A 115,796-nucleotide genomic window follows, 5' to 3' on the forward strand; every position below is an offset into this window, starting at 1 on the left:
CAGGTGGAGGGAGGGGGCCCGGGGAGGGGGGAGCAGGTCCCCCGAGCAGGCTCCCTGGCGCGGGGAGGGGCCGCGGGCCAGGGCGTCGCCCCCAGCACGTGCGGAAGGTCCCGGGCTGGGCCGGGACACGCAGCCGCCCTGAGTGGGGAAGGACCCCGGTGCCTGGGCAGGTAAGCAGGGGCTCGGCGCCAGGACGCGAGCGGCTCTGGCCGGTCTTGATTTTTGTAAACCTGCAGGAGGGCGCCTCCTCCGGGGCACGCGGGCCGCTCCCCGGGAGTTAGCCGTGAACCCGGCTAAGGAGTGGGTGCGGCTCACGGCAGGCGCAGCCACGCCCCAGCCCCGGGAGCCCGCATCGTGGGGTCGGGCAGCGCCCACGGGAGGTGGGGGCAGGGGCCGCGTGGGCCCCGAGCGGCTCTGCGGGCGCTGGGGAGGCGGAGGGGGGCCCGCAGTGTGGAGCGGTCACCGCGGGGACCACCCGCCGCCCAGACCCGGGGCCTGCCGCCCCCGCGTGCCTGCCTAGGAGGACTTTAAAGGAGAAGCTGCCACGTCGCCCGCCGGCAGATGAGGCCGTGAACACCTGGGGCTCCGCAGAGACGCGCCCGTGGCTCCTGTGACTCGTCCCACAAGCGTTCGGGCCGAAAGGGCGCGAGTCCCGCGAAGCTGGGCGGGGAGGCTCAGGGACCAGCGCCTGGGTACAGGGTGGGTTTTGTCGACCAGACGAGCCTGGAGCGCGTGCCCTGCGCTCTGTGCAGACGGGGACTCAGTCTGGTCTTTCTTTCCTTCCTCGGGGACCGGCCCCTGCAGGCCCTGGCGGCCTCTGGGCCGCAGTCTGCGCGCGGAGCTGGGGTCCTGGAGCAGCCAGCGGCCTGCAGCACGGCAGCTCCACAGGGCCCCGCGCGGACCCGGCGCCCGCGACGCACGGGAGGCATCTGTGACTGTGCGAGTGCCTACACTCACGCCTTACACACTCACCCTACACACATCACACTCACGTTACACACACACCGCACACCCCGCACCCCACATCGCATGCCACACATCACGCTCACACACACGCAGAGCCTCAGTCTCTACATCCCTCCGAAGGGACGCGAGCTCCTGGCGTCTGTGGTGACGGGGATGGGAGGGCACCCGGGCGCGTCACTGCCCCCAGGGGGACAGCCCAGGGCAGGGCCCGGGGACTGAGAGCAGCAGGAGGTCCCCTGGCGGAGGAGCAGGCGAGTGGCCGGGCGCTGGCGACCGTCCAAGGGAACCAGGAAAGTGCCCGGCGCGAGGGCTTTGGGAGGCGCCGGACTGTGGCGTGTGGCTTGGGGGGTGGAGACACGCCTGAACGGGACCTGCGCCCGGGGTCCCCTCTCGCTGACCGCTTGTCTTTGTCATTTCCTGCCGGGGAGACTGGGATGACCCAGCGGCACCTTTAGGCAGAGCCCCCGAGGGAGGCCCCCGGAGAGACCCGCGGGAGCTGCAGTCACCCCGCGTCCCGGCCCCACGGTGACACAGCCGCTCCCCGTGTCCCAAGCTGCCCTTCAGGCCCCACGGCTCGACCGTCAGTGAGCACCTCTCAGAGTGGGGGGGTCCTCCCCCAGCCTGTGCGGCCACGACCCCCTCTCTCTCTGTCCCAGCCTGGCCCCCTCCCCGGCCCTGGGCCGGAAGGATGCAGCCTGAGCCTTGAATTCGGGACCGTCCTCGTCTGCACAGTCTCAGCTCACGACCGTGCAGGGGAAATCCCCCAGGCAGGTTGTTCGGGATCCAGTCTGTCTGTTTCGGTGACCACGCAGGCTTTTCAGGGTTTGTCTGAAATGCGTCGCAGGAACCCCCCGCCGGTCTTCTGTCCACTCTTCCAGACGAAGCTTTTGGGGGCGCATTTTGCGGTGTTCTCCACGTGCTCCCGCGCCACGAGCTGAAGGGTGTCCCTCCCCTTTGACCTGCTTCCGTCCCTCCATCACGCGTCGCCTGACCACCTCGCGTGGGCCTGCCTCTGGGTTTCCTTCTGTCCCGCCGACAATCGTGTCTCTCTCAGCAGCGTCAGACGACAGCGCCCTCCGGCCCGGACCGTGTTTTCCTTTGCGTCGGGGGGTCGCGTTGTACTTTGGTACCAAGGTGTGTTCCACCCGCTCCTTCACCCCAGTGCTCGGACCTGCCATGGGGGCCCGGCCCTCAGGGGTGCTGAGTGTGGAGGCCGAGACGGGTCCTTCTCCCCTCCCCCCACAGCCTCGTGACCCGTGACCTCCCACCCTTCCTGCTCAGCCACCGCCCGCCTCGTGGCCTTCCCAGGCCCCTCACCAGTGCCCTGCTCGGTGGGCTCGGCCACCGGGGGCCTTTCTGAAGCTCGGGGCCAAGAGGGCTTCTTTCTGGGGGCAGGTGACATCCCGTCCCAAGGCTGGTGGAGACACTCAGAGACCCCGCCGTGGCCTCCAACCTCCCCTCCTCCCCTCGCCACCCACTCCCAGGGCTCCTGGCCCCCGACACGCTCTCCCTGAGGCCGGCTCCAGGTCCCTCGTGTGGCTCATTTCCAGTGCGCAGGGCTGGTTTTCCACCTGAAGGGCATCCGAAAGCAGCACCCCTTCCAGACTCTGCAGAATCGACACCCACCCATAATGAACTCACTTTTTTCTAATTTCTCCTTCCTGCAGAAATGAAATGAATTCCACATGCAGAATAAAATATGCATGCAAAGCTTTTTATTAGGTCGCGAGCCAGCAAGATGAAGGATGACAATGTGCCTGAAGGCAGTGCCAAGCAGACCGCAGCTGAGGGGCTGCGGGGCGTCGGTCGAGGGGGGCCTGCCGACGCCAGCGGGGCAGCCCGTGGCAGTGCCTGCCGGGCGGGGGCTCGTCCCCACGAGCCGGTGGGTGGAGTGCAGCGACCCCTGAAACCCGCAGGACCAGCGCCTGCACGTTGGAAGTCCCAGCAGGTCCAGAGCCGTCTGCCCCGCAGGCGTCCCCAGTGCACACGGTGGGTTACACGGACCCACCACGTGGGACCCACCACGTGGGACCCACCACGGAGCCTGCGCGTCACCGGGAGCCACCCGTGTGGCCCGAAGCCCCCGTGCTGAGCTGCCCCCCGCTGACCACCCGCACTGGGTGTGGGCCCGGCCCCGCTGGGGAGTGAGGGGGCAGCCCCTGCAGAGGGGAGGCCGCACCCGGCGGGACCAGGATCCAGGAGTCAGGACACGTCGCACCTCACGCCTGCCCCTGTGGCCCCGTCAGTGGCCTGAGGTCTTCACGGCTCCAGGCTGGCCTCCCAGGAGCCCGAGTCCCCCCCGTCTCTGCTGTGCCTTCCGCTCTTTGTAACCAGACGCCGAGGGAGCCTGAAAGAGCAGCAGGGCCAGAGCAGGCCCGCAGAGAGCCCCTCGGGTGGCCGTGCTACGGGCCTGCTGGAGCCCGACAGGAGCCGCCAGGCTGACCGCGCACCCAGGAGGGGTTTCGCAGGAGCCCTCACTGCGCGTGGGCCCCTCCTGGCCCCCAGCAGGGGACCCACACTGACCGCGGCAGCCCGGGCTGGGCCGCCGTGTGGGCTCACCTGCGCAGCGTGGCCGCCCCGCCGAGGGGGTCCTGGTCTCCCGCTCGGCGGTCAGTCAGGGGAGGCGGGGCCGGCGCCTCACCCCCGAGGAAGCGGGGCGTCCACCGCAGGCTGCCGCGGGACCCGCGTCCCTCCGAGCGCGCGGCCCGCCCCTCCAGGCTGCAGCCCCGCGCGTCCCGTCCAGTCCCCCAGCCTGGCCCGGGGCTGGGCCTCACCCCCTCGCAGCCTGCAGGCCCAGCTCCCGGGGGCCCAGGCTGGGCTCTGGAGACACCAGCGCCTGTCCCTGTCCCTCCACGGGGCACGCGGAGACGTCCCGCTGTCGGTCTCGGGTGGGTGCTGGGGACCTGACTCCCGGGCTTACTCCTCTGTGTCCGAGACCCCGGGGGTGCCTGGCTGGGCCCACCTGGTAGGAGGGTGGTGCGGGGGCTGGGCCTCCCCTCCAGACGGTCGGGGGGACGGCGGCAGGTCGGGCACTCTGGGCCGTGCCCTGGGTCTGTCACTGGGGATCCGTCCTGGAGGGGCCGGGGTGGGGACAGCGGGCACCCCTGGTGCCCCAACCCACCTGCGTCTCCAGCAGGAGCCTCCAGCTGCGGCCAGAGCTCCCACGGCCACCCCAGCACCCGCCCTAGCCCTCCCAGAGCCCGAGGCCAGAGGGAGGCGGAGAGAAGCCAGGGGCCAAGGGGGGGTCCTGTCCTGCCCTGAAGGTGCCCGGCCGCTGCCCGTGTGGCTTGAAGTGGCCGAGACTGGACAGCTCAGGAATGTGATAACACTTGACAAGTTTTATTTTTAAAGGTATCCACTCAGGCTGCAAGTAGGGCTTGTGTAACCCAGGCCCGTATGTTTACTAAGTTATGGTCCGTATGTTTACTAAGTTACGGTGAACCTTGGGACGGAGAGGGAGGGAGGGAGGGGGAGAGACAGAGAGAGAGACAGAGTGAGAGGTACAGAGAGACGGAGAGAGACAGAGAGACAGAGAGGGAGGGAGGAGCCTCCAGGGCTGGTCCAGCACAGACGGGGCCTGGTCTGCCCTTGGCCACCTGGCAATGGCCCGTATCCACTAGGGGCGTGGGGTCACCTGGATGCCGCCCAGAGGGCTGTCTGTGACCCTCCTGACTCGCTGGGGCGGGTGCATCACGGGGGCTCCGTCCCAGCCGGCCAGGGCTGCACCCTGCTGCTCTGGGGGCTGGAGCGTGTGCGGTGGAGACGGGTGATTCCTGGTGGGGCGGTCTCTCCATCCGAGTTTGGGGGAAGCCTCTGGCGCCAGTGGGCTTTGGGGGCATCCGTACCACAACTGGTGCGGCCCCTGTGAAGCGATGGCCTTCAGGCTGGCTGGGCCGGCCTCCCTGGCAGAGGAGCCGGGTGCCCTGGGACTGAGGCCCAGCGAGGGGCAGGAGGCCAGTTCTCGGTCAGTGCCCCTTCCAGCTGGGAGGGACGGGCTGGGGTGGCACCCGGTGCTTCAGCCACAGTGTCCTGACCCCAGATGGCAGTTGAAAGGGGTCACGACCCCTCGCAGGGCGAGTTTGGTCATTACCAAGACTGGGGACCCCTGACTCCAGCCCAGCTCACGCCCCTGTTCGCCTAGCTCCCCCAAAGCTCACATCACCAGATCAATAGAAATCATCCAACCTGAAAACAGAGAGAAAAATGATTTTTAGAAGTGAACAGAGTGTAAGAATATCCAGAAGTCAAGGAGAAAGACAATTGGGCAGAAAAAAATTTGAAGCCACCATGGCCAAATTTCCTAAATTTGATGGGAAACATAAATGTACAGACCCAAGAAGCCGGACAGGGTAATACCGAGGCCATGCGTGCATTGGCCCCAAATTAACCCGCTGGTGTCATCAAGGGACCAATTAATTAAACTAATTGGTTAAATTATAATCAGATTCAGGTTTGACTTTTCCAAGTCAATCTGCTGGGTTTCTGGATAATATCTAACTGGGTTTCAATTTTTTTCTGAGCTATTTACACAGCCACCTGATGTCATAACATACACTCTCCCTTGTTTGGATAGTAACCTGTCTGTCTGAAGCTGTGCCGTTGTCTAATACAATCTGGTTGAAGAGTTCATAGATTTTCGCCGTAACTGTAGCAAGTTTGCAGTAGATGGGTCCCTTCCAGCAAAGTTCAAGGACAGTTTTTCCTTGATGTCTTTTCCAATAAGCTGTCTCCAGCTTCTACTAGATGGGACACCTTGTCTTCTGCTGGAAGCGGAGACACAGACGGCGTTTCGGACCTGATGGAATATGCATAGCGCATTAGTGCCTTACAGCCTGAACCGTGTCGTGGCCACTCAGGAGAGACAGGCCTGTGCCTTCTCACTCAGGAGTCAGAAATGCAGACGAGCCCCAGGCAAGGGAGGCCTCCATCTGGTGTCCGCGGTCAGGCAGCAGCGAGAGGCGCTGCACGGAGACAAAGAGAGGCAAAGGGTAATACTTGGAGCAAGTCCTAAACCCAGTTTCTGAGTCTGGAGAGAACTTCTTGGTCTGAGCGCGAAGACCTTTAGATGGCTGGGGAAAGAGGGTTGATCATCGCTTCTATTTGATAAAGTTCTCCCTGAACGTAAAGTATCACATGAGCCTGTTTAACACCCCTCTTTTTATAAGGGGAGAGAACAAATCTTTTAAGACCGTCCAGGGACTCTCCGGAACATCCCAAAGATAATTCGAGGCCAAAAAGACTTCATTTAGAATCTGGCCAGGGGACGTCTGCCACGAGGTCAGCGTGGACCGCGGGGTGTAAAGTGGGGCAGCCTCCGTGGAAAGCGGTGTGGGGGCTCCCCAAGAAACCAGAGGCAGAGCCGCCGCGTGCCCCGCCGTCCCTCCGCGGGCGCTTATGGTACTTTTATGGGCCTAGGGAGACTCTGGGAAGGTCCCCAAGGGCGGCAGCCAGCTGCAGGGACCCCACCAGAGTCGAGGGCTGGAACCCCCAGACCTCGGGGAGGGGAGAGGGGCTGGGGTGGGATGAGCCGCCCGTGGCCAGGGACCTCGCCGAACAGCCTACGCAACGACGCCTCCGCAGAAACCGGGCCGGGCGGGCCTGGAGGGCTTCGGGCTGGCGATCACGTGGAGATGCGGGGAGAGGGGTGCCGGCAGGGCACGGGAGCCCCTGCCCACACCTCGTCCGCCCGGCGGGTCCTGAGTCCTGTCTTTTCAGGAGAAGCGGCGATCTGGGGAGTGACGGTTTCTCTGAGCTCCGGGAGCCGTTCTAGAAGACGCGTCGAGCCCGGGGAGGGGCTGTCGGGACCCCCCGTCGACAGCGGGTCCGCCGGGAGCCCAGGTGGCCGCCTGCCCTCGGGACGGGCGTGCGGGGTGGGGGCGTCGCGGGGGGCAGTCCCGTGGGACGGAGCCCGGAACCTGCGGGACCGGCCGCCTCCCCGGGCAGGGGGTGTCGGAACCCGGCCGGACGGCGGGACGCCGCCTGGGCCCGGGGGGCTGCCTGGTGGTGGTGGGAGCTCCTGCCCCCCCCACACCCACACAATGGAACTGCTCCCCAGAAGTGGTGTCCCTTTTACTAAAATCTTGAAATAAACCTGGCTTAAGACCTCAGCAGCTCTAAAGCTCTCCTTCCTCCGAGGGGGGGTCGCCGTGTGTTTGGTTGAAGGGTGTCCCCCCAAAAGATGTGTCCGTGTCCTGGCCCCTGGTGCCCGTGAACCTGACTTTATCTGTAAATAAGGTCTTTGCAGACGTGATTCAGGGTCTGGAGAGGAGATCATCCTGGGTTTAGGGTGGACCCCGTGGGAGGGGGGGAGAGGGAGGTTTGAGACAGAGACACGGGGGGTGTCATGGGACGCCGGCGCAGAGACGGGCTGGTGTGCTCAGAAGCCAAGGACCGGGGCCGCCGGGAGCCGCGGGAGGTGGGGAGGAGCCTCCCCGAGCCTCGGAGCGAATCAGAGGCCAGTTTGCGCCTCTGCCCCCGGGACGGGCCTGTTGCTGCGGCCGCTCAGTCTGTGCTGATTTGTGTGGCAGCCCCCAGAGACCAAGGCCGTGGACCCCCGGCCCCTCCCTCCTCCCGACCTGCGGCTCTGGGGATGCTCTCGGAGCAAACCCGCCGGGCAGGGCAGGGCGGGGGCACGGGGGCCACGTCCATCCAGAGGCGACTTCACGCCCAGGAAGTGACACCCAGCCCCCTCCCTGTCCCAGCCGAACCCGTGAGGACTCCGGACGGGTGCCAGGCCGGGCTCCCCTCCTGAACAGGCTGGGGGCTGGGGGGCGGGCTGGTCCTGGGACGCGATGGGCTCAGAGTCGATCAGGGGAGAGATCTGAACAAAACTGACGTACACAAAACGCATGACAAAAAGCTCTTGGGTTTTTCATTTTCAATCCCTCTGCATTTATACACACTTCATTCAGTTTCCACTTTGGGAGGGAAGTCATTTAAATTTTAATTTCAATCTCAAAATAGAGGGCTGCTGCTCTCACCCACCTTTTTTCCTCGGAAAAGATCAGACACTCCTCACCAAGAGAAAAGTGATTCACTTAATAAATAATGAAGCACAAGGCAAACTACGGATGCTTAATTTTTCATACTTCCATGCATATTCCAGCAAATAATGGGAGACCCTTAGCGGGTGCTGACGGGGCCACCAAGGGCTTGGCCACCCTCTCCCCTGGCCCTCTCGAGGTCATTTGTTTAAAATTAAGGCAGGAGCCGGTTTCACCTTCCAATCCATTGAAGAAAGACATGGATACTGAAGGGGACACCTGCGAGCTCTCTGCCGTGTGGGCCGTCCTTAGAGGACCGTGCAAGGGAGCGCAGGTGGGGGGGTGCTGGCCACAGCCTTTCCCGTCCTGAGCCGCCAGCGGTGGCAGGTGGAAGCCCTCCCCGGCGGCCCGGCCACCATCGCTGCACCTGAGTCCATGAGCCCTGAGCTGTCTGGGGTCAGCTGTATGTATTTGTTTCTCAGAAGAAAACTGAGAATGAACACGGCCAGTTCTTCAACACACACGTACACCCCTTCCCTATTGGTGTTATTATTGGAATGACCTTTGATTTATAACCTAAATTTATTGGTTAATTTAGGGAGGAGGAATATCTTTGCAATTCTGGGTCTTTCTATCCAAGAGCATGGCAGTGCTTTCTATTTTCCCCAGGCTACTTTTCGGGTCTTCAGTAGCACTGAAAGCTTTCTGCGGGAATGTCTTCCCTCTTTCGCGTGAGGTTGACCCCTGGGCCTTTAGCCTGTGTCGTTGTAGGGGCCGCGGTTGCTGTAAACGGGGTCGTTTCCCCAGTTTCCTCCTAAATGGCCGCTGTTTTTACGGGAAGTCTAAGGACTGTCACAATCGGTTTTGCAGCCTGCCGTGTGGACTCTCTTGTTCGTAACGGGGGCCCTGCAGCTGTACAGCCCTACCACCCACAAATAACAGTGGTTTTTACCTCTTTTCTCATTTTTACGCCCCCATTCCTTTCTTTTATTAAATCACATCAACGTGATACAGAGCATCTCTGTCGTGTTCTGACGTGACTATAGTAGTCCCCATTAAGCAGGATCTTGGAAAATGCTCCTTTCTACCTCATTTCTTTAGGGTTTTCAATCAAGAATAGATGCGATGGAAAGAGTCATACTTTTTTTTCTGTTTGAGCTTGCAGCATGCAGATGTAGAAGAACAGACGTCGCAGTGTGAACTCATCCCTGAACTCCTAGGATGGTCCCACCTGCTCACGAGACAGCACTCGTCTTCACGTGCTGCTGCAGCCTCCTGTGTAATATCTTATTTATTTCAGGTTTTCACACTGACTTTCATAAGAGCGACTGCTTGTCCTCTTCGCTTTTGTGTCAGACCTTTGTCGAAAGCGTATATCCATACTGCTCTGCCTTCACAGATGTTGTCTGTGTGTTTCCTTCTTCTGTGCTCTGAAGCTGTTTAAATAGCATTAACTATTAATTCTGTTTAAAGGAGTCAATATCTTTGTAATACTGAATCTTTCTATCCGAGAAGATGGCAGTTTCTTCTCTCTTTTCCAGTCTTCTGGAAATCGCAAGAGTTGCCTTTTCCTAAAAGATTCTGCACACTGACCCTGTGAAACTGTCTGGGCTAATTCTCGGGGGTGGAGAGCTCTCTAACAATGTTCAGTGTTTCTTCTATGGTAACTGGTCCGTTGAGAGATTCCCTCTCTGCTGGGGGAGCTTTTATACGTTACATTTTCCTAGAAAAGCATCCACAAAGGCAAAGCACTCTCTCAGGACTTTAAATTCTAAATCTCTGTGTGTTTGCTCCTTTGTCATTTGTTATTTTGTATGTCTGCGCTTTCTCAGTTTTTCTTAATTAGTGACAGGCCAACCGGGTGTTTGATTTATTTATCAGCGCTTTGGTTCTTCTGTTTTCTAATTATTTTCTTTGTTATCTTTTTAATTCCTTCCCTGTGCTTTTCTGGCGTTGATGTCATTCTTTTCTAGAACTTGAGTTGGACGGCTAGGGTTACCTTTGGTTTATAATCTCAGGTATTTATTTTTCTCCCAGCACTGTCTTTGGCAGGATGTGCCGGACCTCCCCTCTGGCTATTCTGAGATACTCTATTTAATACACTTGTTCTGATTTCGTCTTGAGTCTGAGAGTTCTTTAAGACACAAACACACTCACCCGGTCAGCGTGGCCAGATTCTAGATGTGCTTTCACTTTGCCTTATGATGAGACTGTTCTCTCTCTCCTTCGGGGCTACGTGGAGGGATTTTGGGTCACTTAATTCATGACCAGTACTTGAATGCTCCCTGGGCACTTGAAAGTTTATCCTCCATTTTCAGCAGGAGATATATACAGATATCTGGGTTGAAGGGCTATTATTAATATACGAAATCTTACACTTGTCTACCTGATCTGTCTTTGAGGCAGAGTTAACGTCTCCGGTATTAATGTTTTTCTACTTCTTTTTGGTTGATGCTTTCCAGGTTTGATGTCAACCTTGTCTGGTCCCAGGATGCAGTCTCTGCTTCCTCCTTCCTCCTTCCTCTCCTTCCTCCTTCCTCTCCTTCTCTGTCGCTCTGTCTCCTGCATTTTCTCTCACGCCTTTCCCTCCTCTTTGATGTTCAGCCTTTCCGGGTCACTGCATTGTCTGTGTGTTTCTTTTAACAGCAAATAACTAGCTTTGCTTTGTACTCCGAGTCTTTTTCATTCAACAGGAGTGTTTGGGCTCTTACCTTGATATTAAATTGGTCTTATTACATATATATATATATTTGTCTCTCATTTCGTTTATATTTTATATTTATTCATATTTTAAATTTTTTATGTGACGCTTTCTGTCTTTATTGTTTTTTTCTTATTCCTTTAGCAAATCATCTGCGTCTGCTCTGCTTTGGCGTCTGGGAGCTCCTTCCGACGCTGCAGAGGACGCGCCTTCAGGGTGAGGGTTCTCCTGTCGTTTCTCTGTAACCACAGAGTTATGGGATGTTTTCCACGTCGTGACTCCGGGCCTTCCTGCCCACCAGCCAGGTTTCATTGAGCAACATCTTCCTTAGTGTGTCTGGAGTCTATTCGACACATTTAAATACTCTTCCATTTTTCCTACTTGATTTATCAATTTTAAATGATTTTTAAAAACTGTTTTCTACCTTCTTGTCCCTCTCCGCCCTTCACAACAGTTGTTACTGAAGTGAGTTCTCTGTTTCCTCCCTAACACCGACCTCTGTCCTGCGGCCCTAACGCCCAGCGGCGCCCGAGGAGGAGCCCAGGCCCCCGGCTCTGGGCTCGAGCCCCCCACCCCCGGCCCGCTCTCCAGTGACTGAGGTTTGCTTTCTCCCCGGCTCTCCGGAAAGGGCTCCTGGGGCCCACATTTCCTGAGTTTTTGCAAGTATGTTGGGAGGTAGTTTGGCTGAATATAAAGTTCTCAGGTCGAAGCTTCTGGGTAGGGTTGCCAGATAAAATATGTCTCATTGATTTTGAATTTTAGATGAAATTTTTAGTATCTATACGAGCCATACAATATTTGAACGGTGCAGTGTTTTGTGGGACATTTTCATACAAAAAATTAATTTTTTATCTGAAATTCGCACGTAACTGGGTGTCCTTTTGAGTCTGTTTGATTTTTGCTAAGTCCGCCAAACCCAATTCTGGATAAAGATGGAGGACTGGAGACACACGCCCTCCCTCCCTGGTCAAGCCTGCACAGGCGACACTGAGGGGGTGGTGAGAGCAGACCCCCGTGAGGACAGAGCAACCGGGGGGGGGGGGAGGGACAGAGGGACGCAGGGCCGGGCTCTGGAAGGGGGACGTCACGGGCGCTGGCGTCTCTCCAGGAGGCAGGCAGGGTCCACACTCTGCCAGCCACACGGTTTGCTCTCGGGAGAAGGTGAAGCCAGGGGCCCTGGTGCAAGACCGCAGGTGCCCAGCCAGCCGGAGGGCAGGACAGGAGGCGGGACGTCCCGGCTGCGCTGGGGTCTCCCAGGCCACACCGCGCCGCAGCACGGGGCCTCCAGCCTGTGGCCGCGCGTCTCCTGGTTTTGCAGCAGGCCCCGGTGATCGCCTGGGTTTCGAGCTCCCCTTCCTCGAGGCTCACGTCCCACAACCGGTCCCGGCGGTCTGGGGGCCACGTGTGCCCTCACCTGGGAGCCGGGGCCGCCTGCTGACCTGCACGTGGCTCGTCTGTCAGACTGTATCCAGGCCGTGCACAGCTGTGCTGACCTGGGCTGAGGCTGACTTCCAGGCCTGCGCCCTGATTGCAGGGCCCACTGGACGGCCCCGTGGGAGGTGAGGGGCTGGCGCTTCTCTGCCCATCCCTCTCCCCCCGATGACGAACCCTGGCGTCTTGGGGACGAGGCTCCACGCCCCCAGATTCAGAGCCCGGGCCCCGTCTGCCCCACTCTGACGAGGGGATGCCGGTCGCTCCGTCCAGCGCGTCTGCCCTCAGGGTGGACCCAGCGCTGGGGCCGGCAGCACCGGAGCCTCCCAGGTCACCTCCTCCAGACGGGTGTCCCGGGGGCGGAGCCGTGGGAGGGGGACAGGCACGGAGAGACGTCCCAACGGAGGGACTCGGTGACTCCGTCCCGGACCCAGGCTGCCCGCTGCCTCGGCCCCGGCCCCCGGCCCCCGACCCCCGACCCAGCCCGTTCCTGGGCGGGACCTGGGCGTAGGGAACCATTTCAACAGGAGACACAATTCCAGAGGAATCACGTAAACTGAAAATGAAGGGCGGTCTGGTGCCCACACGGCAGAGGAGCCAGGCTTTTGCCGCCCCGCTGGTCCCCGAGCAGGGTCAGGGCGTGGCAGGGGCGCAGACTCAGTGACACAAAGACACGTCTGGGCCCTCTCGGGGGTTGGCGAGTCGGTAAACAGGAGGCTGATAGCCAACCTGCAAACTCTGCACAGACCCTGGAGGGCGTCTGTGGTCCCAAAAGGTCGCCTCCCACCCTGGCCTGGTCAGCCGTGGTCCGAGGCCCACACATCACACAGACGTGGGGTCCTGCTCCGGTGTCTCTGTCGTGCTCTGTCTCTACGGGGTCAGCCAGACGCGAAGTCCAGCCGGGGCTCAGGCCGTGTGGGCGCAGACTCCCTCCATGCCTGGGCACCTCGACTGTCCAGGCCCTGGCCCGGAGAAGACTGCCAGCAGCGCCCCAGCCGGAAGGGGGCAGGCCTCTTTGCGGGTGGTGGCCGGTCACCCCTGCAGCTGCGGGCAGAGCCCCTGGCCCAGGTGGTCACTGGGTCCCTGATGTTCAAGGAGAAGTGTGTGCTCAATGGGGAAGACTTCAGTCATCAAAATGGAATAAAGGGACCCCAGAGTCCAGCACAGGGGACACAGGGCTGGGCTGGGGCCCCAGCTGCACATCAGAGACGGCGAGGAACCCAGACGGAGACGCCGGTGCCCACGGCCGCCGAGGAGGCAGGCCGACGCCCCGATGCACCCTGCCGCGCTTCCCCTGCCCCGCTAGCCCTGCCGCCCGGCCCAGGACCTTCCTGCCCAGGGCCGCTCAGCGCTGCGTCTCACCGCGGCTGTGCCTCTTCCGTCAGCGGTCAGGCCGCGCCCCGGGGACAGGGCTCCACCACGCGCCCCAACATCCCTTAGAGGAAGGACACCAGAAGCGTGACTCCTGGAGGCGCTGCCGTGTCAGGGCACCGAGCCAAGAAGGCCGGGGATCGGGCCCCAAGGTGGGCCTGGCCCAGAGCGTGAACGGGAGCCCTGGGCTCCGTGGATCCAGGGCGTTGCTCTCCAGCGGGAGCCTCAGGAGCTCCGAGGGGCCAGATCACACCCGACAGGCAGCCCGGACCCGCAGCCTGCAGCGCCCAGGCCAAGCCCGCCAGGACATGTCAATGGCTGTCACGCTTCCCCTTCCAGCGCGGGGCCACGGGGAGGGTCACAGGCTCCCCTAACTCACCTCGGTGACCCAGCCTGCCGGGGGCAGCCCGCGCCCCCTCCCCACTAGGCAGCGTCCTGCTCCCAGCCTGCCTTCGGGGCTCTGCCAAAGCCCAGTGGCCTGGAGCCCACGGCAGCGCATCCTGGGGAAGCAGCCTCTGCCGTGCCCGCCGGGGGGTCTCCGGAGACGTCCACACCTGGGGGGCAGAGAAAGGAGGTGCCCGCATGGCTCCCGCGTTGAGGCTGCCTGTGTTCCGCTGGCCAGTGATGGGGGGAGGCCAGGCACCAGTCCCTCCCCACCCCCGGCCACCCTGATGGGAGCGGCCACCCTCGGGGTCACGCGTGAACACACAGGGTCAGTGGTGTAAGCACAACTGCCCAGAGGAACGTGCGCAGTGCCTGGCCGCGTCCCCGCGCTGAGCCTGGGCGCGTTCCCCGGGGCCGGCACCAGCCCCTTCCCTCTGACGGGCGTCCTGCGGGTTGCGGTCTGTGCGGGGTTTGCACAGCCTACTGGTTCAGTATCTTGTCGGAGCTGTTTCTGAAAAAAAGCAAAATAACAACAGCAATGACATCGCTAAACCAACTGCCAATTGAATCAAGAAAAAAACAAAGAAAAAGTCAAAATTAGTACAAAATTGGTTCTGGGGAGGGGAGAGTAACGCAGACTCAGGCAGTGAAGGCGCCTCAGGCTGCCGGCACAGGTCTGCGCTAAGGACCTGAAAGCGGCGGCCGTTTCCCGAGGAAGCCAAGGTGACCAGGGCGGGCTCGGACCGGCACTTCACAAAGTGGGGCGCACGAAGGTCCAGGAGCACACGAAAGCGCTCGGCATCACTAGTCACTAAGGAAATGCAAATCCAAAGCACGCTGAAACCCCATTTCACGCCCACTGGAACGCCTGAGATAACAGACAGGTAACACCAAGGGTTGCCAAACAACTGGGCAACCGGCATCCTCCTGCCTTGTTGGTGGAAATGTGAGGTGTGCAGCCTTTTGAAAAACAGTTTGCGGTTTCTGTGAAGCAAGAGACACCCACCCTGGGCTTTGGCCTCCCACTGCTCACCTTTTGCCCAAAAAAATGAATACGAACGTCCGAGGAACACTTGCACGTGGAACTCATGGTTACCTTGTTCATAACAGCAGGCCTACACCCGCAAAGTCCCACAACAGGGGAACGGGTGTGCAATCACGCGTGCTCGTGTAGCAGAGCACCACGCGGCCGTGCAAAGGAGGCTGGACTCCAGGCCAAAAAAATGAAAAACATGACAGAGGTGACACCGCCAGTGCAGATGGAATGGCCGCCCTGAAAGCAACAAAGCCCGCAGGTAGGCATGGAGGCCCAGGCAGAAGCACACCAGTGACACCGTGTTTCCAAAGGTGAGGCTGCAGAGACCTGGACAGCAGAATCGGCACCAGGCTCTAACTGACAGGTGTCCGATGTTCCCAGAGCCTGTGGGACCATCACAAGGACTGGGTACGTATCTGGGCCCGAAGGAGCCTCAGTAAATCCCGGAGCAGGTGCAGCCGGGCCATGCTCTCTGCTCACATGCGACACGGTGAGAAGTTAAAGCAGCAGGAAACAAAAAACTTTCAACTTTCCTAAGAAACTACTGAGCCAACGAAGAGAGAAGAACTCTGAGTACAGAATATCTAGAAAGCAATCCTGGGGAAAACCCCGCTGCTCAAGAAACCGTATCCAGAATTTGGACCTACAGCCGCTAAGGGCTCATGTTCGACAGCAGGCCGTGCCCTGGCCTGCCCCGTGCAGCGGGCGGAGCTCCGGGGGCTCCTGCCGAGACCCCCGAGCCGGCCGGGCGACCTGCGAAGTCAGAGGTCACCCTGTGGAAAGCGGGCGGCGTGCGGGTAGAGAAGTGACCCCAAGGCTATTCGCTGAGCATCCCGTGTGACGCACACCAGGTGCGGATCTGACATAGGAACCGGATTCCCTGTCCCGGACCCGCTGGCGGGACGCCAGGTCCTCCAACCTCGGCCCTCAGCGCCTCCGCCAGTTTCCTGGTCATTGGGCTGCCAGGTGCCCTGCCACGCCCCCAGCTGTTTGTAAGAAAAACGCGTTTCAACAATTTGAGAATCAGGCTTCTACACCACATGTCAGAAAGCATGGGATACAGCTAACAGAGCGCTCAGATGGAACGTCACCCTTTTCACTTCTATTAATTAACACGAAAAGCTGAAAATAAGTCAAGCATCCAATTCGTGAAGAAAAATACAGCGAAGTTAAGCAGACAGAAGGATGAGATCAGAGCTAAAGGAGAAATTAATGATTTAAAAATAGAAAATGAGTAAATCCAAAAGCTTGTTCTTAAATAAAAGGAAAACAATAAAATTAAAAAAAAAATAAGTTAGCTAAACTAATCAAGAAAAAGGATACACAAAATAAGGAAATAAGAAGACAATAGTCCCAGATACAGAGGAAATGGAAAACGATCATAAATAACTACTTTGTTCAATTCCACATATCCTACAGTTTGGATGAAATGAATGTTTTTCTAGGAAAATATAAATTACCAAATTGAGCCAGGAGGAGCCAATTACCACAGATGAGAGGGTTGTCAAAGAGATACAGCACACACACGTGTGCACACAGGCACACACACGCACATATCCACACACAAACACCCCTACACAGGTGCACCTACCCCCCATGAACATACACGCACACATATGTATTCACACACACACGTGTGCGCACACATGCACACATCCACACACAAACAACCCTACACAGGTGCACATACCCCCCCATGAACATACATGCACACATATGTACTCACACACATGTGCGCACACACACACACACACGCACATATCCACACACAAACCCCTACACAGGTGCACATACCCCCCACGAACATACAAGCACACATATGTATTCACACACACACACATGCACACACACGCGCGCACATATCCACACAAACCCCTACACAGGTGCACATACCCCCCCACGAACATACAAGCACACATATGTATTCACACACACGTGTGTGCGCACACGCACACACGCACCTCCTGAAAGCAAGAAAAGAAAATGTCCCGTTTCACAAGCTCTAGCAGACCTTTAAGAAACGAAAGGTCACAGTGTTATGAAACCAGTTCAAGAGCAGAGAGCAGAAAGGAAGAGGACAAGCTCCCGAGCTCCTTGTCTGAGAAGAAACCGCAGGGCATCCTCACGTCCCAACGTCCAGGCGCAGGTTCCACGTAGAGCGTTGGCGGGAGCGAGACCTTCCCTCGCAGCCCAGGGGAAGAAGCCCCGCGGGAGCCGGAGCACGGGCGGGCGGCCCCGCCGGGAACCGGCCGCGCGGAGGGCCCTGCGGGGATGCTCCCAGGCGGTCCGCGGGCCCCGCCCGGCCAGACGCCCTGCCTCTGTCCAGGCTCCTCCGGGCGCTCAGCGTGTGGGAGGAAGGGAGGAGAATTTCAGGGGGAAACGCGGGGCGCCCCTCGGCTCCCAACTTGATTCTCCGGCGAATAAAGCAAAGAGGGGGCCTGACCTGAATTGTCTTTGCTAAATGAAGTACGATCCAGCAAAAAGTAACTTTGTTTCCACTCGTAATATGTAAGGCTGCTGTGAAACTAGAAACAGGAGGTTTAATATTTGATGTGCTAGGACTCTGAAAGGCTCTTACACAGGGTCTGTGAGACACTTCCTCGGCGGGAATAAATATCTTATAACTGCTGTGTGCAGTGGTGCCAGATGTCTTTATGAATAAACAAAGACACATTGGAGAACCAAATGTGAGCATTACTCGCGGGCTAATTTGACAGGGACTTGAGCCTTATCCCCTCAAGATGGTGCAGGGCTCCGGACCCCAAGGAAGAATGGCGTTTAGGTTTCAAAGTGATGTCCAGGGAGAGCTTCTTTCGTCATCCGTGCACGTGTGTATCCACAGTCCATCATGTGCCGGGCGCCAAGCTGTATCTAAGGAAGCTTGGACACTTGTCAGAAAAGGTGTCAGATGTCTGCCCCACCCTCCCACTGCCCTGGGGTCTGCATCTGCACCCTAACTTTCACCAGCAGGCACAGCTAAAGCCTGGTGAGGACGTTGGTTAAGCGTGTCGCAGGAAACACAAAGCAGCCGCAGAGTCAATGAGAGAGAAGTCTACTTCTTTCTCACATGAGGCCACCCGGGACTGAGCAGCTGCCCACACAAGGGGACTGGGCTCCTTCATCCCAACACGAAGGTTTCCCCCTCATGGCACAAAACGGATGCTCAAGCTCCGTTTTCGTAGCCACTTTTCCACCAGCAGACAAAAGGAAGGACCAAAGAAGGGGTTGCTCTCCCTTTGGGGGCATCCCTAAGGCTGCACTGCTGTGACCAGCGCTGGGTCACGTGGCCGCTGTGGTCATAAGGGAGGTGGGGACTGGGTACATCTTGTCCTGCTAAAAACCAGGGTCTCTCCCTGAGGAAGAAGGGGAGAAGAGAGAGTACGACAAGCTCTCCCTGAAGCCTGGGAGGCCAGGTGAGGGAGAGCTGCTTGGCCGGTCCCTCAGCCGCCGACTGTCAAATCGTCCACGACACCTTCCTCTTCTCAGCTGCCCTGCTGGGTTCTCCCAGCCACGTCACAGGGCGCAGGCCGGCCCAGGGTGCCCAGGCCCCTGCTCCCCACGCCCGCCAGCTCTCCCACCTGGTCACCTCTGCCCAGTGCCCGCACCCACCTCACCTGCTCCTTCAGCCTTCCCCCCACAGGGCCCCAGGGGACCTTCTCTCGCCCTGGACGTGAGCAGCTGTGCCCTGCGGGAGCCTCTCGGGGATGGGAGTGCCACTCAGGGGTCTCGGCCCCCAACCTCAGGGCCCACGGGAGCCTCTCGTCACCCACTCCCCCACCCTCCTCCACACCCAGTCCCCCCAGACCCCCCGGCCTCCCTCGGCTTCCCCGCCCGGCCCAGGACTCCCAGCTCACAGTTGGGTCTGGCTCAGCTGTCATCCCAGTAAAAGAAGATGCTCCCGCTTTAAATATCAGCTTTGCTGGGTTCTGAAAAATGGACATGGCCACGTGCCTGAGTCTCCAAGCAAGACGTGGACCTTGTCCGCCGCCCCCTCCCACTCAGGCCCCCACCGGGTTTCTGATGCCTTGGGGCCTGTCCTAGAATTTCGTGGAAACAGGATCGCTCAGACGGCTTTTACGCCCGGCGCTTTTGCTCCTGTCGCCCCGACCCATCCATCTTGGGGTCGTGTGGCTGGTACACTCTTTTTTGTCGCTGAGCCGTGGTCCATGGTGACTGGGCCACCGCCGTTCACCGTGGGGCTTTCGGGCTGTCCCCCCTTCTAGGCTTTGGGAGGAAAGCTGCTGTGAACGTTCTGGTACGCGCCTCTGTGGGTCCACGGTCGTCCCTCTGGGTAAATGCCTAGAAGGGTTACTGGGTCAGACAGCAGGGGAATGTTCAACCTTATCACAAACATCGTTTTCTGGCGGTGGCACATTTCCCATCCCTGCCAGCAGTGTGGGAGACTCGCAGCACCCACCCGTCGGCTGTTTCCACGTCAGCCATTCCAGTGGGTCTACGGGGGCGTCTCGTCTTGAAAATTCATGTTTCCCTGATTACCAGCAATGTAGAGTACCTCTTCACATCGTATTGAATATTCAAATATCATATAATTTTGAGATATCAAGTTGTCTGCCTTTTTTTCTTCTCTCATCACCCTTATCTGCCTTTAAAAAAAAAATTTGTGTCTTTTTATTATTGATCTATTGGTTTTCTTTCTATAACCTGGATACATGTCCTTTGTTAGATATGTTCACTGTGACTATTTAGAATCAGTCTGTAGTTTGCTTTTTCATTTTCTTAACAGTGCCTTTCGAAGAGCAGAGGCTTCACTTTGGATGAGATCAACTTTCTTTCTTTTCCTTTGGTGCCATTTTTTTATTCTCTACCTAAGAAACTGTTGTCTGGTCCAAGGTGGCAAAATATTTTCTTTTACTCAAGAAGCTGCACGCAGTTAAATTTTACTTGTAAAGTCTATCTGCGGTCCATCTCAGATTAGTTGTGTGCATGGTGTGATGCAGGTTCCAGGTAACTCGCTGCCCGGTTTTTCTGGGATCACTTGTTGCCAAGACTTTCCTTTTCCCCCTTGAAGTGGCTCATCTGGCGAAGTCAATGGACTGAAGCCACGTGGATCTGGCTCTGGACTATTCTGTCCTATCGGTCTGTTCACCTGTGTTTCACCAGCACCACACTGCCTGAAACTCTGTGGCTTTAGAGTAAGTCTTGGAATCCAGGGGTGTGACTCCCCCAACTGTTCCTCTTCCTCAAGGCTGTCCTGGCCTTTCTAGGCTCTTTGAGTTTCCGCATAAATTTTAGAATCAGCTGTTGATTTCCAGAAAAGCGCTTCTGGGTCTCTGATGGAGATTGCATGGAGTGGGAAGGTCGGCCTGTGAAGAAGGCATATCACAAAGTCTGGAAACAACAAATGTTGGAGAGGGTGTGGAGAAAAGGGAACTCTCCTGCACTGTTGGTGGGACTGTAAGTTGGTACAGCCACTATGGAAAACAATTTGGAGGTTCCTTAAAAAACTACAAATAGAACTACCATATGATCCAGTCATCCCACTCCTGGGCATATACCCAAAGAAAACCATAATCCCAAAAGAAACTTGTACCATAATGTTTATTGCAGCACTCTTTACAATAGCCAGGACATGGAAGCAACCTAAATGCCCATCAACAGATGAATGGATAAAGAAGATGTGGCACATATATACAATGGAATATTACTCAGCTATAAAAAGGGATGAGATGGAGCTATATGTAATGAGGTGGATAGAACTACAATCTGTCATACATAGTGAAGTAAGTCAGAAAGAGAAGGACAAATACTGTATGCTAACTCACATATACGGAATCTAAAAATGGTACTGATGAACTCAGTGACAAGAACAAGGAAGCAGATACAGAGAATGGACTGGAGAACTCGAGGTATGGGAGGGGGCGGGGGGTGAAGGGGAAACTGAGAAGAAGTGAGAGAGTAGCACAGACATATATATACTACCAACTGTAAAATAGTCAGTGGGAAGTTGTTGTATAACAAAGGGAGTCCAACTCGAGGATGGAAGATGCCTTAGAGGACTGGGGCAGGGAGGGTGGGGGGGACTCGAGGGGGGGACGTCAAGGAAGGGAGGGAATATGGGGATATGTGTATAAAAACAGTTGATTGAACCTGGTGTACCCCCCCCAAAAAAAAAAAAAAAGAAGGCATATCACAGATAAGCTCCAGCTCACAAGCTCGGCAACCCTCTCCGCTCTCGGGGTCTCCTGGAGTTTCCCACAGCAAGGTGGTGTAGTTTTCAATGGGACAGTACTAACCCATCTTTTGTTAAATTTGTTCCAAAATAGTTGGTTTTGATGATACAGTTTTTAAACAATTTATTTACTTATTAGGGTGCTCCGGGTCTTAGTTGCAGCATGTGAACTCTTAGTTGCAGCATGTGGGATCTTTAGTTGCAGCATGTGAACTCTTAGTTGAGGCATGTGGGATCTAGTTCCCTGACCAGGGATCGAACCCGGGCCCCCTGCACGGGGAGCGCGGAGTCTCAGCCACTGAACCACCAGGGAAGCCCTTGATGCTGTTTTAAACTGTATGTCTCTGCCTTTCTGTTGGTTGTCAGTGTCAACAGATACAATCGATGTCCCAGGATGGTGCTGTAGCCTGCCGCTTGCTAAATTCACTCAGAAGTAGTTGTAGTAGTTTTGTAGATGCCACAGGGGTTTTTACATCCATGATCATTTTGTTTACGAATAAAAGGCCATCAACCTGAAAGGTGCTTAATTGTCTTACACCTTTAAAAAGACCCCTCCCCAGACACTCAAGGCCCTGCATCACTCCCCGCCCCCACTCTCCTCCCCTCGAAGAGCCAGACTTCTTGCAAGAATTATGCATGCAAGTCTTTCCCTCCCCTCCTCTCCGCTCACTCCTCCACCCCCTCCCTCACTCCACCCCCTCCACCCCCACCCCTCCCCACCCGCGGTCGGGACGCAGCTCTTCCTGAACCTGGAGCGACTTCTCGGCGCTCACATCGCCACCCGAGCCCCGCGTGACCCGGCTGATCCCTCTCCCCCTTCCCGTGGCTTCTGGACCCAGCTCTGCCCGGCGTCCTGTCCACTCGCCAGTCTCCCCTGCACCTCTTCCTGCCCACGGCTCAGGGGTCTGCAGGGCGGCCTCCAGCCCCCCGCGCTCCCGCTCCGCGATCTCACCGCACACCATCACCTCTGCGCACCTGCTCACGGGCCTGCGCCTCCAGCCCGGACCTCTCCCCCCACAAATGACGGCTCCGAGAGCCTCGCGATCCACGTGTCCCAGGCAGAAGGCGCGACGTCCTCCTGAGCCCCCACCGCCGGCCCTTTCCCGGGGCTCCCCAGGCCGGCGCGTGCCCCGTCCACCCCCGGGTGTGCAGTCCGGGCCCCCCGGCCCTCCCCGGCCCCACGTCCATCACCCCGTCTTCACGCGGCGCCCGTGGAACACGCTCAGACCCACGCACACCGCGCAGAGCAGCAGGAAGCAGGGAGGGGAGCCGCCCCCCCCCCCCCCGGCATTCGCAGCGTGGTGCCCCCCGGCCCCCTCCCCACCCAGGCCTCGGCGGGCGCTCCTCCTTCTGGGCGTCCTCTCCGCTCCCTTCTGCGCCCAGCACCGCCCCTCTTTCAGCTCAAGTGCCCCGAGCTCGGGGCCCTCCCCCGACCCCCCCCCCGACCGGCGCACAGCCGGTCCCTCTGCGTGATGTCCCGTCCCCGCACGGGCGGCCCGTCCAGCCCGGCCAGCGGCGGGGGGCACAGCACTGGCTGCGGGATACGTGGGGGAGAGCGCGAGGAACGCAGGCCCGCTTTCGGGGCGACTGCGAGAGGGCTGGGCCGGGGGTCAGGGCCGGGACCCGGGCATCCCGGACGCGCAGGGAGGGGCCCGGGACCGGAAGCCAGGCCCGCCCCCGGGGTGGGGGGGCGGGGCGGGGGGCGGGGGCAGAGCCTGCGGACCCGCCGCCCAGGGCGCCCCGCCCCCACGCCCCGCCGCCCGGCGGGCTCGCCCCGGACAAGGCTGGTCCCGCCGCCGACCCGTAGGTCCCGCGTCCTTCTCCGTCGCTAGGCAACCCCGGGTCCGCGGGGAGAGCGCTGACCCACCTCGGGCAGCCATGGACCTGGTCGTAACGCAGGAGCTGGCCCGCGCCCAGAGCCAGCAGGGTGCGCGCGGGAGGCCGGGGCCCGCCGGACCCCCCACCCCGGGGAGACCCCGGGACCCGCCGAGGCCCGCGAGCCCCCCTCCCGGGGAGGCTCTCCCCGCCCGCTCGGCCCCCGCGCGGCCTGATCGGTGACCCCTTGAAGCCGACGCTCCGAGGACTTGCCTGCCTTGGGCACACCAGGGCGCCTCTGAAAAAGGAGGCTCCCGTCCCTCCTAACGGCCCTGCGGGAACGACTCCCCTCGCGCGGCTCCTGCGGCTCCGGAGGGCGGACCTCGGGGCGTCGCGCCCCCGGGCTCCTTCCCCCCGAGAGGCCCCGGCCAGCGCGGCCCAGCCGCGGCGGCGCCTGCGCGACCCCGGCCCCGTCCTGGGGCTCCTGACCGTCCCCGTCCCCGCTGCTGCTCGGAGGTGCGGTGGCTGCGCGATGACCCAGGCTTCCTCAACTCTCGTCCTGATAGATGCTGCCTCCCTGAAGAGGGCTTACCAGCTGATCAAGTCCGCCAACCTGGGGAAGTCAGAGCTTGACCCCACAGAAGGCTTCAGCCCCGACCTGTTTGTTTTGTGTGCGGAACAGGCTCTGAAGGTGAGTCGTCCCAGGGGCTCTAGGGGGGCGCCTCCAGGGGACCCCGATTTCTTGACTTAGAGTAGAGCAGGAAGCCGCAGCACCTGGTGGGTGGTCCGCAGGCAGCTCTGCCTGCGAACCCCTCGGGGGCTGTGTTCTTGCAGATGGGGCAGCCAGAGGTGAGCGAGGACTGCCTCCGGATGTACTTCAAGGTGAAGGGGCCGGTCACCCAGTTTCTGGGCCGAGCGCACCTGTGCAGGGCCCAGCTGCGTGCCCCCAAGTCCACCGAAAACATGGTGAGAGCTGTCCCGGGCCCCGTCCCAGCATGCCCGCCAGCCCTGCGTGCCGGCTCCTCGCGCTTTTCTCTATTGTCCTTTTGAATCCTAAGCCTTGGGTGTACGACACGACCTCGAGCCTCCTGGCGGGGTGAAGCGCGGCTTTAGCTGGTTTGCCACCTGAAACAGCTCTGTTGGAGCTGGGTGACCAGTTTCGTCGTCAGTGAAGTGAGACGCCGCCTTTCCCATCAGTGCTTTTCCCTAAGCCCTGGGGTCTGGCCTGTGTCCTTTTGACCTCCGACCTCTGGGTCCCGGTGCTGTGGTCATGCCTGCAGGGCAGGTGGGGCGTGGGGGGGAGGGGGGTGCTCCCGAGAGCTTCTCATCGGCCTCCACTCCCCCTGTTCACACCCCGAGGGCCGGGCCTGTCTTCAGAGCTGCTCAACGTTCAGGGACGTGACCGTGACCAGTGGTTGACGTGCCTGTAGCACGTTTGATCTCGTGTGTTCTTTATGTCGTTTTAGGAGGATTTTGAAAACTGCATAACACAGTATATGAAGGCGATCAACTTTGCAAAAGGAGAACCAAGGTGGGCGTGAGAGGTCGGCCGCTTCTAATAGACTGTGTAAAGGGTTTAGAACCAGAATTTACCAGGTGGTTCTGTCTGTTTAGACGCTGGGTTTTTGTCCTGTTTTGTTTGTGTTTCACTGCATCTGTGGCTGTGGGCTCGTGTCCACTTGTACATGCGACCCCTTGACTGCACCTCTTCCCTGGATGAAGGTCTCTGTGACCTGCGATGACTTCGGTCTGCATTCTCCCTGGGAACCTTGCCTTTGACCAGCCCCCAGGCACCTCCCTTTCCGGTTCTCTCTAGGGGGTTGGCATCCAGGCTCCCTCCCTGCCTTGCGCCCACTGGCGGGGACACCCCCTGGCAGATTGCTTGGCCCAAGGCCTCGTGTCTGGAGGGGTGATTCCCCTGAAACTCCAGCATGGTTTTCTACTTAATTACTGCTTAAATATTATTGAAATTGTTAAGTTTGCATACAAACTGTTATCGATACAACCTATTTAGACAGGACACAACATTTAAAGCAGATTTAAGCATAAGCCTTCCGTTCATTTCTTCATCCTCCCAGCGTCTGGCCAGCCCCTGCTGTAGGTGCTGGGGATGCAGGGCCCAGCCCTGTGGACTCTTCCTCAGAAGGATGTCTGGATGGCGAGGCCTGACCTCGAACCAGAGGTTCTAAGGACAGTGGGTGTTTCAGGGGGACTGTGCCCTGGAGCCCTGAAACCCAAGCGGTGGGCACCTTTGGGGAGGGTCTTGGGGGGACATGCAGGTTGCCTGGGGGACCAGGAACCTCGGGGGCTGGTGCAGGAGGTGTCTGAGTGGACCCCGCGAAGGAGCGGGCAGCCTTGTCTTCCTGCCGGGCCTGGCCCTCCCTTGTCCAGGGCGCAGCGGGCAATGTCAGCACTCGTCCACCAGACAGCCAGCCCCGCCAGGTTCCTTGGTCCTGCAAGACTGAGGTGGCCCCCCCCAGAGAGGTCCCCGTGTTCCCTCACTTGGGCTCTTCTGGGGGCTCCTGCAGCGCTTAGGGAAAAGCCTGGCTTCTCGGGGTGCCCTGCTCCCTCCCCCACCGTCCTCCGCGACCACTTTGCACTTCCTCTGCAGGCACAGGGACCCCACCCTCGCCTCTCTCCCTGTACTGCTCTCCTGGCCCATTCCTCCGGGAAGCCTTCCTTGATTCCTCCGCACTTGCCCATTCTTGTCTATCCCTTGGATGCCAGAGGAGGCCTTGCTCATCGGATACTTTTATCGGGAGCTGCTCACTTCTGAGGGAGTGACAGGATCCCTGATCTGGACCCAGGAGCCTATGGCCGGGTCATCGTGGCGGGGACTGAACTGGAGCCACCAGCCCCTGCTGAGCAGGGCACGTGGCGGCCTCCGGGAGTGCACTGTGTCCACCCCACATGTGCATCTGGCAGCCAGGCCAGGGCAGCTCGGGCAGGGCTGCTGCACCTGCCCGAGACAGAGGTTCCTGAGTCCCTCGGAAAGGGGCTCAGGACGGGCTGGCTCAAGGTGAGCCTCACTTGCCCTCTCCCTGCGCCGCAGGTATTACTTCCTGGTGTATAACGCCTCGGTCCTCTACTGGCAAATGGTGAGGCCGTTTCTCAAGCCTGGATATCATCACCTCCTGATCCCCAGCCTCTCCCAAATTGTGAACGTGTTGAATCAGACTGAGGAGGAGGACAAGGACTGGCGGGCAGAGCTGATGCTGTGAGTTCTGGGCCACCCGGCAGACGCTGGCCTTCCCCATCCCCACTCTCCACAGATGTTTCTAAACTCTGTAGGTGGCATCACAGTGTCCTGGTCCGACGGGCGCTGCCACAGGGCAAGTGCCGCTACTCAAAACCCGGGAAGTGGGAACCTGTCATAGTCCTGGCTCGTGGTTTTGAAAAGAAATAAGTTGTGAATGTAGTAACATACAGCCCAGACAGAATGTGCGTGCGTCCAGGCAGCCCCACTTAGGGAAGCTTGGCCCGAGCGCATCGCCCCAGGGACAGAGGTCCTGTGTAGCCACAGGAAGAGATGTCAGCAGGCCAGCCGGGCAAAAACGTGCTCAGCAACACTTGCCTGTACGTGGTTGGCCCTGTGTGCAGCCCGTGACTGCGTGGACACCCCAGGAGGGCCCGGGGGTCAGCCCTGAATCTGGGGTCCAGAGTCTGCGGCGTTCCTCACCTGCTTTACAGCTGCTGGGGGAGGTTTTAACAGAAAATAAATGAAACGATGCTGTTTCTGTGAATGGCCGCTGTTTGAGCCCTTGGTAATCACAGCCGAACAGGCCCCTTTCCCTTCGCAGACAGTGGCCGAGCTCTCCCAGCCCGGTGAGTCCCAGACCGGGCGTGGGGTAAGGAGCTGGCCCATCCCTGTGTCTTTCTGAAGTGGGTAAAACGTAAAAATAATATAAGTATAATAACCTGGTTATTAGACATTTGCAGCAGAAAATGCCCTTGTCCAGGTTTAATATGCACTATCTTTGTATTATTCAGGGAACTTCTGGAGTGTTATCTACAAGCTGGAAAAAATGAGGAGGCTATGAAGTTTTGCGCCACCGCGGCACCGTTCATCAAGGCTCACGTGCCACAGAAATATCGGCAGATATTTGCTTCCATGGTAAACTGGAGCATTCAGAAGTGTTGAAAGGAGTCATTTTCTTAAGCCATTATTCATAAGATTGTGTATAGATACAGCCAAAACCATCCACTGAGAGACAGAAAAACGTACATACGTATGTACAAGCGTGAACAGAACAAAACCTTTTCCTTGTGACTATTTCCTTTTTAACAGCACTGAATTTTTTAAAACGTTAGCAGAAAATTTGTAAATTAATTACTGTAACCGTGTGTGTAAAGGGTGTTCATCACCTATTAATTTTATGTATAGAAATCAACATAAATTATATATGAAAAACTAAACATAAAGCATAATACATGAGACGATACTTGTCAATTACAAATGTTATTTTTAAAGGAGGGATAGTTGCAAAATAATAGCTAAACACAATATCTGGTCTCTTCCTAATTATTTAAATCTTAATTCATAGTCTGCTTCATCTTATAACAGGTCCGGCACGAATTAATGGACGAGCTCCAGTTAAAGGAAGAAAAGAGAAGTTCTGTTAGCCTGTCTGTCACTTTCCAGATTAATATGCTACAAGCGTACGTGCTTTGGGGAGGGGGACAGGCGCCCGGGAGTCTCTGTGCCCTGGTGGGGGGAGGGGTGGCGGCGGCGTGTGCAGCGGCAGGTGAGGCTGGAGGGTGGACGGGGCTTTGCCTCCCTTCATGGAGAGGCTCCGGGGAGGCTGCCAGAGCGAGTGCAGCGTCTCTGCGGTGAGGGAGGGTGGTTTTCAGGGAGATAGGGGCAGCAGCCATGTCAGATGCTTCTGAAGGCCCTGCCGAAGGGGGCGCTAGACTTCATGAGACGGAACAAAAGGAGAGTCGTGTGTAGGCAAAACCCTGATGGAACTAGGTGAGTGCATGGGGAAGACGGTGCCCAGGCAGAGACCTGCTGCAGGGGCAGGAGAGAAATAGGATGGTGGAGAACCTGTTGTGTGAGTGGGGAGATCCCGGTGTGTGTGAGTGGGGAGATCCTGGTGTGTGTGAGTGGGCAGATGCCAGTGTGTGTGAGTGGGGAGATCCCGTTGTGTGTGAGTGGGCAGATCCCGGTGTGTGTGAGTGGGCAGATCCCGTTGTGTGTGAGTGGGCAGATCCCGGTGTGTGTGAGTGGGCAGATCCCGGTGTGTGTGAGTGGGGAGATCCTGGTGTGTGTGAGTGGGGAGGACAGCTGCCCAGAGGGAGGCAGGAGCTGGTCTGGGCTGGATCCGGGTAGATGGGAAGGGTCCAGCCTCTCTTCGAGGTGGACTCTTGGTGTGGGACTGGTTCTGGGTGCAGGACTGGTGCACAGTTTCCTTGGGGTGGTTCTTAGTGATGGAGGAACAGAGCCTGGACTGGGAGTGAGGGTGGAGGAGGTGTGAGAAGTCATCAGGAGAAAGGAGGAGAGGAAGCAGCAGGCCTGTGTTCAGTGAGGACATACGTTCATAGACTTAGTGTTTTGTTTAGGATAATGTAAAGCAATCTGACAGGATCGTTTGTTATTTAATATTTGATTAAGTTAATCTACATTCTAGAAAATTGGATAAAAATGATTTACCTGAAGATGTCAACACAATTCTGAAGGATACCTATGAACATTTAAGTTCTTACAATCACCAGCACTTTTCTTCAGTCAGGGAGGAAAAGTAAGTGTTTATTTTTCTGGTTTCACATCTATGTACAGCATTTGGTATCTACAGGAAAATGTGGGGGAAAATACCCCAGAAACATAACCATAATTACCCAAGCAAGTGGGGGTTGTGCTGTATTTCTCTCTAGTCCTTATTTGCCCCGAGGTTTGTACCTTTGGCAGCACTTGGGATATGAAACTTCATATCGTACTTTTAAAAATCAAATATGACTTCGAATCGCAGGTGCATTTCAAGTTATTGCATTACCTTACACCTTCTGAATAGATGCCCATCGGTTCAGCAGCAGGAGAACGGACCTCTCCCTGAGCGATTCAGTTGTCAGCTCTCTGCTGCCGAGCCCTGGGAGCGCTGCTCAGAGTTCAGTTCTGGGCCAGAGTCCCGGAGCTGGGAGCTGAGCCAGAGGCGAAAGAAGGGTCTGGAATGTGCCCCCAGGTCAGCTCTCTCATCTCCAGCTGTTCTAGCTCAGAGCAGGTCCAGCTCGTCGCGTCTCTGGGCACAGCTTCCCTCAGCGGCCCTGGGGGTTCTGGAGGGGGGACTCTGGGGACAGAGGGGACCACACGCCTCCGGGACGCCTGGGGCTGTGCCGGCTCCACGGCAGGTCGGCTGCCTGCTGGCGAAGTGGAGCGTCTTTTCACGTATTTATGGACTTTTTTTCCCTTTTGTTAATTTTCCAATCATTTCTTTCGCCCAGTTTTTAAAAAGTAGGTTGTAAATCATTTTACTATGGACTTGCAAAAGCTTTTCATGTTTCAAAATGTGAGCCCTCCGGCCCCAGTATACTTATCAGTTGTGTCCGTTTGCTACCTTTTAGGTCTTTTAAAATAACTTTTGATATACAGGCGTGATTTATTTAAGACAAGAGTAACCTGAGCCGAGGTTCATCCCCCACCCGTCCTGGACCGGACGCATTTAGGCCCGTCAGGGAGACCCCGGGGTCCCGGCCCAGCGGCCCAGTTGGGCGGCGCCGTCCTGGGTCCCCCAGGAGCCCCGGCACGTGGCCCTCGCGGAGCCGGCCGCGGCCCCGCTCCTGACCCAGCGCACGCGCCCCGGGCCTCTGTGCCCGCCCGCCCACCCGCCCTCGTGCCTGTGGCTTCACTGTTGCCGGGTCACCGTGTGGTGGCCGAGAGGACGGCCGGGCGGCTTCTGACGCGGTTCCCCGTGTCTCAGCCCAGTCACTGCTCCCTGGGCCTGGAAGGGACGTGTCCCCTGCTGGCCGGGGGGACAGCTCAGCCCTCGGAGCTGCCCTCTGTGGGCCACAGGGCTCCAGCTGTCTGTGAGGCGCCCGCTGACCCCTCCCCACCTGGGCGCCTGTGTCCAGAATTCCGGGTGGAAGAAAAACGTTCTGTGAGTGTAAAACCAGAAAACCAGTGATGGATAGCTTTGCGGGTTCTCCCTTGCTCCCTGCGCAGCAGGCCCGGGCGGCCGGAGCTCGGGGAGGCCAGCGCGGCTGTGGGTCCAGGGGCCCCGCCAGGGCCCCTGGGGGCTCGGGCTGTGCGGGTCGGGATGGAGGGCAGGGACCCCCGGCCTGCGGCGGCGCAGGGCCAGGGAGGGTGCCCGTTACCGCGGACCAGCTGCTTGCTTCCGGGGGAGTGTCGGGAGGCGGAGATGTTGGATAATATCCTCCGGGCTGAGAAGTGTCTTTGAGACCGAAGCGAGCAGCTCCGTGAAGTGCAGTCGGGAAGTTCACTGTGGGGCTGACGCACAGGCGGGAAGGGCCTGGGACGGCATCTGACTACCAAGTGGGACCGAGGGTGTTCCGCCCCCGGGGCCCCCGTGACCGCGAAGGGTCTGGGTCAGCAAAGCGCGCCCTGCAGTTTTCAGACCGGGGAAAGGCGAGGCTTCGCGTTGCTGGGGCTCCTCTGGCTCGGACGCGTTCGCCGTGAGGGGGCGGAGGCTGGGCCGCGGTTGGAAGCAGGGACGGCGGTGGGACAGCGGGCCTCAGAGGAGCTGACGCAGGGCAGTCCGTGTGGTCCGGCCGCAGTCGGACAGGGATGCCTGCCTCGGAAAGAGCAGGGAGGCGCTGGCTCATCCCCGAGGGACGATGGCATGTCCGGGGACGCTGCCGGTGGCCGCTGCGGGGGCTGCTGCTGGCCCGGGGGTGCTGCGGGACACCCCGCCGTGCCCAGGACGCGTCCCCCACCCCGCAGAGAACTGCTTCCTCCAGACGTGAGGGTGTCAGGCTGGGAGGTCTGGCTCGTCTCCCGCCGTGACTGTGCCTTGATTCCTCTAGTTTTATATTAAGTCTCAAAACCAGTTTACTTCTGCAACTTTGTACTCTTCCAGAGTTGCTTAGGCCATCCTAGGTCTTTGGCGTTTCCAAACACATTTCAGCACCAGCCTGTTGATTTCTACAAATACCCTGATTGCTCAGGTCACGGGGTAGGAAGAGCTGGCCTTTTGAAAATGCATGTTTGTCCCTCGTTGCCCCCCGCCCCGGGCTCAGATGTCGATGCCCAGAGCTCACAGCTCCTCACCAGGCTGCGCCCACACCTGCGCTGAGGCAGCGGCGGTCCCTCCACGCCCTGTGTCGGGGCCAGAGGGGGCTGGGCTTAGGGACCCTTGCTGCAGGATTTCTCTTCTCTTCCATTTCATTCCTTCCTCCCCTGAGTGACGGCTGAAGGCTTACTCTACCCGTGGCGGGTGGGTGTTTCTTGTTGCCTCCTATTGACCCAATGCTGGTTTTTTTCTGTTTCCAGAATTCTTTTGCTTTTTGAATTAGCTCACCTTTCTCTGATCTTGAAATGTGGGGAGATCGCCTCTGACTGCCTCTCAGACTTGAAGAAGATGGACAGCAAAGTAGGTGGCCACTGACTGGATGCACCGCCCCTGCTCAGTGTGATCCAGACATAAAAGGCAAAGAAACAAAAAAACAAAAAACAAAACAAAAAAATGGGAAAGGAATTCAAAAGCCCCTCACCAGGAGGGCCTAAATTGTTGTGTTGTTGGTAAATTTCCTTCCAGTCTTTTTTAAGTGCGTTTCACACAGTTGAGATGATGTGATTTTTGCAGTTTTGCATCAATAGTATCATTAATGATAAATGGTTTGAATTGTCAAGAGAATATAACAATTGTGTGTATGTGTATATATATATATATATATATATATATGCACCCAACATTGGAGCACCTCAATATATTAAGTAAATACTAACAAATCTGAAAGCAGAAATAGGCAACAATACAGCAATAGTAGGAAGCTTTAATACCCCACTTTCAACATGGATAGATCATCCAGACAGAAGACCAGTAAGTACAGACCGGGCTTGAGCTACATGTTAGATACAGTGAGCCTTAGTAGACATCTGAAGAACATTCCATTCAAGGGAAGAAAACACACATTCTTCTCAAGCACACATGGAACGTTCTCCAGGGTAGATCATATGTTAGGTCATAAAACAAGTCTCAGCAAACTTAAGGTGACCAAAATCATATTAACTATCTTTTGTGACTGCAGTGGTGTGAAACTAGAAATCAGCAATAGGAGGTAAGCTAGAATTTCATTTAAAATGTGGAAGTTAAACAACAAACTCCTGAACAACCAATGGGTCAAAGAAGAAATCAAAAGGGGAAAAAGAGATTTTGAAACAGAGGACAATGGAAACACAACATACCAAAACCTACGGGATGCAGCAAAAGCAGCGCCAGAGGGAATTTTATTGCAAAAAATACCTACAATAAGAAAAAAGAAAGAGGGACTTCCCTGGTGGTGCAGTGGTTAAGAATCCACCTGCCAATGCAGGGGACACAGGTGTGGTCCCTGGTCCGGGAAGATCCCACATGCCGCGGAGCAGCTAAGCCCGTGCGCCACAACTACTGAGCCTGTGCGCTTAGAGCCCGTGCTCCACAGCAAGAGAAGCCACTGCACTGAGAAGCCTGTGCACCACAGCGAGGAGTAGCTCCTGCTTGCCGCAACTGGAGAAAGCCCGCGCCCAGCAACAAAGATCCAGCAGTCAATAAATAAATAAATAAATAAATCTATTTTTTGTAAAAAGGGAAAAAAGGAAAAAGAAAGATGTCAAATAAATGACCTATATTTATACCTCAAGGAACTGGAGGGAAAAAAAACAAAAAAAACAGGACAAAGCCCAAAATGAGCAGAAGGAAGGAAATAACAGAGATCCGAGCGAAAACAAATGAACTAGAGACCAGAAAACCAACAGAGAATATCAATGAAACTAACAGCTGGTTTTTTGAAAATATAAATGAAGTTGACAAACCATTAGCTAGACTAGAATGAAAGAGAAGACTCAGAATCAGAAATGAAGGAGGAGACGCCACAACTGACAATACAAAGGATCATAGAGGACTGCTGTGAACAATTCTGTGCCAGGAAGACGGGTGAGCTGTAGGAAATGGGTAAACTCCTAGAACACACAACCCACCAAGGCTGAACCATGGAGAAATAGAAACTCTGAATAGACCAGTGTGCAAGGAGGTTGTATCAGTCATCAAAAAGTCTCCCAACAAGGACACGATGACTTCAGTGGTGAACTCCACCAAACATTTAAAGAAGAATTGATGCTGATCCTTCAAAAATTCTTCCCAAAAGTTGAAGAGAAAGGAGAGCTCCCCAATTCAGTTTACAAGGTGAGCATTATCCTGATACCAAACCAGACAAAGACACTGCAAGAAAATAAAATTACAGGCCGATATCCCCCGTGGACGCAGATGCAAAAATCCAGAACAAAATATTAGCAAACGGAATTTAGCACCACATTGATCAGTGGGATTTATCCTGAGGTTGAAAGGATGGTTTGACATAGGCAAATCAACAAATGTAATATATATCACGTTAACAGTTGAAGGAGAAATGTACGATCATCTCAAGATGCAGGAAAAGCTTTTGACAGAAGTCAGCATCCTGTCATGATAAAAACTCTCAATAAATTGGGTCGAGAAGAAATGTGCATCCACATAACAAAGACCACGTGTGACAAGCCCAAGCTAACGTTGTATTCAGTGGTGGAAGGCTAAGAGCTTTTGTTCTCATACCAAGGACAAGACAACGGTGCCCACTCCTGCCACTCCTGTTCAACATAGTACTGGAAGTTCCAGCCACAGCAGTCAGACAAGGAAAAGAAAGAAAAGTCATCCAAATCAGAAAGGAAGGAGTAAATCTGCTTCTGTTTGCATATGGCATAATCTGTTTATACAGAGAAAACGCTAAAGACGCCACCAAAAACGATTAGAACTAATGAGCAAATTCAGTACAGTCGCAGGATTCAGAATCGTCATCCAAAAGTCAGCTGTGTTTCTGTACACGAACAATGAACTATCTGAAAGAAAAATTAAGAAAACAATCCCGTTTACAATAGCATCAAAAACAATAAAATACTTACGAATAAATTTAACCAAAGAATTGAAAGACTTGTACACTGAAAACTAGAAGACATTGAAGAAAGAAACTGAAGAAGACACAAAGAATGGAAAGAGAGCCCATGTTCTTGGAGTGTAAGAATGAAAATTATTAAAATGTCTGTACTGCCCCAAATTGCCTACACATTCAATGCAGTCCTTATCACAGTTCTAATGGCATTTCTCAAGAAATAGAGAAAAAAAAAAAAAGCAATTTGTATGGAACCACAGAAGAGCCAAACCACTCTTGAGAAAGAAGAACAAAGCTGAAGGCGTCACACGTCCTTCATTCCAACGATGCCACAAAGCTATGGCAATCGAAACAACGTGGCGCAGGCGCGAAAGTAGGCACGTAACCCAGTGGAACGTAATTGAGAGCACAGAAATAAGGCCACACACATAATGTCGACTAACCTTTGACAAGGGCACCAAGAGAACACGTCTTCAGCAGACGGTGCTGGGGAAACTGAATGGCCACACGCAGATGAATGAAACGGAACCCCTACCTTACAGCACTCACAAAAACCAACTTGAGATGGATTACAGACTTTTAGGATCTGAAATCACAAAAATCCTATAAGAACACATAGGGAAAAAACGTACTGACCTTGTCTGGGCAATGATTTTTTGAATATGACAACAAAAGCAAAAGGAAACAAGTAAGAGCACGCCAAACCAAAAAGTGTCCACACAGCAAGAGAAACAACACAATGAAGAGGCAGCCTGGGACACAGGAGAAAAATACTTGCAAACCATGTATCTGACAAGGGTTTAACATCTAAGATGCGCAGGGAGCTCATGCCGCAGTAGGAAGGCACCATCGTCCCTGTCACCATCGTCCAGTGGGCAACAGTGGGCTGAGGGCCTGAATAGACGTTTTTCCAGAGAAGATATTCAAATGGTACATGCCAAGGTGCCCAACATCATCAGGGAGGTAAAATAAAAACCGCAGTGAGTATCACCCCGCACCTGTTAGAATGGTTATTATCAAAAAGACAAGAGATGGCAAGTGTTGGTGAGGGTGTGGAGAAAAGGGAACCCTTGTGCACTGTTGGTGGGAATGTAAATTGGTGCAGCTATTATAGAAAACAGGGAAGTTCTTTAAAAAATTAAAAATAGAACTACCATATAATCTATCAGTCCCACTTCTGTGTGTATATCCAAGGGAAATGAAATCAGAATCTTGAAGAGATATCTACGCCCCCATGTTCACTGCAGCATTACTCACAAAAGCCAAGACGTAGAAACAGCCTAAGTGTCTGTCTACGGATGAATGGATAAAGACGTGTGTGTGTGTGTGTGTGTGTGTGTGTGTGTGTGTGTAAAATGCAATATTATTCACCCTGTTAAAGGAGGACATCCTGCCATCTGCGACACCAGGGATGACTAGGGAGAGCGTGAGGCTCAGGGGAAGAAGCTTGAGAAACAGAATAGCTCTGTGGTTGCCAGGGCCTGGGTGGGGGGTGGGCAGGAAGTGGGGAGAGGCTGATGGAAGGGGGCAGACTTTAAAGATGGATGTTTTGAGGATCTCATGTGCAGTTTGGTGACTATGGCCCATAGTTCTGTGCGGTGCACTTGACATTGGGTGAGCGAGATCTTAGGCATCCTCACCAAAAAGAAAAAGCAAAGCAACAAGGTGAGGAGATGCGTGTATTATTTCCTTTGATTATGGGAATCATGTCACAATGTATACACTTTTACACTTTACAGTTTACTCTCTAAATATTTACAATTTTATTTGTCAATTATACCTAAATTAAAAATTTTCCTTAAAACTAAAGCAGTGTAGGCATTTCAGGAAAAAAAAAAGATTAGCAAACTTTTGAAGATAAATTAACGCAAACTCCCCAAAATGAAACAGAAAGGAACAAGAGTGGGAAGAATACAGGAGCATCCGCGAGCGCGGGACGACCTCGAGCAGACCAGCATGTGAGTAATCGGAGTCCCAGAGGCAGGGGAGAGAAAGGAGGGAGTAGAAAAAAAATATTTTAAGAAATAATGGCTCAAAATTCTAAATTTGACTAAAGAGGGGGGAATTATGTACTGAGGAACAGAGATAAGAATGACAGCAGAATTTTTGTAGGAAGCACAAAAGCCAAAAGACATAAGATCAATATCCGTAAAATACTAAAAAAAAAACCAAAAAAAAAAAAAAAAAACTGTCAACCTAAATGATACAAGGAAAAATCTGGATTCACACAAATAGTCACCAGCAAGGGGGACCACGTGAGGCATGTAGAGACTGAAAATATGTGAGTCTCTGGAAAAGAGGTTAAATAATTGGCTGTTTAAAGCAAAGATAATAACATGGGTGAAAAGGCTCGATATTGTTAAGATGTCAGGTTTCTCCAGGTTGAACAATAGATTCAATGCGATTCAAAGTACCAGAGGGAGTGTTTCAGAAATTGACAAACTGGATATGAAGTTTATATGGAAATGCAGAGGACCTGGAATAGCTAAAAGCAGCTTTGAAAAAGCAGAACAACGTCAGAAGATGTGCACGACCGAACGTGCAGACCTGATGTAAAGACACCGTGGTTAAGACGGCGGCCTTGACCGTCACAGCGACTGAGGGTCAGGTCAGGGTCCAGAAAGAGACCCACAAACACAAGACCTTGGGCTTGGACGAGGTGCAGAGGCTTCCGGTGGGTGACAGAGCATCTTGTCCGCAAACGGTACGGGACACGGTTAAGGACCACGTGCGAGAAAGAACATCAGCCCGCACTTCATACCGTGGACAGAAATTAACTCAACATGCATTTATAAACCAAAAATGTGAGACAAAGCAATAAAACTTCTGGAAAAACATTGAGGAAAAAATATAAGAGGAAGCTCTGTGCCCTGTCATCTCACAAGCACACACCTAATAGATGGCTAGGCTGGAGACCACCCCACACGGGCCAGGAGTGGGGAGGAAACGGCACCTCTCTGGAAAAGAGTTCAGCAGTTTTGTAAACGTGAAGTGCGCCCCACCCACCCACCCAGCAAATCCCAGGCCCCTGCTGCCCCACCGCTTCCAGCAGGACGCCCCATCCTCACCCAGCAGGGATGAAATGGAAGAAATCGTTGGCCAAATTTCATAACGGAGGGGTTGTCTGAAGTTGGGGTAGTTATTTAAAAGTTCTATATCCGGTGAAATTAACCATGAAAGGTAAAAAAAATTTTTTTCTAGCTTTCTCATTTAAATCTTTGCATCTTTTGGAAACATTTTAAGGTTTTCTTATATATAGTTGTAGTATCTGATTTTTATTCGTGACTTTCTACCTAGTACATGAGTTATATTTTAAAATGGCCTTTGAAGCTGATGGATGCGCACGATCGCTCACGTTAAAACTCCCCATCTAAGCGGCAACCGCTGTGCCCTGCAGGATCCTGGGAAGCTGATTGAAATCGAATGCCTGGAGTATGAACTGGAAGCTGTAAGACTTAAAAATAAAATTAAAATCTACGCCCGAGAGGCTGTGGAGGTAAGTCCTTGAGCAGGAGCCGTAGCAGACGCTGTGCTGTCGCCAGGGTTCCCCGGACCTTGTGAGTTGAGGGGTGCCAGGTTTGGGGAGGGGGACCTGACGGGCACTGGCCAGCCCCCGGTGCCCCGGTTTCCCGCCCGCGACCACGGCCTCCCTGGCAGGAACTCCAGGGGCCTGGATGGCCCTTCCCTGCCACGGCTGGCTGCCGTCCTGCTCCGTGGCACCGAGCCGGGTCCCCCGTGGCTCCCAGGGCCACTTTGGCCTGGCGGGCGTGTGGCTTCATGCCGCCCATTCGCTAGGCCCTGGGCTGGGGTAAGAGGGTCCTCCGGCCCAGCCCCCCTGCAGCCTGTGTGGGGCAGCCCCCCCCCAGCCCACGGATCACACTTGCCCTTGGCGAGGCTGAGCCCCCATGAGGGCTCTTCCATCCTGACTCAGGTCCAGGAAGGCAGACGTCGCCCCTGCCCTAGTGCTGGCTGTCGGCCTTGCCGGGCATGGGAACCTCAGGGACTCCGGGGGTGGGTGGAGAAGAGGGGGCCCAGGGATGGGTGGAGGGCAGATGCAGAGGACCCTGCGAGCGTTCCTCCCCTGGTGCCCCTTTGGAAACTGTAGACTTGTCTAGAGTACTCCATTGGCAGTTAGTGGGAGGCAGCTGCCTCTCTCACGCGTTGGCACCCAGCAGCCTGGCGAACCGGTGGCCCAGTGACAGACGGCGTGAGCTCAGCATCCTGCCTGTTTAATGCAGTCGGATCTGGCCCAGCAGCCACCTCCAGAAAAGGAACCCGGCGAATCGTTTATGTTCTTTAATAAGAATTATGCAGTTGAAACGTGGGAACCAAGATACATTGAAACAGAATGACGCCGGCTGGCGTTGCGTGGGGGCCCAGGCGGCCACTCCCTGGGTCAGCTCCCGGGACCCTCCCCGCAGTCCTGCAGCGGGGCTGCCCTGCCCCACGCCCCGCCGGCCCGGGAGGGGCCACGGCGTCTGTGCTGTGAGCTCTGCCAGGGACAAACCGCTGGGCGGGGCTCTGCGAGTTTGCGGCCGCCCCGGGGATGTGCACGTTCCCTGTGGACTTGCACGTCTGGCCGCCCGCGCTGGCTGGCATTGACCTTCTCAGAGGGAGGATGTGGGCTACCTGTTGACCGCGTGCTGGTGCTGGCGGGTGGTGGCGCTGGGACTGCAGCCTGGGTCCCTCTGCCTCTGCTGGCCGCAGACCTCGGGCCAGGGCTTCTGGGGGGCAGCGGTTCGTGAGGCTTTGATGGACACATGTTGGCAGCCAGGAGGCGTGGGGTCTGAACCCCAGGCCTGCGCTGGTCCCTGTGGCCCCGAGCAGCATGAGAGGAGGCCTCCAGGTGCCAGAAGCCAGGGCCCGTGGACGTGGCTGAACTTAGGACCGTGGGCAGCCCTGGTGGGTGCTGAGGGAGGCGTGGAGCTGGTGAGGCCCTGTGCACAGGCGGAGGCCGGGCGGCGCCTGTCTGCTGGGCGGGGTGCGTGGAGCACAGGCTGCAGGAGTGGTTCTGTGGGCAGCAGACGTAGCAAGGTGAACATACAGGCCCAGGAGACCAGCAGCCTCGCTCAGGTGGGCTCACGGAGGAGACACACCCCGAGGGTGCAGGGCCCGTTCTAAGGCAGGTCTCACACAGAGCCAGGCCCTTCTAGGAAAGGTCACAGGGGCCACTTCCACCAACAGACTCGGACCGTGTTCACTCCCAGCCTCACCCACGGGTCACTGTCCTTGTGCAGAGCCAGCTGAACATCGTACAGAGACTGGACGTGGCGCTCCAGAGAGCCGTGCGCCTGGGCGACCCGCGGGTCATCCACGTGGTGTGCGCCACGCAGTGGAACACGTGCCTCCCGCTGCTGCAGCACAACCTGCGCCGCCACCTGCGGAAGCCCCTGAGCAGCATCGCGGAGGCCCTGGAGAAGGCGGACAGGTGGAGGCCCTGGGCCGGCCCTCGGGGCGGGGGAGAGGGGCGGGCGGGAGAGGCTTGGGGTGTGGACGAGATCCAACTCATGTTCCCAAAAAGGGCGCAGGAAGGGCGGCAGGAGTCCGTGGCTCCTCCCACACGTGCAGGCTGGGAGGCCAACAGGACGCGGGGAGGTGCACCTGGAGTGCGGGGGCGGGGGGCGGAGCCGTGCAGGGGGGAGACGGGGGCCACCCAGGCAGTGAGCCTCTGTGGTCCAGAGGGCCGAGGAGACAGGGCTTTGTCAGGAGGGTCCTGGGCTGCGTGTGGGGTGACAGCGGTGGGCTCCGGGCCTGGGGGCGCGAGCGCAGGAGGGAAGGGATGGGGTGGGCGGTGAGCCGGCCAGGCCGTCCGAGGTGCTCGCATTTTCTCCGGGGCTGCGGCCCCAGCCTGTGGGGATGCTGCAGGGTGGTCCCTGGTGACAAGGGGGCCGGGAGACACCGGGGGCTGGGCGTGTGGACAGAGCAGAGGCGTGGAGGCTCACCGGGAGAGGGGTGCAGCCGCGGGGGGGGCCGTGGGGCACGCTGCCCCGCCCCGTCTGCTCCTGTGCTGGATGGAGGGCAGGCTTTGCCACCTGCAGGAGCCCGAGCCCTGGGGCAGGGGGCCAGGGGCCTGGCTGTCAGCCTGAGGGCGGGCCAGGGGGTGTCGGGGGCCTCAGTATGTTCCTGCCCTGCTGGGCACCTGGGGCTCTTGGCTGTCAAGAGTAGCATCTCTCTTCAAACCTGGGGTTTTTACCCAGTTTAAATATAGTTTCTCCTCCTGGAATCCCACGGGGGTGTCTGACGGGCTCCAAGCCCGGCCCCCGGCCGTCTGTCCTTCCCGGGGAGCTTTCCACACGCACAGGCCCACCCCCAGGTGTGACTCACACTGAATTCTGACATTTCCTCCCGCCCATTAGTTCGCTTTTATTTTACAAGTTTTCTAACTTTTCTTCCTCTCTTTAGCCTATATTTTAACGTTTTAATGACTTTCTCTTCCAAAATATCCTTTTAGTTTATTTTCATATTTGCCTGATTTTTTAACATAACGTCTGCTAGTCGCCCTCTTGTTCTGTGACAGTGCTTTTCCTGATTGACTTTACTGAGGTAGGACTGCATACAGTCGCACGCACTGTAAATGCCCCTTGTCTGTGTTGTTTCTGAATCACGGGTGTCGGATGCCGTCGAATGTTTCTTCTGCATCTGTTGAAAGGATCTGTGACTCTTGTCTCTTGTTCTCTGATGTGGTAAATCACGCTGGTTGGTGTCTGAGCAGTGGACCAAGCTTGCGTTCTGGGCACGGTGCTGACAGGCGCCCGAGCGTTGTAGAAGATCTTCACTGCGCGTGTGTTCCTGAGGACCCCGGCCTGTGCTTTTCTTCTTCTGTGTTGCCTTCGTCAGGTGTTGACGTCGAGGTCGTGCTGACTTTACTAAGTGAATTGGGCCGGCCGGAAGGATTCTTTCTCCTCTGCTTTCTGAAGGAGTGTGTGCGATATAGGTATTTTCTCCCTTGAGTGTTTGATGGAATCCAGTGAAAGTATCTGGGCCCGTCTGAGGCATTTCTTTTTCCACCCTTTCAGCTCTCACCCTCTGTGGACCTTTGGGTTTAAAGTGAAGAACACAGCGTGTAACGGCGTGTCTTGTCAACAGCACGCAGCTTGATCTTACCTTTCTTTAATTCAGTGTGACCGTCTCTGCCTTTTAATTGGAGTGTTTAGTCTTTGCGTTTCGTGGAACGTTGAGCCTGTCTGCGGTCCCACCGTGCGTTTCCAGCCGCCCCCTCCATCCTGCTGCGCCCTGCCTTCTCTGAGGTTAACTGGACCTTCTACCGTTGCATCTGTGTCCTCTGTTGGCTCGCGTGTCCGCTGTGCCCTCGGGCTGGCAGGGACTTGCTGCAGGCTGACAGCGCACCCCGTCCCCAGCTGAGTCGGTGTGAGGCGGTGCTTCCCGCCGGCTCGCCAACGCCTTCCAGCGCGTCCCTCGGTCCGCTTCACTCCGTGTGGCTGTTGTCGTGTCTTTACTTCTGTGTGTGTTCTAACCCTTCCCTTACTTACCGTGCTGTCGTTTTGCTTTTAGCAGCCGGTGGTTTTTTAAAGAAAATTACAGAGGAAACCAATAGTTTCTTGTATTTGCCCACTTTTTTGCCCATCCCACAGGCTCGCTCTTTCTTATCCTCAGATCCAAGTTTCTGTCTGCTGTTATTTCAGCCTGAGGAACTTCTTTTATTTTTCTCCTGTAATGCGTGACTGCTGGTGGTGAATTCTTTTGGCTTTTGTTGAACTAAAAATGACTTCACCTCATCCTCATCTTTGAAAACTGTTTTCACCGCTTGCTGGATTCTGGATTTACAGATGATTTCTTTAAACCCCTTGAAGACGTTGTGTTTTCTTCTGGCCTTCACGGTTTCTGGTAAAGAGCCGAGTTGTTTCAGGCATGGTTCCCTGCACGTAGTGCCGTCCCTCCCTTCCGCCTGCAGGTTCGTGTCTGTAGCTTTGCTTTCTGCATTTGGATTACGGTTTTCCTTAGAGCCGTTCAAAAAAAATCCTGCTTGGGATTTGCCGAGATACTCAGATAGTACGATGGGACACTCAGATGTAAGAGGATATTTGCATCAAAGTTGGGAAATTATTGGCTATTATTTCTTCAAATATAATTCCGCCTCATCCTCGTGGAATGGCGGTGGCGGGGACGTGAGTTAGAACATTGAACGTTGTCCTGTTGGTCTCTAAGGCTCTGTTCATTCTTTAAAAATCTTTTTCCATGTGCTCTTCTGACGGGATCATCTCTATGGGTCTGTTTTCAGGTTTGCTGACTCTCTTTTTCTGCCTTTTCCAATCTACTGTTAATCTCAACCAGGAATTTTTTCATTTCAGTTATTATAGTTTTGGCTCTAATATTTCCTTTTTTCTCTACTGAGAGTCCCTGTCTGTTCTCTCATTAGCAGTGTTTTCCTTCACTTTCTTGAACATATTTATTTTTATGTTGTAATACCTGCATTAGAAGATCTCCTCGCTAAACCCAGCATCGGGCCCGTCTTACGCCCTGACTCTGGGTTACCTTCTCCCGTTTCCTTGCGTGTCCGGTAGCTTTTTATTGTGTCCCAAGCGTCGTGGTTGGTGCCTGTAGAGTCTGGGTTCTGTGACCTTCTTCTGGAAGGTGCCGATTTCTGTTCTCTCGGGCACTTCAGTTACTGGCCGAGAGGTGGCTTCCCGTTTCGTGGGCCGTATCTCTGAAGGTCACGGCGGTTTCCAGCCTGTCTCCGCGGGGCTCAGCCTCCAGCCCTGTTGCACCGCCATCTCCTCGGGCTCCGAGAGCAGCTTCCCTTTGGGGGGTCGAGAGCGGACTCCGTGCAGCGGACGGCCCTCGCTCCCGGGGAGGCACCCCACGTGGGCTCGGCTGACGTCTGGGGTGTGAGCGGGCGATACCCAGCTCTCCCCTCTCTGGCGGGCAGGCCTGCACCAGCTGGTCTGGTGCCTGGTTCCACTGCTCCAGCCTGGCGCGGCCTCCCCCAGCTCCGAGCAGAGCCCGCCCCGCCGTCGCTGCCTCCGGAGCACGGCTGCCCCGGCTCAGTGGGGCCGGGGCTCTGCCCTCAGTGCCGCAGGACGCGGTGTCCGGGCGGGGTGGCAGCACGGGCTCCTGCCCGAGTTTCCTCCTCCAGGGACCCCAGGCCCGCGCTGCCGAGGCCCGATGCTGTGTTTGGTCCAGCTTTACAGTGCTTACTCATGGCAGAGGCTTGGTCGCAGCGGGAGGCAGAAGTCACTCTGAAAGTTACTCACTTTAAGTCCTTGCATCTGGTCCCATTCATCCCGTCTTGGCCGGGACGGCTCTCTCGCTCGAGTCTGCTCTGCTCGCTCACCGCCTCCGTGGCTTCCCGGAGCCAGTGCTTTGCCAGGCTGTGACTGATGCCGGGGCTGGGCTCCGCTGGGCAGACCTCTCTGTGGTGTTGGCTCGCCTCACCTGCCCCCGGGGGTCCAGCGCTGGATGAGTCTCCCACTGTGGATTCTGGGTCAGGCTGCCCGGAGCACGCCGTTCGGTGCTGGGCTGGCTCCCATGCTGTGGGTTTCCCACTGCCCTACCCCAGGCCGGAGGGAGGTGGCCCGTCGCTGGCTGCCGTGCGGACTTGCAGGCAGAGTCTGTGGAACCTGGTTCCCTGACGGGAGCGCAGACCTCACCCTTGGTGTCAACCATGTGCCTCTCCTGCCCGAGACGGGAGAGCGCCAGCCTCCAGGCGCCGCGGGCTCTGCCTCCTCGTCCCTGAGGTCACAGCCTGGCGTGTGACGCTTATGCCTTGTCTGGGCTGAAGGTCGGCTCGTGGGCCCCGTGCAACTTGAGTTCCACCAAGTTTGTTGGCTCTGCTGGTGCTCGTGTCCAGGGCGGAGGCCGTGGCCCGGGGCTCTGCGTGCTGTCGGTGAAAGGCTTTGAGGAGACTGTGTTTACCGTCTCAGACACGGGCTGTCTCCAGCCCCGTCAGCCCGGGCGGCCCCAGCAGAGGCGGCAGCAGGAGCAAACGCCAGGCAGGGTCCGTGGGCCACGGGACGCCGTGGCCATTCTGAGCAGCGGTGTGCACCTGGGCCCATGAGACGGAGAGAACCCAGAGCAGAGCAGAGGGCCCGCCCCCGAGGCGGAGCCTGGGCTTCGGGTTGTACTAAACTCTCTTGCTGGCAACGCCAAGAGCCTCCTGGGGGTGCTGGGCGAGATGCCGCGCCGGGCGCCTGTGCTCGCCGAGCCTGCCACCTGGCTTTCGTGCCACGGCCCGTCTCTCTAGCACAGACCCCCCTGGCCCACCCGCCGCTGCTCGGCCCTGGCACCAGCGGGCTCTGAGGACTCCTGTGGTCTGCAGGGACATCCTCTTTGTCCCCTGTGGGTCCTTGCGGCAAGGCAGGGCTGGGAAGCCAGGTGCCGGGAGGCCCCGCGGCAGCCCAGGCTGGCCCCCGTAACGCTGACCGCCCCCCCAGCCTCATGGTCCAGCTCCACTGCCAAGTGCACATGGAGGTGGCGCACATCGAGGAGGACGAGGACCGGCTGGAGCCCGCCATGCAGCACCTGAAGAAGGCCATGCTCCTGGACAGCCTGGGCCTCTACCAGGACAAGCTCAAGCTGGCCATCAACCGCCTGCACCTCTGCACCCTGCTGTACCAGGTCCCCGAGCGTGCCGAGGACAAGGCCACCCTGGCCATCGAGCAGGTGCCCCCCTGACCCAGGCCCCGAGGGCTCTGCGCCTGGGGAGGGCAGGGGTCCTGGGCGCTCAGGGGAGACGGACGGCGGTGCCGCTTTGGACGTCGCGCGCTCACCATGCCGTCTCCCCTGGCAGGCAAAGAAAGCGATGCCCAAGGACAGTGTGCGCGAGAATCGGGCGCTGCTGGTGAACGCCGGCCTGGCCCTGGCCCCCGACAGCTTTCAGATCGTGCTCGACAGCGAGAACGAGACCAAAGGTGCGCGGGCCCCCGGCCCCCCGCCCGCCCTGGACCTCCATCCACACGGGGTGCCGGCGGGCCTGCGCGGCCGCTTCCTCTGGGTCCCGTGGCCCCTTTGAAGGACACCACCGTCATGGACGGGGGCCACCCTCGTGACCTCGTTTTAACGTGATTTCCTCCTGGTGGGACCCATCTCCAAATAAGGTCACATTCTGCGGTTCTGGGGGTCAGGGCTTCCTCGCAGCTTTCAGGGGGCACACTGCCCCGTGCCACGGTCCCCCGCGAGGATGAGGGTCCTGGGCTTCTCCTCGTTACCCCGCGTATATCGGACCCTCTCGGGTGGCAGATCGACGCCCGTGCTCTCCTCGGGGTCCCGCCTGAGTCGCCTGGGGCCTCCCTCGCGTCACCCCTCCCCCCCGGGAGCCATCAGCCAGGTGACCCCAGCCGTCACGGGAGGGAGCCCGGGGTCGGCCGGGCTGCGGACCTGGGATGGGGGGCGGGGGGGTCACGCACCAAGTTGAGGGGGGGACTCTGGGACGGGACCCTTGGCCCCGGGGGGCTGGGGACCTCGTGCCGTCTCTGTGGCTGCTGTCTGTGACCAGGTCGCCTTGTCACCCTTGCCCAGGGCACGGCAGTGCCACCCCGTGTTTCCTTCCTTCTTGTCCTGCAGGTGTGAAGGGCACAGGCCCCGCGGGCGATCGCCCTGGACACACCTGGGCTTTCTTGATGTATTTCACGCAGCGACGGGCTGGGCAGAGAACCTGGCCCGGGGTTGGGGTGGGGCCTCAGCGGGGTCTCTGCCCGTCGGCTTCCGAGGGTGATGGGCCGTGGGCACGGGGGCCGCCCTCTGCCCAGGCACCCTGTCCCCAGAGCCGCTGCGCCGGGTGTGGGTGGCGGGTGTCGGGGGCTGGCCTGGTGGGTGCAGGTGGGGGTCCTTCTGCCCACCAGCGGCTCCTGGCGCCCGGCGCCCCCTCCCCCACAAAGGCACAGTTAGCGTGACCTCATTTTCACGGGAAGGTCCAAAAAGGCCCGGGGCGCCACGCCCTACCCCATCCAGAGTGCCTCACGCTGGGGTTGCGGGAATGTTCCCTGACCCCTGACCTGCTGCGAGAGCGCCCCGTCCTGCCGTCCACCCTCAGTGTCCACCGGGAAGAGCCGGGGCCGCTTCACCCACCTGTTCGCGAAGGCGCGGCACCACTGCCTCAGCGTGGACAAGGCGGCGGGGCACCTGCGGCGCCTCGGGGGCCAGAACGACCAGGAGAGGTGGGCGGCCGTGGGGGCTGCGGGGGCTCCTGGGTCGTCACGCGGGCGGGTGGGGGACCGCTGCCCGCCCTCTCGCCCCCCACGTCCGCGCAGGATATGGATCTGGGCGGAGCTGGCCAAGGTGGCCCGGAAGCAGGGCGTGTGGGACGTGTGCCGGACGGCCAGCCGCTTCTGCCTGCTGTACGACAACATCAAGGAGAAGAAGCCGGCGACGTTGAAGCGAGGTGGGCCCCTCTGGCCACGCCCAGGTGCCCACACCAGCGGGGTCTTCCCAGGCACCGTGGGGTCGCTGTGGGGTCCGTGGGGTGGGAGCCTGCGGGCGGCGTGGAGGCGCGGGTGGCTCCCCGCGGTCAGCGCGGGGTCTGGGACGCGTCTGGCGTGCGGGTCCCTGGAAGAGGTGGTCTCGTGGACACTGAGGACTAGGGACGTGCCAGGGGTCCCAGGAGGCCCGGGAGGCGGGTGTGGGGCGGGGTGAGGCTGGGCGGGGGGAGGACTTCTCGAGGGGAGAACAGCACAGGCAAAACCAAGAGCCGAGTGTTGGTGACTCGGCGGGAGATCAGCCGTGGCCAGGCTAGTCTGGGGACACCTCGCCGCCCCATGGGGGCCTGCGCTTGGGCGGTTTCCACCAGCCCCTCCTGGGCACGAGCCCCGCCTCCCAGAGACCCCGCCCCACCCCTGGGGCTGCGCCAGATTCCGCAAAGGCTTTTCGGGTTCTGAGCAGCCGCCGGCCGCTCTGCTGTTCCAGGGAAGAAGAAGAAGCGCGGGGACGGCACCGGGCGGGACTCCTGGGGCCAGTCGGACGTCACCCTGCGGAGGCAGGCGTCCCCCAGCCTGCTGCGCACGTTCGCGGAGGTGGGCTTCATCAACGCCGAGGTACGTCCCGCCCGCATCCCCGTAGCCCCGGGGCGCCCGCGTCTGCGCAGACAGGCCCTCACGCTCCAGCCCTGCTCCTGAAGGGGCCTGTCCTTTAGGGACGCTTTCCTGGGTTCTTGGAGATTTTCTGGGTTCTTGGAGATTTTCTGGGAGAAAAATATGAGTCAGAACATATCGTGCGGCGTGTTGGTGTTAATTTTCCTTAGAAGTAACGTCTGCGTCGTGAATCCTCAGTGACGTAGGTCCTGTGGGCTGATCGTTCCTGGATTTGGGGGTGTCCTCTGCACGGGAGTAGCTCTGTAAGAGAGAAGCCTGTGTTGTGATCTCACCCCACAGGGGCTGCTGGGGGCTCCTGGGGACCCGCCCCCCAGGGCCTTGACCTGGCTGGGCTCATTACCGCCTCCCTCAGTGATCGTGGAGAGACCCCAGGTCCAGCTGCGTGGCTGAACCAGGCGCACGCCGGCACTGGGACCTCTGCACCTGCATGCAGTGGTGGCTTGAGGACATTTTGTAACTTCGGGATTCTTGGGGCCACTTGAGGTTGTTTCTCTTGGGGGTCGACAGGGTCACCCAGCCAGAACACTCCCCGGCTCGTTCCGTAAGGGTCAGGCCAGGCCGTGCCTCGAGCTGGGGGCAGGTGGCCACGGAGCCGGGATGGAGCTGGCGTCCCCCTGGGGAGGCAGGCAAGGCCACCCGCCCCATCCTCAGTCCCGTCGGCCCTGCCCAATGGCCGCGGCAGCCTGCAGGGCTTCAGCGCACGGCCGTGGTGGGACGGGAGCCGGGGTGCGGTGGTGTCTGCCGTGTGGAGGGGGGACATTTGGTCCTGGGGGCTCCCGCTGCACTCTTGAAAGGAGCCCGTCTCCCTCTGAGACACAGCGAGCGGGGGACGCGCCGGTGTAGGGGAGGGAGGTGCCCGCAGGCAGGGAGGCCCCGGGGGCAGGAGGGCCCTGGGGCGTCACGCGGGGCCTGCTCCCGGGACCTCGCCCCCGCTCCGCTCGCTTCCTCTGCAGGCCACCGTCCAGCTGCTGTGGTCGGAGGGCGTGCAGCTACACGACCGCCCCACGCCCCCCGAGGACCTGAGCCAGCACCCGGCGGGCTGCTTTCCCGAGTCCCCGGAGGACAACGCCGAGTGGATCGTGTACCGGTAGGGGCGCCACGGGCACCGGTCCCCTGCAGCCTGGGCCGCGCGTGCCTGGCGGGGGGCGCGAGGCCAGCGCGGGGGCTGCGCCCAGACGAGCCAGGGAAGCGGCTGCTGTCCGGCGTGTCTCGCCAGCTCGCCCTTTGCTGCGGGTGCTCTTCCTCGGGGTCCGTGGAGATGAGACGTGAGGGAGGTGGTGTCCACGTGGGAAGTGGCGTTTGGCTCCGGTATGGGAAGCTGTCCTGGAAAGCACGTCAGTGGGAAGAGGGTGTGCAGGGAACCCCCAGGAGACTTGCCCGTGTGAGATGCCAGGTGCAATCCAATTGTGAAATCGAGGTGCTGTGGTAACAATGACAGTTTTTAGCCATTTTTTAATCTAAAATTAAACATTTGAAACGTGAACGTGGCAGTGAGTGAACGTCCGCGTTGCCGTGTCACGGGAGCCGAGAGCTATGGGCGTCTCCGCCTGGAATGCGGAGAGGAGCCTGCTTTGCTGTTTGTTCCACCCCGTGGGCAGGCCCTAATACCGGCCTGCCTGCCACGTGGCGTGGGGCGGGGCGGGGGGGGGGGCGCCGGCTGGGCTCCCTCTGCCCGTGGGACCAAGGGGGAGGAGCACCCTGCTTTTGTGCAGGTGCTGTTGGTGTTTTAAAGTCACCTCCAGAGCCCGTGCAGGGCACAGCCCAGGGCCCTCCTCGGGGCCGCTGCCACCGCTGTCTGGAGGAGGGCCCAGGCCACATCGGACCCACGGCTTTTGTGCAGCCAACAAGCTAACAGTGCTTTTGACATTTCTTAAGTTTGTGAAATTAAATAGTGAAAAACACACAACAGAGATTCCATGTCGCTGTCAAAGCCCAGGGTACTTGCTGTCTGGCCCTTTGCCAGGCAGGTTTGCCAAGCCCCGGTCTGAGACAGGCAGGTCCCATGCGTCCGCGCGGATGGAAGAGGGGTCTGTCTGAGGGCGGGGCAGAGTGAGGGGCGCCCTGCAGGGAGACAGGAGAGCCGGGCCGACGGGGCGGAGGTGGGAGGAGCCGGGCAGGCCCAGGTCCTTCAGCAGGAAAGGCGGGCAGCCCCCGGCAGCGCACCTCCGTGACCCCTGGGCTCCAGGGGTGGCTGCACGCTGACGTCTTGGTGCCGGCTGGGAAGGGTCCTGCGCCGGGGAGAGGCTGACGCGCGCCTTCCGCAGGACCTGGATAGAGGGCCTGTCGCAGCTCGCCATGCACAGCTGGCTGCGCTCGGCGGACATCGGGCGGGAGATACAGGAGGCCTGGATCGTGCAGAACGCCGTGGCCTACGTCCTGAACCACAACCAGCATCTCATCACGGCCGGGCGGCAGAGGGAGATCGTGGACGCTTTGCACCACCTCCTGGACAGCGTCAAGGCCACGGGCCACGGCGGGTGGGTGAGGCTGGCGTGCAGCCTGCTTCCCAGGCAGGCCCACCCTGCCCCTGCCGGAGACCCTGCGTTCGGGCCAGGAGCTGTGGGCCAGACACGTGTCCCCTCGGGGAGGCACGTGCAGGGCCCTCGCCAGCCAGGGGCCGGAGGGGCAGGGCCTGTTTACCGGCTGTGTGAGCGGGTCTCGCCCTCCCGGGGCTGCGGGCACCCTCAGGCCCGCGCGAGTCCCAGCCTGCCACGCTCCGTTCCAGACAGAGCGATTCTGAGGAAGGTGGCTGAGGCCCGAGTCTCGTGGGAACGGGGTGGAAACCGACCGCGGTCTGGTTTGGGGAGGGTTGAAAACAGTGTCCGTGCGTTTTCTCATCCAGGCGGTGTGAACTCGTGAGAGACCAGTGTCTTCACGACCGAAAGTTAGACGTGTGAGAGCATCTAGTCAGGTCAAAGCTTTTCCTAGTGAGGATGGGTTCTGAAGCCCTCTTTGTGTTCTTTTTTGGGCTGCTTCTAGTCTAAACACTCAGATTTAAAATTTCCGCCAGGTCCCGAAGTAGAAAGGCTCGAGCAGGGGCGCACAGCCGGTAGGATGCAGCGGCCGCGGAGGGCCGGCCTGCCCAGCGCCCTCGCCTCTCCTCTGGGCGTGAGCCCTGGGGGGCAGCGTCCCCGGGACCGTGGGGGGTGCCGGGGGCACCTCTCCCTCTCAGGGGGTGTCCGCGTCTCTGTCATAGACACAGATCAGACCGCGTTGGATGGTTCTATATGTTTTAGTGCTGGGACGTTTCAGGGAAAAGCAGGGAGGTTCTGGTCCAAACCCCCGCGCTCTGGCGCCCAGTGGAGGGCCTGCTGGGCAGGACTCCCTGAGGAGCCCAGCCGCGTGGCACGGGGGTCGCCGGGCGGGGAAAGCCGCCCGGCAGAGGCAGCCCCGTCCCACGGCCCCTCCCTGGGACGGCCTGCCTGGACACGCTCGTCTTCCAGGGACGCGGTGCTGCTCTCCAGCCTCTGCACCGCCCTGGCGCGAGGCCTCATCATCCGCTGGATCCCGGCCCCGTCGCCGGAGAAGTCCCGGAGGCAGGCGCGCGCCAACCCACCTCACACGCCGCTGGACCCCGAGGCCGCCTCTGACGTCAGGACCGCGGTGGAGGTGCCCCGCGCACGCGTGGGGTCGGGCGGGGGGGGGCCGTTGAGGACGCGAAGCCGCGGGGTCCTCAGCGGCCCAGCGTGGGGCGCAGGGCGGGGGCGGGAGGCAGGCTTTCTCTGAAAAAGAGGAAGCGGGACGGGGACACCTGGGTGGCAGGTGGGGACAGTCCCGCACGGCTCAGCGCACAGGAAGCTACGGGTGGAAGGCCGGGGAGACAGGGCCAGCGCAGGGCAGCAAAGCTGCAGCACCCAACGAAAGGTCCACAGACCAGGGATCCGCATGTCCCGTGGGGACCGACGGGGGTCGTTTGTCCCCCGATTTCAGGAGGAGGGATGTTGGTGGGTGTTGGCAGGCATCTGATGACCCACCACCCACTCCTGGTGAACGTGAGGGACCGCGAGTTCCGCGGGAAGTTTGAGGGGACGTGCGGAGCCTGCGGCCGCCCTGAGTATGACCGAGAAAGGCCGCCGGTGCCCGCTACAGCAGGACGCCGGCCATGACGCCAGGGACGGACTGAAAGGGCATCGGAGCTGCTGTCCTGGGCCCTGGGCACGCCGGCGGGCAGGGAGGCACGGCGGTGGCAGAGCCCGGGTGGAGCGGCCCCGGGCACGGGTGGAGGGCAGGCTCCCTCCAGGCTCTGCGGGTCCCACGCGGACAAGGAAGGGCGCGCCTGAGCTGTGCGCGCTGGTGCCCACGCGCCGGCTCCCAGACAGCCCAGGGGAGCAGGGCGTGAGCCACGACGGGCCTGTGGCCGGGTGTCCAGCAGGAAGGGCCAGGGCCGTGTGCCCACACACGGCCGGCGACCGTGCCCTCGGCCGCGGGGCCTGGTGAGGAGGGGTCTGCCCAGGCTAACCTAGGAGTGGGGGTCCTGGGGGAACTGGACCAGGCTGTGCAGAAGGACGGGACGGGGTGCGGTCAGCCCCGTGGTTTCCGTGCTGCCGAGTCCTGATCGTTTCGCGGAGGACAGGTGCTGGTGTCACGCTTTAGGGGAAAAACAAAAGCACAGGACAGGGAGGGAGGTGGAGCCCGTGGTTCGCGCCCGCCGTGGTCGTTCCAGGGGCCGCACGTGCGACAGGTGACGGGGTTCCAGCCGCACTCAAAGGTGGGCAGCCTCGTCCTTGTCCCCGGCAGGCGGGGCCGGGAGCCGGCGTCCTCGCCAACACCAGCCAGTGTCGGGGCCCACGGGGGCTGCCGGGGCCGCGGGGGCGGTCTCGAGGGGCTGCGGCCACAGCCCCAGGACGGTGCCCGTTGGGACCGCTTTCCGTTGGGACCAGGCGCCAGGTCCACTTGTGTCTGCAGCGTCGGGTCTTGGCTCGGGGTCCCTGTCCGGATGCAGGTGTCGTGAACACGGGCACGTCCGTTTCAGGTCTGCGCGTTCGCCCTGAACCTGACCCGTGGGACGGCGCCCGAGGGGGTGCCCCTGAGCGCCCGGCAGCAGCTCCTCGCCACGTGGGTGAAGGCCAAGCAGCTGCTGCAGGAGCAGGTCGGACCACGGCTGGGCACGGACGAGCAGGTGCGGCCCGGGTGGGACGCCACGCGGACCCTCCCCCACGGGCGGGGCCGCATGAGGACAGGCCGCGGGGCTGTGGGAGTGGTGCCTCCCCGCAGGGGGGTCTGTCCTCGCAAGGCCGCGCCCCCGAGAGATGGGGCACGAGGCCTCCTCTTCCTGCCCGGCCGCAGTGCCCCTCCCTCCTCTAGCCAATCGGCCGCGGCTCTAAGTGTCCACCCTCGGTGACATCTCAGTGGCTTCATCTGGAGGCACATCCAGGCCGGGGGGGGCACCTCCTTGGCAGGGGCCCATGGGCCCCCAAGCCATGAGCACAGGGCCGTGGGGGTGAGGGGGCGGGGGAGCATCCAGGGACCCAGCGGGGAGGGGACAGGGCCAGCCCCGCGGCTTCTGCTCCTGCAGACGTGGGCCGTGGACGGAGGCCGGTGGGAGGCTCCACAGGCCCCGCTGGAGCCGGGAAGTGCGGTTCGGGTGGGAAGTGAGGCTGGGGAGGTGGGGGCCGTCGGGGCGGGGCACCTGAGCCCGCCAGGAGTGAGCACTGGCTGGGAGCAGGACCAAGGGAGGGGCCGACAGGCAGAGGGCCACCTGTGCCTGGCCACCTGCCCTCCACCCCCGACCGGGTCAGCCGGCCGCCAGACTACCCCAGGGGCTGCCCTGTTCCTCTTTATTACGTGAAAAGGTAGCTTGGAGACAGACGTTTACGCAGATAGCTCCGATTGTCTCCGAAGAGCTGATGTTTCCCAGGGTTCACGTCCGAGTATTCCAGGTTCCCCGGCCCCCAGGGCTGACGGGCCCGCTGCGCTTCCTTCCCGCCAGAGCGCCAGCGAGGACGTCAGCCCGGTGACCAGAGTCCTCGTCGCTCTGGAGATGTACTCCTGCAACGGGCTGGGCCTCATGGACTTCACCGTGCCCCCCTTGGCCCAGGTGGGTGTCACCGGCGCCTGCTGGGCTGTGCCCCGACAGGAGCCCCGGGCCGCGTCCTCAGCACGGCGCTCGCCTGCCTCCCCGCAGAGCCGTGCAGCCCCCTTAGGGCCCCTGAGTCTGGTTTCCTGGGGGCTTGGTCTGCGCTCGTCCACACTCGGGGCGGGGCAGGGCCGCCCACGCGGCAGGAGGGCAGCACGGACGTCGGGACGTTTGTCCTGACCCGACAGCCCCACCCAGGCTTGGCTGCGGTGGGCAGCTGGAGCTTCAGCCTCGCGGGTGACCCCGCCTAGGCCAGGTGACCACGAGACCCGCGGGAGGTCCGCCGCGAGCTGGCAGCAGAGACCCCCCCGCTCACGAACACCCCCTCCCCCGCCGCCGGCAGCTGGTGAAGATGGCCTCGGCGTGCAGCTGGTCCGACCCCCTGGTGGAGCTGCAGACGCTGACGCGGCTGACGCACGTCACCCACGTGGCCCGGGACCACGAGGCCACCATGGCCTGCGCGCAGAAGGCCGTCCAGATGGGCATCAGGCACCTGCGGGCCTGCCGTCCGTGAGTCCCCCGGCGCCGACCTGTGTCCCTGCGGTGCGTGGCCTCCTCCGGGCCCCCCCACCGGCCCCGTGTCCGCCAGGGACACGCCTCGGCCTCGGGTGTGACGCGTCCCAGGCCGGGAAGACGCCCGTCGTGGCCACACGGCCAGGCTGGGCGTGGGAGGCTGGCTCCGAAGACGCCGGCCCCCTCCGCACCGCATGGCGGGAGTGGGGGCCCGCGCCTCTCGCGTCGGGGTCCCGGGGCCCGTGTGGGACGCCCCCCGTGGGCATCTGGGGGCCGACACGCGGACCTGACCGGAGCGGTGGACCCCGCCCTGCACGCAGCCGGGCCAGGCTGCTCAGAGCTCTCGTGGGGGCTCCGCCCGGCAGCTGGTCGGTCCCCGCGGCGGCACCGGGGCGGCTGCTGCGGAGCCCGCACGGCGGGGGGGAGACCGAGGCCGCGCCGGAGGCCGCCCCACGGGGGAGGTGCCGCCGGGACCGGAGCCTCGGCGTCTGGCTGCCTGTCCGGAAGGTTCCCTGTGAACACCGAGGCCGCTGACGCAGAGCGGCTCACGGCGCCCCGAGGGCTTTCCCTGGTGACGGCCCTCCCTCCAAAGCAGAGGTGGCTTTTGCTCGACAGTCCCTGTCACGGAAAGGACTTTGCTTCCGAAAGGCTCTCGGACGTCCTGCCCAGCCGCCCTGTGCGGCAAGAGGGGCCGAGGGCTCCGTGGTGGCCGGGGGGCACGGGCGCCAGTGTCCAGCATGCAGAGATGGGGAAGGCGCGGCGGTCGCGCACAGAACGCCCGGCCGCCCGGCGGGACATCTGACACCAGGCAGGGACGCAGGGGTCTTCCTGGAAGCCTCTGGTCTTTGGCACGGGGTCCCCGCCAGACACTGGTCTCCACCAACCACTGTGCAGCTGTGCCCGTCAGCAGATGAGCCACACCGAGGTCCCCACCAGCATCTTAGCCGCACGCTTCAGTGTGAACCGAGATTCCTCAGGCTTTTGAGACGCCCTCAGCTTTTAAAGAGAGGACCGAGGTGGAGAAATAGGGAAAATTACTCAGGATGAAACTGTCAACTTGGATAATAAAACGGCCAGTTATCGCACCAGGAAAGGCAGGTTCATTCAGGAATAGCAGAGGCATCGCAGTTAGGGAACTGCAAGCTCTGGTGGACACAGGAAATCGGGGAAAGCAGGAGGGGGAGCTTGCTGTCATAGGGAAAGGGGGAGCCGGGAGGGGCGGGGGCAGCCGGAGTCCCCTGGAGGAGCTGGGGCTTCCCCTTGGCCGGCTGTGACGGCCTCTGATTGGCCGGGCTGTCGGGGCCGAGGGAAGGTTTCTTCCTCCCTGTGTGGGGTGTTTGAGGTGCATGGCAGGCGGGGGACCTCCCCCTCAGGCCTGGCACGACTCCACCCGTAGCTGAGGTTCCGTAATTCATCCCACAGAACAGGTTACACGATGATCAGAGGAAGATTAAAAAAATAAATAACCTCCAAGATATCAGAGAAGATGCGGCATTTAAAAGTTACAATGTGTCGTGGAAAAGGAATGAGGACCAAAAGGAACGGGACCAAAGATCTCTTGAAAGTTAAAAAGGTACTTTCCGAAGTTGAAAATGAAGTCGGTGAAGAAGGGTGAGGAAATCTCTCAGAAAACACATGAAGAAGGACAGATAGAGAATGTGGCGGAAAAGCCAGAAGATGTACAGGAACCATACTGGAGGGCCAGCCCCCAGCTGCTGCGATTCCAGAAAGAGGGAAGAAAGAGTTGTCCAGAAAGGAATTCAGAAAGGAGAGATGCAGGAGAGCCCCCTGAGCGGGACGGGGCCTCGCCTCATGACAGAGCCTCCCGCCAGAGGCCCAGCGAGAAGCACGAAGAGGTACTCACATCCAGGCATGTCGTAGGGTCAGGAGGTCACCGCAGATAAGGAGACTATCCTACAGCTTTTAGAAGAAACGAAGAACAAGAAGGAGATAGAAACGCAACCGTCTTCTCAGAAAACATCACTAGAAGCTGAAAGGAAGTGGAACATTCTAAGTGGGAGTAGTTTTCAACAACTAATTCTAACTCACCCAAACTTTCAAGGATCTGGGTAAAGAAAGCTATTTTAAGCAGATGAGGACCCAGAAAATGTATTTGTCACACACCTGTTTTGAAAACGTTACTTGAGGATCGCTTTTTCATTTTACTCCCAGAAAAACAAGGGAGTAAAATGAAAAAGAGAAAGACGTTGGATGCTGGAAATAAGAGATTCAATCCGGAAAAGTTGCCAGCTGTGCTGCGTGCTGCGAGAGCCACCCTGGCGAGGATGTAGGGGAGTGTCCCAGGGGTGCAGGCAGGGCCAGAGGAGGACCTCGTGTTGTGGAGCGTTTGCAGGCATGTGGTAAAGGCAGGGAGAAAAGCCAGTTGGACACACCAGGAAACACAAAAGTAACATGCAGCTTGACTCTTCAGTGAAAAATATTGACATTATCATGGTGTTTATTGATATTCCAGTGTTAGGGTGGTTACCTAATAAAATAAAGTGTTATCAACTGTGACCGTGCAAAAGTAAAGGAAAAGCGTAGCTCACATACTTCAGCAGCTGGAAGGGGGAAGAGCACAGGTGGTGCGAGACCCTCACCTGGGACGCTGAGTCGTCAGGTGTCACTTGTCGAGGGTCCACAAGATGGTCTGAGGTAGAAAGGACCAGCTGTCTTCGCAAGCTGGGGAAAGCGTGAGAGGACGGTCTGAGTTACACTCCCATTTATGACGGCACGGCTTCTACAGGGAGTGTTTAACACTCGGGAACTGGAAACCAAGACAGAAGCCGGTGCTCTGGAGGGAAGCGCATCCCTGCTGGAGGGCCGAGCTGAAGACCCGGAGTCGTTCCCTCCGGGGATCAGGGCTGGGAGCTGGGGGGGGCGCTTCCCCGCGGAGCAGGCACCCCCACGATAAAGATCCCAAAGTTAATTTTAAAAGAAAGAAAACGCTCCCTCCGCAAGGGGGGAGTCGGTGCGTGAGGGCCGCTGCGCCGGCGCCCTGCAGCCGCGCCCAAGCGGAGCCCACGGCAGGGCCAGTCGGGTCGGCGGGCCGTGGAGGCCGGCTGCCCGCGCCTCTCCGTTCTGTCAGCGCTGATTCTTAAGTTGAGTTTTGTTTTAAAACAGCAGCTCTTACGAGAAAATCGGCTCAAGACACACGTTTACATGTGATAACGGGAAGGGGAGGTCCGGCAGGACGGGCTGGAAGCCAGGTTCTCACCCTGAGGCCGAGCGCGTGTGCGGGCCGTCGCCGCCCTCTGGTGGTGAAAATAGTTTTCAGATCTTCGTGGAAAATAATGCAGTTACGAACCAATTAGTATTCTCACCTCTGAGTGTGTAATCACCAGAGTCAGTTTCATATTTATACTACAAATATAGAGGAATACATGTTAATAAAAAAATTCATGTAAATCCCTGAAACAAGCCAACATAGATTACCTTTCTAATTTGCTTAGCATTTTTATTAAACATAATCATCACTGTTGGGGTTTTATATGAATTTAAAACTCACTTTTTCTACCAGTTCTGGCCATGACACACAATGGATCTCATACTCTTGGGCTATTAAAAAAAAAACTGTAAAACTTGACAAAATTCATGAAACAAGTGTTTCCAGACATTGGCCCACAGATGCCCGAGGCCGCGCTTCTTGCAAGAAGGACCATGAGAAGTGAGCCCCACATGCACCCTTGCTCTCTGCCCGGCGGGGGTGGGTGGGGGTGCAGCAGGATGCTCGGGGAGACAGACACCAAAGCTGGGGCTGCTGGGTAGCCGGACTCCACGGGATGCAAGAGGAGAGAGGAGGCTCCTGGACAGAGACGGTCGATGCACCGCGCCAGATCCCGCAGGCCTGGCAGGAAGCAGGTGGCGAGAGACGCCGGAGGTCCTGTGCCACCCAGGAGTGTTGGGGGGCCCTCGCTGAGCTGCCGGGCATTCAGGAAGACCAGGCCTCGGGGCAGGGCTGTAAGGGCTGCACAAGACTTGCCCTAAGAAGCCTAATCCAAGCCTCAGTAGGATAAGGATGAGCCACAAGGGAACTCACTGCCTGCCAGAGTGAAACCCAACCTTCCTCTAAAGGAAGACAACATCATCCATGCTCTCAGCAGTACAGCCACCCGCACCCTCCCCGCAACCAGCGAAACCACGAGGCACGCGGAAAAGCGAGAAAATGTGGCCCGTACCGGAGGAAAAGCAGTCAACAGACTGAGACGTGACACGGATGTTGGAATTAGCAGATGATGGATTGAAAACCGTTATTATAAATACAAGGAAGGAAAGAAAGGATTTTAATGGACAAGTTAGTGTACAGGTGGGGAATTTCAACAAAGAAATGGAAACTATAATAAAAGAACCAAGTGGAAATTTGAGAAATGACAAGTGCCATCTCTGACGTGGAAATATCGCTGGGAGGGCTTGGAACACCGGAGAAGCACTAAGTAACCCTGAATGCAGGTCCACGGACTCTGGAAACTGAAGCACAGGGAGAAAGGCCCGGAAAGCGGGGGAGCAGCGCCTGGGTGACCTCTGGGCCAGCGCACGTGTGGGTGGGGTCTCAGAGGGACAGAGGAAGAGGCGGGAATACATATATTTGGGAATGTAATAGCTGAAATTGTTTCAAATTGAATTAAAAATAACAACCTGGAGAGCCAAGATTTTCAGTGAACTCCAAGCAGGGTGAATACGAAGGAAACCACAGCTGTTTTTGTTGTCGTCAAGTCACCGGAGACCAAGGTGGCAAGAAAGCCCTGGAAGGAAGGCGCAGGGGAAGGATGCCTCACACACGGGAACAGGGATGAGGGGCAAGTTCTCAGCAGGAGCAAAGTACACCACCTCAAATGGTAAAAAGGAAAAACTCCATTGATCCGGAATTCTATATACACCAAAGATAGCCTTCAAAAATGAAGGCAAAAATCCATACATTTTAGATGAATTAAAACTAAGAGGATCCATTCCCAGAAGCCCCACAGGACAAGAAATGCTAAAGGACGTTCTTCAGCCTGAAGGACGATGGCGGCAGATGGAAACTCAGCTCGGGAAGCCGTGAAGAACGCCGCGAATGGTGACCGTGGGGCCAAACGTCAGAGGTTTCTTCCCCTTCAGTTCTTAAATTCTTTAAAAGGCGTATGCCCGTTTAAAACAAAGATACATCGTGTTGTGGGATGATTAATGGACGTGGAAGTAACGCACATGGCCGTGATAACGGGAAGGGCAGGAATGAGGGAGAGGAGTGTGTCTAGGGTTCCCACATCGCCTGTGAAGTGATGAAACAGCCACCCACTGCAGGCTGCGACTAGTTAGGGGTGTGTGTTGTAATCTCTAGAGCAAGTACTACAAAAACTATAACTAAAAATCCAATAGAGCAGATAAAAATGGACCCTATGAAGTATTCAGTTAATCCAGAAGAGGGGAGGAAAGAAACGAAGAACACGGGACAGAAGGAAAGCAAAGAGCAAACCGGAAGATGTAGCAGTCGCAGTGCGGGGTTTATCCCGCTGGGCGCGGAAAGCAAGACCCAACTCAGAGCCGTTTTCAAGAGACCCTCTTCAGCTACAAAGACTCGGGTGAAAAGTAGGAGCCGGGGAGGATGGACTCTGCAGGCACCAGTCGTCAAACTCCCAGCATCCGTGATCAGAGAGGGTGATGAAACGTCCCGTCAGCAAGAAAACATAAAAATCCTACACTTAATAGCAGAGCTTCAAAATTCACGAAGCAGAAAGTTAGATACGGCCATAGCAGCTGAGGTTTCAGCCTTCCCGTCTCCGTGGCTGCGGGAACAAGGCTGCAGGAAGCACACAGGTGCTCACGGCCAGCGGATCACCGGGCGGTGGGCGACACACTCTCCCGAAGGGCCTCGTCCCGGAGACCCAGGGCTCTCCTCCACTTCCCCCTGGGTTGGCATGCTCCTCCTGGGGGGGCCCCTGATTCACCCCCAAAGCGTGCACTTGACAGTGCCCTGCATGTCCTTGCAGGCGGAGGGACAGCCTCTTTCTCCCCTTCGCACCTCATGGGCGCAGTGGCTGCTCCTGCCGGCGGGTCCGTGGCTTCCGGGCATCCAGGGCGGTGGGGAGGGGGTCTACCCAGAAACCAGAGCTTCTCTCCTCGAGTAAGTCTGGTGTCCCCGAGCTGAGCTGCGGGGACGTGCATGTGGGTGTGTGCGCGAAAGCCTTGGCCCGGCTGAGAGACGAGAGCTCTTGGCACCTGCAATGCTGCGGAGTCTGAGTCGTGTGTTCCGAGCTCTCAGCACAGAGCCGAGGGCCCCAGAATGAGACGTGCTCTGGGGCGCAGGGAGCAGGGCCCCACCACTCCCGCAGGCCCAGCCGCGCTTGGGGCCGGGCCTCCTTCTGTTCACGTCCCCGCCCGAGACACCCTTCAAGTTAGTCATTCCAACAGCAGCTTAGATCCTGTCTCGTGGTTCTGCAGGTTGACTGGACTCAGCCGGTTAGTTCTGGTTTGGGGACTTTCACGAGGTTACTCTGCACGCCCCCAGGGCTCTCCCAGAGGGATGGTGCCCAGGGCTCTGCACCGTGGGGGTGGGGGTGGGGCGGCAGTCCCCATGGCTCTGCGCAGGGGTGGTGCCCAGGGCAGTCTCCAAGGGGGGGTTCCCTAGGGCTGTTTCCATGGGGAATGGTCCCCAGGGCTCTCTGCATGCGGGGTGGTCCCCAGGGCTCTCACACAGGGGGTGGTCCCCAGGGCTCTCTGCACGGTGTGGGGGGGTGGTCCCCAGAGCTGTCTCCACGGGGGGGGGGGGTCCCCAGGGCTCTCTCCACGGGGGGGGTCCCCAGGGCACTCCCCTTTCTGCAGCACTTCCCTCCTGGAGGAGCCTCCTGGGAGCTGAGATGCTCGTCTGTCTCCAGGGCGGAGACTGAGCTGGTGGCGGAGATGCTGAGCTCGGCAGCCTGCATCCAGGGCAGGAGCATCATGGAGAACCTCCAGGGGCGGAAGCAGCTGCGCCTGGCGGCCTCCAAGGCCTTCGTAGAGAGTGCGAGGTACGCCGTGGCCCTTGGTGGCCAGAGTCGGTGCCGTGTCGTGCGTCTGGGGCGCGTGTCGTGGGTGGGACGACGGCGACTGTGGCGCGTGGCGCTCAGTGGGACTGCCCCGAGGCCGGCCCCCGCCCCGGTGGCCCTGTGACCAGGGTCGTGTCCTGCCTCCTGCGGCGACACCCAGCCCGCCCCGGGGTTCCGGGCAGCCCCGCGCGGCTGAGCCGGGCTGAGCCCGGGGCGCGGGCGCCGCGGTGGAGAGCCGTCGCGGCGGGGCTGCCGGCGGAGGCCGCGGGGTCCTGCAGAGCCTCCCCCGGCAGGTTTGGCGGCATCGCGGGGAGCAGCGCGCTGGTGATGCGGGCGGCGCGGCACTTCTGGAACGCCTGGCTCCCGCGGCTCTGCTCCGCGGCCGGCAGGAGGACGTGCAGGGACGCCACCCAGAGGCTGCTCCGCCTCATCCGCAAGACGGAGGCCAGAGGGCAGGTGCGCGTCTCTCTCCCCAGGCCGCGGCGGGCGGGGTGCCCCGGGGGGGACGGAACGCGGAGGCCGCCTGGGGGCGGGGCCGGGGGCGGGGCCGGGGCCGGGGCCGGGCCGTGACACCCCCGAGACCCCAGCGGGGCAGGCTCTGGGCTCAGCTCTGTCCCCCCTGCCCCCCAGCCTCGAGGAAACCCAGAGAGCTCCGGCCGCAGAGGGGACGGGGGAGCGGGTGGGGGGCACAGAGCCAGGCTTGGGGCCCAGGGAGGTCTCCGCGGCGGTGGGAGGGCGCCTGGGGGCCTCGGGGAGCGGCCTCCCCGCTCCCTCGGCCGTCGCCCGGCCCAGGGGACGCCTCTTGATCTGGGGAGAGCGCCTCCGTCTTTCACCTTGAGTGTCGTGTGAGCTGTGAGGTTTTCATAGCTTTATTATGTCGAGGCGTTTCCCCCCCACTCCTGGTTTTCTGAGAGATGTTGCGATGAAAGGTTTTCGGATTTTGTCACACGCCTTTTCTCCATCACTTGAGACGACCGGGTGGTGGTCTCCTTTATCCTACTGATGTCATGTGTTACATTGACTGATCTCCTTGTGTTCCTGGGATAAATCTCACTTGGTCACGGTGAGTAAGGGTTTTACTGTGCTGTTGGATTCGATCTGTAATTCAACAGCGTACTCTGTGGAGAGTTTTTGTGTCTATATTCATGAAGGATATTCATCTGTAATTTTCTTTTCTTTTGATGTCTTTATCTGGAGCCCCTATCAAAGTAATGCTGGTCTCATAGAATGAGTTAGGAAATGTTCCTTCCTCTTCAGTTTTTTGAAGAGTTGAGAAAGATCAGTGTTATTCTTTTTTTTTCTTTTTTCTTTTTTTTTTAATGTTTGGTAGAATTCACCTGTGAACCATCTGGTCCAGAAATGTTCTTTATTGGGCGGTTTCTCATTACTGATTCAGTCTTTACTGTTAGAAGTTTGTTGAAACTGTTTGTTTCTCCTTGACTCAGCTTAGGCAGTTTGAGTGTTCCAAGGGATTTTTCCGTTTCCTCTAGGCCGTCTAATTTGTTGGTGTACAGTTGCTAATAGGAGTCTGTTATAGTTCTTTTTATCATTGTAGGGTTGATAGCAAGGTTTCCACTTTCATTTTTGATTTTAGTTACTTGTGTCTTTTTTTCTTTGTCAATCCAGCTAAAGGTTTGTCTATTTTGTTGATCTTTGAAAAGAACCAACTTTTGGTTTCATTGATTTCTTCCTATTATTTTTCTGTGCTCTAATCTTTAATATTCCCCTCCTTCTGCTAACTTTGAATTTAGTTTGTTCTTTTTTCAAGTTCCTTAAGGTGTAAAGTTAGGTTGTTGGTTTGAGATCTTTCTTCTTTTTCAATGTCAGCACTTGCAGCTATAAACTTTCCTCTGAACCCTGCTTTTGCCATGTCCCTAAGTTTTCCTAATGTGCTTTTGATCACATTGATTCAAAGCTATAAAACTGACTTGCATGCCCTGAGTTATGAACAGCCACAGACTGTGTTACAGGGCTAGTCTGTGCGTGCGTGCGTGCATGCATGTATGCGTGCGTGCGTGTGTTCTAAGGTAGTGAACCTTGAACTGGAGCGCCTTCTCTTACAGATGAAATGTGATTCTACTTTCTGTGAGTTACTATTTCAGAAATTTAGCTGTAATTTCAGTAGTGAGCCAAGTGAAAAACAAACTGGTGGAAGAATAAAATGCAACTTTCAAACGTCTGTATTGTTGATTTGTTTTTGCTTTAGGAAAAAGGGAAAACACTGCTTCTACACCAGTGGCCCACAGCCGACTTCCAAAGCGGAGGAACGACAGAAGGGAGTTTTCTCTCAGGTTTGTAGATGCAGGACAGATGGAACCCCAGGAACGAGGCCAGGAAGGGCCCGGTGCTTTTAGATCCCAGGGGCTTGTGTAGAGCCGGTGAAGTCATGGCAGTGACCACAGGTAATGCCTGCTCGGCACTGAACTCGGGCAGGCACAGCGAGGGCTCCCCGTGGACAACCAGGAACCCCCACTGTGAGCACAGGGAAGCCCAAAGCTCAATGGCCCCCCCAATCCAGGGCCGCCCTGCGCCCTCCCAGGCAGCCCTGAAATTGAGCCCCTGGGTTATCCTGACCAGTAAATCACACTCTTCTATTTCCATAAAAAGGTGGAGATAAACTTCTGTGAACAAAAAATAGTGACATTCATACAATAAAAACATATCTTAGAATTTATTTCTAAAATATAAGAGATGATTACCTGTTGAAAAGTAACCATCTGCGCTGGCGTGAGGGCCGGGCTGTGTGCACGGGAGGGTTAGAGCAGCAGCCCTGCCCTTGGGCACCTCAGCGTCTACGAGAGAGAGACGCGATTTAAAACGGTGACCTAAAACGTGGCCGTAGGTGATTAAACATTAAGTTGAACTCCAGGCCCCAGCAGTTGAGATTGGTTGCTGGTGCTGCCGTGGGAGATGCAGACGGTGGCCCAGACCCCCAGGACCGCACGGCCCATGAGGAGCAGGCTGCCTGGGGACCCGGCCTGGAGCGTGTGGAGCCCCGTCTGCACGTCACGCCAGGTGCTGAAATTTACATCAAATAGCTAAATGGGTTTCAAATTATAGGGAAAAAGGGACAAAGTAGAATCGAGCAAAGCAATGTTTTGAGGAAAGATTACTTCCTAAAGTTTAGCGTGATCAAAGAGGCAACTTTCAAATACATGAAAATTTAAATAATGAGAATGATGAGAAATGCGGAAAATTAAAAAGTAAACACGGGAAAGTAGTTGCATCCAATTTGGCAGCTAAACGACTCGCCTCTGTAACATGCAAGCAGTTGCATTAGTCAGTTTAGGAGATGCTGCGCTGCCGTAACAAATGGCCCAACAGCTCTACCGCTGAGCTCACGCAGCTGGAATATCTGGCAAGCAGGGCCTCTGCTGCGTCAGGGAGCACGTGCCCCCGGTGCCAGCCAGGGAGTGCAGGGCCCTGACCGTAAGAAGCCCCGGCCGCCCCGGCGTGTGGTTTCAAGCTGTGCCGGCTGCGACGTGAGGAGGAAAGCACACGACGGCACGCGTGCGGTTCCCAGGTGCCAGACATTGACCAGCCTGTCTGGTGACGGGCCCAAACCCTGGGCACCTGTGTGCTCCGTCCCAGTGCTGCGGGGGGCGGGGAGCCCTCAGGCCCAGGCGCCGTGGGCTGGTGCTGTCCTCTTTGCCGGCTGCCGACACGCTGCCCGGCAGGATCCATGGGAGTGTTCACCCCTTTGCTGAACGATTCAAAAACGGGAGAGACCCTCACAGTCAGTGACCTAAAACAGGCCAACTGCGGTGTCTGGTACCAGCGGCGCAGCCTCTGTTGAGGGATGGCGGTGCCGTGGCGTGTGTGGTGGCCAGTCCGTGAGACAGCACCGTTCCCGCCTCAGCACCTGGCCCTGCAGCAGCCGAGGGGCCCCCTCCAGCAGCCTGGGCAAGGGTGCTGCTTCTTTCCTGATGCTCACGGTGTCTATTTTTAAAATGACAGAGGAGTAATGGGAGTTTCCAAACGAGAAAGGGCTTGGAGAACTGCAGGGCCTGAGAAAGCCTGGTGGGGGTGGGGGGCAGCCGGCGGCACCTGGCAGAGGTGCGGCAGGTGGGGAGGGAAGACTGCGGGGCAGGGGACGCCCACGGGGAGCCCCTGAGCCGTCAGTCTGGAAAGGACCGATGTGTTTCCCACGGCCAGGAGTCGTTCCCGCCGCTCGCAGCCTGGCCCCAGAAGGGCAGCCCTGCGCGTGTCTGGGACGCAGACGATGAGGTCGTGGAGGCTGGATCTACACGCAGTCCCACCCCCTCCGCGGGCGGGCTCTGCGGCAGGAGGCCCCGGGCATCCCAGACATGGCTGCCGCGTCCCAAGTGCTACCTGGGGGACTCCCGGTCCTGCGGGCCTCGGGGGGACCTCGAGCTGCCAGCTTCCCCACTCCCAGGCCCCTCCTCACCGCCCTGAGCCCCCCCTCCCACCACAGGGGCTGAGGACGACCTGACGCTGCGGGCCGCGCTCTACGGGCTGCTCTTCCACAGCCACGCTGACCAGGACGACTGGGAGGGCGGCCTCAAGGTGCTGGACGAGGCCGTGCAGGTGCTGCCGCGGACGGCCCACCGCCTGTGAGTGCCTGTACCGCCGGGACCCCTGCTGCAGGCCCCGGAGTGCCTCCCCCACATCCTCCCCGGGGTGCCTCCCCGCTGCAGGCCCCGGAGTGCCTTCTCCCCCATCCTCCCCAGCGTGCCTCCCCCCTGCACCCCCCCAGTCTCCCCTTTCCCCTGGTGACTTTATTTCCCTACTAAGAGCTCACACAAGAAGGGAGGGGATTTAAACCCGACACACATAAATGATAAAGTAACAAAACCAAACAGCACAACACAGACCCCCAAACACTCAGGTTTCACTTTGTTTTCTCTTTGTAAGTAGAAACGTGGACAAATACGTTAGTTTGGGTGCATTCTGTATATTTATGATTTTTATCATTCAATTCGCGCATTAATTTCTCTCTTTTGCTTTTCTTCAGCTTGATTTTCAAACACATGGTCATCGTGAAGGCCAGGCTTGGCCAGAACTTCACGATGGAGATTCAGAAATTCAGAGACCAGAGTGAGAGCTACTTGGCGCACATGTGGCGGCGCCTGGCCCACAACTCCAAGAGCGTCCACGGGGAGCTGACCTGCTACCACAACGCCATCCAGGCCCTGCAGGTCTGGCTCCGACCGACCGCGCGTCTGAGGCTGGCGTCCCCGGGGCCGGGGGGCCGGGGGGTGGACGCGAAGCCCCTCGGGAGGCCTGGGAGGAAGAGGTGGGCAGCGGGACAGGAGCCACGGCAGCAGACGGACCACATCCTCCCCAGCGAGGCTGCCCGAGGCGGGGGGCGGGCCGGGGGGGCCGCAGGGCTCGTGTCCCCATCCCCGAGACGCCGAGACACATGTTCCTCTCGCGACGCTCAGAGGTTTGGGGGAGGGCGGGCCACTGGATGTGATGCAGAGCTTGTGGGACTTCCCTTGGGGCAGAGGAGCCCCCTTGACTGCAGGATTAAAGCCCTCCCAGCCCCCGAGACGTGCCCAGCAGCAGGTGCCTGACAGGGCTTTTCTGTTGAGCAGAATGTTTCTCCCTTGTGGAGCGGATCCCACTGAAGTGTTAGGGGTGCCCCAGGGTCAGGGTGTCCCCCAGGAAGGGCTCCGAACACAGGCTTCCTGGTTGGCCGTGTGGTCATCCCCAGCGGTCAAGCGGAAGCTGTGGGTACGCCTGCACCTCGCTCCCGGAGCCCAGGCCAGGGCTCCCGCGACGGAGCAGTGGTGCTGGGGGAGCAGGTGATGCTGTGGACAGGCGGCTGCTGGCGGAGCTGAGCTGCCGGAACCCTCTGCACAGACTCCTTGCAAGGGTTCTCTGTCCCTTCCTTCCTTTGTTTCTTTTTTCTTAGGGGTACACGATGCATTTTAGTAAATTCGCGTGGCTATGCAGCCATCATCACAAGCAATTTTAGAACATCTCACCCCCTACACACAAAAACCCAGGTTGGAATAAATAAAATTAAAAAAAACAACGACAAAACCCAGGTTGGTGGGCACCAGCCCCAGGGGGCCAGCATCACACGGTCCCGGGGGGGGAACCAGACGAGGCCGGTCCTCTGGGTCCGGCGGCCCTCACCGGGCGTCGTCTCCAGGCTCCGTCTGCGTCGGGGGCGAATAATCTTCGTCGTGTGGACAGACGTCGTGCCGCTGGACCTCTGTGTTGCTGCCGTCTGTTAGCCCTCGTGAGCGGGCTGCTGTAGACATCCGTGTGCAGGTGTTTACACCGACACGTTTACAGTTGTTCTCTCGGGCACACACCTGGGAGTGAAGGGCTGGGTCACGTCCTGACTCTGCTTAACTGTTTGAATTGTGGTTTGACTTGCATTTCCCCAGTAACTAATGATGAGCATCTCCTCATGTGCTTATTGGCCACTTGTACGTCTTCTTTGGAGAAATGTCTATTCAGATCCTTTGCCCGTTTTTTAATTTGGTTGTTTATTATTGAGTTATAGGAATTCTTTATGTATTTTGGATACAAGTCCCTTATCAGATACATGATTTGTAAACGTTCTCTCTCATTCTGTGGCTTGTCTTTTCAACTACTTTCTTGTTTTCTTGATGATGTCATTGAAGCATGAAAGTTTGTAACCTTGGCGTTTACGTCATCAAGATATGTCTGCTGCTGCTGCTGCGTGTGGCCGTGTTGCCGAGAAAGCAGCGTGTGATCCGAGGTCATGAAGATTTCCATGTTTTCTTCTAGGACTTTCACAGTTGTAGCTCTTGCACTTAAGTCTTTGATCCATCTTGAGTTCAGTCTCGTGTTTGGTGTGAGGTAGGGGTCCTGCTCTATTCCTCAGCTGCCCAGTTTTCCCAGCACCGTGGTTGAAATGGTGACCACTCTCTCTCCCACCCCCCCCATCACCCCTCTTGCACAGCTCTTGTCAAAGCCACCGGTGACCACCACCGTCATGGTCATTCTGAGGCCACATCTGACCCCCCTCCGCACCAATGATCATCTGTCACCTGGCTTCCAGGCCGCTACCTCTCAGGGCTACTCCTCCTTCCCTTCTGCCAATCTGCTAATGGGGGGGGGGGGGGATCCTGCTCGGACCTGGGATGCCCTGTCTGCCCCTCCCTCCCTGGTGACGTCGAGCAGTGTCGTGGGCTGATTCCACCCTGACCCTGTGTGTCCCACCGCTGCCCGCCCCCTCCCTCACCTCCTGCACCCCCAGCCACACATCCTCCTCCTCCCGGCATGTGAGGTGTGGGGTGACGTGTGGGGTGTGGGGCCTGGGGCCCGGCAAGTGGGAGGTCCCCGGCTCCACTGGGGGGTGGCAGCTTCCTCCAGTCGTGGAGCGATGATCGATCACTGATACTGGTCTGTGCCTGGGCCAGGCCCTGGGCTGGACTCGGCCGCACACGGCACAGAATCCTCCCTGCCCTCCGAGCCTTGGGAGCCACAGAACTGTCCACACCTCCGTGAGCTGGAGGAGACCCGGGGCTGAGGATGGAGTGCTGCAGGGGGCCCCTCGGCCCGGCGTTGCCCTGGAGGCAGGAGAGACACGGGCCTGCCAGGGGTCTGGTGGGTGGGTGGCAGGGCAGCCAGCGGGAGCAGAGGCCGGGGCACTCGCCCGGCTTCGGTCTCGCTCGCCCGTGGCACATGGGAGGTCTTGCCGAGCCTGGTGGTCTTGTGACGGTAGAGACGGTGCCCCTCCGCTTCCAGAAAGCGGAGGAGCACGCCCCCCGCAGCGTGGTCCTTGGGCTGCCGAGTGGTAGGTGTGTGGCTTTACCGTCCTCCCCTGTTTGATCCCAAAGAAGCCAGAGAGCGAGTGGCAGAAGGTTGACTACATCATCGAATTCAGCGAGTGGCTGTACCACAGACAGTTTCCTCTCGAAGACGTCACCTTCCACCTCAAGTGGGCCATCAGCATCCTGCTGAAGATGCGGCCGGACAGGGGCTCCCCTGAGCCGGCGGGCGCGGGGGCCGCAGGTGAGGGCCGTGGTGGCTGGGAGCGGGGCCGCCCGCCACAGGGGCTCCTGGGCGCCACTGTCCCCGTGGCACCCCCGCTGGGCAAGTTCCTTGTGGACGTGGCGAGATCAGGGCCCCACCCCCGTGGGTGCCCGCCGTCCCCCCCACTCAGAACACATCCAGCAGGAAGGCCCAGCCCAGCGGTGATGGGGGGTGGGGGTGGTGGGAGGGGCGGCCGCCGCCCAGCGGCTCCTCGAGGTCCCCTCTCTGGGGCCAGCGCGAGAGCTGTCACCGGAAGGTGGGGCAAAGCCCCGGGAGGGGGGGGTGCTCTGGGCAGCAGAGGTCCTCGGGACGGCTGGCCGCCTTCCCCAGCGCCGAGGCGGCCTCCTCCCGGGCCTGCAGAACCCAGGGGCCCGGGAGAGGGGCCGCCTCCTGCCTGGACGTGCCGGGGGCTCAAGCCCACGTCTGCTCGACGTCCAGCCTTCTGTGGGGGTGTCCAGACGCCCAGCTCAGACCAGTCAGGGGGAACCACAGGGGGAGGAGGCTCCAGGCAGACCCCAGAAGCCCGGCCCCCACCTCGGCTTGGGACGGCACGTCCTCGCAGTCCCGACGGTGGCCGCGGCGTCCCTGCAGGTGGGCCTGCTGTCTCGGCTCAGGGAGCCCTGCGAGGCCCGTCGCTGAGGCCGGCCTTGGCCTCTGCGAGGGCGGTGCCCCTCTGGAAGAGGCTCAGCCCCAGGTCGGGTGATGGGGGAGGACACCAGCAGCACCCTGCCTTCCAGGAGAGCAGGCGTCCGCTCCAGCAGCCCCAGGGGGCCCGGGGGCTGAGGACGTGGGTCCCCCCTCCCTGGAGACGCTGCGGAACGTGCGGCAGCTGGAGACGCTGGCCCGCGCCTACACGCAGCTGGCCCTGGTGGTGACCCCGAGCGCTGCCTGCCACCAGGACTGCTGCCTCATGGCCTACAGCTTCCTCCACCGCATCTGGCAGGTGAGGCCCCGGAGCCCCGGGCTGCGCTGCCGCAGGTGCTGTGTCCTCCTGGGGCAGTGTCCCCTCCCCTCCCCCCCGGCACCACCCTCCCCACCCCGGGGACCAGCGCTGCTGCCCGGCCACCCCCAGAACCCTGTCTTCCCATCGCACGGTCGCTGGGCTTCCAGAACCTTCTCTGTGCCCCTCCGCACGGCCGGCGTGGGGCCCTCCTCCCCACCACCTCTTTACGGGGCAGCCGGGGCAGCTCCTGCTGGCCTCTTGTTCTCAGGGAACTCCTGCAGGCAGTGCCCCCACCGCCGCACCCCGCAGCAGGACAGGCCTTTCTTCTGGGCCCAGTCTGCCCCCTGCCCCGGCCGTGTGCTGGGGACAACAGGGCCATCGCCCTTTGGCCGTGGGAAGGACTGGGAAGGCCATCCTGGGTCTTGAGGGTGGCCCAGGCCACCACCCCTACCACCCACCACGCAGCGATTCTTCGTGATTCTTTGAGAACTGCTGACAGTCGCTCGAGGGAGTTCTTCATTGGAGACACTCATTCATTTTCAGGGGCTGACGAGCCCTTCTCACGGGGCAGCTGTGCCTCCCCATGGGCCCAGCGTCCTGGAGGGAACCCCCGAGCGCAGAGGAGGGCGGCCGCGCGTCTGCCCGCCCAGGGACGCTGCTGCCACCTCGGCGCCGGGCGGCTCCCAGCCGTAGGGTCCCCAACCCGCCCTCAGGTGTGAGCAGGGGAGGAGGGGGCCAGCCTCTTATCACGGTTGCAAATTTGGATTTTCTTTTCCCAGGTTTCTTTATTAACAGCAGCAAAATCAATTTCAGAAAGTAGAATTCCAGCAGCAGCAAGTTCACATTTGTTGTTGCCTAAAAAGGAGAAGGAGAAAAACAGAGAGAAAGACAAGGACAAGGACAAGGACAGAGAGAAGGACAAGGACAGAGACAGGGACAAGGGCAGGGACCCGAAGCAGGTGACCACGCCCTCCCAGGTGGGCAGGCTGCGCCCCGACCGCCCTCGAGGGTCCTTGTCCCAGAGGCTGGGCCGCGGAAGGCCGTGGGGGGGGTGGAACTGTCCCGGCGGCTCCGTCTGGTTTACCCCTTGGGAAGTGGAGGCAGTGGTTCCCGTTCCCCCGCCCCGGGCGTTAGGATGGTGACCCGGGGAGGGTCTGGCTTCTCCGGGGTGGTTGGTCGTCTGCATTCCCAGAGCTGGTCCCTCTGCCCAGGTGCATCTGGGCCCTGGCCGTGCGGGGCGGGACGGCACCTCCTCTCCATCCTCTGGGGGCCTGTCTGCCCGTCACCCCCACCCGGAGGGATGGCCCAACCTCGGGGCTGTGCTCGCGGCGGCCCCCCTCCTGGCTGTCCCACCTCACTGTCCCCCCGGGACGCCCCTGCCTCCCTCCCACAGCACCGCAGAGCTGGGATGTACACGCGGGTGGCCGGGGCAGAAGACCTCAGTGTGCCCTCTAGGGAGTGGTGTCAGCGTGTGTTGCACACGGAGTCGCGTGTGGCTCCGCGTGGCACGCCATCGGGCTAGCATCCCAGGGAGGGCGGCACGTGCCCTGCGCCCCCGGGGAGGCCACAGGTGGGCGCCACGCCTGTCCCCAGAGGCGCTGCCTCGTCGGGGCTCACGACCCGCGGGGCCACCGGGGTGTCCGCTTCCCGCCCCACCTCCTAAAGCAGAGCCTGCCTGCCCACGTTGCAGTTTCAAACCCCCGCTCCTGGCAAACGCCTTGAAGACTTACCAGCAAGCCTAGAAGAGTGGGCTTCCTACGCTTGCCCCGAAGAAGCCATATCTGTGTTTACACAGGATCAGAGCAACTTTGCTGTCAACCCATCAACTATCCAGAAGCCGGTGAGTGGACGGCAGACGCCGCCCCAGGCCTGCGTCCCCCGTGTCCTGTCTCCTGGGCTGTAGCCACGGCCCGCGACCCCCCCACAGGCCCCTGAAAGGGAGACTCAGCCGTGCCTCAGTGTGCCCTGAGGCCGCCGCAACAGGCTGCCGCAAACTGGGTGCTTAAATGTTTTCCCTCACAGTTCTGGAGGCCACAGGTTCAAAACTGGTATCGCTGGGCCAAAGGCAAGGTGCCGGCGGGGCCGTGCAGCCTCTGAGGCTCCAGGGGAGGGTCCTTCCTGCCTCTTCTGGTTCCCGGGGCTCCAGCGCTCCTGGGCCTGTGGCCTTGTTGCCCCCACCTCTGCCTCCATCGTCTCGTGGCTCCTCCCCTGTGTCTGTGTCTCACCTCCCACGTATGGGGCCTGAATAGTGCCACGTGGGGCCTGAATAGTGCCACGTAGGGCCTGCCCGGGTCATCCAGGGTGACCTCCCCATCTCGGCATCCTTTCCTCGATCACACCTGCACACAGGGTCCAAGGGTCGCACCTGGTGACTTTGGGGACCGCTATTCGGCCCTGCACCTGCCTGGTCTCTGTGCTCTGTGGAAGTGGAGGCTCTCGGCGTCTACCTGCGCACGTCTGGACTTTCCCCGGAGTGCGGCGTTTGCGGGGGCGCTCCACTGCTACGTGTGTCTGGATAGTGTTCACGTCCATTGCTGTCGAGTATTCCGTCCGGTGACGCGACCACAGCCTGTCTTTCCTTCAGCCGCAGAAGGCACTGGGGCTGTGTGCAGCATGGCCATTAGATGTCTTGGGGCCCACGTACCCACGTGTCTGGAGGGCATGCCCGGCAGCGGGGTTTCTGCATCATGGACCACATGTGTGTCCAACTACAGCACGTTGACAAACTGCCTCTGGAAGTGGCTGTGCCCATGAGGCCCTGGGGGTGGGAGCCCCATCGCCTGTGTCCCCGCCGGCCCGGCCTGGCTCACCTCCTCACCCAGGCTGTCCTGGGCGCTCAGCCGGACACCCCCCGACCACAGCGAGGCCGGACGCCTCTAAGTGCCTTTTGGCCACTTGGATGTCCTCTTTTGCGACCTGCATGTGTGATCCATCACCCATGTTTTATTAAGGCTTCTGTCCTTTCCTTGTTGACTTGGAGGAGTTCTTGTCTGTCCCGGAGAAAACACTTTGACAGTTTCTGACAGCAGGTCACCCTGCACTCCGCACCCCACCTGTCTTGAGGTCTCCTCGTGAGTACGGATTCCAGGCTTCAATGTGATGCAAAGTGTTAACCTTCCCCTTTACGACCAGTGCTTTGTTGTGTCCCATTTAAAAAAAAGTTTCCTTTCCAAAGACCATGAAATTGTTCTCATAATATTTTCCCAAAAGCTTTATAGTTTTACATGTCAGATTTAGATCCACTTGAAATTGGTTTGTGTGTGTGGTGTGAGGTGAGGGATCTGGTTTCGAGGCTTTGGATCTGGGTATCTGACTGTTCTCACAGTGTTTACTGAAAGATCGTTTGCCTGGCTTCTTTGCTACCCTTGCCACAAATCAGGTGTCCACACCTGCACCAACACCTCACTGTCTGAGCTCCTGGGCTTTGCAAACTTGACTGCTTGGGAGAGAACATTTCCTGACCTTTTTCTGCAGGAAGGTCTTGGATGCCTTTTCCATTGGCCGTGTGTTTCCGTGTGTATTTTAGAACCAGTTGTCAGCTTCCGCTGGAAACCCTGGTGGAGTTCTGGCTGTGATTGCCTTGAATCTTGAGCTCAGTTTCAGGTTTGGGGGAGAACTGAGGTCTGTGCCACATGGAGTGTTCCAGGCAATGGGCGTGTTCTTGTTCTCTGCTGACTTGGGTCTTCTGTAGCTTCTCTCAATGATGGATTTGAGTTTTCTGCATGGAGCTTACACACATTAGATTGATTTCTATGTATTTGATATTTGTGATGCTGTTATAAATATACCTTTTTTGTTTCACTTTTTAAACTCCAGATGAAATCTAGAAATGTAATTTTTTTCATCTTGACCTTGCATCCATCAATTTAGTTAACCTCTTAAAAATTTTGGTAATTTATCTGTAGACTCTTGAGTTTATGTGTATACACAAAATCTGCATTTTGTCTGCAGACTTTGTTCCTCATTTCCGATCATTGCACGTGTTGTTTCCCTGCCCTGCCTGCCTCCAGCACAACGCTGAATAGAAGTGGGCATGCCGCCTGTCTTGCTTCCTATCTCAGCAAGCGGGTTTCAGCGTTTCACCAAGTGTAATCAGTGTTTGCTGTAGGTGTTTATAGATAAACTTTATTGAATAAGGAAGTTCCGTTATTTCTGTTTGCTGAGTTTTAATCACAAATGCCTATAGATTTTTATCAAATATTGTTCTCCATCTGTCCAGATGAAGGTTTTTTTCTCTTTGTTTCCTTAATGATGTTGCTTTTCCCCTGATGATCATGAGAATGATGTCAGCTTGGTTGAGATGTGTTATTCTTTCACTCACCGTCAGATCTGACTGCTTAATATTTTGTTTGGGGTGTTTGCCTCTATGTTCATGAGGAAACCTGGAGTTCAATTTTCCTTTCATGCTACACGCTTGTCAGGATGTGGTAAAAAATTACACTGACTCTGAACTGTTTCCCGCTTCCAGCCCTTCTGAGCCCAGACGTGTGGGTGTCTGCACGGGCAGCTCTCAGGTCCCCGTGGACTCCAGCTGGGAGACCGCCCACTCAACTCAGTCCTGGCACTGCCTGCCAGGGTCCGTGCAGGCCCCACAGGGCCCGGGCTGTGCCCCTCGAGGCTGCCCCCACCGGGCGCCGGTCACAGGGGTCGGGTCCCCAGGCCGCCGCACTTCCGTCCCATGTGGCCCCAGATCGGGTTCCCACGCCCCCCTCCTCAGGGTCGCTGTTTGCCGCGCCGGCTCCCGGGCTCAGGAAGCACCTTGCTCACTAGGTCGCTGGTCTGTCACAGCGGGCGCCGGGGAGGACCCCGGTGAGCAGCCCGGCGAGGAGGTCCCTGGGGCAGGTCTGGAAGGTCCCGGGCCCACAGAGCGTCTGTCCCCGTGGAGCTGGGGGGACGTCGGGCCCCACCCTCCCGGCGGGTGGACCCGTCCACCAGCCAAGAAGCTCTCCAGGCCCCTTCCCGCAGGGTTTTCACGCGGGTCCCAGGACGGGGCACGACCGGTCGGCTCACGGGCCCTTGGTCGTTAACTCAGCGCCAGGTATCAGGACGGGGCTGGGGTCTCGCTCCCGGCGTGTGGCTCATTCCTCTGGCCGCCAGCCCCATCCTGAAGCTCCGTGCGGATGGCCAGGAGTCGCCTCGTGAGCGTGGACTCGGGTGTGGGTGAAAGGGGCTTGCGGACCACAGAGTCCCAGGGGTGTTAGGAGCTCCGTGCCGGCGTCCGGGAACAAGGACCAGCCGCACGTGTCTTGTATTTCTCGGTATCACACTGACCTTTTAGTCAATTAGAAAATGTTTTCTTTTTTCACTCTTCTTGGGAAGAACTTGTATATAGGATTAGCTGTTATTTCTTCCTTAAATGTTTGAAAGAATTCCCTGGTGAAGACTTCTGGGCCTAGGCCTATTTGGGAAGATTTTAAACTATGGCACCAACTTATTTCATACAGAGCCCTTCACATGTTACATTTCTTTTCGTAATAACTCTGGTGGGTGTATTTCTCTAGGGTGCTTCCAGTCAACACGCAACCTTAAATGTACTGCCATAATTCGTTTCTCACGTCCTCTCATTGTCTCCGAGCGCCTGTAGCGCCTAGGAACCTTTCTGTGTCTCCCCCCGCTCTTTCCGAGCAGCCTCACCAGGAATTATCACTTATTAGTCTCTCAAAAAACTACACGCTTTCCAGGCCACCCAGACACCACTGGGCTCAGAGGTAACCACTAACAGGGCTGCTTCGCCTCGTTGCCTGTCGGCCTCAGGTGCAGACCTTGGGGACCCGGTCAGAGTCGTAGCCTGCAGTGGGCCCTCGACTCCCCCTGCAAAGGAGACGTCGGAGGTGCTGTTCAGGCCCTCAGCTGCCTCTGCAGTCAGCAGACACCCCAGGACACGTGTACCCGATAGGCCAGGTTCGCATCTCTCAGAGGCCATCTTCTTCTGTATCTCGGCCCAGTCATCTTCCCTGCGTTGTTCACTCTTCAGTGCTTTTAAACAGATTTTTTAAACAGTTCATCCAACTTTTCTAATTTTCCACTGAAGAATAATTGTTTTATCAAACCTAGTCAGACGTTATAAGAAGTATTATTTTGCCTCTGTCTATATTAAATTGGAAAGTGACTGTATGCGTACGGAAAGAAATGAAACAGACATTAATTTGAATGAAGGCAGATGGATTTTCTTGTGAGGATCTCTCACCGTACTTGGGTGCTGAAGATTCTAGGAAATTGCACGTACCGGGGTGAAGGCGGGGAGGCAGAGAGCAGCTCCCCGCTTCCCTCACCGCAGACACTGGCTCGGCACCCCCGCGCGTGTGGCTCTGTGGGGGCGGAGCTCCTGGGAGGAAGACCCTGGGAGCTGGGGGCCTGACCGCCCCACGTCGGCCTCACACGCTTGCTGTGTGTTGTTTAGACGTACAGTTTATATTACCTGGACCACCTGGTCAAGGCCCTGCAGAAGATGTTCCTTCACGAGCTCACAGTCCCGGTCCTGCAGCTGGGGGCCCTCATTGCAGCCTCCGTGGTCGGAAGCAAGAGCCTCAAAGACCTCTACCACCTGCGGTCGGTACCCCCGCTTTATTTCCAGGGGAGCTGGGACACGTGCGGGTGGCTAAAGTGAACATTTACCCAAAGCAATACAGAACAGATAGGACTTTAGAGTGTTCATCTGTGGTTCACCATTTATGTAAATAATAAAGTCCCTAAGATTTGTAAAACCAAACAAAGCAAAATACTGAAACGTTAAAAATAGTATTTCTAATTTTAAAATTTCTACCTGGTCCTTAAGAGAGTATCATTGTTCCAAGGAAATACACCCTGAAGCAGCACCGGTGGACGAAAGGAGCACTGTGTCTTCAGCTCACTCTCAGATATTTTAGGAAAAAATTTGCATGTGTATTTTTTATATAAAATTTTTATACATAAATAATTTTATATATAATTTTTATATTTTTATATAAAATTTTTATAAATTTTCTCTATATAGGTGTATGTGTATATATATATAAAGGGCTATAGAAAGGGCTGCCTTTCTATATATATATAGAGAGAGAGAACCTGGCTGGTGAAGGATGTACAGTAACGCTTTGTAGTGTTTGCGTAACTTCTGGAAGCTTGAAATCATTTCAAGAATCGACGCAGGGCTTGTTGCCCGAAGCTGTAAGGGGGTCAGAGCCCCACCCGCTGTGCCGTGTCTTTGCCCCTGAAGGTGACTCTGAGACTGTGAACACGGAGGGAGTAAAACACACGGATGAGGGGCACACGCTCTGCCTGCCATGTGATGGCAGCATCTGTTATGCTCCCTAGGAATCTGGCTTAGCTTTAAAAATTATTGAAAATATCCTCAAAGTATCCACTCCTTTTCGCATTTGCCACTTTGTACCAAGCTGGCTGAGCCCGGGGGGCAGCCCAGCTCCGGGCTGATGCTCCTCTTGTGCCCCCCGCCCGCCCCCAGGCTTGCCCTGGTGTGTTCTGATTTGAAGTTGAGGGAAGCAGCCACTTACCACGAGGAGGCAGCCGGGCAGGCCTACATCTGCGAAGCGGAGCAGGCGAGGTGAGCCAGCGGGGGGCCGCGGGCGGGGCTGCATCCCCTCCGGGCCGGGAGGGGTGGGGGGCACCCTGGGCCGGGGGACAGGTCATTCCTCACGCGCCCTCCCATCTGTGGGCGTCTCCCGGGCTGGGGCTGCGCGAGGGAGGGGCGCAGAGCACCGAGGTGTGCGGGGGTCCAGGCGGAGGGCAGAGGTGAGGGAGGTGGCAGGCCGAGGGCGCACGGGGAGGGCGGGTCCCGCAGGAAGCAGGAGCGGCAAGGGCCTCCGTTCCGTGCAGAGCGGGAAGGAGGGCCTCCTTCCTAGATGGGGTGGAGTTCTGGCCTGGAAAGAAGTTTGAGGTTCGAGTTGAGCACCAGGTGGGAGGTCAAAGGAGTGGCTAGACGCACGAGCCTGGAGTCTGGAGGAGAGAACGGGCTGGAAGTGGGGAGTCACAGACGCGGCTAAACCGAGGGAGCTGTAAAAACCTCGAGTGAACAGGGGTTCCCGTGGCCACTTCCATTTGCATTTCTCTGATGACTACTGAAATTGAACATTTTCAGGTGTCTCTGGCATTGTATTTCTTCTTTGGCATGATGTCTGTTTACTTATATTAGCTGCAGAAAAGAAATTGCCTTGAAAAAGGAGAAAAATAAGGAACCTCTATTAGAAGAAAGTCTGCCAACACTGAACGAGTCCCCCACACCAGCCCAGCAAGCAGAGATGAAGCCCCTCGTAGCAAAGGACAAGGTAGCCTCGCTCTGCCGAGGCGCCCTGGTTCCTAGCCCGGTGGGGGCAGCGACAGGCCCCGCTCCAGCCAGCATGCTTGGGCTCCTAACGGCCTGCTGCCTCCAAACCTCGTGCCGAGTTTCTTGGGAAATCCGGGGACTGATGGGACGTGTTCCCACCCTGCGGGCCCTGGAAGCCCCCAGGGAAGACGAGACTGCCGGGCCTGAGCTGCGATTCGGAGAGGACAGGCTGCGGGCGGCCGGTGGGGGAGCTACCTCTCCGGCCGGGAGCGGGGGAGGGCGAGGCCCGGCAGCCAGAGCGGCCAGGAGGCCCGGGCGCCCCCCGGCCGCCCCCCACGCAGTGGGCTCGCCTCCCACAGGCGTGCCCCCCGTGAAGGAAACACCCGCCCCGCCGGGCTCCACCGGCACTCGTCACCGCGGGAGTGCCACCCCGCCACTGCTCGGCGGCCCGGCGGGGGAGGGGAGGCAGGCGTCCCAGGAGGCCGCCGGGCCGCGGGGGAGCCAGGGAGCGGGGCAGCAGGGGGCTGGGCTCGGCGGGCGCGGGCCCTGGGGAACCCCACCCGGCAGTGCAGGCCCCGCACCCGCGCAGCACCCGCGCGTCTTACAGATTTTGAAGATAAACGGGGAGACCGGCCGGGGCCTGGAGGGAACGTCCTTCCCGCAGCTGTGGCTCCTCAAGGCCCAAGTCCTGCTGGAGATGGACCAGCACCAGCCTGCACGGCTGCTCCTGTCGGAAGCGTGCCAGGCCTTCCAGGTGAGGCCACACCTGCCCGGCCCACGGCACCCGTGGGGCCGCTTCCCCCCAGGAGCAGCCCCCCAGCCCGCAGCCCCGCCCTGAGGGCTCCTCTCCAGGAAGCAAGGGCCTGCCTGTGCTGAAGCCTGTCCTAGGGCATCTGTCTGGCTCCTGTGTGCAGACCCAACTCAGCGGAGGTCTGTCCTTCGTGGCCTTTGTCTGTCTGCTCCTCTAGTGTCTTCAACCCATTCATCAGAGTGCTTTAGAGCCCTGTTCCCGGAATTGCTGCGGGTCTGTTCTGCGGCCTCTTTTTCCTCCTGGGCTGGGGAGGCCCCTCCTGCTTCTGAGCCGGTGTCTTGATGTGCGTGTGGACGAGAGACCCTGGAGAGGCCAAAGGCTTCCGTTTTGTTCTAAGAGGCAGATGGTGCCCCGGGGCCCCGACCCGCTCGGGAGGTTTGTTCCTGTTCCTCGGTGTGGGCCTTGCGGGTGTCTGTGGCCTCTCTGGGGTCTCACCAGAAGCCTGCGGTTCGCCAGGCCCCTTCAGAAAGGCTTGCCTTCGGCCTGGACGCTCAGCTCTCCGCTCAGCCCCTCAGGCCCCTGCGACTACTGTCTGCTGGGTTTCTTGAACCTGCTGGGCCCCCGAGCGCAGGTCTTTGGGGCCCTCTCCCCACACCCCCCTGCGGCCCCTTCTATTGCCAACTCCTGGCAGCCCCAGGCTCCTGCCTCCGCTCCCAGTGGGGCTGTGGCTTTCTTCCTGGGCTCTGTCCCCCATGAGGATGGACGCCCTTGGGAAAAACCCAGGACAGAGTGGAGCCGCCCAAGGGTGCACCCCACCCCGCACTGCAGTGGCACTGGCTCCTGGGGCCTCAGGCGGGTGGCTCTGTCTCCATGCGGCGTTGGGAATTGTCCCCTGGGAGGGGGAGGCAAAGTCACGGAACCAGACAGGGTGGCACTTGTTTTGGAAAAGAACTCCAGAGAGAGAAGCAGCCAGAAAAACATTATAAAAATTCAAAGCCTTGGGAGGTTCAGCTCTCTGTCTCAGGCAGGGGGACCGGGTGTGTGTCTCAGGCAGGGGGACAGGGGTGTGTGTCTCAGGCAGGGGGACAGGGGTGTGTGCCTCAGGCAGGGGGACAGGGGTGTGCAGACCAGACTCAAGAGGGAGGCCTGGGAAGGGACCGAGAAGGCGGTGTGTCTGGGGAAGGGAAGTGGCTAGGGTGGGCCTCGGGGGATGCAGAGAAGCCCAGGCACGGAAGGGCTCCTGGGGGCCAGGAATTGGGACCCAGAGGGTGGACAGGAGGCCGAAGGAGGTGGGGGGCTGTGAGCCGACACCCACGTGCCACGGGCGCTGCAGTCCCATCTCCTAGCCTGTGCCCGTGCATCTGTGACCCTCCCCGTCAGCCTCCCCGTGATCCACAAAAGTGTCGTCCACGCGCGGACCTCACCTCCATCTGGCTGCCACCCGACCCTCATGCTGCTGGGAGGGGGGTTTCCAGGGCTGCCAGGGCTTTCCAGAGTCTGGGGGTAGGCTTTAACACACTCACGGGCATCCAGCCCAGCCCCTGTGCCCTTGTGCTGCGGGCACGTCGCCAGACGAGCTCGGGGGATGTGTGCAGAGGCCTGGTGCCGCAGCTGCCGTCTCTCTGCCTCCGTCTCCCTGTCTCTCTGTCTCTGTCTCTCTCACTTGCTCTCCCCCACCCCCACTCCCCGTCCTGTCTCCACATGCACCTCTGTTTCAGGAGCTCGACGATCCTTGTGCAGAGTCGAAATGCCTGCACCTGTTGGCTCAGCTGGCAAACAAAGAAAGGAAGTACGGGCAAGCTAGGAAGATGCTGGAGAGGGCCCAGCGCCTGGGAGGGGACGAGGAGTTCTGGTACAGCTCTACCCTGACCCTGGCCGACACGCTCCTGTCCACCGAGAACACGAGGAGAGAGGTGCTGGTCGAGGGGCCGGCTGCGTGCCCGGCGGGGCAGCCTGCGTGGTGGGGGCGGGGGGGATGCTGGGGCTATGGTGACCCCGCCGGGCCTGCCTCAGGTCTGCCAGCTGTTCCAGAAGCTCATCGACACCTTCGACGTCCTCAAGAGAGAGAGACCGAACCGAATGGCCGTGCTGGAATTCATGACCACAGACCTAGAAGCCAGGTACTTTTGGGAAGAGAAAAATGTTAATCTACATGAACGTCATGGTTTACTTTTTTCCATCTGTTAATTTTTAAGCCAAATTTCAAGCCTACGAAGCTCAGAGAATCACAGGACGAGGCCCCGTGCCCACAGCCCCTGCCACGGCCCTTCCTGGCAGTGAGCCTTTCTCTCAGGACGAGGCAGTGGCCTCGTTTGTCCCTGGGCAGGTGCTCAGCTGCCCCGAGGTGGCTCGGTCCCTGGGAAGCCTCTGAGGCCTCTGCTCTCCCCACAGCCAGTGAGGGACGTCGCCCGGTGGTCAGACATCCTCCTGGGGTCTGTCGGTCTGTCTGCTCCTCTGCGCGCTGGTTTTCCGGGCCGTGTGTCCGGCCCACGGAGACGGCATCGGGGTTTCTGCAGCTGCCTGGGAGGCGGGAGGCCACAGGGACAGACTCCAAGTAGGATCAGCAGCTTTCCTTTGAGCTGTCCTCCTGGTCCCTTGTCTTCTCCTAGAAAGTGGCTTCCTCGTGGTTTCAGCACAGACATTCACAGGCACCTTTCCCGTAACTGTGCCAAGTCTTGCCGTCTGTCTTCTAAGTCGGATTTGCAGATTTCACTGAATCCGCCTTCGCAGAGCAGCTTCTGCTTTACTGAGCAAAGCATTGCGGATTTTGCCTGATTTTGGTTTTCTTTATTCTCTCTTCATCTTTGCTGAGTTTTCTGTGTGCTAGGAGAGGGCTCCTCGTGGCTGTTGTGTCCCACCTCTAGGGTGGCTCCCTTGGTCCCCAGGCTGTCTCCCCGCCCCTAGAAGATGCACCTCTGACCCCTCCGCCACCAGCATCCTGTACACTTGACCTGTGAACAAATTTCATTTCCATGTGGGTTTTCTTTCCTGCTCCTGAGTCCTTTATGAAAGGGGTTCGAATTTCCAAACACATATAAAGTGCCTGGGGTGGGAAGTTGTTACTTTCTAATTTCATGGCCTTGTGACCAAAGAACGTGGCCTACAAGACTTCGGGTGTTGGGAAATGCTGGCGAAGGTGCTCTCCCTGCGAAGGGGTGGAAGATGGAGGTGGGCGGGGGCCGTGACCATCCGTCTCAGGGAAGCCCCCCCCCCCACCAGGTGTGTGAGCCTCCAGATCAAAGCGGTCCAGGCGCCTGTGGGCTCCGTGCCCCTCGAGAACGCGTTTCTGCGGATGGAGCTGGAGGATCGCTTGTTGGAAATTGAGGAGAAGTTTACCAGCATTGGCCACAAGGAGAAGCGTGTGGACGTCATTCTGGAGCGGGCCGAGATGAAGAGGTAGGTGATCCCTGCCACGGCGCACCTCTTCCCGGGCCAGCCCCCCGCGGCCACCAGCAGGGCCTCCAGGCGGCTTGGCCGCAGGGCCAGCGATCCCCCCCCCAAGGGACGTGCGCACTGGGGTCTGCAGCCACTGGGGGCGTCCGCCCACGTCGGCGTCGCAGCTGCTTGGTCTGTGGAAACGCGCAGACGCCCCCCGCCCCACACCACTCCCCTCTCGGCCCAGCCCTGGGCACACGCCCATTCCACGTCCCACAGGGGCGCAGACACGCGTGTTCACACGCGGCCACACGCACAACACCTCGGGAGGCCCGGCTGCTGCCCCTACCCCAGCGGGGCCGGCACCCTTCCCCACGTGACCGCTCCCCTCGCCCCACCGGCCCCCGCGCCCCGCCCCGCACCCCCTCCCCACGCTCCGGGTCCACGCAAGCGTTCAAGACACAGCAGGCAAACCGAGGGCTAGGTCTTACAAACAGCCTTTATGAAGGGAGAAGCAACCTGGACACCTGTGAAATCTAAACTAACACATTATTATCATAGAAACAGTGTATGGTCACTGTAGCACTTTTAAAAACGCAAAAAACACAAACAGGAAAAGTAGGTGATTAAACCAGCACAGCTAATATTGTGACATTGTTTCACCTGGTGTGTGGAGCACAGATTCGATTATTTATAAAGACAGTGTTACAGTGCGCTTGCCGCACTGCTCCAGATCTCTCGCTCTCTTTTTTTTCTTTGAGATATATTGAGACTATCTTTCCAGGTAATACATCTAATTATAAATTTTTTTAAAAGATTTATTATTTATTTATTATTTATTTTTGGCTGCGTTGGGTCTGTTGCTGCGCGAGGACTTTCTCTAGTGGCGAGCAGGGGCTACTCTTCGTTGCAGTGCGCGGGCTTCTCATTGTGGTGGCTTCTCTTGTTGTGGAGCACGGGCTCTAGGCGCACAGGTTTCAGTAGTTGTGACACATGGGCTTCGTTGCTCCGCGGCATGTGGGATCTTCCTGGACCAGGGATCGAACCCGTGTCCCCTGCATTGGCAGGTGGATTCTTAACCACGGCACCATCAGGGAAACCCTATAAAATTTAAAGTATTAATAAAATATACATCATAATTACATGAAAATTACATGCTGCACAGTGTGTTAGTACTGACGATGTAATGCTTTTCTATTTTTGTTCTAAATTCCACTCTTCCATCTGATAAAGACTATCCGCCCAAAACGAGAGAGATGGAGAGCAGAAAACTGCGTGTTACTTGGCAGCGTACGAGCTGGTCCAGAGAGCTGTGGCTGAAGAGGAGGAGCTCTTTCACAGTATCCAGGGCTTACTGTCCCTTCAGGAGGTAAGTCTGTTATGTGATTTTTACTTCAGTTTAAAAAAACCCAGAAAGCTATGGGGGGACGTGCCCAAATATTTGGAAAGTAAATGGCATACATCAAAGTGACTGGGCCAGAGAAGAAATCAAAAGGGAGATTATTCTGAACTGCAGTGGGGCGGGAAGTGCATATCAGAATGTTTAAGGCCTCTCTGATGCGATACTTAGGGGGTATTTTGTAGCACAAAACACCTGCAGGAGAAGAGAGAAAGACCCCACATCCCTGATCGCATCCTAGCAGAAAAAGAGCACATCAAACTCAAAATAGGTAGAAGGAAGGAAATTAAAGATCACAGTGCAAATCAGTGAGATAGAAAACAGAAAAATTAAAAAGAAAATAAGTAAAACCAAAGCTGTTTCTTTAAGATCAAGAAAGGGATAAACTTCTAGCCAGGCTGATCAAAAACAAAAAACAAACAAACAAAAGGGCGAGAGGGAAAGAGAGAGGACATAAATAACCGGTATCAGAAATAAGAGCTGTGATATCACCATAGACTCTGCACGTGTTAGAAAGATAATAAGGGAGTATCCGGGACAGCTCTGTGCCAATATATATGACAACTTAGATGAAAAAGAAAAATTCCTTGGAAAACGCCAACTACCAAAGCTCACTCACAAAGAAGTAGATAACCGAACAGCCCTGTATCTATTAAATAAACTGGATTTTTAAAAGTTTTTCCACAAAGAAAATGTCCGACCCATATGGCTTTACTGGTGAATCTCACCAAACATTTAAGGAAAAAATAATACCAATTCTGCACAAACTCTTTCAGAAAATTGAAAAGGAGGAAATATATCCCAACTCTTCTATGAGGCTGGTGTCACTGTGATACCAAAACAAGATGAAGATATTTTAAAAAAACCCTACAGACCATTATTCTTCGTGAATATAGATGAAAAAATTCTAAGCAAAATTTAGAAAATTAAGTCTAACAATGTATAAAAAGGATTATATACCAAGTTGAGGTTATCCCAGGATTTGTTTAACATTCAAAAATCAATTTGGTTCATCATATATTTTTTAAAAAACTTTTATTGAGATACAGTTAACAGACAATAAACTGCATATATTTAGACTGTACAATTTGGAAAAGCATTTGACAAGATCCAACATCCATTTCTGATTAAAAACAAACTCTTAGCAAACTATTGATAGACGGGATCTTCCTCAGTCTGATAAAGGGCGTCGGTGAGAAAGTCTAGAGCTCACATCACAAGTAGCGCTTGCATGCTCTCCTCTCAGATGAGGAGTAAGACAGTGTTGCATCTTCCACCACTCGGATTCAGAATTAATTTATTAGAGTTCTAGCCAATTCAATAAGGCAAGGAAAAGAAATTAAAAGCATCCAGCCTGGAAGGGAAGAAGTAAAACCATCTTTGTTTACAGATAACATGGTCTTCTGTGTAGAAAATCCTGTACGATATGCAAAGTAATAAAGCTACCAGAAGTAAGGCATGAGCTTAGTGAGGTTGCAGGATATAAGAATAATATACAAATATTGTGTATATTTCCATATACTAGGAATAATCAATTGGATATTTACAACAGCAGAAATATGAAATTTGACAAAAAAGTGAAAACTCATACCCTGAGAGCTATAAAACATTGCTGAGAAAAATTGAACAATACCTAAATAACTGGAAAGCTATATGGAGTGCATGGCTCAGAAGACTTGACATTATTAAGATGTCAGTTACCTCTTAAATTATCTACAATCTGATCAAGATACTGCAGGGGATTTTTTGTTGTTGTTTCTGTTCTTTTAGACATTGACAAAGTGTTTTTAAGTTTATATGGAATTTCAAAAAACCTAACATAGGCAACACAACCTTGAAAAAGAAGAACAAGGTTGGAGGACTAACACTGCCTGATTTTAAGGCTTACTGTGAAGCCACAAGAATTGAGACAGTGTGGTTTTAGTGTAAAAACACACAAACATCAGTGGAACGTAACGGAGACACACTGTTAGAAATAGACATACGCACTTAGACAAAAAACTGACTTTCAACAAAGCGCCAAAGAGAGTTCAGTGAAGAAAGTCCCTTCTTTAAAACAGTGGTGCCAGACGTCCATATCTGAAAAATAAACGTCCGTTCTTACACCACATGTAAACATTAACTCAAAAGGAATCATAGGTCTAAATGTAAGAGCTAAAACTATCAAACGTCTAGAAGAAAACGTAGGAAAATACCTTTCCAGCCTTAAGTTTAGCAACGATTTCTTACATGTGACACCAAAAGCATGACCCATCAAGGAGTACATTTATAAACTGGACTCTGCTCTTCCTAAGTCACTATTCAGAGAATGAAAAGACAAGTTGCTACCGGGAGAAGATGCTTGCAAATCACTCATCTGACAAAGGTCTTGTGTATAAAAGAACTCTCAAAACTTAATAAGACCTGAGCAACTCAATAAAAACAGGCCAAACATTGGAATAGACATTTCTCCAAAGCAAATGTGTGGGTGGTAAATAATCCCATGAAAGGACGGCCAACTTTATTAGCGAGGCAGGGAAACTCAAATCGTGAAGAACCACCACACACCTATTAACATGTTACACCTTGAAGGACCACACACATGGAATATGAGCAAGGGCGTGAGGAACAGGGACCCTCCTGGGCTGCCCGTGGGGACACGACATGTGCAACCATCCTTGGAAAACAGTTGGCAGTTTCCTAAAGAGTTAGGTGCAGGCCGGCATTGGCCCAGCCATCTGCTCCTAGGTGTTTACCCAGGAGAGGTGAGAGCACGTGTTCACACGCGGACGTGTGCCCAGTGCTCACAGCAGGGGTGCTTGTGATGGTTGGTTAGCAAACTGGCGCAGCTACACCGCAGAACACTGCTCAGCTGTAGGAAGGAATTAACATACAGGCAGCAACGTGGATGGACCCCAAGACGACCGCCTGGGTGAAGCGCGCAGGGCAGGGAGGACCTGCGGTGCGACTCCGTTTCTGTAGCATCCCAGCAAGCACCAGCTACCTTACAGACCCAGAGGGTCGCTGCACGTGTGCCTAGGAAGGAGGCCGTCGCGGAGTGGGTGGCAGGGTGGTTTGGGGGTGAGGGTGCAGCGGTTGTCCTCGTGGGCGTCCACAGGCCAGAACGCGCGCCTCGCGGGGGCGGACTGAGCGGGGGCTGTGCCTTGGCGTGACCGCCCGTGACCGCCCGCGCGTCTCAGTTGCAGAACGTCAGCAGCCCCCTGATGCGGAGGCTGGCGCGTCTCAAGCTCGGCCTCGCGGAGGTGTGTGTGGACGCGCTGCAGCTCATGTGGGAGGAGACCCTGGAGCGGCAGTGGGAGCAGGGCTCCGTGGACAGGCTGCTGGCCGAGTACCTGCAGAGCCCCGGTGACTACACTTCTGTCGGCCTGGTAACCGTCCGGGGACACTCGCTGGGCCCCCGGGGCCCCCACCCGCAGGGGGCTGTCATGCTGTGACGGGGTGTCCACTCCCGCCTGCCTGGCCTGCAGGCCAGCCAGCGGGAATCCAGGAGCCGGGTTTCACACGCGTCCCCCCGAGGTCTCTGACCGGAGTGGGTTCCCAGCTGCTCCCAGCAGCTCCCGGCAGCTCGGTGGGCCTCAGAAAGGCCCCGTCTAATTGGCTAATGAAATCGGGGTCGTATGGGTGGGACGCTTCCCTTCCCGAGGCACGAGTTTGCTCAGACGGTTGTGTCACCGTCGTAAGGGGGCCGTAAAGGTGAACTGCGGTCTGTTAAAAAAGTACGTTACATTTGTAAAATATTTATTTTGAAGGAAACGTGTCCTGCCGTTTTAGACGGTGTCTTAGATTTCATGAAGTGAGTCAAATTACAGTGACGTGACTCTAAAATGGGACCTCGATACAAACTCATGTCCTTGTCAACCAGTCCCAAAGTAAGGTCCTGTCAGCAGACTTCAGGCCCTCCCCACAATGAGGGGGTGTTAGAGCGTGGGTGCCAGGGTGGGGGGCTGTCGCGTCTCGGGGGCGGGGACGGGGTAACTGAGGCGGTTTGTGTCCCCGCAGACGTGGTTCTCCCTGAAGCGGACCCTGGCGCACGATGTGCTGGCCCAGCTGGGGAGCCTGCAGCCGCTGTGTGCCGGCTGCGTGGAGCTGCGCGCCCGGCACCTGGGCCTCGCCGGGAGGGCCCTGCACCTGCTGGCCGTGCACGCGGACCCCCTGCGCCCCTCCTGCTACTGGGAGGAGAGCCTCTCGGTAGGTGCGCCTGCCCTGGCTGTTCACAGACCTACCACCTGCCCTTAAAAACCACAAAATATGTAGAGCTCACCTGCTCTCAGTAAGAACTGGGATAGAAAACACACCTCTAACCGTTCCCAGTCAAGAAGGTGGTGTGGGCCGTGGAAGGGAGAAGAGGCAGGCAGCAGCCCTGCCCAGGGCCCACGGGGAAGGACGGAGACACGGGCTCGGGGGACAGACCCGTGGAGGGACGGTTGCCCCTTTGCAAAGAATGGGTAGGAGAGGAGGGGCAGGCGCAAGGCTGGTCCCAGGCGGGACGGGGCCTGTCCTAAGTGGGGCATTCCACCCCCCCAAACGTGGGTGCCCCTGGCATCTCCCCCGCCCTAGCAGCTCTGCTTCAGGGGGTCTGTGCTGGGCCTCAGCACGGGACCCCCATCCTACCGGGAGCGGGTAGGCCCCGCCCGCCCTCACTCCCCTCCCCCGCCCACACTGTCCCGTGACGCCCTGCCCCCAGTGGCCAGGTCAGCGCGTGCGGGCCCCACCCTTCTCTCCAGCACCGGCCCCTCCCCTGCAAGGCTGCACAGCAGGCCTGGTCCCCTGGGGAAGCCCCTGCCCCTCTGAAGGAACTCTGGTGACAGCCGCTGCCGCCGCCACCCGTGGAAGCTGTCCTCAGCGCCTCTGCAGATGCCGCCTCCTCCAGCCGGAAGGCGCCTGCCCGCCAGCGCAGCCCGCTCGTCCCCACAGGTCCTGCTCTTTCAGGAAGACCCCCCAGGCCGAGCAGCCAGGCGCCACACCCCTGCGTGATGTGGGGCTGGTGCCCCCGCTTCCCGGACCCCACTGGGCACGCAGGCCTTGGGGTCGTCCCGTGGCCGTCTCTCCGGGTCTCCAGGCCCCAGGACGTGACTCACGTCTGGGTGAATTGATGGTGTTTCGGCCCCTCGTTCAACCAGAGTTCATTGAGCCCCTGAGCAGGTGGCTGTGAGCCAGGCAGACGTGGACCAGATGCGCGGCTGCTCTCTGAGCGGGCATCCCGTCTATGCAGCGGCCCTCACCACACCCCCGCTAGCTCGGAGAGGCTCGGAGGGGCCGCCAGGGGAACGCGCCACCCAGACCGGGCTTCCTGTTGTGTCCCCACACACCCAGGGCTCTCCCTCAACCCGAGTCCCCTGGGCCTGCTGTCACTCAGGCAGATCCCTTTGGCATCCCGAGGACCCTGTCAGAGTGGCTTGTCCTGCAGACAGGAGGGGCCTTGTTTGTGCCTTTGTCCCCCGGGGTCCCTGGGGCAGACGGGCAGCTGGTTCCCTCGGTCCTGGCGGCTTGATGCCGGGGGAGGTGATTTTACAGGCCCAAAGGGGAGTGAGCACAGAAGGCCATCGACCTGAGCCTGCCGAGGCCCAACCCTGGCCGCCCCTGACAAACACTGGGCTCTCGGGCCAGGGCCCCACGGCTCACCCACGTCAGCGAGAGGCCAGGCCGTGGCCTACAGCACCCCTCCCCCGGGATCCTGCAGAGACACCCGGCCGCGACGGGCACGCCCGCCATACTGACGCAGGCCGACTGGAGGCGTGTGTTCCGTAGGGGGGCGCTGAGCTGAGCAGCCACAAGTGTCCGGAGAGCACGCAGGAGGACGAGGACCGCGAGGGGCCCTACAGCGACCTGCCGGCCTTCAGGGCCGCCCCCGAGGAGCACGGCAGGAGAGGCTGGGATCTGAAGGTACACCCGACGCCACCCCCGCCCCTGGGCGTGCCCTGCCCGCGGAGCCAGCCTGAGCCCGAGCCTCGCCCCGCAGAGGAGGATGGCGCTGGCCCAGCGGTACCTGGCTCAGGCGTCCGAGGTGTTGCTGCAGTGCCTGCAGGTGGCCCTGGGCAGCCGCCTCCTGGATGTCGCCGCGGCCGCCAGCTTGGAGATGGTGGAGTGCATCGGCACCCTGGACCCCGCGGCCACCTGCCAGTTCCTGGCGCTGTCTCAGGTGTGCTCTGCGCTGGGTGCCCTCTGCAAGGTCCCTCTTGGCCACTGGGGAGAGGGAGGTCCCCAAGACCCCGAGGTTCCCACTTCTGGTGGCCCCCCCAGTGAGGCTGCAATTGGGCTCTGCCTTAAGGATGGCGCTCACTGGAGGAGGCCCCCCGGCCCCCCGAGGTTGCCTGGAGCTCCCCATTGCGGTCCTGCGGTGTGCAAGCAGCAGAGGGAGGGCCTCCAAGCTCGTGTCCCTGAGGCTCAGGGCAAGAGTGTCGTGTTCTCCTCGCTGTGACCCGAGCTGGCAGGTCTGCGGGCGCAGCAGTAAAGGTCCTACCTGGCCCTACCTGGTGGCTGTGCTGGCTGCCGGGAGAAGCACCTGGGCTCCCTCCCGCCCTGGACAGCGCCCGGGCCCCTCGGCAGCCTCTGCGGTCTGTTTCAGAGCTGCTCGGCCTCAGAGGGGATGCGGGATGTCCTGCTCGCGGCCACGGCCAACACCAGCAGCTCACAGCTGGCCGCACTGCTGCAGCTCCAGCACAGCCTGCGGCGCCAGGGGAGGATGTCCACCAACCTGTTTGCCAGCGTGGAGCAGAGACTGGCCGCTATATCCAAGGTAAGCAGGCTGGGGACGCCCTTGGCCCTGCCCCTGGCCCCAGGGCTCTGCAGGTGCACTCGGACCGAGTCCGAATCCTGGCCCTGCTTCCTGCTTGCTGTGTGGTTCTGGGAGGGTCCTCGTGGGCCCGGCAGGGAGAGCAGCCCGCAGCCTGGGGGACGGCGAGAGCGCGCGTGCTCTCAGGTCCACACACCCGGGGCCTGCAGCTGGCCGCGGAGGGGATGCTGCCCCAGGGGCTCTGCACTCAGCCCTTGCTGTGTTTGAGAAAACGTTTTATACTTGGTCAAGTCCTAGAGTTTAATTTGGAAAGAAATTTGCAGAGCGTGGTAGCTAATAACACTTCTTCTTTTATTTGGACTAGCAGACATGAATTAGAGATTTAAAGAAATTAAACTTGATGAAATTTAACAGAGAAAACAGGCCAGGACGCTCTGGTGAAGCCCACCCTCCTCCTTCACGGGGCCTCCACAGTCACTCGTGTGGACCAACCTCATATCCCAGGCTACTTTTCTCCTTTTTTTTTTTTTTTTTTATAAACTTATTTATTTATTTGTTTATTTTTGGCTGCATTGGGTCTTCGTTACTGTGAAGGATCTACTCCCCGTTGCTGCACACGGGCTTTCTCTAGTTGTGGCGAGCGGGGGATCCTGTCTGTTGTGGTGCACGGGCCTCTCACTGTGGTGGCTTCTCTTGTTGCAGAGCACGGGGCTCTAGGCACGCGGGCTTCAGCAGTTGTGGGGCACGGGCTTAGTCGCTCCGCGGCCTGTGGGAATCTTCCTCAACCAGGGATCGAACCCATGTCCCCTGCATTGGCAAGCGGGGTCTTAACCACTGCGCCACCAGGGAAGCCCTGCTTTTCTCCTTCTGACTCCGGGCACAGGCTGCCTCTGCTGTGGGGCCGTCCTGTGCGCCGTGGGTGTTTAGCAGCAGGCTGGCCTCCAGCGCCTCCCCAGATGCGACAACCAAACATGTCTCCAGGCCGAGAGCCAGTGCCATGACCCCGGGATGGGAATCCTCCCACTGCAGGGCGGAGGCAGGACAGGGTGCAGGCTGTTCCGGGCCAGGCCAGCCTGGAGGAGGTAGGAAACAATGTATAAACCATGAAAACACTCATCAGGTGAAAACCAGTCGCGGTTCTGCTAAGCTGCGTTACTGGAGGGAAACAGCCCAGGGGTCAGTCAAGAGCGACCACCGTCCCGACCCCGTGCGCACCGGTGACACGACCTCGAATGCCTGAAGCAGACCTGCCGGGGATGGAGGAGCCACAGGCGGCCCCCGGTTCCGTGGGGAGGCTGTAACCGCCCTCTCAGTTTCGGGTAGAATGAAATGATGAACGAGCCGTGGCCTGCAGAGGCGTGTGGGAACGTGCATGAGCGCAGGACGTCTGGACAGACGCGGCCTGGAGCATGCGGCCAGCAATGAGTGGACGCACCTTCTCTCCAGGCGTGTGCGGAACTCTCACCAGAACTGACCGGCACTGGGCCGCAAGACGCCTCGACCAACTCCAAAGCACTGAAGCCATTCAGAGTTTATTTTCTAACCACAGGACATTAAAATGGAGATGAATAACTAAAAGATACCTGTAAAAAGCACAATCGCCTTGAAATTAAACAGTATGTATATCATCATCACATGGTCCAAGAAGATATCACAATGGAATTTAGAAAATATTTTAAATTGACTAGAGAATGAAAATACTAAACATCAAAACCTAGGAGACTTGTCTAAAACAGGGCTTAGAGGAAAAATGCAGCTTTGAATACAAGAAGAAAGTCTTAGAAACAGTGATTTAAGCTTTGATTTCAAGAAGCTAGAGTAAAAACACCTAAGAAATAATGGAAAACAGATGAGACATAGAACCGCAGAAACCGCGGAGTGAAAACTCACGTGTGGAGAGAAAATCTGCAGTGGTACGAGCTGGTCCCAGAGACACGGGCAGCAAAGCCGCGAACACCCGGCCAGACCTGGTGAAGCGAAGAGCGCGCGCGCAGATCTCAGCATCCGCCGCAAAAGGACTCCGCGGGGCCCTTCAGACATCAGGATGCTAATGAGAGACTATTTTTATAACCTTTCTCTAGTAAATTTGACAATTTGGATGAAATGGACAAATTCCTCAAAAAATATAACATACCAAGCAGACAGAATAGAATATCTGAATAATGTATATCTCTTCAAGAAATGGAACCTTTTATTAAAAACATCCCCACAAAGGAAACCCCAGGCCCAATTGGCTTCATCAATAAATTCTTCCAAACATCGAAGGAACAAATAACCCTTTAAAACACGTCCAGAGAACAGGAATAAAAGGATACTCCCAGCTCCCTTTAAAGCGGCTCAGTGAGCCTGGGCACTTGAGACCCAGCAAGGACGTCACACTCTCCTCATCGTGGACGCAGAGTGTTAGCCAGTAAAATCCAGCGATGATAAGAGGACCAAATAGCTGTGTTCCATGCAGTTTAATATCTTTAAATCATTCGCTATAATTCACTGTGTTTACAGGAGGAAAAGGAGAAAATCGTAAGATCACCTTGATAGATGCAGAAAAACCATTTGTCAAAATTCACCATCAATGTGTGACTTCAAAAAATCAAGATAGAAGATAATTTTCTTAATCTGATAAAGAACATCTTTAAAACCCCACAGCAAACATCATACTATATAGTAAAATTTTGAAAAATTTTTTTCTGGAGTCGAAATGACACAAGAACGCCATCACCATTTCTATTCAATGGAACGATTAGACTCACAAAAGAAATAAAAGGCAGAAGTGCTGAGACGGAAGAATGAAAGCTGATTATTCACAGCCAGCATGACTGTGGGCCTTGAGAACCACAGCCTCTGGGTTGCTGAGGATCAACACGCAGACCTGCCAGGTCTCTGCTGAGCTGTAAGCGTGACGTGCGTCTCTACATACCAGTGACAGGCAGGCAGTGGCCGTGTCTGCATAATGCCGTTTTCAGCAACATCACAAACCGTCAAATACCTGAGGAACGTCTAACAAGAGGTACACATGACCTGCACCCTGAAAACCACGAACCTCCCTAAGGAAAATGCAAGAAGAACCACGTACGCGGAGAGGCAACCGTGTTTGTGGGGAGGGGGGCTCCACCTTCCGACGGCGGCGTGAGGAAATGCCGTTGACTAAACGAGACACCAAGACCTACGTAAAGCTACGGAAGACAAGACAGCGAGGTACTGGCACACGGATAGAGAAAACGACCCCCGGGACAGACGCAAACTCCCAGAAACAGACCCACCACACACACCTGACGCAGGGCCAGCTGCCACGTGCGCCAGCCTGGAGGGGCCGCCGGATGCCCGGGCGCAGCCGCAGGAGCTGCGGGAGGTCTGCCAGCTCCTCCCTGGCGCGAGGCCGTGGCCCCTGTGCACAGCCCCCCGCTTCCCAGGCGTGGCTCGCAGGGCTTCCCTCTGTCTGCTCCTCTGTCTGCTGGGACAAGCTTCCCGCAGCCCTCCCCTCCCCACCCGCCGTGGACGCGCGTGTGGACACGGGTCCGCTTCGGCAAACCGGAAGCTCATTTCATCAGAAAGCAGGGGATGGGCTTCTGAGCAGCCGTGTGGCCCCTGCTGGGGACCCTCCCCCACGGGAAGGGGGGCCCGGGTCAGGGCGGGCCGAGCCCCCGGCGGCCGGCGGGCCCGGGAGGCGTGATTCCTGCAGGTGGCCTGCCTGTGTCCGCGTGGGCGGTGGCGCCGGAGACCGCGGGGAGGAGGGGGCGGCGGCTGAGCTGGAGGAGGGGCCGGGACTTTTCCATGCGGCTTTGGGTTCGGTGCTTTTGCCCGTGCGTCAGCAGGTCAGGTTCCGGACCCGTGTCAAGGGCGGCAGTGACGTCGGCCTGCGTCTGCTGCCCTCTCGTGGGGGCTGTGGGTCCTGCGGGCTCCTGGCCCTACGACCGCTGCCCTGCCCTGACTCCTGAGTGTCCCCGCAGGCTTGGCAAAACCTCCGGGTCACCGAGCAGCACTTTAACCTCTTGAGCGAAATTCCTCCCAGTTTTCGGATCCTGTTTCTGCACCACTCACGGGACAGGTGAGGCCTTCTCCCCCATCCCCAGGTTTCTGCGTGCTGAGAAGGTCCTTGTGGACACGGCACGGGCGCTGCCCGCTGGGATGCGGTGGGTGGGCTGTCCTTCTGCCACGATGGCCAGGCGGGCCGGCATGACCGGTGGGGGAGCGTGGCGCCACCTCCCTCCAGCCCGCGGCCCTGGTCCGAAGGTCCCCGTGAAAGCGGAGCAGAGCCCGCTTGTCCGGAGAGAAGCTGGTCTCCCAGCCCCCGGCAGCACCCCCGGCGGGTCGCCGGGTGGGCCCGTCTTACTCCCGTGTCCTGACTTGGCTGAGGCTCCGTGGTGGTGGTGGGGGGGGAGGCTCACGTCGGGGGGAGTGTGTGGTGCAGACTCGGCCTCTTCGGGGCTCCTCTGGGACCCCTGGAGCTGGGCTTTGACCCCACCCTACGTCCCGTCAACAGAACCCATCTGTACGGCGCGGCCTGCGAGAAACCCAAGGTCATCCCTGCAGCCAAAGGCAAAGTGCTCCAGGTGGGGGGTGAGTTCTCCCTGAGCACCACCCTCCGTGTGTGTGTGGGGGGTGCACACCAGTGACCGAGACACACAGCTCCTCCGCTCCGGGTGGGGGCCCGGTGGAGCCTGGACCCTCCCCCCGACCTGGGGGCCTGGTGACCACACATGTCCATCCAGGCGTCTCTCCCGGGGGGGGGGGGGGCGGGGGCGGAGGTCAGGCTGCAGCAGCAAAGCCTGGCCGTGCGTCCCAGAGTCGGTGGGAGCCCAGCTGCCCTCAGACGCCCCCACCCCCCAGCCTTTCCCCTCCCGTGGAGGCCCGTCTGCTGTGTCCTCGGGACCCTCTGGCTGTTCCCACGCACCCCGAGGACGAGCCCCCACTTCTGAGCCGTTGAGAGTGACCACCGGCCAGCTGTGTCCTCTGCCCGGGACCCGACCCCGGTCCCCAGGTGGCCCCCCTGCAGAGTCCGCAGAGCAGCCTTGGCACGTTTTAAACACCACGTCTCTGGTTTCCCTTTCTTCCCAACCGTTCTGGGGCCCCACCTCTCCAGCCACCTGCCGATGGGGTCGTGGCAGGGCTCACATCTTGCCGACTCCTTCTGGGAAGCGGGCGCAGGGGCACCACAGGAAGCAGAGCTTTGCCCGCTCTTCACCCACCCGCGTCGAGTCCCAGCGTGCGTGTACCCCCCCCCCCGCGGTCCTCCTCGCCCCGCGCGGGGCGGTCTGCGAGGCCACGTGGGGGGACGGTGGCGTCTGTCTCCGCAGGCTCCTGCAAGGTGGCTCGGGTGGCCGTGAGCCCGGCCGCCTTCTCCTGCCTGTTGGCCAGCGCCCAGCAGTTCCGGGAGCAGGCTCAGGCCAAGGCGTACGGGGAGGACATGGCCCTGAGCCCAGGCCTGGTGAGGCCCCGCCGGGCAGGGTGGGCAGGGCTGGGCGAGGACCACCGCCCCAGGCACTGCGGGACCCCCAGGTCAGCCTCCCCCCCCAGCACGGGGCCAATCCTGCTTTGAATCCTGAAGCACGTCTGATACAAACGCCCCCATGATGCGCGCAGAGGGTGCGGGGCCGGGGGGGGGCCCTGGCTTGAGCGCGGCCTGTCCTGGGGGGTCGCCTGCCGGGCCTCGCCCCCCTTCCCCTTTGACACCCCCGCCCGCGGCCGTCACCCGGGCTGAGCAGGAGTCCGCGGGCGCGCCCCTGAGGAAGGAGGAGCCTCGGCAGAGCGGCGCGGAGGTCGTGAAGCCCTTGGAGGACTACCTGCGGCCGCTGCTCCCGCTGCTCAGCTGCGCCCCCGAGGCCAGGTACCCGCCGAGGGCCGGCGCCCGGGGTGCTCTGCGGCCGGGGGTGCCGAGAGCCCTCGGGGTGAAGGAGTGCGTCCCCGCTCTGTCTGCGCACAGGTGCAGGGAGGGGTGGGGGGACTGGGCCTCGGCGTGAGAGCCAGCTCTGAGCCCCGCACCCCCCGGGTCCCCAGGCCGGCTGAGCGATGGCTGTGGCCACGTGAAAGTCAGAGCTGTTTCCTTTGTGGAAACGTGCGTCTCTGAGGCCACAGCGTCACAGGCTTAGCGGGCTTCTCTGTGCAGAATGGGACCGTTCCACCGCATGGGAAACGTGCACAGGCCCTTCAAGCACAGACGGCAGGGCTCTGCCTGCCTGCCGTCGGGAGGAGGTCTGGCCCTGCTCCGGACCTGTTCTGGGGGGCGTCCTACGGCGCAGGCCCCTGCCGCCCTCTGCGCCGCTGCTCCGGGTGTGGGTGGGAGGGGCGCGCCCAGCCAGCGGGCTGTGTTTGGCAGGAAGGAGGGAGAGGGGTCGGGCACGGGCACGTCCCCAGCTGGCCAGCAGGTCAGAGCGTCCCGAATCCTGTCTGCTCACGTCCGTGCGCGCTGTCCCTGCCCCCATCTCAGGAGACTGGTCCCGGCAGTGACCTTTGGCCTTCTGGTGGGAAGAGCCCGTGGAGATGCTGTCCCTGTTCTCGGTGGTTTTCATGGATGTTTTAAAACCTGAATCTCTGCCTTTGCCTTTTAGTGCACCCATTCCCACAGTTGCTGTGGATTCGGGAAAATCCAAAGGCAAAGACAAGCAGAGGAAAGCGTCCCTGCCGCAGGGTGAGTGGGGCCACGGGTCCGCACCTGTGGGACTGGAGGCCGGCAGGACATGCTCTCTGCGGCCGCAGCGGGGCCGGCAGGGGCAGTCCCCCGAGACGGTTCGTGCCCGGCCTGGGCGGGCCGTGTGCAACCCTACCAGTGCCCACCAAACCGCAGACGCCCTGCCCTGCTGGGTGTCCCGGGCCGAAACCATGGTGACGTCACTGTCACCCTCCTGAGCGTGTCAGGTGACAGGAGGGTGGCTGGGCCTCGCGGGTCAGCGGTCTGCTGGCTTCCTAAGCGGAAGATGAAATGTTCCTGTTTTGCTCCCCGCACCCCTGCCCCAGTGCTGAGCTGCCCCGAGCCCGAGGTCCCAGCGCCGCGCTAAGTGTGTGCAGCTGTCAGGAAACCAATGACCACTTTTGTGACCTTAGATTCCACCCTAAAAATTCTTAGATGAAAACCCTCCTGGATTTTAAATAACTTGACTTTGCAAACACATCAGTTCCTCTGACGTGTCTGGTGGCCTCAGCCTTTTCACCAGTTTCCCTGTCACCAGGCAGGGCTTTCCCAGTCAGCGGGGCCCCTGCCCTTCCTCTAACAGAGCTGCCCCCAGAGGCCCCGGCCCCTGTCTGCACAGTCCTCGGGGAGGGGGTCAGTGCACATGTTGGGCCCTTGCAGGGGCTCCCTGGTCCGTGGAGCGGTGGCTCCATCATCTGCCTTGGGTTGGCCCCAAAGCCTGGGCGGCCCCAGAGCCACAGAGGACCCAATGTCCCCGTGACCTGGGCTCTGTCCAGGTCCTGGCTGTGACCCGGCTGTACCAGTGTATACCCCCGGACGGTGCTGGCATGTCTGCGAGCTGGGCCCAGTTCAGACTCCTTCCCGTGCCTCCCGGTGGTGGTAGGGGGTGTCTGCACGGCCGGCAGACGGCCTCAGTGGACAGGGGCTGAGCTTGGCCGCCGGGCGTCTCCCGCTGCTGCAGTTGCCACTGGCGTTCCCCCCCGCAGAGCAGCCCGAGGTCGCAGACAACATCATCCTGGTCGCGGACAGGCATCTTCTGGAGCTGCCGCTGGAGGGCCTGTCTGTGTTCCGTGAAGGGTCGGTCTCCTCCGTGTCCCGGGAGTTCTCTCTGCAGCTGCTGTGGAACCGCCTCCAGGGAGAGGAGACAGGTGAGAGCCGTGCTGCCGCCTGAGTCCACGATGGGGGCAGTCACCTGCCTCTCAGGATAAGAGAGTGTGGCGCTTTCACAAAATAGTTATCAGATGTTTGCACACTTTTTGAGGCCCCAGTCCGTGCACAGGCGTTTATGGAACACCTACTACACGCTAGTGCTCTGTTAGGTGCCGAATGTGCCCAGAAGAGAAAACTTAACTTCGTTCTTGGCCTCACAAACTTCTGTTTCAGAGGAGGGGACAGGTGGTCATCAACCAGCTACACAGTTTACCACCGATTGGAGGGTGAGAGACAGTGAAGGAGAGGACCAGGGGCCTGGCTTGGCCTGGGGGCAGCTGGGGACTCAGGCACGACCATGCTCTGTGATGTGGATGTGCCGGGGTGTGAAAATTCTCCAGGCTGTACACCGTGCTGTGTGAAGCTTCCTGCATGTGTGCTGCACTGATATAAATATCCAATTATGTTAAAAAGAAATAGATTGGACTTTTGTTTTCATCCAAGATGAGGTAACAGGGACTGAATTCGCCCTTGCAGCTGAAACAACAAAAACTCAAACAGAAATATATGAAACAGCAGTTTTCAGATATGGGAGACCAGGCAGTGGGAGACAGTGATCCCCGAGAGAGCGAAGTGAGCAGGTGAGCCCCAGCTTTCCGCCTGGAGAGAGTCTGCGGGTGGCAGCACTTGAGGGGGTGCAGGCAGAGCCCAGTGGTCTGCCCGAGGTGAGGAGATGGGGGCTGGGGACCCGAGGCAGTCCTGGGAGGAGAGACCTGCAGAGGGTCCCCCTCAGTCTTCAGCTGAGAGCCCGTCGGTGCAGGTGTGTGGAGACCACAGCCAGGATGGAACATCTTATAGTTCACAGGTACCAGGTACAGGGACCAGAGTGTGTTGCCTCCCTGAACTAGGGAGACTGGCTTTAGTCCCACTAACAGAATTTAAAAGAAGCCTCAAGGGATCAAAGTATTTCCAGGTAACTTAACTGCATCTCAAAATAAAACTCAAGATGTATAGAAACTTTTAAAAAATCCAGGACCCAACAAGGTAAAATTCAAAACGTCTTGACATCCAATCACAAATCGTCTGGCATGCAAAGACCCATAGTGAAGAGAAAAGCCAGCCCAGAAATGACACAGGTGATCGTCCCTGTAACTGTAACCCGCGTGCTCCAGGAGGTGGCGGGAGGTGGAGCACGGCAGAGACAGGGAGGATGTAAAGCAACCCGATCCGAGCTTCTGCTGAGGAGAGACACCCTGGGCAGCACTAACGCAACTCAACACGGCAGGAGAGAAGAACAGTGAGCTTGAAGAAGTAACAGCAGGAAAAAACCGAGAAAAAAAAGAGCAGAGCACCAGAGTGCTGGTGGACGACGTGAAGCAGTGGAGTCTGCTCGTGACTGGAGTCTTCACGGGGGAGCATCTGAGTTAATAATGGATGAAAACTGCATCCCGCAGACCCAGGAGCTTCAGCGAATCCCAAACACAAGGAACAAAGGCGGCCACGCCGGGACCACTGCAGTCAGAGTGACTGAAACCAGCAGTAAGAGCATTTTACAAGCAGCCAAAGAAGAGAGACACACTGTGCATCCAGAAACAAGCACAGGAGAGACGGCCGACTCTCGGCCGAAATGGTGCACACAGTGAGCAGCGTCTTCAAATTATTCACGTTTCTATTAATATAGACATTTTTGAAAATAACTTTCAAAAACAACGGTGAAAGACTTTTTCAGAAACAGGTGAGCTGAAAGAATTCTTCCCCAGCCGGCCCGCTTGCCCCGTAAAACATGCTGCAGGATGTTCTTCAGGCAGGACAGAAGGCGTGGGGGGTCTGCATGCACACCAGAACCTAGAGCTGCTTCCTGAACTTAAAACCTCTTAAAAAAAATAATAGCAATAAGGCTATAATAATAATCATCACTATATATATAATATAATATATATAGTAATATAATAATGTTGTGGGCGTTTACAACATTATATGAATGCAACACGTGAGGCAGCAAAGGCTGAGATGGGGTGGATGAAGGCTCAGGGCGCTCGACCAGCACAGCCACTGAAAACAGAAACAAAGAGGTACAACTGGTACACAATGAAGAAGGTGAAACGGAATCATAAGAAAAAAGCACACGATTAATCAGAAAAAGGCAGAAGAAGAGGGGACATGGAGCAAAGAACAGACAGGAGAAATAGAAAACAAACAGCAAGATGGTGTGTTTCCACCTAAGCCCATCAACAGTCACAGTCTCCGTAGAAGGTCAGAGCACCCCAGTTAAAAGGACTGGAGTCAGTGTAAATAAAAGGACCTGAATAGGCCAGAAGTGCAGGGTGGGAGCGAACAGGCCCCGTGCCTGCAGGAGGCCGTGGTGCCGGGCCCTCCAGGAGCTGCCAGCGGGCAGGTCCCCAGGCACAAGCCCCGCCGACCTGCGCCCCCTGCTGCCCCCCGCTTTCACTGTTAGGGGCCACGTGATGTCCTTGCTTGCAAGAACCTGGTCTAGTCTTTTGCCAGGTTTCCTGTTGAGTTATCTGAGGTTTGTTCTTTAGGTTCGTATCCATTTTCTCATCACTTTATGGACTACAGAGCTCCTCCCCCTCTGCAGCTGGTCTTTTCACTCCTTTACATGGTGCCTCTTGGTGAACAAAACATTTGAAAACGGCCCAGTGTATCCATCTTCTCTGAACATGATGGTCTATGATCTCTTTTAAATACATGTCCTTTTTTTCCCTTTCATGTTTTTATCTACCCTCCATCTGAAACTGGTTAGTGTGAGGTGGGGAGAGGTTTCTTTCTCCAGGCGAGCCCTCACTGCCAGCCTTGTCTGGAAGAGGCCATCCTCCGGTGGGGTCGGCAGCATGACGGCCCCAACGATGCCCACGTCCTGATCCCTGGACCCTGAGAGGCTGTGACCCGACATGACAAAAGGGCCTCTGCAGATGTGATTCAGTGAAGGGTCCTGAGGTGGGGGGTGGGGGTTGTCCTGATTGTCTGGGTGGCCCAGTGTCATCACCAGAGCCCTGAAAAGAGGGAGGCAGGAGTGGAGGGAGGGATCAGAGTGAGCTTGGGGCGCCTCTGGGGGCTGGAAAAGGTGAGGGAGCCATTTCCCCCTGGAGCCTCCAGAGGGCCCAGCCCCGCTCACACCTGGACTTTAATCTGGTGTTTCAACTTCTGGCCCCCAGAACTGTAAGGTCATAGACTCGTGTTGCTTTAGACTCCTACATTTGTGGTAATTTGTTACAGCAGCAACTCGACACTAATACGAACTCTCACCATAAAGTAACAAAAATACTGCATAAATGTGAGTGAAGCCTTTTTAATGCATTATGGAGTGGGGATGAAGAGGAGGATTCTACAGGTCCCAGAGTGAAGTGTTCTCAGAGCCTGGAACCCTTCGGGTTGGAGGAAGGCCTTTTGAGTGTTAAATATTCACAGCAAACCTTTAAGGATGCCCACGAAAGAACACAACTGGTATATAAATTCCAAACCAATAAAGAGGGGAAAATGAATAAGAAAGAAAAGTGAACCCACACCTCAGTCAGGTTACAAAGAGCCAATGATGGAGACACACCCATGGAACAGTGAGGATGGAGAACCCACAGGCCAGGTGCTGGGCACACCCATTAGATGAGGAACCAGACAAGTGAGTGGGCAGACCTGCCGGATGAAGACAGAGTAAACAAGAGGCTGTCGATCGGATGCTGTCCATGAGAGACTCTCCTGAACAAGAAGGAGGCCCAAAAGCCAGAAAGCAGAAGAATGGAAAGAGGTGCCAGGCGGGCAAGACACCAAAAGGGCCACCATCTCACTGTCCGTTGGAGCAGACTTTACAGCCATGATGTGTGTAGGGCACAATCATCACACAGGGATAACAGAGGGTCAGAGAGCCCCAAATGTGGGAAGCAGCACATGACAAACCCCGGGGTCGGGGAGCAGCATGTGACAAGTCTGGGGCGGGGGGTGGGGGAGAGGGCTGGGGCCATGCCCACGGTGGGCGATTCCAGCACAGCTGCACGACTGAAAGGGCAGACAAGCAGAAAGAGCACAAACAGAGAGAACTGGGGCAACACAGTTAGCAAACCTGGCTTAATGGGCACATGGACCTTGTGTCTAAAATCAGAGACGCGTGTTCTGTTCAAGTTCATGTGGGACAATCACAGAAACCAGCTGAGGCCATGGGTGATGAGGTTAGAAACCAATTCCCAAAAGATGGATTTGGAAATTTTAAAACACTGACTTCTAAATAGCTCACGGGAATCAAAACTGGCAAGAAGGCAGAGTAGGAGGACCTGCACTCACTCCCTCTTGCAAGAGCAACAGAATTACAACTGACTGCTGAACAACCATCCACAGAAAGACACTGGAACTCACCAAAAAAGACAGCCCACATCCAGAGACAAAGAAGAAGCCACAATGAGATGGTAGGAGGGGCGCAATCGCGTTAAAATCAAATCCCTTAAATGCTGGGTGGGTGACTCACAAACTGGAGAACAGTTATACCTCAGAAGTCCACCCACTAAAGTGAGAGTTCTGAGCCCCACGTCAGGCTTCCCAACCTGGGCGTTCAGCAATGGGAAGAGAAATCCCCAGAGAATCAGCCTTTGAAAGCCAGGAGGATTTGATTGCAGGATCTCCACAGGACTGGGGGAAACAGAGACCCCCACTCTTGGAGGGCACACAAAAAAGTGTGCTCACCAGGACCCAGGGGGAAGGAGCAGTGACCCCATAGGAGACTGAACCAGACCTACCTGCTGGTGTCGGAGGGTTGCCTATAGAGGTGGGGGGCAGCTGTGGCTCACCACAGGGACAGGGACACTGGCGGTGGGGGCTCTGGGAAGTGCGTGAGCCCTTCCTGAGTCCAGAGTCCATCTGCCATTAGCCCCACCAAAGAGCCTGTAAGCTCCAGTGCTGGGTAGCCTCAAGGCAAACAGCCAACAGGGTGGGAACACAGCCCCACCCATTGGCAGACAAGCAGATTAAAGTGTCACTGAGCTCTGCCCACCAAATCAGATTAAAGCTTTACTGAGCTCCACCCACCCAGCCCTACCCACCATCAGTCCCTCCCATCAGGAAGCAACCAGGAGCCTCCTAGATAGCTTCCTCCACAAGATGGCAGACAGCAGTATCAAGCAGTATCAGCAGTATTTCATTCTGTGGAGCTGAAAACCACAGCCACAGAAAGGTAGAGAAAATGAAAAGGCAGAAGACTTTGTACCAGATGAAGGGACAAGATAAAACCCCAGAAAAACAACTAAATGAAGAGGAGATAGGCACCCTTCCAGAAAAAGAACTCAGAATAATGATGGTAAAGATGATCCAGGACTTTGAAAAAAGACTGGATGCAAAGATCGAAAAGATGCAAGAAAAGTTTACCAAAGACCTAGAAGAATTAAAGAACAAACAAACAGATATAAGCAACATAATAGCTGAAATGAAAAACACACTAGAAGGAACCAATAGCAGATTAACTGAGGCAGAAGGGCGAATAAGTGACCTGGAAGACAGGATGGTGAAAATCACTGATGTGGAAAAGAATAAAGAAAAAAGAATGAGAAGAACTGAAGACAGCCTAAGAGACCTCTGTGACAATGTTAAACGCACCAACATTCGCATCATAGGGGTCCCAGAAGGAGAAGAGAGAGGGAAAGGACCTGAGAAGATATTGGAAGAGATTATAGTCAAAAATTTCCCTACCGTGTGAAAGGAAATAGCCACCCAAGTCCAGGAAGTGCGGAGAGTCCGAGGCAGGATAAACCCAAAGAGAAACACACCAAGACACATAGTAGTCAAAATGACAAAAATTAAAGACAGAGAAAAATTATTAAAAGCAACAAGGGAAAAATGACAAATAACATACAAGGGAACTCCCATAAGGATAACAGCTGATTTCTCAGCAGAAACTCTGCAAGCCAGAAGGGAGTGGCACGATATAGTTAAAGTGATGAAAGGGAAGAACCTACAACCAAGAATACTCCACCCAGCCAGGATCTCATTCAGATTCGATGGAGAAATAAAAAGCTTTACAGACAAGCAACAGCTAAGAGAATTCAGCACCACCAAACCAGCCCTACAACAAATGCTAAAGGAACTTCTCTGAGCGGGAAACATAAGAGAAGAAAAGGACCTACAAAAACAAAAACAAAACAATTAAGAAAATGGTAATGGGAACATACATATCAATAATTACCTTGAATGTAAATGGACTAAATGCCCCAACCAAAAGACACAGACTGGCTGAATGGATACAAAAACAAGACCTATATATATGCTGTCTATTAGAGACCCACTTCAGACCTAGGGACACATACAGACAGAAAGTGAGGGGATGGAAAAAGATATTCCATGCAAATGAAAATCAGAAGAAAGCTGGAGTAGCGACACATATCAGATAAAATAGACTTTAAAATAAATGTTACAAGAGACGAGAAAGGACACTACATAAAGATCAAGGGATCAATCCAAGAAGAGGAGATAACAATTATAAATATATATGCACCCAATATAGGAGCACCTCAATACATAAGGCAAATGCTAACAACTATGAAAGAGGAAATCGACAGTAACACAATCATAGTGGGGGACTTTAACACCCCACTTACACCAATGGACAGATCATCCACACAGAAAATTAATAAGGAAACACAAGCTTTAAATGACACAATAAACCAACTAGACTTAATAGATATGTATAGGACATTCCATCCAAAAACAGAAGATTACACATTCTTCTCAAGCGCACACAGAACATTCTCCAGGATAGATCACATTTGGGGTCATAAATCAAGCCTTGGTAAATTTAAGAAAATTGAAATCGTATCATGCATCTTTTCTGACCACAATGCTATAAGATTAGAAATCAATTTTAGGGAAAAAAAACTGTAAAAAAACACATGGGGGCTAAACAAGACACTACTAAGTAACCAAGAGATCACTGGAGAAATCAAAGAGGAAATCAAAAAATACCTAGAGACAAATGACAATGAAAACACAATGATCCAAAACCTATGGGATGCAGCAAAAGCAGTTCTAAGAGGGAAGTTTATAGCAATGCAATCCTACCTCAAGAACAAGAAAAATAGCAAATAAACCATCTAACCTTACACCTAAAGAAACTAGAGAAAGAAGAGCAAACAAAGCCTAAAGTTAGTAGACGGAGAGAAATCATAAAGATCAGAGCAGAAATAAATGAAATAGAAACAAAGAAAACAACAGCAAAAATCAATAAAACTAAAAACTGGTTCTTTGAGAAGATAAACAGAATTGATAAACCTCTAGCAAGACTCATCAAGAAAAAGAGGGAGAGGACTCAAATCAATTAAAATTAGAAGTGAAACAGAAGTTACAATGGACACCGCAGAAATAAAAAGCACCATAAGAGACTACCACAAGCAACTATATGCCAATAAAATGGACAATCTGGATGAAATGGACAGATTCTTAGAAAGGTACAACCTTCCAAGACTGAATCAGGAAGAAACAGAAAATATGAACAGACCACTCACAAGTAATGAAATTGAAACTGTGATTAAAAATCTTCCAACAAACAAAAGTCCAGGACCAGATGGATTCACAGGTGAATTTTATCAAACATTTAGAGAAGAACTAACACCCATCCTTCTCAAACTCTTCCAAAAAATGTCAGAGGAGGGAGCACTCCCAAACTCATTCTATGAAGCCACCATCACCCTGATACCAAAACCAGACAAAGATACTACAAAAAAAGAAAACTACAGACCAATGTCACTGATGAATTTAGATGCAAAAATCCTCAACAAAATACTAGCCAACACAGTCCAACAACACATTAAAAGGATCATCCACCACGATCAAGTGGGGTTTATCCCTGGAATGCAAGGATTCTTCAATATACGCAAATCAATCAATGTGATACACCACATTAACAAACTGAAGGATAAAAACCACATGATCATCTCAATAGATGCAGAAAAAGCTTTTGACAAAATTCAACACCCATTTATGATAAAAACTCTCCAGAAGGTGGGCATAGAGGGAAACTTCCTCAACATAATAAAGGCCATATATATGACAAACCCACAGCAAACATCATTCTCAGTGGTGAAACACTGGAAGCATTCCCTCTAAGATCAGGAAGAAGACAAGGATGTCCACTCTCACCACTACTATTCAACATAGCTTTGGAAGTCCTTGCCACAGCAATCAGAGAAGAAAGAGAAATAAAAGGAATCCAAATTGGAAAAGAAGGAGAACTGTCAGTGTTTGCAGATGACATGATACTATACATAGAAAATCCTAAAGATGCCACCAGAAAATTACTTGAGCTAATCAATGAATTTGGTAAAGTTGCAGGATACAAAATTAACACACAGAAATCTCTTCCATTTCTATACACTAACAATGAAGGATCAGAAAGAGAAATTAAGGAAACAATCCCATTCACCACTGCAACAAAAAGAATAAAATACCTAGAAATAAACCTAACTAAGGAGGTAAAAGACCTGTACTCAGAAAACTATGACACTAATGAAAGAAATCAAAGACGACACAAACAGATGGAGGGACATACCATGTTCTTGGATTGGAAGAATCAACATTGTGAAAATGACTATATTACCCAAAGCAATTTACAGATTCAGTGCAATCCCTATCAAATCACCAATGGCATTTTTCACAGAACTAGAGCAAGAAATTCTAAAATTTGTATGGAGACACAAAAGACCCCAAATAGCCAAAGCAATCTTGAGGGTGAAAAACGGAGTTGGAGGAATCAGACTCCCTGACTTCAGGCTATACTACAAAGCTACAGTAATCAAGACAGTATGGTACTGGCACAAAAACAGAAATACAGATCAATGGAATAGGATAGAAAGCCCACAGATAAACTATGGCCAACTAATTCATGACAAAGGAGGCAAGGATATACAGTGGAGAAAAGACAGCCTCTTCAATAAGTGCTACTGGGAAATTGGACAGCTACATGTAAAAGAATGAAATTAGAACACTTCCTAACACCATACACAAAAATAAACTCAAAACGGATTAAAGACCAAAATGTAAGGCCAGACGCTATAAAACTCCTAGAGGAAAACATAGGCAGAACACTCTTCGACATAAATAACAGCAAGATCTTTTTTGATCCACCCCCCTAGAGTAATGGAAATAAAAACAGAAATAAATAACTAGGACCCAATGAAACTTCAAAGCTTCTGCACAGCAAAGGGAACTATAAGCAAGATGAAAAGACAACCCTCAGAATGGGAGAAAATATTTGCAAACGAATTAACAGACAAAGGATTAATCTCCAAAATATATAAACAGTTCGTGCAGCTCAATATCAAAAAAATAAACAACCCAATTAAAAAACAGGCAGAAGACCTAAATAGGCATTTCTCCAAAGAAGACATACAGATGGCCAAGAGGCACATGAAAAGCTGCTCCACATCACTAATTATTAGAGAAATGCAAATCAATACTACCATGAGGTATCACCTCACACCGGTTAGAGTGGGCATCATCAGAAAATCTACAAACAGTAAATACTGGAGAGGGTGTGGAGAAAAGGGAACGCTCTTGCACTGTTGGTGGGAATGTAAATTGATACAGCCACTATGGAGAACAGTATGGAGGTTCCTTGCAAAACTAAAAATAGAACTACCATATGACCCAGCAATTCCACTGCTGGGCATATACCCAGAGAAAACCATAATTCAAAAAGACACATGCACCCCAGTGTTCATTGCAGCACTGCCAGGACATAGAAGCAACCTAAAGGTCCATCGACAGATGAATGGATAAAGATGTGGACATATATACAATGGAATATTACTTAGCCTTAAAAGGAATGAAACTGGGACATTTGTAGAGACATGGATGGATCTAGAGACTGTCACACAGTGTGAAGTGAGTCAGAAAGAGAAAAACAAATATCGTATATTAACATATATATGTGGACTATATAAAAATGGTACAAATCAACCGGTTTGCAAGGCAGAAATAGAGACCCAGATGTAGAGAACAAACATATGGACACCAAGGCGGGGAAGGGAGGATGGTGTTGGGGCGGGATGAATTGGGAGATTGGGATTGCCATGTATACATTACTAATGAGAAAAAAAGTATCCAATTGTACACTTTAAATATATGCAGTTTATTGTATGTCAATTGTATCTCAGTAAAAGTTCTCAAAGAAAATAAATAATAAATAAATAGCTCATGGGACTCAGCAGAGGTGATCATAGAAATGTCAGGGGCGTCCCTGGTGGCCCAGTGTTTGAGACGTCACCTTCCAAAGCAGGGGGTGTGGGTTTGTCCCTGGTCGGGGAGCTAGGATCCCACATGACACACAGCCAAAAAAGCCAGAACAGAAAACAGAAGCAACATTGCAACAAATTCAATAAAGATTTTAAAAAGGGTCCATCTCAAAAACAAAGATCTTAAAGAAAAAAAAAGAAAAAAATGTCAGAGACTGGCTGCATGCTACTACAGCACAGTCTAGAAGAATCTATTAGCTTTAAATGTTTATATTAGGAAAAGGGTTGGAGGCTTTAAGCTGAGCCTCTAATTCAAGAAGTTAGAGCAAGGATAGCAAAAACAAAAAAACACCAAAGAAAGCACAGGAAAGGCTACAAAAAAATGCATGAACAGATACCAACAAAATAGGAAGCAAAGACAAAAGTAAGTTGTTTGGGGGAAAAAAACCACCTCATAAAATAGACACATTCTGGTGAGAATGATTCAGAAAAAAACAGACAAGGCACAGATAAACAGTGCTAGAAATAAAAAAGACACAAACTCTAAAGAGCATCAGAGATTTAAGATGAGACTATTATGAACAACTTTGTAACAATACATGCAAATATTTAGGCAAAGTGTACAAAGCCCTAGGAAAGAAAAGAACTCAGAGACTCAAGAAGGAAAGAAAACCCCAACCCGCCTCATAGCCAGGAAAGAAAGAGTTATATTCCCCTACAAAAAAAATATACTGGTTTTTACCATTTTCCATTTTCCTGTTGAATCCTACCAGAATTTCAAGAAACCGTTCATGTTAGGCTATACAGATCTCCCCAAGTAGAAGAAAAAAGCTGTCCTTCTGCTGGCCGGTCCAGACCCTGACAACCAAACTGCTGAAGGATAACAGATAAAGAAAAAAATATATAACATTTCATCACCGAGTCTGACCTTAAAAACCTACAAATGTCACAGATGAACAGATTAAAGAGAAAATGAACTTATAAACATCTCAGATGATGCAGGGAAAAAAGCATTGGATAAAATGCATGCATTCATGATAGAAATTCTTAGCCAACCAGAGGTGGAACAAATGCGCCTCACCCTGGTGGAGGAATCCGTCCAAATCTAGAGCAAGCTGCCTCCCAGGTGCCCCCGTAAAGTTGGGACAGCAGAGAGCCCCACGTAAGCACTCACGTTTCCTTTTCCGCTGGAGGCCCCAGCAGAGGCAGCCGGACAGAAATGAGTGAAACTGTCATTATTTTCATTTACCTCCACCAGAACAGCAAAGTGCGGTCCGGGGACAGGAACGGGCTGTGCCCAGCCTGCTGTGACTGGGCCACCGCAGCAGGCACACTGGTGGGTGCCCGGCGTGGTGTGTGAATGGCCAGCCATGTGGGCCTGGGTGCCTCTGGCAGCCCTTCCTTTCTTGAGGCCTCCTGGCCCAGGCCTTTCCCAGCCCTGTAAGCCTCTGCATTTGAGAGACTACTGCCATTTCAACTTTACAAAAATTAAAATCAACTGTTCTCACTACTTCTTGTTTTTTCATTGAGGTGAGAGTCACATAATATAAAATTAACCATTTTCAAGTGAACAATCCAGTGGCATTTAATGCCTTCACAGGTCGTGCACCACGGCCGCGGTCTAGTCCCAGGGCCTCACCACGTCTTACTGTCTCCACAGAAGGGAATGTGAAAAAGGAGAGCCGAGGCACAGATCGCAAAAAGGGAAGCAGAGCAGGGAAGGGCCCAAAGGTAGGTGGTCAGGGCCCCACGGAGGCGAGGGCTGGGGTGGGGGGCCCGGGTCCGGCCTGTGGCTGCGGCAGCCAGGCCTGCCCCGGGACGCACCCCCAAGGCCTCCCGCCTGTCGTCACAGGGCAGCAGGTCCCGCGTCGTGCCCCCCGGCTGCATCACGGTTGATGCGGACAACTTCAGATGTATCCTTTGGTGTGCGTCTCCGCAGACCGCAAGCCTGTGGTCCTGTTTCTCCTTAACCAAGACCCAGTCGTCGTGGACCCCTACGAGGAGGCCCAGGGCCCGGGTGAGCTCCCCCCATGTACAGGCCACACACCACCCACAGCCCTCGGTCACCTCCTCTTACGCTGACCGTGGCGGGGAGGGGGCCGCTGATCTGCAGCCGGGTCAGGAGCACCGTGGTGTGGCACGGACCCTACGTGGCACCGGCGCCCCTCCCAGGCCTGCAGTGTGGCTGAGGGCCGCCCCGGCAGCTCCAGGACAGGGCTCTGCGGCTACTCCTTTGCTGAGCTGGGTTTTAAATCTCTCCACCAAGCAGGGAAGGTGCACGAACATCTCCACTCCCCCGGGGCCCCGCTTGGGAGGGGCCGAGGCCCAGGGTGCCTTGCCACACTAGGGGCCACCGAGGGCACAGGGACCGCCCACGCCCGCACCCACAGGGCTCTAACTTTTGTCACCATCCGATTCTGGTTGCAGAAATGCTGACTCCTGTCTCCGTGACCCGGGGCATTTTGGAACGATTCCAAGACACGTTCACTGCGAGGTGGACGGGGCATCTGGGGAATAAGCAGTTTCCCAGGTTGGCACCTGGGTTCCCGGGAAGCCGTGCCGCGGTGGCAGCGGCGCCATGAGGCCGCCCCCACCCCATGCCTCCTCCTGCCCCTACCCTCCTTCTGTCCTGTCGGCCCCCTCCCTCTGCTGCATGGAGGCGCCTGGATCCCCAGCGCCTGGGTGCGGCCCTGCAGGGGCCCCGGGGAGCTGGGCGCCTTGGCCGGAGGGAACACCCTCTGCTGCTTTTCCGAGTACCCGCCGCGGGGGTGGGCGCGGAGCGGGCCGCGGGGACAGGCTGGCACGACGGCTCCCCAGCCGGGCCTCTCTCCTCCCCGGGACAGCCAGGCCGAGTGGGAGCAGCTCCTGGGCAGCTGCCAAGGCTTCTTCTTCTACGGGATGGAGAGCTTCCTGTCCCACATCCTAGTGGAACGGTTGGCCGCCATGAACTTAGCGGGTGAGACCCCGAAAGCCCGCCTCTCCGCCAGAGCCCCGGCGCGGGTGGAACCCACTCGGGGACAGAGCAGGACCCCCCGGGGTCTCATCAGGTGTCTCTGTGCCCTTCGCCCTCTGGTGCAGGGTGGAGGGTGGAAGGCACAGCAGGGCCTGGCGTGGGGGTGGGACCGAGCCCCCCGCCCTCAGTCTCCCTCCTACCTCTCTCCGAGAGGCCTGGCCAGGGTCAGGAGCTGGGGGGACCACCCCTCTGGGGCTGGGCCCGCAGCGTCCAGGAAGGCTGGGCGGGCATTTCTGGAAAGTGCTGGTCACAGCCCCTGCCTCCCCCAGCCCCCAGCCCCGCTCCCCCAATCCGCTCTGCTTGAAACGCAGGCGCTCTGGCCCCGTTTTCCCTCGCGCTCTCCCCATCACCCACCCCTGCCCCCGGGATGCCCATGACGGTCGTCTGGCGTGTGCCCTCAGGTGACCTCCTGAGGGGATTCCTGGGTGGCTCGCGACGGAGCGCAGTTGCGGGGGGCTCTTCAGGGACCCCTCAAGGATGCCCCCTACCCTTGAGGTGCGTGGCTCCCATCAGGGTGGCACCGCAAGTGGACTCTGTCCCGTGCTCAGGACACCTGAACCCCCCCCCCGTCTCTGCCCCCGTGCCTGCTGAGGTGGGTGGGGCTCACCCTGTAAGTGTGTTCTTACCCCAGGAGGAGGCAGAAACAGGCCTTTTTGAAACTTTAATTCCAAACCTTCTCAGTGGAGATGGGGAGTGACACTGAGGAAATCATAGGCTCACAGGCACCTGTGGGGGTGTCCCCATCACCGGGTGTCCTCGCTGCCGCCAGCCAGGCCTGTCCTCACACAGCAGGAGGTTCTGAGCCCACTGGGGACGGCCCCTCAGGTTCAGCCGCTGCAACCGTGTGGCTTTCTGCACACCCACACCCAAGTGCTGCATTTCAGACCCTGGCCCAGTCTCAGTGGGCACACGGGGCAGGGCCACTGACTCCCGGCTCCTGGCAAAACGGGACGCCTCAGGGGTGGCAGCTGGGAGCCAGGACCCCTCTGCGAGGCAGGGAGAGCCGCGGCAGGCCCCAGGGTGGGCCTCCAGTCCCTTCCCTTTGCCCGGCCCAGTCGCCTGTGGCGGCTGTGACGGGTGTGGGCCGCCGAGGCAAACCGTGCCCGGCTTGCCCGTGCAGCCCAGAAGAGGGACACGTCGCGTCGGAGCCTTGGGCAGGTCGGGCCGTGTGTCCGTGATCTGCCCGCTCCCTGGGCGACACCCCCGCCTGCGCGGGCGCCGGCAGCCCGGGTGCCCCGCCGCTGAGCTGCCCCTCCTGTGACCGCAGGGTGCCAGATGGCAGTCCTGCTGGACCTGGCGCGGTCCGACGAGAGCGTGCGGCGCCACATGGAGACCTCGGAGGACAAGAGGTGCCCGGGTCCCCTGCACGCGGGCTCCAGCCGGCAGCCTGGCCTCCGGCAGCTGACGGGAAGCTGGGGTGGGGGCGGGGGGGCGTGTGCGCCATGGCTGCCCGCCCGGGGCATTGTCCCCGCACCCCGGGCGGTGGCCGGGATGCCGTCCTCCACCCCCAGAGCCTGCCCGGCGGGGTCCCCGGGGCGGGTGGGGTCAGCGCCACGCAGACCACAGGCGCGGAGACAGAGGGCCGGCAGCTGGGAGGACGCCCTGGCTCCAGGGCTCCCGCATCGCCTGTCATCCCCCCCCAGGGCTCGGCGGGCTGCGGGCGGGCAGAGCAGAGGACCACGCTCCGGGGGGCTGCTTCCCCCGGCTCTGCCCCGTGGCTGGGAGCGTCCCGAGGGATTTGGCAGTACTCTGACATGACTTTTCTTGTTAAATGGTGTTTGATTATGGCGGGGGGGCGGGTTCTTGAGTCTCTCAAGAATCTTAAGAGCTGTCCATCCCAATACGCGGTGCGACGCTGGGTGCTCTGTGGGCTGTGGATGGGGGGAGGGCTCGGGCCAGGCCCCCGGGGGCTGGCCCACGGGAGCTCCGCCCCCTGCAGCGCGCTCCAGCTGTCCTTGGAGGAGCCCATCGAGACGGCCATGCTGCTGAGTCTGGGGGGCGTCAGGAGCATCGTGGCCAACCAGTGGCCGACGGGCCTGCGGGACAACGCGATGCGGGCCAGCGCCCTGTGGGAACGTGAGTTGCGCCGGCACCCGGCCGCCCTGCACCCCCGCGGGCCTCACGGAAGCCCGTCTGAAAGGCCGTTTCTTCCTAGATCTGCTGGCAGCTGGCAAGCCGATAGGGAGGGCGACCCGCCTCCTTCAGACGATGGGAGCCGAGGACGCTGCCAGCCAGGGTAACTAGGAGCACCCCGCTTCCGTGCGGGTCCCCGGGCTGCAGGGCAGGGCCCGCTCTCCCTGCCTCCACGCAGCCTCTGAAGGCCGCTCGTGCTGACAAAGACCCTCTGCGTCCTCCACGCCGCGGCCACGGGGAAGCCGGCACCCAACATCTTAGGGAAAACACACAGGTGGTCGGAACATCTTTATCTTCAAAACAGCCCGAGTCCCAGGGGCCCTAAAGCCCTGGGTGCTCTCCGGGAGGGGGACCAGCCACCCTTCCGTGAAGGCAGATGGAACCCTGCTGTCCACATGCAGCGACAGCCTCGTGCTCGGATTCTGGTGTAAAAACAAATGCAACACGAGGTAGTCGTGTGAGCGACATGTTGACAGTGGAATCCACTGTGACTCAGAGAGGTTTACCCCGGGATGGTTAACGCGGGAGGGGCTTAAACGTCTAAGATCACATGGTCCGTGGCGCCCAGGAGGTGGTCGCCGAACAATAAATGCTTGCTGAATGAGCACGTGAGTGAGCGACTGTGTGAGCGCGTGAGTGTGCGAGTGTGTGAGCGAGTGTATGTGCATGGGTGAGCAAGCGTGTGTGCGAGTGAGCGTGCAAATGAGTACGTTTGTGAGTGAGCGAGGGAGCGCAAGCGTGCGAATGTGAGTGTGCAAGTGAGTGTGAGCGAGTGCGCATCAGTGTGTGAGCGAGTGCGCGTGTGTCCGTGTGCAAGCACGTGAGTGTGTGTGTGAGAGTGAGCATGAGAGTGTGTGAGCGAGTGTGCAAGTGTTCGTGTGTGAGCGCATGTGAGCAAGTGTGTGTGCGGGTGAACAAGTGTGTGTGCGAGTGTGCACATGAGTAAGTTTGTGAGGGAGTGAGGGAGCGCGTGAGTGTGCAAGGGAGTGAGTGTGCAAGTGAGCGGGCAGGCAGGGGTGGCCCGTGGCAGCTGCCTGCGCCCTCAGGGTCCCCATCCGTGGACGTGCGGCGCCCACGCCGGGCGGCATCCCCGGGCAGCAGTGGCAGCCCCCCCCCCGCTCCGCCCCCAGGCCCAGGCTTCCGCGGGACCCCTGGCGCGCTGTCCCCTGAGCCCCACGTGCCATGAGCCTTCCTCATGCTCCCTGCAGATGACTGTCCACAGACCCGGAAGGACAGGCCGGCGCTCCTGCGGCCGCTGCAGGGCTCAGAGCGGCTGCGCATCGTCCTCAACCTGGTCCTCTACGGGCTGCCGCACCAGGCCGTCGTGTGAGGGCCGCGCCTCCGCCGCCCTTCCCCCTCCCCGGGGTCCCCACCCCTCCTCCCGGGACCTCCTGCCAGGCCGCCCGGCCAGAGCCCCCCACCCCCACCTTGTTCTGCAGGGCCGCCCCTGCCTGCGCCTCCACCGCGAAGCCAGGACCCCACAAGGGGCGGAGAGCATCTCCGGGGGTTCGGGTGGGGGAGGAGTGCATCGGGACCTGCCCCCCCGCAGCCTGGACCCCCACACCCCTCACTGCTCCGGGCTCTCCCTGGGGTCCCTGTGCCGGGCACTGGGCAGGGGGGAGGTCTGCCTTCTCCCTGCTCCTAGGTGAGAAACAGGGGCCCTTTAGTAAACAGCTGTGTCACCCTGAGCTGAGCCAGCGTGGTTCTGCGCCCCGCCCAGCGCCGCTGCCAACACCTCCTAGCACCTCAGAACTCAAATGGAGGACATGGCCTCATGAAATGAGCCCCCAGGCCTCCTGCCCCCAGAGCTTCCCGCGGGGCGGGGGGCTCGCGTCCCAGGCAGGGTCCGTTGTGTCCTCAGGGCTCCCAGGGTTCCAGCCTGGGACCTCACCCGCTCAGTCCTGTGGGGCTTTGCCAAGGAGATGGGAAGGGTGGGATGTCTTCCTCTCCGTGGAGTGGCCGGTACTGGACCTGGCAGCCCTGGCGTCCGGCCCCAGGGGCGGGCTCTGGCCTGTGCTCCTGCGGCTCCCAGGCACACGCACCTCACGTCCCCGGAATCGAGGACCCGGAAACGGCCAAGCGAGCACACCTGGAACCCTCGGGGAGGGGGAGGCAGGCCTGCGATGCCCACGTGTGTCCTGTCCCTCGCGGACCACTCCCAGGCCTCGTGGTTGGCGGTCACCTCTGACCCCTGGGCTGGGACTCCCTGGAGGGGGCACTCTGTCCGGTGCCAGGCCGTGGCGGGGCCGGCAGGTGTTTGCCGAGCGAATGGGTGAACAGGTGCCCTTGAGGCCGAGCCCGGGAGGCTGAGGGCATCCCTGCGGCTGTGGAGTGACTGCAGGTTCCAGTGGCGGGGAGTGGGGAGGGGCTGCACCCCTGGTCTCACAGCCGTCACGATGGGACGTGCCCCAGAGTCAGCTCCACCAGAGCTGGACATCCAGCCACCACCTGTGGCCACCACTCTGCACAAAGTGAGCCCTGGGAAAGGGCACTGTCCCCAGAGGTGGGCACTCAGCCGGAACGGACGGTGGCTATAGGAAGGACAGAGGCCAAGGTCACCAGGAAAGCTGCTCACATCATGCCCGCGCCAGCCTGGCCCACGTGGAGGCCACAGACTGAATGGTGGGGACCCTGC

At 57.4% G+C, this 115,796-nt stretch overlaps 1 protein-coding gene across 1 annotated transcript; it reads left to right on the forward strand.

Moving 5' to 3' along the window:
- The first annotated feature begins 22,940 nt into the window (after positions 1-22,940).
- On the forward strand, positions 22,941-114,491 carry CFAP46 (cilia and flagella associated protein 46). The gene is made up of 58 exons (XM_057735818.1): positions 22,941-22,989; positions 23,444-23,568; positions 23,712-23,843; positions 24,344-24,408; positions 25,930-26,094; positions 26,868-26,991; positions 27,442-27,536; positions 28,505-28,615; positions 31,318-31,417; positions 37,345-37,443; positions 39,185-39,375; positions 44,339-44,567; positions 44,695-44,815; positions 45,937-46,060; positions 46,154-46,284; positions 46,806-46,933; positions 47,944-48,077; positions 49,255-49,467; positions 50,434-50,599; positions 51,963-52,109; positions 52,920-53,027; positions 53,410-53,576; positions 60,431-60,562; positions 60,874-61,036; positions 62,787-62,871; positions 65,016-65,154; positions 65,556-65,739; positions 68,365-68,539; positions 69,298-69,503; positions 71,194-71,343; positions 75,904-76,052; positions 76,945-77,043; positions 77,632-77,764; positions 78,371-78,517; positions 80,233-80,433; positions 80,528-80,634; positions 81,734-81,910; positions 83,123-83,258; positions 86,468-86,656; positions 87,288-87,476; positions 89,037-89,171; positions 89,248-89,427; positions 89,854-90,024; positions 93,969-94,066; positions 94,502-94,578; positions 95,316-95,446; positions 95,724-95,845; positions 96,567-96,646; positions 97,633-97,794; positions 109,676-109,746; positions 109,868-109,928; positions 109,997-110,032; positions 110,443-110,545; positions 110,859-110,971; positions 112,296-112,377; positions 112,968-113,104; positions 113,184-113,264; positions 114,370-114,491. Exons 1-58 carry the CDS (start codon positions 22,941-22,943, stop codon positions 114,489-114,491), a joined length of 7,647 nt encoding a protein of 2,548 aa, XP_057591801.1.
- Positions 114,492-115,796: the final 1,305 nt, after the last annotated feature.

The sequence above is a fragment of the Hippopotamus amphibius genome, chromosome 5 (genome assembly GCF_030028045.1).
Source record: "Hippopotamus amphibius kiboko isolate mHipAmp2 chromosome 5, mHipAmp2.hap2, whole genome shotgun sequence".
Taxonomy (NCBI): domain Eukaryota; kingdom Metazoa; phylum Chordata; class Mammalia; order Artiodactyla; family Hippopotamidae; genus Hippopotamus; species Hippopotamus amphibius.

What these genes read in the sequence shown, in the direction of transcription:
- CFAP46 (XM_057735818.1), top strand. Translation starts at nt 22,941, where the DNA reads ATGGACCTGGTCGTAACGCAGGAGCTGGCCCGCGCCCAGAGCCAGCAG. An exon ending in CGAGGAGGCCCAGGGCCCGG is followed by an intron (nt 110,033 to 110,442) that starts GTGAGCTCCCCC and finishes TTCTGGTTGCAG; the next exon opens with AAATGCTGACTCCTGTCTCC. An exon ending in GGCCGCCATGAACTTAGCGG is followed by an intron (nt 110,972 to 112,295) that starts GTGAGACCCCGA and finishes CTGTGACCGCAG; the next exon opens with GGTGCCAGATGGCAGTCCTG.